We start from the raw sequence: 108,765 nt of genomic DNA, 5'->3' as shown, positions 1-108,765 counted from the left end.
AGCTACTAGTGCCTGGATTCCCAGGCAGCAGCTGGGCTGTGTGGATTTCAGCTTGGCTTTGTCTTGGGGGGAAGCCGAGGAAACCGCTGTGGTGACTGCCGAGCCCTGCACGCCGCGTGAAGCACAAGGCTTTGCTCAGTCATCCGTGGACTCCAGCACCCCTCCCCTCGGCTTGCTGGCCTCGCTCTCTAATGCCCGCGTTAGTCAGGACAGAAGTAGCCACCTGCGCTCCAAATTCACCGTTGTCCAGACCTCACGCGTTCACACAGGGCTACAAGTGAACAGAGGTTATTTTGGTGTGCTTCAGTATACTCGCATACAGCAAAGGTGCCAGGCGTTAGTGCACCCCTGGGGCTCAGGGGCTTCCTGAAGCAAGCCTGGGCAGCATGTCCACGGTGTCTCCAACCTGCACGTGGCAGGTGTGTTGGGGCAGCTCATCTCAACACACAGGGATTCCTTCTGGCTTCCCAAAGCAGCAGACACCACTGCAGAGGGCCCTGTGCCCCAAACGCCCAGCACAGTGGCTATACAGACACATGTTTCGGGGTCAACAACAGTCCTGACCCACCTTGTGGGCTGACTTTCCTTGGCTCTAGATTCAACTCATCTCCCAGGTGGCTGCTGCTGAGTGAAGCCCGACTCCCAACGTGCCTGTATGTGGAGATGGGGCCCTTATGGTGGGAGTAATGGTTGTTCCGGGCTGAGACAGAAGCCACACGATCCAACCCAGGGAGGCGTTGAGCTTGAACTCCTCCTGCCACCACCTCAAGTGCTGGGATCCCAAGCCCGGTGATGGTGTGGGAAGAGATGGCTGCCTGCCGGCTTCCACCACTGAACAAACAGGTTCCAGGTACAGAGTGACATGGCGGCCATACCCAAGCTCCAGAAAATGCCCAGGATGGACCATCCTACTCTGTAGGTACCTTCATCTTGGGCTTTAGTGCCCAGAATGTAGATTGCCTGTGTTTAAGCCACACGTGTGCAGCCGTCTGCACAGCAGCCTGAGGCGAGAACACACGTGCTCTCCTGTCCACCACTTCCAGCCAGAGGTTAGCGGTCCTCGTGCTCTACCACCTCGGGACCTTACAACCACCATTTCTCCTGCACATGGCGCCCAGTCTCTCCCTCCGTCACGCTACTGCACCCCACAAGAGCTGACTCCTGCCCGCACCAGGCTCACAGGTCACTTCTCAAGTGACTGACTACCAGGGAAGTAGGGCTCTCCAGCCTAAGCATCAACCTCCCCTGCCAGTGCTCACGCCCTCGGGTGGTATGGGGAGACTGTGAACATAAATGTGCCTACAGCCTTGGGCCCACCTCGAGTCCAGCCCTGTGATGCTCAGTCAGCTCATGCGGGCAGGTCTCTGCGATGGGTGTGGGGTAAAGTGAGCCAGCTTCTTCTGCCAGGACTGGTGCAGCAGCCTACGATGAGGGATGTGCCTGCTTTCCTTTGCCCACTAGTTCCAGCCAGAATTTTCAGGTCCTGGGGTAGAACAGGATTCTCCCTGAAATAAACCCCTTCCTCCCATATGCTGCTTCTGGCTGGGTATTTGTCCCAATGAGGTGGTAACTCCAACAGGGCACATCATGTAAACATCTCTTTGTTATACACTGACCAATTTAGTTTTGTTAATTAAAACCAGTAAAAAACCAGTAAAGTAAGCTAGTTAACTTATATTTTTGGTTAAATTTATACTCATTTTGAGGCAGCTTTAATTAAAGCAAGAATGTAGGATACAGGTTGAGTTCTAAAATGCTTGGGACTAGATGTGTTTCAGATATGGGCTATTTTTCTTTGTTGAAAGAATAGTTTATGGAGCACCCTGTCAGAAAGCAGGGGCTGGGCAGTAAGCAGAGGACTTCTGGCTTGGCTGTTTTAGGTTTTGGAATATCTGCTCATCCACAACATATCCAGGAGACAGGACCCAAGTCTACGTGAGATTCTTTGACTTACACACTTTTTTTTTTCTTTCCCAAGGTAGGGTCTCCCTCTAGCTCAGGCTGACCTGGAATTCACTATGTAGTCTCAGGGTGGCCTCAAACTCATGAAGATCCTCCTACCTCTGCCTCCTGAGTGCTGGGATGAAAGATGTGTGCCACCACGCCTGGCTTTGATTTACACACTCTTGACACACAGCCTGCAGGCAACTAACTGTATGTGGTAGTTTTAGGCACCTGCACTTTGACTGTGACCCTCACAGGGGTAGGAACAGAACTCTGCACTCATGTCATATTGAGCTCACAGCTTCAGGATGTGTTTGGGAATGTTCGCCTGGGTCCTCTCTTCAGTGGTCCCTTCCACTGGTGAGAAGTCAGTGCCAACAAGCAGTGAGGGGCAGTGAGCAGGGCCTGAACTTTGCTTTACCAAGCATGCTTTCAAAAGACCATTTTATTTTAAAATATACAGGGTGACAGAGACACTATGAGCTGTGGTGGTGGGAACATGACTGATTGCTCACACTGGTCATCTCTTCCTCTCAGCTGAGGCAGGATCACAGGGTCTTGAGCACCAGAAGACACGTCTCTCACTTGGCATACCTATTTTTGGCAGAAGTCCTTCTTGACTGTCTTCAGAGAAACATATTGTCCACAGTCATTCGGTGACTATCAAAGTTTTGCAGTGGCTGGTTTTCCTACTGGCGTCCTGCAACCTAAGACAGAGATGGCTTGTGAGAGGATGGGGATCCAGCCCTCACTACTTCCCAGAGCTCTGCAGCAGGCTCCGGTCCATGCTGCAGGGCAAGTGGCCAAGCCTGCGAGGGGACACCAAAGCTGCTGCATGTGCGCTCAGCCTCTCATCACAGCACCCCTGCTACTGTACGTGGACCCTGAACTCTGGAATATTCTAGTGAGCTCATAGTCATTACAGCTACTTCCTACTATTCGTGGTCAATTTCATTCCTCAGAGGACTAGGAATATTTAGTTATACATACACTCCTTGTTTCCAAATCTGAAATGAGGTTTCAAAGTTACACAGTCTGAGATATCAGCCATGATATATACGCTTTCTCCCCAGGTCTCTGCCTGCATCAATAAGGCAATGGTCCTCTCTTCTGCTTCAAACTCCCCTTCCTCAGGATGCTCAGTTCTGCTTTTCCACCCCCCCACACCCACCCAGAGTTCTTCCACACAGCTTTCACAAAAGTCCCGAGTTAAAATGGGTACAAAAGTGTTGCTGCAGAAATACTTATGCTTGGTGACATTCAATATGATCATCAGAAATGCACATTCTCTCCTTCTAAATCCACCTCTGTTCAACACCTGTGGGTTTCGTGGCCCTTTACAAAGTCAGTAGCTGCCGTTCTAGATGGTACTATGTCTTCCTGAGCCAACATGACCCAGAGAAGAGCAGGGTGAAGTCAGTCCCCACAGTGTGTTACCAGCCCTGGTTCAATGTAAAAAATTTTGTATGGTGAAGACTGCCATAATCCCACCTGGGAAAGAAGGGATCCGAGATCAAAGAGGGAAGGTAAGAATTAGGGCCATAGCTGTCATGGAGGCACACACATGATCCCAGCACGAGGGAGACTAAGGCAAAAAGATTGCTGAGAACTTGGGGTCAGCCTGGGCTATATACAGTGAGAGCCTGTCTCAATAAAGAGGGGAGGGGACAGCAGAGGAGGGGGGTGGAGAGAGAGAGAAGAGAGGAGAGATAAGTCCGGGCCAGAACAGACACATCCATACCTCAGCCAAATAGGATTTGGGCAAGAGACAGGCTCAATGTTGTACAAAGACTGCCAACTTCATGACTGTTGGTAATTTTCTTTGTACTTTCTTTTCTTCTTTTTTGTTTATTTTTTGGGGGGCAGGCAAATATATATATATATGTATATATATATATTGGTTTTTTCAAGGTAGGGTCTCACTCTAGCCCAGGCTAACCTGGAACTCACTATGGAGTCTCAGGATGACCTTGAACTCATGGTGATCCTCCTACCTCTGCCTCCCCGAGTGCTGGGATTAAAGGCGTGCGCCATCACGCCTGGCTAGGGGTGGGCAACTATGTAAGACAGGGTCTTACTGGATGGCCCTGGCTAGCCTGGTAATATGTAGCCCCAGGCTTGCCTAGTCCCCATCCTTCAATTTCTTAAGTGCTGAGATTAGCACTTTCTCTTTAACTGAGAAACTCGCGGAGGAACCCTGCTGCTATTCCTTGGATGAGCTCCCTAATGCCACGCCTAATGCCTAAAGCCCAGACTTTAACACCCTGGTAACAACCAGAAGAAAACTCCCCACGTCCTACTGAGCTACTTACCAAGCATTTCCTCTAGTTTGGCTGCGGCCGGTTCATTCACACTAAACAGGTAGCCATTGTTCCTGCAAAGAGCAACAACTTTGTCACTGTGCACACTGGGTGGAATGACAACCCTCCAATGTACTATTTTGTTATTGGTCGTATATACTATCTTAGGACTACTTAAAAAGTCTTTGGGGGGGGCTAAAGAGATAGCTTAATGAACCCCTAAGTTCACTAAGGTGCTTACCTACAAAGCCAAAGGACCCAGGTTTGATCCCAGGACCTACGTGAGCCAATGCACAAGGTGGTACATGTGTCTGGAATTCCTTTGCAGCGCTGGAGGCCCTGGCATGACCATTCTCTCTCCCCTGACCCCGCCTATCTGCCCCCTTCTCTCTCAAATAAATAAAAATAAAATACAAAAAAAAAAAAATTCCCCATTGTGGAAGAGGTGGCAGAAAGAGTGTTAAGAACCAAAGGAAGGAGAGAAGTGCCTACAATACTGTCTTCCAGAAACAAAGCGGCCTTGATATCGTGACCTCACAGTGGCTGACCCTACCTACACAAGACCAGCATAATAGAAAATATTAATGACATCAAAATAGAAGAGACTAGTTGGAAAGGTGAGATTCTGTGGACAGGGACTCAGGAGGTGGAAAAGGAAAGGTGGTGGGAAGGGACTGTGATCATGGTGTATTGTCTATATTTATGGAAGCTGTCAATAAAGTTAAAAGTTAATCTTTTCATGTGTATTTGTGTGTTCCTACGTGTCAGAGCATGCAGGTCAGAGGTCAATCTCCAGCGTCCTCTCCTTCCACCTTGCTTGAGGCAGGGTCTCATGTTGCTCACTGATGTAAAGGCGCTGGCCCCTGAGGTTCTGGGACTCTCCTGGGCTGGGATTACAGATGATTGCTATGCATCTGGCTTTTTCATGTGGGTTCTGGGGAGCAGAACTCAGGTTGTCATGCTTGTGCAGCAAGCCTTTCACCCATCTCCCCAGCCCAGGATGACTTTCGAATAGTCTTCTCAAGATGAGTCTATTGTGTGCAGAGCTTGGAATCAAGCCCAACTCCTCACATGTGCTAGGCAAGCACTGAGGCCCGGCCCAGCCACAGCAGCAGAAAGGCCTCTGGGCCTTTCCTCTTCCCGGGCCTCACGCCGCTGCAGACCACATTGGACATGACTGAGTATTTACACACCAGCTTTACCACGGCCACGCTCATCCACTTAGGACGCCCGTCGATTCATGCCCACACTCTTCCCCAAAACACTTCTTGTAATTCATCTATAAGCTTCAATAAGAGGTGAACCCACAACATTATCGACTATACCCTATAATTTCATGAGGTATAAGATGCCAGGGTAGCTCAGCACCGATTTAACTCCTGAGTGGTGGACCGGCAAGCAAAGCACAGCACTGCGGATCTCAAATGACACACTCTGCGGGGACTGAGCAACACGCTTCTATGTCTCTTTGGGTTTTGAACTCCAACGCCACTCCTTGTCTTGACCCCACTTGTGCCCAGTACTTACACCTTCTTCTTCTCTATCGACCCGAGCCTCACGAACGCTGCAAAGGCATTTTTCTGCACATCGGAAGACAACACGTCATAACACTGAGAGGCACCTGAAGGAGGGGAAGAAGGTGGGCTGGTGGGCCACTTTGTTCTCAGTGACAGGTCACCACCCACAGAGGGACAACTGACCTTCATCCAGAAGCTGACTTGTGAACACTCTCACCGCAGCCATGTACTGTTTATCAGTGAAGCAGTCTTCTTCAAGCAAGAGGTATTTGGAAATTATCTGATTTTAAGAGGTCCACAAAGAGAAAAGGTGATAGCCAAGTGAACAGAACGGGAACTGCACCGTCCTCTAGAGAGCGACGCAGGGAAGTACACGGCCCTCTACAGAACTACACATCTCACTGAGCAGAGTGCAGATGCTCTAAGGTTTGAGAAAAACTGGAGAACTTTTAAGATATCTCTTTTGAGCTTCTAGTACTTTCTACAATTAGAAAACAAAGTGTGGAATACTGACACTTGTTAAAAGTTGAACTTCTCAGTTCAGCTGGTTCAAAGGTAGTCTTACTCCACCTTTTGTGTCACCTGGGAAGTGAGGAGCCATTTTTTCACTCTCTCTCTCAACGTTCCTAACAAGTGCAGGCCCCAAGCACTAGGTGACTCCTACGACAGAAAGCTGACTAAAGGCACCACTAACCTTTATCAAATTGCTCACCCAGTGCTAGACTTCATGGGAGAAGGTAGATGGTGTCACTGCACCAATCACAGGTACCCCCATGCCAGGAAATGGCCTGGCATATATAACAAGGGCAAAGGCATGGAGGAGAGAGCCAAAGAGCCTTGTCCTCTGCAAGGTGCCCTCACGTGGTCACAGTTCAAATGCCTCTCTGAGTCCTGCTAGCACATGTACCTTCCTTTGCTTCTCCTAAACCACCTGAGAAGCTCTCCACACCTGCACTTGCTCAGTCTCCTGCGAGCAACATGAGCTTACTTACATGAACACACGTGTCAATTGAGTATTGCTTTCACTAAACGTCTACTGTGCCATCAACCCCAAGCCACACAAACAGTACAGGCAGACAGCATGAGCACAGGACGGGGTGTGATGGTGAGCTCACAGATGCGGAGCGAAGGCCTCACACTCTACCGCAGCCTTGGACAGGCCCAAGCTCCCTGCCTGTCCTTGAGAGGCGGAATCACACTGTACTATCTGTGGAAATAAAATGCTCGCCCTTCATGCCAGAAACAGGTGTGCACTGGGAAGTTTATGAGAGTGACATGGAGGCAAAAAGAGACCTTTCAACCTTCACATACCTGGTAGGATTCCACGAAAGGTCTCAAGAGTCCCACGAGAAACTCTGACACAGCACGCCCTTCCTCTGTGATGACGATGTCCTGCCCCATCATCTGTATGGCCTCACTTTTACACAGCAGGTAACAGCCTTCCTCAAAGTCCTGGAAGGAGGAAGGGAAGGCCGGGACACATGCTGACCTGTGTGCCCTCAACTGAGGACATCACTAGTGCTGCACTCTGCCCGTCCACCCCGCCCTGCCACCAGACTCTAGGCTGTAGCCAAGAAGCATGTGTCCAGCATCCACAATGCCAAATACACAACGCAGTTATGAAAATGTGACTAGAGTGACCAGCACAACCAGGATCCTTAAGTTTAAATAGGAAATGCACACAGCAAGTCCTAAAACCATACAAGTGGGCTTAGGCCCGACACCCCTCTACCACTCCCCTGCCCTTGCTCAAAGACTACAACCAAGCCCCTCTCCTTCGCACAGCACATGAAACATGATGGCACCTCCCTTCTGATCTGCCACTGCCTGCCCTGGATCTAGCAGCCTAGTCATTCCTCAGCTTTCTGCACTACCAGGCAAGACCAGCAGCACAACCCAGAGCAAAGGCGCCGCTGCACGGCCATGCCGCAACAGGCATACGAGCGGGGGCTGACTTCAACGTTCATGACAGCGTGTGACAGAGGCTGTGGCGACACTCAAGGAATAACCCTCCTTTCGCCAGGTGATCCCCACATCAATCAGTAAACCTGGAGTCTGCCGAATTCGGAGTGTCCCAGTTTCTCGCTGGGCTTGAGGAAAGGGACAGCATACACTGTCGCCTGTGCCCTCACCTCCACAGTGTGCATTATGGCTGCTCTCAGCGGCCAGGACTTACTCTGAGTGTGTTTCCTGGAAGGAAGATGAACTCATCTGAAAACACATTGCGTAGGAAGGAAAAGCAGCTGTAGACATCCTCTGGAAATAATTATTACACACAATCAACACATTGCTTTTGAACTTTCAGGGAGCACAGGAAACCCCAGACATTGACTTGTAGCCCTTCAAAGGCATATATGCTTATGCATGCAACAGGGACAAAACTAAGTCCCCTGAATCCACCCAGACTTTACCCACAGGGAAAACTACTGTCTAGCCAAGTTTCAGTGACTAAATCTCAAGAATAAACCAGCCTCCAGTCTCTCTATCTGGTAATGGGTAAAACAACTTGACCCTTAGAAGAGGGACTTCCCTTGCCCAGCCCACCAAAGCAGGAAGGGCCTAGATCTTTCAGCTCCCCTAATCTTCTATCTCCCTCCTTAATCTATCTTTAGCACTCTGCCTTAAGTCACCTGCAGAGTTTTGTAAAACCAAAACCAGTAGAATGCTTGCCTAGTATGTGTGAGGTCCTGGGTTCAATTCCCAGCACTGTCAAAAAAGCAACACACAACACCAAGGTGCACCCCATTCTGTGGTCCCAAGTAGACTTCACTCTAGGATCCTGTCAACAAGACTGCACCACTCATTTCCAATTTCTCTTCCAAACCACACACTTACTGCACAACAGTACAGTGTTGCCCTGTTTGCCACTAGTAGGAGAAGCTGTCAGAGCAGAAACTGCATCAACCAAGAGCTGGGCAGCAGTGCTCACAGTAGGAGCTTCTCAGTACCCTTGCAGTGCTCTGGCCGAACTGTCCTTGTCTCTAGAAGAGGTGGCCCCATCCGATTAGAGGGTTGTTATGTCATTCTAAGTCTAATTCTGAAATAAAGTTTTGTTTTGAGACTAGGCCATGCTCAGACAGGCTCTAAAGTGGGGCTCTTCCTGCTTCAAGCTCCCCAGTAGTAGAAGCTCTGGTGCACATTGCCAGGCCCTCAACTCTAGAGCCCTACATGGGAAGACGCGTAGGTAGGGAGCAAGCCTCGCTCTGAATGCACACGGGCTGCATGTGGGGTAAACAGAAGTGGCTGATTTGAAAGGCTTCCATTGGTGTGCCTACCTTGGAGCTAAAGGCTAGGCTTCTTATGAAATGCAAGGTCACATTCTGGAAAGTTACCTTTCCTGAACCCAGGTGCCATCTGCAAGGCTACAGCCACTAAGGACGGACGGACAAAAATGTTGAGCAACTGGTTTCTGTAAGCTGAGCACATGAGGAGAGAGATGTGCTGGAAAAAGAGTCCGTCAACCACCTCCGAGTCCGCTGAGTCCAGTTTCAGAATCACCTGGTCGTTCACAAGGCTGGCAAGGTTGGAGTGCAAGAGGATGCTGGACTGGACAGTTTGCTCAGGAGTTTCATTATCTGCAGAAAGAGACCAGCAGGGGACATGTACAGGAGACCCTGCAGCCTCCAGCTTCCCCTCTGAAGAGCTAGAAAAGACCAGTCTGTCCAAATGCCCTCCGAAACTTCACCATTCTTCCCATAACCTACATATCTCAGTGCAGCTCCAAGGCCACAGGCCAATGTGCACAACCTATATCCTTTTGCTCCCTAGGCCAACTTTCTGACATACCCACGCCTGCAGGTCACTTCTTCTATTCCCTAAGGCTGCTTTCTGACACACCCACACCTGCAGGTCACTGAATGCCAGTGCTTGGGCCAACCTTCACTTACTAACCCCTGCGCAAGTCAGCCTCTGCTGTTTTCTTCCTGAAGGCATCTTTTTTTGTTTTTTTTGTTTTTTTTGTTTTTCAAGGTAGGGTCTCACTCTGGCTCAGGCTGACCTGAAATTCACTCTGTAGTCTCAGGGTGGGCTTGAACTCTCAGCGATCCTCCTACCTCTGCCTCCCGATTGCTGGGATTAAAGGGCCACCACGCCCGGCTAAGACATCATTTTTTATCAGTTTCTGGTACATGGCTCCTCTTTCCAAAAGTATTCTCAGGAACCCTGCAGTGTCCACAGTGCTTGGGGCTGGTTCGCTGACTCTCGTGTGTCATGTCCACAGTGCTTGGGGCTGGTTCACCGGCCCTAGCACTAGTTCCCACACCACCAACCTGGCCTGCCTTGTAGGAACCACTAGCACCCTGGGGCAGGGATGGCAACTTTATCACTCTGCATCCTGAAAGGACCCAGCCCACACTGGGCTTGGGGCCAGCTCGGGTGAGTGAGCAGCAGGCGCTTGACTATAAATCGACACTTGCTCTCGCCAGGATGACATGTCCGATTTCAGTCTACACAATTTCAAATCCCCAAAGGTTGAAAACAACTTTAAATACCCCAAATTCACAGCATACTATTCCTAACTCCAATGAGGTTTTTACAGAACTGTTCTTTTTTATTTATGTGAATGCCAGGTCTTGTGAGCGCAGGCTAACCTTGAACTCCTGAGCCTCCAGCCTCCAACCTCCTGATTCTAGGCATATGTCGATGTGGTGACTCAAGTCAGGTCTCCCTCGTAAACTTTTATGTTCTAAATGCTTATACCCAGCTGATGGCAATTTGAGAATGGGAACCTTGATGAGGGTGTGTTATTGGGGCAGGCTTATGGGTGTTATAGCCAGCTTCCCCAGCCAGTGTTTGCACACTCTCTTGTTGCTGTTGGCCACCTGATGTTGGCCAGGAGGTGATGTCCAGCCTCTGCTCATGCCACATTTTCCCTGCCATCAGAGTTCCCCTCCAGTCTGTAAGCAAAAATAAACCCTTTCCCCCATGAGCTGCTTTTGGTCAGGTGTTTGTCCAGTAACATGAAGTTGACTACCACAGCCTCCAAGCCCAGCTTATGGAGCTGTTCCCATAAGAGGGCTGCAACAAGTCATGCACTGCTTTCTGATGCTAGGAAGCCAACAGGCTTCAAACACAGCAGGTTTAAAGAGAACTGAGGACGTAACCCATGGGGAGAAAGCCTGACTAGCATGAGCAAGGCCCTAGGTTTAATCCCCAGGACTGAAGCCAACAGTTTACCTGCTGCACATACTAGCTCATGCTACAACCCTGACACTCGGGAAACTGAGAGAAAGACCGCTGCAAATCTGAGGCCATCCTGGGCTACAGAATAAGTTATAAGCCAGACTTGGTTACAGTGAGAGGGAGAGAGAAAGAGATAGAGACAGACAGACAGACAGACAGACAGACAGACACACACACACACACACATACACAGTATTCCCAAATAGCCTGACACAGGGTTCATGTTCTCCAGTAAAAGACAACTGAGGTGCTATGTCTCTGAGTACTCTTAGCTCTAAGCATTACATGAGCTTCTCACATTTAAGCTCAGTGTTCTCAAATTAAGTGAAAAAGTGGGCTAGAGATAGATGGTTCAGCAGTTAAGGTGTTTGACTGCAAAGCCTAGTGACTTGAGTTCAATTCCTCAGTACCTGCATAAAGCCAGATGCACCAAGTGATACATGCATATGGAGTTCATGTGCAATGGCTAGAGGCTCTTGGAAGCCTATCCTCACTCATTCTCTCTCTCCTGGGCATGCACACCTTTAATCACAGCACTCAAGAGGCCAAAGTATCACTATGAGACTACTTAGTGAATGCCACCGTCAGCCTAGGCTAGAGCAAGGCCCTACCTTAAATAAATAAATAAATAAATAAGAAAGAAAGAAAGAAAGAAAGAAAGAAAGAAAGAAAGGAAGGAAGAAAGAAAGAGAGAGAAAAAAATAAAGTAAAATAAAAAAGGTGAAAACACTAAGCCTCCACAGGACACATGGTGCACCCACATACCAGGCCAAACGAGGAACCCTCCAAATGTCTGCGTCAGGCCCTTCAGCCAGATAGTCTTCTCCACCAGGGCACTGAAGTCCATGGACGGTCGGTTCTGAAGCAGAACAGCAGCTATCAGGACCCACGGGCTCAGGACCAGGTTTTCAATTTGCACAAGCTGCATCCTATAGGCAACTTCGGTGACAAAGGCATGCATGTCCTCCGACTGTTTCTGAGGGATGTATCTAAGAGGAAGGGCACAGAACAGCAGGTTACATATCTGCCACCTGCACACATGGGTGTGGGGTTAGGGTCATGCTTTGGCCAATCACTCTCAGCCGCAAGCAGGGAGCATTCCCTGGCATTACTCTAGTGCTGTCTGCACAGAGGTCTCCGCAGTATGATCAAGATGTCATACCAAACACCATCAACTCCCAGCTCCAGGCAAAATCCTTCTTTTAACTTTATAAATAAGATACATTACAGCTGAAAAACAGTAGAATGTGGGACTGTCTTCCCCAAATCCTCTCTTGTGGAATATTAGTTTTTGCTATAGACTATACTTGCCACACTGAGGGGCCAGTTCTGCCCACTATGCCACCCAGACCAGCATCCCCATCTGAGAGCTTCCTCATACACTGAGTGTATGCTGAGAGGCCAGGGCTGCCCGCTATGGCCGTCCTCATCTGAGAGCTTCCTCATGCAGAGTGTACGCTGAGGCCCATAGAGCTGGGTTGAGCAGGGACATGCAAGGGACCCACAAGCAGCTATGTAAGGTGCTTTAAGGTGAAAACTCTTGTCCTGCATTAGACCAACTGGCTGGGGCCTTGGGGCAGTGAATAGCAAATATCTGCTTTTGGTGTGAAGTGAGACTGCTGGTAAATGCCAGAGCCTCACTGCAGTCATGGAGCCCTGGCTGGCAGGTGGCCTGTACGCCTTACTTCCCTACATATACTTCTCCAAATTAAGAAAACTCAAACGCTATTCTATACCATGTGTCCTAAAAAAACCCCTGAAGACCCTCAGGTATTTTCTTGAGGACAGAGGTACAATTGTTACTCAGCTCTCTTGAGCTGAAGCAGTGCTTTGGACACACTTTAACTGGCCTGCAGTAGGGCCCACAATTCCCAGACATGTCAGAGCCCTGAGGACAAATGATCAGCTGACTGCATCCTGACATACACATCTTGCAGCTAATCTTTTCTGTTTTTTTTTTTTTTTTTTTTGAGATAAGGTCTCATGTAGACCAAGCTGGCCTCAAACTTGCTCTGTAGATGATGATGACCTCAAATTCCTGATCCTCCTGCCTTCACCTCCTGAGTGCTGGGATTACAGGCATGCGCCACTATGCTGGCTTCAAACATGTGGTTCTTTAACTGAAGCTCTCCGCTGATGAACATGGCTTCCCTGGTAATATGCTGGGAGATCTCAGGAAAGCCAAAGTTTCATCTTAGAGGTGGTCATCTCAAGAGTCATGGCTCACACCTTTGTGTCTGGTATTAAAACAGAGGCCTTGCACCTTGGAACCAAGTTATATGGGCTCTGCCTCATCCTCCCAGCTGCTAGAGATCGGAGTGACACAGGGTCTCCAAAGTACACGTGGATGTTGCCAAAGTTCTCAGAGAGAATCTTTCCAGCTTTCAACAATCCCTGGAGGGAGAGAACAGGAATACATTTGTAAATAAGCTGGTGTATCAGTCAGATTATTCTCTATGCTCAAAGAAAATCAAGTTCATTATCCTGAGTACCTTGGTAGATTCTTTTGGCTTAGGAATTCCTAGGACCTCAGAGGCATAAAGAGTTTCTTCCAGTATCCTGTCATAACTGATGCTAATTGGGACAAGGTAGGTATCAAAAACTTCTCTTTTAAAAAATGGTTCCATCACAATATTCAGGAGACCTGCAAAGACAGGAGAAATACGTCACCATTCATGCTAAGAGCAGAGCCTCAGGCACATCCTGTTCACTTCTTCTGAGTCTATCTCCCACTCTAGCCCAAGAATAAAAGCCTTCTTCACTGCTCAACTAGCACTGTCTTGATACTAGTTCACAATTTTAAGGCAAACAAACAAACAAAAAACAGACAACAGGGGCTGGAGGGATGGCTAAGCAGTTAAGGCATTTGCTTGCAAAGCCAAAGGATCTGGGTTTGATTCCCCAGGACCACATTAGCCAGATGCACAAGGGGTGCATGCATCTGGAGTTTCTTTGCAGTGGCTGGAGGCCCTGGCGTGCCCACTCTTTTTTTTTCTCTCTCTCTCCCCATCATTTTCTGTCAACTGAATCAACAAGTATTTGTTAAAAAACAAAACCTGGCAGCATGTACAGCCAGCTTTCTGCAAGACACGTCTGCACAAACTATACTTTCACCTCTCACTGACTGACTTAAAATGTAGACTTAAGCTGTGCAATGGGGCCTGCCATCCCAGAATTCAGGATGCTGAGGCAAGAGTTAAGTCCAGTCTGGAGTGCACTGTTAGTTCCCGGCCAGACTGGGCTACAGAGTGAGAAATAAAATAAAATGAAACCATATATTTATGGAGAGAGAAGAGGGGGGATTCAACAGGAGTCCATGTCCTTCGGGGCAACCCACAACCATGTCCACAGCATGAGAAGGCCCTGTCTTCCCTTGCTGACTGTGCCTTTGTTCTTTGAATCCATGCTATCTGCTTCTGTCCCTTCCCACTCCTCACTGAAAACAAGATGCCAAAAGTGAGCATCATATACTAAGGCCAGAAGCAAATACAGTTACACTCAGGGAACTAGTTCTATTTACCAAGCAGAGTTTAAAAAAAAAAAAAAAAAAGTAATCATGTGTCATCAGCCCCATGAAGGCAGCACACCTGAGGCCTCTGGGTGAGTATTTTTCTAACACATAAATGACCTACCAAGTTTAGGTGTCAAAGTCTTGGTGGAGCGGCTCCTTGTCCCTTCGAGGAAAAATTCAACAGGAGCATAACCATTCTTTAAGAGAAAACAAAACAGACAAGACACAAAACCCATTGTCTACTCTCAAAATAATGTTGCTCTTGTGTGTGTGTGTGCACATGTGTGTGGTGCTGTCACGGAACCTGGGCCTTGCACGTGCAAGGCAAGTGCTCAACCACTGACCCACATCCCAGTCCCTGTCCATGCTTCTTTTAACTCCTCCCCCGGCGCCTCCCACCACTGAACCAAAGCTGCTGGCAGTTGCCAGTTCAGGGGAGGCTTCAACATTAATCTCCCAGAGCAGGCAGGCTGCAGTCAGACCATTCCTTCAGGGGAAGAAAGTGATCTGTGCAGAAATTAAGAATGTAAACAGGGAAATAGCAGTGGGAAAATCTATAGCTTCACAGTCTTTGGGAATTATCTGTATTTACCCGCAACATCGTCTTTACGTATTCAGAGAACACGGCCCAGTACAGTTTATTGTTGCCAAAGGTGCGCCGCATGAAAAAGGCTCCAGACATCCTGAGCAGCTCACCGACCATTTTCATTCCCAGAAAGTCTGGAACACAAAGAAGGGGTAAATATGGAAACTGTCTACAGAGATATGAATGCAAACTCTACTGAGAAGTTCATGTGTGTGACATGCACCTTATGATATCATTAATTGTATTTTCTGACATTAACTCCATAAAATGACATCTAGTAAGAGAAGTGACTCTGGGCCACATGTCTGCTAGGAAGTTATCTTGTGCCTCTCAATGCACCACAGTGTTTACAAGCAAACCACCAGAGACAAGAGGCAATGGCAATGGAACTGGAAGGGCAATGTCACAACACCGTCACAAGGCCAATGACTTCAGCCTGGCTCTACACTTGATAAGTGACATGTGTCTTTAGGCTTGGGAGAGCCTGGCCAACCTGCTCTCATCTCTCTGAAGCAGAGTAAAAGTATCGGCCTGCCTTTAGTAGGGTGGATTAAATAAAGCAGGTCTGCAAAGAGCAGGAGGGAGGGAAGGAGTAGAGAGAGAGAGAGAGAGACAGCAAACTAGCGAGCTCTAGCAACAGTTTTTCATTTTCTTTTCTCTGGCTTTCAAAGCACTTCCTCCCAGTTCTTCAGCTACGCTCCTGGCAGCTGTCACTCTTCTGTCTTCTTACATTATTAACAAAGGTCCACTTCTGAATCACAACTGTCCTAGAGACCTTGAAAGGGGGAACTGCTAGCTTAACAGCAATCCAAATTTTAAGAATTAGTTAATCCTATAAAAATAAAAGCATGGATATATAATTCTATTGCAAAACCAGAAAATTACACACGTATTCTACTGGATACTGCTCAGTATCAAAATTAGACATATGGATTCATAGACAATGGACTCATAATCTTATATTGTGTGCAAAAATTAATACAATGGCTCAAAGACCAAAATATAAGATCTCAAAGTATAAGAAGTTGTACAAGATGACCTCAGGGAAATTTCCATGACTGCTGGATAAGACGCCAGAGCACAGGGAACAACGGGAAGAACAGAAACTGGATTCCTCCATGTTCAACCTCTGTGCTTCACTGGAAGCAGTTACCGGAGTGGCACGTTAAGTGTAGATGGGACCAAGGAGGCGAACCACCCATGTGGGGGAGGGAGAGACCAGTTCGCGGGACATAAAGAACTCCTACGGCTCCATGTCACAGTAGCCAAACAAGCCAAGTAACAAGTAGGCAATGGACTGACACAGACATGTCTCCAAAGAGGATGACATTGCCAGATATGCAACAGTTCCAGCATCTGGGAGGCCAAGGCAAGAGAATCACTTGACCTCAGGAGTTCAAGGCCAGACCGAGCAACATAGATCCCACAAAACAAAATCCACACTGACCAAAAGGCATATACATATGTCCAGTATCACTGGGAAGTGCAAATCTAAACCACCACAAACCATTTCATACCCACAAGGACAGTTATTACTAAAAACCAAAACAGACTTCTGGGTAAGGTAGCAGAATAGGAGCCATGCCAAAGCAGCCTAGAGAGGGAAATTAGCAGAAAAACAGCAAAATACACTCTTCTACCAAAAAGTGAAGATATGTAAGTTACCACAGCAGAGAAGCAGGAGAGACTAAGATCTTCCAGAAAGGAGGAAACTGGCCAGAATCCCACCGAGGCACTAGTGGCCCCAGTCCACATGCCCACCCACTGGACCCCAATAGCCAGTGCTCAGCAAACCACTGTAGAACTCATTACCCATTCCACCCCCCTCCCCGTCCCAGGGCCATCCAGCACAGTTGATTAGAGAATGGCAGTGACCGTGGGATGACTAAGAAGGCACCATAGTGCTGAGAAGAAGTGCCAGGAGTGCGCAGCACTGCAATATCTCTATCACATCTTCCAAGGCTCAAGGTCCATTGCAGAAGAGGTGGCAGAAAGAATGTAAGAGCCAAAGGAAGGGCAGGACACCTTACAACGTGCTCCTACAGAGACAAAATGGCCTGGATATCCATGACTTCAGAATGCCTGACACTACCTACACAAGACCATCACAATAGGAGGAAAAGATGATGACATAAAAACTAAGAGAGTGGGCTTCTGGTTAAGATGGTGGCATAGGAACCACGCCAAAGCAGCCTAGGGGAGGAAAAAAAAAAAGGGAAAATTCACTCTTGTACTAAAAAGTGAGGTATATGATTGGACCTGTACGTGAATAGGAAGAATACTCAGTAGCATAAGCCAGTAAGCTAGAAAGGAGATATAAAGGGAGTAGAAAGGAGAAAGGGGGTACTTAATAGGACGGTATTGTATATATGTAAGTAGAAGAACAGATTAATGAGGGTGAAAAGGCCTAAGTGAGGTCAAGGGAAGAGATTGAGTAAAGGAAAGATGGAGGGAGGGCTAATCAAAATCTAAGAGGACATAAATAAATCATATGGAAACCTACTTTTTTGGACAATGGGACACTCAGGAGCCATAGACTGTAAATAGAAAATTTTCAGTGCCAGGAATGGGATGCCTTCCAGTGAGTTGTTGGCCAGGGAGGTCCCTGATGCCCCCAAAACATTACAAGTCATTGCCGAGGCCCTTGGCTTCCCACAAGGAATAGATGGTAAGACCCTATTGCTGAAGGCTCCACATACTTGGGATGCAAGGTCACTGAGAAATCCTGCTGGAACTGAGCTGAAAACCTTGTAGACCAGCTGACAGAAAGCTGGAAAAAGCCATGCTGCACACAGTTCAATGGGAGAGAGAGAGAAATCACCAGAGAAGATACTCCACAGTGGATACTGCAAACCTTATATTTGGCCAGCCAGGCCAAATGAGCCAACAGGTGCAACAGTGGTATGTCTGTAACGGGGGAAACCAACTGCCCTATAATTTGACTGCTCTATAATTTGCCCTATAACTTGAGGCCGACTCCATGAGAGGGAATACATCTCTGATACTGAAAACCTACAACAGGGTAGTCATGAGCTCTAGGGGTTAAATGTCTACTGCTGTCTGGCTAAAAGTATATACTATGCTCACCAAACAGCCCAGTAGGCACTTCTTTTAATGTTCATACCCATGTATTAATGCAACTCTCACCTTTTTGTTAAGAGAATTTTCTCTTTCCAGATGGCAGTGACCTTGGGATGACTCAGAAGGCATCATGGTGCTGAGAAGAAGTGACAGAGGAGTGCTCAGCACTGCAATATCTCTATCACACCTTCCAAGGCTCAGGGTCCATTGAGGAAGAGGTGGAAGAAAGAATGTAAGAGCCAAAGGAAGGGTAGGACTCCTTACAACATGCTCCCCCCAGACACAAAATGGCCTGAATATCCATGACCTCACAGTGCCTGGCACTACCTACACAAGACCATCATAACAGGAGGAAAAGATGGTGACATCAAAATAAAAGAGAGACTGTTGTGGGGGGGGGGGAATATGATGTAGAGTGGAGGTTCAAAGGGCAATGTGGGGGGAGGGAATTACCATGAGATATTATTTACAATCATGAAAGTTGCTAATTATATTAAAAAATTTGGAAACAAAATAAGAGAGTGTAGGTGTAGTTTTATATATGTAACCTAATACTGATTAATAAAGCTGTACAAATTTAAAACAAATAAAGAAATAGAAGTCAGATTGATTGTGGGGAGAGGGAATATGATGGAAAGTGGAGGTGGGAAGGGGAATGTGGTGGGGGAAGGAATTACCATGGTTTATTGTCTATAATTATGGAAGTTGTCAATTTTTTTTTTGTTTGTTTGTTTTTTTCAGGTAGGGTCTCACTCTGGTCCAGGCTGACCTGGAATTAACTCTGTAGTCTCAGGGTGGCCTTGAACTCACGGTGATCCTCCTACCTCTGCCTCCTGAGTGCTGGGATTAAAGGCATGTGCCACCACGCCCGGCTCAGAAGTTGTCAATTTAAAAAAGAACATAGCTGTTCGTGGTGGTGCACGCCTTTAATCCCAGCACTCGGGAGGCAGAGGTAGGGGGACTGCTGTGAGTTTGTGCCACCCTCAGACAACATAGTGAATTCCAGGTCAGCTTGAACTAGATTGAGACCCTGCCTTGAAAAACAACAACAACAAAAACAAAAGAACATAAAGCAGCAGATGTCGGCAAGGATATGGATACGTCTGAACTCTTTTTTTTAATTTTAAAATATTTTATTATTTATTTATTTATGAGCGGGGGGGGAGGGGAGAGGAAGGGAGGGAATGGGCATGCCAGGGCCTCCAGACCTGTAAACGAACTCCAAATGCATGTGCCCCCTTGTGCATCTGGCTTATGTGGGTTCTGGGAATCGAACTGAGGTCCTTTGGCTTTGTAGGCAAGTGCCTTAACCGCTAAGCCATCTCTTCAGCCCATGTCTGAACTCTTGCGCTCTGTTGTGGGAATGTAAAATTGTGCAGATGCTATGGAACAGTATGGTGGATTCTCAAAAAAGTAAAATAGTTGTAAGATCCAGAACTTCCACTTCTTGAGGAACAGGTACATGTACACCCACGTTCACTGCAGTGTTATCCACAAAGACCAAAGGCAGAAGCAACCCAGATACCCAATGACAGGCAAGGGTAAGTAATGTGGGATGTCCACACTATGATACAACGGAACACTATTCAGCCTTGAAAGGGAAGAAAACTGCCACAGGCTGCAATGTGGACATCATGCTAAGTGAAATGAGCCAATCACAAAAAGACACGTACCAAGTGTCTATAATAGTCAACTCAGAGACAGACAGAAGAATGGTGGTTCTGTAAAGCAGGAGGAAGATATAATGGGTAGTTACTATTTAATGGGTCCCGTTTCAATTTTTCAAAGCGAAGAGTTCAGGAGTGGATGGGACGATCGTAGTACAACACTGTGAATGCACTCAATGCTGCTTCCATGGCACACTCCAAGATGGGTAAGATGCATAATCTTACATGTCTTGCACTGCGAGTGACAGCAGGGTTTAGGAGGGCGGGGAGACGGCTTGGTGGTTAAAGGTGCTTGACTGCAAGGCCTGATGCAGCCACATAAAGCCAAATGCATAAAAGGGTACATGTGCCTGGAGTCTGCAGTGGCAAGAAGTCCTGGCACACCCATACCTTTCTCTTTCTCTTTCTCGCTCTCTCTCTCTCAAATAAATGATTAGATAAATAAAACTTAAAAAAAAGAATATGCTAAATATGGAAACCATATATAATAAAGTTCATTTAAAACATATATATAACTTTAAAACACAGATTTATTTATTGACCTAAAGTAGTAGCTAAAACTACATTATCTAACTTTAAAAAAGTGGGAACAGGAAGATGGCTTAGTGAATAAAGTGCTTGTGACCATGCAAGCATTAGTACCTGAGCTTAGAACCCAAAACCAAGGTGGCAATCTGTAATCCCAGGACACCTACAGTGACAGGAGAGGCAGAGACAGGAGTTTCCCTAGAAGCTCACGGGCCAGCTAGCCTGGGAACACAGTGAACAACGAGACCCTGCCTCAAACAAGGCGGAAAGCAAAAACCCAATGCCTACAGTTACGCTCTGACCACTGTATTCATGCCATGGAACATGCACACCCCCCATAAATACACACCCACACTTACACACCCACAACAAAACAACAATGTCCATTCTCTCTCCCTCTCTCAAAATTAAAAAAAAAATTTTTAAAAGAGAGGGCTGGAGAGATGGCTTAGCAGTTAAAGTGCTTGCCTGAAAAGCCTAAGAACTCATGGTCAACTCTTCAGATCTAAGCATCTAAGCCAGACACACAAGGTCACACACATGAGCACAAGGGGGCGCACATGTCTGGAGTTTGGAGGCCCTGGCATACCAATTCTCATTCTCTCATTTTAAAAAAATAAAGAAAAGAAAGGTAGGAAATATACATGGGGAGGCTACAGCCTCACTTTTCAAACCTAACACAAAGCACCCTGTGGCACACGGCACACACACCTGTCTCTGCGTGCTCAGGTACAGGAAAGAACACACAGGCCAGGCTGTCCCACAACGGGACTACAAGAGAAAAGAGGCACAGTGTCCAAATACTGCAGTGCTGCTGGCACCATCCCAGTGAACTTCTTCTGAAAGTGACTCATGTACCCCAGAACGGCCTTCAGTTCACCATGCAGCTGAGGATGGCTTTAAATTCTGGTGCCGCCTGCCTCTACTTCCTGAGGAATAGGACTATGAACATGTGGCCCCATACCTGGTACCCAGTGCATTTTACGTTGTATAGTTAAAAAAAAAGTAGAGCCAGGTATGCTAGTGCACGCCTTTAACCCCAGCACTCAGGAAGCAGAGGTGGAAGAACCACTGTTAAGTTCAAGGCCTGCCTTAGACTACATAGTGAATTCCAGGTCAGCCTGACCTAGAGCAAGACCCTACCTTAACCCCCCAACCTCCCCTCCCACAAAAAAAAAAAAAAAAAAGAACAATACATACCCATTCCTGCTGCTATAACTGGCACAGGTAAGTCATAGTTGTACAAAATAAATGACAGCATCAGAAAGTCAATGTAACTCCGATGACTGGGCAGCAGGACCACAGGGTATTCTTGGATAGCTCGTTGTAGCTTTAAAAAAAAATAGTGAATTAAAATCACAACTCAAATCAGAAAACAGAAGAACGGATCCACGGCTGGGCATGGTGGCTGGCACCTAGCTAACCCCAGCACTTGGAAGGCTGAGCAGGAGGACTTCTGTGAGCCTGAGGTCAGCCTGGGCAACAGAGCAGAGACTTAGTCTCACAAAAAAACAACCAACAAAAATCTATTTATACAATTACTGCCCCCAACTCCCCCCCCAAAGCCACAAAGACTAAGGAATTATTGCAGATTACAGGCATCTGGGGGCTATAGAAGCTACACAGGCTGTAAGTGGGACGGGTGGGGGACAAGGAGTGAGGTCTGCATTACTAGTATTGCTCATCCAAGTAATTTACCTTGGTGACTACTGTTCCCTAAGAGAGTGTCCTAAACAGACAAAAATCACAACAAAGTGGTAGGAAAGAGATAAAGGAAATGTTGTAATGGAATCTGGATGAAGGTATGCAAACATTTCTTGTGTTATTCTCATAATGTCTGTGAACATGTGGTACCCAAATAGTACAGAAGTCTTTTGAACGCAGCCTGAGACCTGAAGGTCTGAGGCTAAAAGGAAGGACAGCTGTACTTAGCACACACTGATGCCAGGTGGCCCACCCTCAGCACTCACTGCAACTGAGATGTCAGGGAGCCGACCACAGCCCCAGTGTGAAGCCAAGGCGGTAATACTGACACTTACCTTCTGAATGCCTTCCTCATTCACACACACCTTTGAGAAAATTTGTTTGAAAACTTTGCTCAAGATGAAGGCACAAAATCGAATGGCTCCCACACGCAGCTTGTGACTCATTTCTTCCAAGATTTCACTAGCTTCCTCCCTGAGGTCATCAGCAGACTTGGGGGACTCCTTGGAAAGCTGAAGGCAGGGAGACAGGGACAAACTGTTAAAGAAGCCAGAACACCTTTGATTCAAGCCAGTGTAACCAGTTCCAAATGGACCAATGCACTAGGCCCAAGGTGGTACGTTTCTGTAACTGAGACGGACATAACTCATTCCCTACACAGAGAAATACCTAAGTACTTTCTCTTGTTCTCTCTTGCTTTAGGCAGGATTTCTCCAAGTAGCCTAGGTTAGCCTTAAACTCAAGATCCTCCTGCCTCAGGCTTACAAATGTGTGCTACACACTCAGTGATGAATTCTATTTAAACAAATGGAAAGACTAGAAATTCAAAGAGAACCAGCTTCCTAGGACATTTTAGACACACCTTTCTGCTGGGATTGCCTGGAAGTTTAGAGCTACCTGTATAAGCTGCCACCCCTGAGCTCCTGCTACCCCAAGACTCACAGGCTGACATGAGAAACCACGGCTCTCACAAGAACTTTCTTCATTCCCACAGCAGGCCACATCTCAGTACTTGGCACAAATGCCTCTTGGAGATGAACAATTCACTGTTTTTGTCACCAGAGAGGACTGACAAGTCTTGTCACTTTCCTCTAGGTGCACACCACCCATGTGGTAAGCAGTCTCTGTTTCCTAAGTGTACTGGGATGAGCATGAAGATGAGGGAAGGGAAGCCAGAGCTAGGCAGAACGCTAAGGCATACCCTGTCTTTCTCTTCCACTGAGGTCAAAGTCACCATAGCACACAAATGACTCAGCGGTAATCACGGTATCACCACGCTCGACTCCACACCCCTTATCTGATCTTCTAGTTCTCAACTAAAGTGTCCCAGGAGAGAGGGCCTGAGATAAATTCTCTTGTCTTGCTTCATTTTACCCACAGGTTACCTGAAACAGTGACCAAGCAAAAAAAAAGTTCACAACTCACAAGAGGAGAACCCACACCCAATGATGCTCCACTGACTGAGCTATCCAGGCTTCTGCCCCACATCACATCTGTGTGACTGAGAAGAGAATAACCAGGAGGTGGGGATGAAAAGACAGCAGCCACAGAATAACTTATAGGCATGAGCAGGATGTGGAAGGATGAAAGCAAGAAAGAACACTTTCTTTGGCATAGAAGGATCCCGACACATTCAGGAGGTAGAGGCAAGGAGATCTTGAGCTTGAAGTCAACCTGGGCTAGAGAGTGAATTTTAGGGCAGCCTGAGATTTGGTGAGGCCCTGGCTTGAAAACAAAATCCAAACACCCCCCCCCCCAACTCCTGCTCCCACCAAAAAGAAAAATGACTTGAGTTTAGCTTTGAAAACAGAGAGAGCTGGGTGTGGTGGCACCTTTAATCCCAGCACTGGGGAGGCAGAGGTAGGAGGATCGCCGTTGAGTTCAAGGCTACCCTGAGACCACATAGTGAATTCCAGGTCAGCCTGGGCTAGAGTGAGACCCTACCTTGAAAAACCAAACATAAATACACAAATATATAAATAAAAAGAGAGAAAGGAGCCCAGGTGCTGTCCCAGTCTATCACAGTCTTTTGAGGTTGGTCAAGTCAGGTGAATACCTGTTTAAGAGCCACTAAATACCAACTATGAGCCACCAGGAAAACAGCGTGAAGAGGACAAACGTTCCTGGCCTTGTGGAGTTCTGGGTCAAAGTGACGGTAACATAGTCATGCGCTACATAATAGACTGTGGTCAGTGACTGACTATATCCATACTGGACAGTGGTTCCATAAGACCATAATGAAGTTGAGCATTTATGTCATCTACTGTCACCACGGCTGTCATGACTACCAGCCAAAGCATTCCTCATGTCTGTGGAATTCTGGTGAAAACGAGCCTCCAGCACCACTGACTACAAAAGCGGACACTCTCACCAGGCTCATGTAGGCTCCATGCTGATAACCAGCCATGCTCCTGGCTTATGCGCTCACTACACTCCTCGCTGCTTCTGCACGCTCCACTTAAAAGAAAGGCTACTGCCGAGTCCAGGCAGCGGTGGCACGCACCTGCAATTCCAGCACTCGGGAGGTGGAGGCAAGACCAGGAGTTCAAGGTTCATCATGGCTATGTTGTGAGTTGAAGGTCAGCCCAGGCTACTAAGACCCTAAAACACAATCTCCCACCCCCCAAGGTTACTGTGAAATAGTATAAGTAGGGCTGGGTTGAACGCCCTCACTCATATAGCTTGTGTGTGTCTCACCAGGACTATCAAATCATTTCTCTCATGCTGCCTTCACTTCACATTGTTTTGCTCATTTCAGGCTGAGGAACAATGGGCCACGCCACCCACCTATACATACCATCTGGCCCTGGTGTGGGGCAGGCTGTACTCCCAAGCTTACGCAAGGACATGCTGGGACGTCCCTACACAATGCAAGCAGCCTACTGATGAATCTCCCAGAATAGAGCCCCAAGTGATGAGGGACTAGAGGTCCAGGTTCACAAATGTACCACAGGTCTATGCTACAGAAGTACTGTCTGTGACCCTGGCGGAGAACTGGCTTCACACAGCAAACAGGCCTGACTACAGAAAACTAACAACTCCTTCAGGACACTTGAGGCCAAGTGAAGCAAAGGGCCTGGGGGCACATGCCCAACTCAGAGCACTAACTGCTTCTCTGGCTCCTGAGCGATCACGTATAGAAAGCAATGGTGCTGTGGAGCAGCAGGATGCACCTAGGAAAGTGAGGACCAATACCCCAAGCCCTGTCAACCCTGAGCGCCAAGAGCCTGGACCCACAGAGTCCCAGGCCAACAACTGCCCATCACTCGGGGACCTATGGTGACATGAGTAGCTCTGTCCTGGGAAAAAGAGGGCTAGCCATCGGGAAGCCCTGATCCTGCCTGCTGAACACCTTCCTTCCAAAGTCTTCACAGCCATGCAGACTTTCCTTCCTCCTCTCTCAAGGTTCCTAGCTCAGCAAATGGCTCTGTCATGTCAACACTAAATCTCTCCGTCCCTTCCTATACCCACGGGTGACTAAATATGGGCTTCCCCATCTTTCCCGTCTGCCAATACCTGCACTGCAGGCGTGAAGGTGGGACCGCCTTGTAAAAGCAGCCCCAGCGCACTTCCTGCCTCAGTTTTGACACAAAAGTGCTTCTGAACCGGAACCCCACTCACCATCTGAGTGTCCCCAAGGGTTGGTGCTGTAAGAGAAGACTCAGACCGTCCATGTGGCTCACCAAGCTGCTCGCTTTCCCCAGCCTTCCTTCCTGTGCGCTGCTGTCAGCCAAACCTCTTCCTTCAGAGCTCATGTCCTGGCAGCAGGCTGCACTTCCTGATGTTCAGAACCCTGGGCTTCTTGACAGGCCACTGTTGTCAGCTCCCTCATACTGCCAGTTTATTTAACTGGCAAGAGGACTGTCCGAAGTCCCATGTGTAATTCTACAATGGACCTTTTTGGGGGATGTACTAGGGAAGCATCTCACTCGAGCCCAGGCTGACCTGGAATTTACTGTAACCTCTCAGGATGGCCTCAAACTCATGGCGATCCTCCTACCTCAGCCTCCCAAATGCTGGGATTAAAGTGTGCCACTATGCCCGGCTACCATGGAGGTTTTAAATATATATATTTGTTGTACTCTGGTTTCTCTTCAGATCAAATAAATCTTACACCTTTTTCTAAAAATTTATATTTGCACACACACATGTGCGCGCGCATGAATGGGTGTACCAAAGCTTGTTGTTGCTGTCCAGCCCCGACACAGAGGTTTAAAGTTATGGGAATAATTGATCTCCAACCCCATGATCCTGAACCACCTGTCAGATCTTGTCTAACAACAAAACTACTCCCCTACTCCTCATATCAGATTAGACCTCCCACAACTAAGCAGCACCCTGCATCTGCTCTTTATGAGCAGGCCTTATCTCGTGGTTTGGGACCCTCATCATTTCCTACCACTCTGGTGCTCATGGCTGGCCAGAGCCAGTGTCTAGCAAAAATGACAGCATATGTTATCTCAAAAAGAGATATTGGAAATTACCAAGTAAATTCAGGGAACCAAGAGCACAGAAACTGGTTATAGTGGAAGGCCGCTGTGGCTGAGGGAGGACTCACCTGTTTAATGACGTAATGAAGCTCCTCAGAGTTGAGAACACTGTCCTTGATGTCACTTGGCCTGCAGGGAATGATTCCCTTATACACAGTGGGGGTGTAGCATTTCATGGCAAACTTCAAGTCACTGGCATGCCTCCTCTCCTCCAACATATCTTCAAACTCATCCCACTTTTTTAGCTCTTTCTGTGGGTAAGAAATAAAACAAGTGATGAACATGCGCTGTAAAGCTAACGCAGGCAGCTAGGCACGCCCCGGTGAGGGTTTACCTCTGCTAAAGTTATACTTGACGGAAACCGAACAAGAGCTGACTTCCAATGTCAGCTTCACATGCAAAGAAAAAGAAATGTGAAAACCATTACTAAATTAGATGCTGATGATGATTGCATATTGTTTTCTTGAGACAAGGGTCTCAAGTAACCCATACTGGCCTCAAACTCACTGCGTAGCCAAAGATAACCTTAAACTCCTAATCCTCCTGTATCTGCCTCCCGCGTGCTGGGGTTCCAGGCCTATGCCACCGTGCTTGGCTGACTGCCCGGTCAGGACTGGCCATGCTGGGGACTGAGCCCAGACCTTTGCATAACCTGCAAGCACTCCTCCACTGAGTCGTGCTCCCTGGCCCCACTTCACCCTCACCCTCTCTTCTGTCCATGTAAAAGTGCTCCTTTGGGAAATAACAAATGTAGCTAAGGAGCCTCAAGTAACCCAATCAATTGTAAAAGTATTCTTTTGGCACACAAGGCCACTTGTTTTATCCACCTCCACTTCTGTTTGAAAATTAAATGGAGGGCTGGAGAGATGGCTTAGTGGTGAAGGCATTTACCTGAGAAGCCTAAGGACCCATGTTCAATTCCCCAGTGCCCATGTAAGCCGAATACACATGGTGGTACATGCATCTGGAGATTGTTTGCAGTGGCTAGAAGCCCTGGTGTGCCCATTCTCTCTCTAATGAATAAAAAGGGAAAATTAAATGGAAGCACACATTCAAAACTACAAACTATCCAGGTTTGGTGGCACAGGCCTTTAATCCCAGCACTTGGGAAACAGAGGTAGGAGAATCACTATGAGTTCAAGATCACCCTGAGACTCCATAGTGAATTCCAGGTCAGCCTGGGCTAGAGTGAGACCCTGCCTAAAAAACAAAAAAGTAGCCCATCCCAGGTACTACTCATGAGGGGCCAGGATTACGCAAAGGTTGTCTCCATCAGTTCCATTTGTAATGGGAAACCCACGCTACAAAGATCACCTGCCTCTCACAGGGTCCAGGGATGGTTTGAATGTAAAATGCCCCCCCCCCCCCACTCATGTGTTTGAATGCTTCACCTCCAATTGGTGGCACTGTCCTGGAAGGTTACGGAACCTTAGGAAGTGGCGCCTTGCTGGAGGAAGTGTCGCAGGGCTGGAGGTGGAGCAGCCCTGCTGGTCATCTCACCTCCTCCCTGCTGATGGCCTGGCACTGGCAGTCTGCTCCTACCATGCTTTCCCACATGCAGACTCGATCCTCTGCAGCTGGAAACAGAACTACGTCCTTTCCCTCCCTAAGCTGCTTCTAGTCAGGTGCTTTGTCCCAGCCGTGAGAAGGTAACCGACAGAGCCCAGCAGCTCCCGAATGGCAAAGAACCAGGGCTTCTCAGCCCACCCTGTCTTGTGTACGGAAAGCTGGAAACAGCAACATGCGTAGCAATCAGTTGCTGCCAATGCTGCACCTCAAAAACAACTCAATTCAAAACACTGGTTTGTTCATTCACAGCTATACAAATACACACTTCTTATTCAAAATAAGGGCCATGGGTGGAAAGATATCTCAGTTGGTAAAGTGTTTCCTTTGCAAGGATAAGGACCTTAGTTCAACGCCCAGAACCCACATCAAAAGGGCTGGGTATGGTGGTGCACATCTGAAATTCCTGTACTGGGGAGGCAAAGACAGGTGGTTCCCCTGGGGTTCACTGGCCATCCAGTCCAGCCTAACCAGGTGAGCTCCATGTCAATGAGGGACCCTGTCTCTAAACAAGGTGGTTCCTGAGGGTGACACCTGAGGTTGTCTTCTGAGCTCTACGTGCACCCCCAACACACACACCACATCCACACATGCCAGATGTACAAGCTGTGCTAGATTTAGCTTATGTCTTTTCAGCTGTATCTCCTATAGCAAATATTGTTTTAAAGCATTGTAGTTGCTACGTAGTCACCAAGCTTCTTAAACAATTTTTGACTACCTACACAAGACCATCATAATAGGAGGAAAAGATGATGACATCAAAATAAGAGAGAGACTGATTTGAGAGGGGGATGGGATATGATGGAGAGTGGAGTTTCAAAGGGGAAAGTGTGGGGGGGTATTACCATGGGATATTTTTATAATCATGGAAGTCGTTAATTGAAAAAAGAAAAAAATTATTTTTGAATTATCAAAGTGAGTCATGCTCATTATAAAAATTCAGAAAAGGCAGAAAAGCACAAAAACAAAATCTAAAGTCATCTATATTTTCATGGTTCAGATATCACTGTAAGGCATGCTCTTCTCAAAGCATGTGAATTCAAGCACACACTGGCACCGGCAGCCTGAATTTTTTCCACACCATTAACACCTCTATTCTATTTTCTTTCACATACAAACACAGACAGAGTTGTTGGGGTTTTTTTTTTTTTTTTTTTTTTTTTTTGAGGCAAAGTCTCAGTTTAGCCCAGGCTGACCTGGAACTCACTCTATTCAAGGGAAAGCCTTCTACCTCTGTCTCCTGAGTGATGGCATTAAAGGTGAGCCACCACACCCGGGTTACATCTACTATTTTATTATTTTTTAGAGAAAGTAAGAGAGACAGAGACAGAATTGGCGTGCCAGGGCCTCAGCCACTACCATCAAACTCCAGATGCTTTCGCCACCTAGTGGGTATGTGCAACCTTGCACTTGCCTCACCTTTGTACGTCTGCCTTACATGGGATCTGGAGAGTTGAACATGGGTCCTTAGGCTTTGTAGGCAAGCACCTTAACTGCTAAGCCATCTCTCCAGCCCTACTTCCACTATTTTTAATATTATTAATTTTAATGTTGAATACTTAATTCTTTACTCTGTGCTACCACACAAAAATGCACAAGTGCTATGTTCTGGTCATCCCTGTCCCAGGTCCCTCTTCAGTGTGACACCATTCCCCATCTCTGGTGGTCAAGTGGGAAATTTCAGCTACAAATGTCTTCTTTACCCCACTTTCAGTGAGAGTACCTCCTCTAGCCCTGTCTTCCTGCCCTTCCACAGTCTGGGTACACCCATCTGCTCCACTGGTTTGTTTTGTTGGGATTTGTTTATTGTTATGTATTTGCTGAGCTGGAGATGAAATCTAGGCAAGTACTCCACTACTGAGCCACACTCCCAGTCCCTCCACCATTACATATCCTTCTAAGTCTTCCAACCTGTCTTCTTCCCCACCACACACCCTTACTGCCACCATTTCTCTTCCACTCAGCCTTTCAAAACCCAACTATCTCTCTGCCTGGTCCCTTTACTTTCCTGAAATCTCAACCACTCCACCTACACCTTAGGCATCATTCTAGATGCCTCTTCCCTCACCTGTTACCAGGTTGGTGTGCACTCTGCATTCAGACTGGCCCTGCCTCGGCTTGACTCTGGGCAGCCTGCACTCAGTGTCAGAGACTCCTGGCCTTGTGGGTTTGTCCTCGGAGTCAATCCTCCTGGATGCCACTGTGCTCTTTTCAAAACACAAGCTTTTCTCTGCTTATTTTAATACTTAAATGAGAGCTGGAGAGATGGTTTAGCAGTTAAGGCACTTGCCTAAAAACCTAACGACCAGATTCCCCAGTACCCACGTGGAGCCAGATACGCAAAGTGGCACATGCATACGGAGTTCATTTGCAGTGGCTGGATGCCCTGGTACAGTCATTCTCTCTGTCTGTATATACATTTTTTTCTTTGCTTGCAAATAAATAAAACTGTTTCTTAAAATGTTTTAAATATTTTATTAATTTATTTATGGAGGGGGTAGAGGCACATGAGAGAGACAGAATGGGCTGGCCAGGGCCACCTACCCATTGCAAACAAACTCCAACACACGTACCACCTTGTGCATCTGGCTTCACATAGGTACTGGGGAACTGAACCTGGGTCCTTTGGCTTTGCTGGCAAGCACCTTAACCACTAAGCCATCTCTCCAACTACTAAAAATTACTTAGTCCTGCCTCTCTCAGAATAAGGCCTAAGTCATGGCTGGTCCCTCCTTCCACTCAGGCACAGCCCACAAATCATCCACTCCCCAGTGAGAGGGCTGAACTGCTGCAGCATGCCTCCTTGCTGTCAATGCGTCACCCCTGAGAGGCTCTCCTGAACTCTTCGCAGAATCACCCCCACTTTGCTCACTGTGGCCTCTCAGCCTGCTGGCCATGCGGACTGCAGCGAGTTCACATGCCACACCTGCCTGCATGCCTGTCTCCCTAATAACCGTTCTGCAAGCATGACTTCTCCCTAACATCGGGCCATGTTGCTAATTGAGCCACCCTAACATATCACCCACTCCTGCTCATAAGGCCAGAGACCCTTCTAGTCTAGTTAATAACACAATTATACCAGCTCAGACTCAGCAGACTACCATTACATAGAGTAAGGGCTAAATAAGATCACAGGGGTTTTCCAGTTCGTGGTCCTGGGCATGGAAGGGCAGGAGCAGCAGCAGTCAGGAATGTCCTGGAGCTTGTCCATGCAAACAAGACCACTCAAGAGAGGGAGAGCAGCAGACACGTGCATTTAAAAAATATACTTAAAATGTTTATCTGCAAAGAGAGAGAGAATAGGTGTGACAGGGCCTCTAGCCACTGGAAACAAACTCCAGATGCATGTGCCACTTTGTACATCTGGCTTTATGTAGGTACTGGGGAATCAAACTCCAGTCATTCGGCTTTGCAGGCAAGTGTCTTAACTAATGAGCCGCCTCTCCAGTGCAACATGTGCATTCTGAATAAGCTTGCTCAACAGGATTAATGACCGCCCTCTTTGTTTCTCTGATCCCTTCAAGGCCAAAGCCACACCAGAAAATGGTGGTCCCCACCTCTGGTCCCTCTTCCTTCAGTCTTTCTATGCAAAGGCTTCTTCCCTCAATGAGCTGTGCTGGCTCCGGCCTCCCAGGGCTCTGGGCAAGCTGCTGGCTCTGTAGAGCAGCTCAGCACTGCAACACAGTGGTGAAGACGGCACAGTCCCCTGTGTGGGGACATAGGGCATAGCTGAGAGAGGCACTCATCAATGCCTTTCCCCACTGCGCACTCGGAAAGCACTCAGCCCTCACCCACAGCTTGTGTTCTCTCTGGCCACTGTTCAACAGCTCTGCCTCTACCTGCACAGTACTGGCATCTTCTCCTGAGTCTGCTGAACCCTTAATCACTTGATTACTTAGTTATTTGTCTATCTGCAAATGGAAAAAATATGAATGTACCAGGACCTCTTGCCTCTGCAAATGAACCTCAAATACATGTACCACTTCATGCATCTGGCTTTACGTGGGTACTGGGGAACTGAACCCAGGCCAGAAGGCTTTGCAAGCAAATCCTTAACCGCTAAGCTCTCTCTCCAGACCCCCCCCAAACTTTTGGGAAAGCCAGAGTAGCAGCCAAGTACCAGACTCTAGTTACCTGCCCAGAGTTTCTCTTCCCCTCTCAACCCACTTCTGTGCATTTCTGATATCGAAAACATCCTATCTGCTGCAGAGTGCTAAATCAACATCTTCAGGTCACACCTTCCTTGTGGTACCAGGACCTTAACTTGAAACCTGGATGTCTTCCAAACACTTAGGATGTATCTGGTCTATATCATGGTAACACTCAACTTAAAATCTCACATCTCCAGGGTATTACCATGGGATACTTTTTATAATCATGGAAAATGTTAATAAAAATTGAGAAAAAAAATCTCACATCTCAAGCTGAACACATCCCAACCTAACTAAACCTGCTCCTCTCCTTGCATTTCCTATCACCAAAAGATCAGCACCTGCCCAGTTGCCAAATCACAGAAACGCAACAGCCTACTTCAGACTGCCTCCTTTTTTGACTCTTACATCATCCCACTACCAAGGGCCACTGACTTCCTGCCTTAAGTCACACACAAATTACTTGAGCCACCTTTTTGGCTTCACCACTGGATTAGCCCAGTGTCCAAACTGATATCCGTGCTTTTACCACACACCTTCCCTCTCCTGACACTCTTCCTACAGTCTCTACTGAAGGGAAAGGCCTTCACACAGACAACCATGACAGAAGCTTACTAGCCTTCATATAAATGGTCTCCCACAAATTGAAGATTCAGACCTTGATATATCCATGACACACAAAACGACAGATTCCTGGGACTGGGGAGATGGTTTAGCAATTAAAGGTGCTTGCTTATAGAGCCTGATTGCCTGGGTTCTTTGCCCTAGCACCCATCACCTACATCCTTAATTTTCCTTCTCCTGTTGCCTTTACTCTATCCTTCCTTAACTGACAAGTTTCCCACATACATATGAGGCAGTGGTTTTCTTACATCAATGTCTTCCCTGTCCTGCCACTCACACTACAAAAACTCAGCACTGGGGCCTGGGGAGATGGCTCTTGCTGGCAAAGCCTGTCATCCTGGGTTCAATTCCCCAGCACCTGCACGATGCCAGCTGTAAAGTGGTGTGTGTGTGTGGCATGCATGCGCCCATTCATACATACATACACAAATAAAGAATAAAAGTAAACAAAAACTCAGCTTTGGTGCCACCACCTCTCAGAAGCCTTCTGAGTTCCCAGACAAACCTGAGCCTCTTCTCGACTCCCACGCATGTGTGCATGTGTGCGCACGCACGCACGCACACACGCGCACACCACTTTTCCATCATTGCTTGCATTTGCCCCACCTAATTGTAATAATCTTTACAACTCCTATGGCCGTAAAGGCAAGGAAGTCTTAAGCAATGAGAATAGTAACTGGGATAAGGCAGGGACTCCTAATGTTTGCCATCATCTGCAGGATCTTAAAATATCTCTAAAGGGCTACTTTCAGATTAGACAGAAATTCTTATGCAATACTAATGTGATGCAGGAAGTAAGGCAGCCTTGAGTAGTAAGAAAGAAAACGTTTAGGTGCTCTCAAGGAAGTCCGGCCATTTAGTGAGTGTCTTTTCTCAGATGGTGAGAGCCACGTGGTAAGGACTCCTGTCCAGCCTCCAAACTAGAAATGCTCACAGCCAGACAAAGCTGACAAGAAGTCTTAAAGAACCACTGGTGAAAGCTGGGCACGGTGGCTCCCAACTCTAATGCCAACATTCAGGAGACTGAGGTAGGAGTATGTGGGTGAGTTTGAGCTTCCTATCAGGCTGGGCTAGAGTGAGAACCAACCCCTCCACCTCAAAAAAACCACACGCAAAGTGCGTTTGAGGCCTGGGACTACAGAGTGAGCTCCAGGTCACTGGGGTAGAGTGAGACCCTACCTCAAAGAAGACAAAAAGCAAAACAATCTTTAAAAATCTAAAAACAACAACATACAAAACAAAAATACCAGTCAACACAAATACCCATAAGCCCATGAACCTCTTTAATGCAAGTTGGGCGACAAGCCTCTTTACCAGCATGCCTGCTTGGAAAACAATGGTGAACTATAAGAACTATGAGGTGGAAAGGCCAGCAGCAAGCCTTCCAGAAGCAAGCAGTTCGCAAATCATGAACCCCAAGTTCTTGTGAAGAGGAAAGGCCGTTTGCCCACGTACCAAAGAATACTGTCCCAGAAAGTAGCAATGTTCCCTTAGAAACTAGGGGTTTTATTTCTTTTGTTCTTTTGATCTTCCTGCACCAATTAATTAGCACTACAGTCGTCTTAAATCACAAAACTGATGCTAACTGCCAGGGCATGTTAAATGGCCTTTTAAAGGCAGCATGCGGATGCAAACCTAGAAGCCTAGCTCTCTGGAGGGCAATACATGACTACCACAAGGTCTAGGCCAGCCTGCGCTTCACAGCTAATTCCAAGACCGACTGTTTCAAAAACAAACACACAAACAAACAAAGAGAAAGCCCAAGAAGGTGTTTAAAAAATTTCTTCTTCCTTTCTTCCTAAAGTAGATAAAACAACAAGCTAACAAAAACAGAGCATGAGTTACAGCCCTTCCACCTTGACAGCTTTTTCTGATGAAAATTGTGAGCAACCAAATACACTATTGAAAAAGAAAAGGAAAAAAAAAAAAAAGCAAAATCCCGTACCAGTTAAAACCCAAAGAGGAAGCCCTCGGTGTTGGGGTGTTTAAAAACAAACAAAACAAACAAAAAGGCAGGCGAGTTGGAGCCCGGCTGGGCGGCAATGACAGCTGCGAAACGATCCGGGGACGGACGGACCGAGAGTGGCGCCCGGGCCGGCGAAGGCCCCGCGGACCCGAGAGCTCACACCTCCACCCCCCGGCCCGGCGCACGTCGTCCCCGCGCCCGCGGGCAAGCAGGGGAAGCCAGGCCCGCCCTCCCGGCCGCCCCGCCCGGGCCTCGGCGTCCCCGGGGGCCTACCGCGCAGAGCGCGCCGGGGCCGGGGCCGGCGGCCGGGCGGCGGGCGGCGGGCGCGCTCGGAGAGTCCATGGCGCGCGGCCGTCCCGGGCGGGGCCTGCGCTCGTCTGCTACGCGGCCCGGCGGCAGCCGCGGGGGGCGGGCCCCTGGCGCGGGCCGGCCCCGACTCGCCCCGGGCGGCGGCACCCTCGGCGGCCGCCGCGCGGGACCCCGCGCTCCGCCATCTTCGCCGCGCGCCACGCCGGAAGCGGAAGTGGAAGCGCGAGCGGCGCGCGGCAGCTGGGGTCCGGCCGGGGCGGAGGTGGGCTCGGAGTCCATGGCCCCCGATCCCCAGGCCCGCGGGGCGGAGCCCGCCGGGTCCGAGTCGCGGCTGGACGCGGTGCTGCGGAGCCTCTACGACCTGGGTGAGCGCGCGCCCGGCACGGGCTACGGTGTCGGGGCCGAGGGCCCCCGGGGGCGGACGCGTGGCCCCCGCCACCCCTCAGTAGCGTGGGGACCTGGGGCCGGGCTCGGCGGGAGGAGGCGCTTGCTTGCGGAGCCTGACGGCCGGGGTTCGATTCCCCAGCACCCACGTAAAGCTAGATGCACGAAATGGTGCCTGCGTCTGGGGCTGTTTGCAGGAGTACAGAGAGCCTCTTTATTCTCTCCCTACAACATATTCTTTAAATTTATTTAGGGGTTGGAGAGGTGGCTGAGCAGTTAAGGCCCTTGCCTGGGAACCATAAGGACCCGCGCTCCACTCTCCAGATCCCGCATAAGTCACTCCCACAAAAGTGAGGCAGATGCAAGGTCTCACTTGGCCACTAGGTGGCGCAAGTGTCTGGCGTTCAGTTGCAGTGGCTGAGGCCCTGGAGCGCCAATTCTGTCCTGTCTGCCTCTCTCTCTAAGAATTAAAATAGAGAAAAAAATGGATTTTTAAAGCCAGGCATGCTGGCAGACACCTTTAACCACAGCACTGGAGGTATAAGTAAGGATCGCTGTGAATTCTAGGCCACAGGTCAGCCTGGGCTACAACCTTCTCAGACCCTACCTTGAAAAATCAAAAAACTATTTTAGTGATCTAGGTGTAACCCCATGAGATAGATGGTCATCCAGAATGGGTTGGGATTTTGAGGTGATGCAACTGCCTTTAAGTCACCCATGCTCTTGAGTGAAGGTATTCTAAGAAAGAAAAAAAAAAATGTGACCCTCTTTTGACTATCAGACTGTTGAAACAATGGGCCCTATTGAAATTTCAGGAATGACGTGATTGGAAAGAATGAAAAAGGCTGAAGCCTGGTACCAGCCAGAGAGTAGCTAGTCTCCCACGAAGAGATTTTTATATAATTATGACAACTTACAGGAGAGACTGGAGCCAAGAGATTGATGGGTCAGTGATGGTTGAGACTGAACCTTGGCCAGGACTACTTACTTATGCCGACTTCTTGCCCTCTATTTCACATTTTTAATATTTATTTATTTATTTGACAGAGAGTCGGGGGTGGGGGAGCAGACAGCCAGAGAATGGGCATGTCAGGACCTCGGGCCACTGCAAACATTCCAGATCCATGTACCACCTTGTGCATCTGGCTTACATGGGTACTGGGGAATCCAACCTGTGTCCTTAGGCTTTGCAGGCAAGAGCCTTAAACGCTAAGCCATCGCTCCAGCCTTTGCCCTCTATTTAAACCTAAACCTCATGTCAGTGTTCCCAAGATGGACTTGAGGGGGGTGAGGGCTACTGAGCCTCCATTCCTATTTCCAGTAACCACACTGAATAAATACCTTATCTGTTTTCCAACCATATATATGAAGCGGAGTTTTGGGGCGTAATAAATAGGTTTAGTTAGTGCAAGGGCTAAAAGAAAGGCCCTCTGAGAGAGAGACACACCCAGTGTATGTATGGGCTTCTTGGGGAAAGGCACTACTAAATGGACATATATTCCATTTGGGTGATTTTCAAGTTACATCTCAAAAAGTTGCTAAGAAACACCCCCTTTTTTTTTCGTTTTCTGTCTTTGATAAGTGAGATCATAGAGTGACTTCAGAGCAGAGGTGTCTTAGATGGGTTCTAATTTGATAAAGTAAGACCTGGAGCCACTAGAGTTGTGTAGGGGGTCTAGGACATGACTTTTACTGCAATGAGGGGCTTTTTCTGGTGAGATTCTTAGCATTGTAGGTTTATAGCTGGGAAGGAAGACAGGTCTTCAGCAGGTGTTATTTGTACCAAACTGCTTACTTGATAAGAGACTTGTAGTAGACTCTGGGGCGAAGGGTGCACCCCTACTCCCCAAGTTGGATGACATTTTGCTCTCCTTCCTTTTCTTACTGGGGAAAAGGAAGATGAAAAACCTTGTTATTGAAGATCAGCAACCACCTGGCACGTCAGCTTTCTCACATGGGAGAGCTTACATGGGTGACTTCTGGGACCAAACATGTGCAGTGACATTGTTTCTGTTTTGGACCCATTGCTAAGAATTGTAAGGTCATCTACACACTAAAAGCAATAGCTTAGTTGTCGTTTTAGAGAACTCCCCAGGCCTGAATGCTTTTGTGTCAGCCCTTCTCCTCCCCCACCCCCACTCCCCCACCCCTGCTGAACTTTCACAGCATAGATAACTATTGCTAATCCCATTGCTACAATGGGGAAATAAGCACCAGAGGTTAAGGAAGCTTAGCCTGCAGAGCCTGCATGAAGCCTAGTATCAGATTTATTGAGATTGTGCACTGTGTGAATATTTCGCGCAGGCTCTCCCAGCTCTTGGGCATAATGGAGAACAGAGAGGCAGACAGGTGTAGTCTCTGGCCTTCAGAAGTTTTAAGTCTGTTTTGCAAAGCCCTAAATACAGTTTATGCCTACACAGGCTGGAAATCATTATGCTAAGATGGCCTGGACTGTGCCTACTCATTTTATATCCCTCAGACCAAAATTTAGTTGGTTCTTTTTTGTTTTGTTTGAGGTAGAGTCTCACTGTAGTCCAAGCTGACCTGGAATCCATTATGGAGTCTCAGGGTGGCCTACAACTCATGCTAATTCTCCTACCTCTGCCTCCCGAGTGCTGGGATTAAAGGCGTGCACAGCCACATCTAGCGTTTAGTTGGTTCTTAATACATATTTGTTGCATTGCTTGGCAGTTAGAAAGCTCGTATGCATCTGCTGTAGGTGAGTAATGAGACCTGGAAATTTGGCTCAGACTTTCAAGTCACTGCTCAGAGTTGGAGCAAATGAAACAACTAGCAGGTAGGGAGAAAAATAAAGGCACCCAGGGGCTGTAGAGATAGCTCAGTGGTTGAAGGTACTTGCTTGTAAAGCTTGACGGCCAGGATTCAGTTCTCTGGTACCCACATAAAGCCGGATGCACAAAATGGTGCCCATATCTGGAGTTCATTTGCAGTATGGCAGGAGGTCCTAACATGGCCATTCTCTCTCTCTCCCTCCCTCTTCTTTCTCAAATACATAAATAAACATTAAAAAAGAAGAAAATAGGGCTGGAGAGATGGCTTACCTGTTAAGGCACTTGCCTGCAAAGCCTAAGGACCAATGTTTAACCCCCCAGATCCCACACAAGCCAAACACAAGGTGATGCATACACACAAGGTGGTACACACGTCTGGAGTTCGATTGCAATGGCTGGAGGCTCTGGCACACCAAATTCCCTCTCTCTCTCGTTAAAAAAGAAAAAAGAAAAGAAAGGCATTCAAATTAAACCATCATCCCAGGTTCTTTTTACTTCATAACTAAAAGAAAACAAAAGACCTTGACACATATCTATAACCCTAGAGCATGTTAAAAATAAATGCTGGTGGGCTGGGGAAATGGGGAAAGTGCTTACCTTCAAAAGCCTGGTAGCCTGGGTTCAATTTTTCAGTACCCTATAAAGCCAGATGCACAAAATAGTGCTTGTGTCTGGAGTTCATTTGCAGTGACGAGGCCCTGGTATGCCCTTAACACACACTCTCTCTCCCTCTATCTCTCTCTCTCTTTTTTTTTTTTTTTTTTTTTGTTGTTGTTTTTCGAGGTAGGGTCTCACCCTGGCTCAGGCTGACCTGGAATTCACTATGGAGTCTCAGGGTGGCCTCCAACTCTCGGCGATCCTCCTACCTCTGCCACCCAAGTGCTGGGATTAAAGGCATGCACCACCATGCCCGGCCCATGCCTGGCTTAAAAATATATCTTACAAAGAGAGAGAGAGAGCCGGCCCATGCCTGGCTTAAAAATATATCTTACAAAGAGAGAGAGAGAGCCGGCCCATGCCTGGCTTAAAAATATATCTTACAAAGAGAGAGAGAGAGCCGGCCCATGCCTGGCTTAAAAATATATCTTAAAAAGAGAGAGAGAGAGCCGGGCATGGTGGCGCACGCCTTTAATCCCAGCACTTGGGTGGCAGAGGTAGGAGGATCGCCGAGAGTTGGAGGCCACCCTGAGACTCCATAGTGAATTCCAGGTCAGCCTGAGCCAGGGTGAGACCCTACCTCGAAAAACAAAAAAATTTAAAAAATTTTTTTAAAAAAGATATTTATTTATTTATTTATTTATTTATTTGACAGAGAAAGAGGGAGAGAGGGAATGGGTGCGCCAGGGCCTCCAGCCACTTCAGACAAACTCCAGATGTGTGTCCCCCCTTGTGCATCTGGCTAATGTGGGTCCTGGGTAATCGAACCTGGGTCCATTGGCTTTTCAGGCAAATGCCTTAACTGCTAAGCCATCCCTCCAGCCCAGTTCTGGGAACTATTGCCTTGATGTCACAGAGTAAGAAACAAGGGCGATGACCCAGTCAGTACTTGGCACTCAGGAAGAGAAGGCAGGAGAAATTGGGAGTTAAAGGTCATCTCAGCTACATAGCAAGTTTGAAGACAGCTTGAGGTATGTGTTAAGAAAAGAAATAAAAAGGCTAGAGAAATTGCCATGAGAAAGGTGAGAAAGATAGCATTTTGGATTCTGTAAATTGTGCAAACACACCGTACTTGAAATAAACAAATAGAGCCAGACATAGTGGTGTACTCCTTTAATCCCAGCACTTAGGAGGCAGAGGTATGAGGATCGCCATGACTTCAAGGCCATCCTGAGACTACATAGTGAATTTCAGGTCAGCATGGACTATAGTGACCTACCTCGAAAAAAAACAAAAAAAAAAAAAAAAAAAAGAAAGAAAGAAAAGAAACACACACATGCACACACAAATAAGGTGCCTGTAGCTGGGACAAGTTCATTAGCTACAGCCAAAATACTCTTTTTTGTGTTGGAACAAACAGGAGAGACAGAAGATGAGCAGAAGAGAACCAGGAAGAAGAAAGGAAACAAGAAGGGAGACGTGGAGGCCGTCCCAGCCACAGCCGCAGAGCCGCAGCCTCCACCTGGGCCTCTGGGGAGAGGCCAGAGGAAGAGTGCTTCCAGCTTCTTCAAGGAGCTCAAGGAAGAGCTGCGCTCTGCTCCCCCCGGCGCTCTCCCAGCGCCTCCTGCAGGGCCGGAAGTCCCTGCTGCTGCCCTGCGCTCGCCCACGCCCCCAGAGACCCACAGCAAACGAGTGGAAGTGGTGGAGTTCCACAGCAGAAGTAAAAAAAGAAAACCGAAGACAGACCCAGAGGAGGGCACCAAGGTAATGAGGCAGCTGGGTTCTGTGTGTGTGGTGACCAGAGCATCAGGTGGTGAATCAGGAGTCCCCAAGGCGACCTTCAGGCCAGAGGATTTGCCAAAGGATCAGCTCATGATTCTTACCCATAATACAGGCAGGCTGATTGGCTGTGCTTACCAAGCTAGCCTCCAGGGCAAAGTTGGCATTGACCGTAAAGATCGCTGTTGAGGGAACCTGGGCACACTTTGGGGCAGCAGTGCTCAGTGTCTGCAGTGGGCATAAACATCTAGTCAGCAGAACGTTCTGGCTTCACAGGGCTCTCAGTAGCCAGCCAACCAGGACTGTGTAGGGAGTTTCAGGGTTTGATAAGCCCAGGCCCACTCAGCTGACCTTTTCCCACTCTTAAGCCTTGTGTGTCTTAGTGCTCAGAGAAAAACCTAGTTGCTCAACAACGCTGCCACGCTGCTCTGTGCCAGCCGCCGGTCTGGAATATAACTGAACAAAGCGCCAGCCGTCCTGCCTAAGGAGCCTGCATTCTAGTGGAAAGCAAGTTGATTTTCCTCTGCAGCATTCTTTCAGACAGCTCTCATCTGACCCAAAATTCAGTGCTTTAAGGAGGTACAGCTACTTTGGCAAACTGTTTGTTTCCCAGCTTTTTACAAAACTATCCTAACAGCTTTTTCACGTTCATTGCTAAAATCCTAAAAGCCCCCCGCTCTCCCCGAGGTAGGTCTCACTGTAGTCCAGGCTGAGCTGGCATTCATTCTGTATTCCCAGGCTGGTCTTGAACTCACAGCAGTCATCCTACCTCTACCTCCCAGATTTCTTTAGCATTCCTCATGTCCCATAAACTGTTGTCTGTCATGAAGTGATAGTTGTGTTTGTTTCTAAGACTGCTACATCAAACTGCCACAAAATTGGTGTCTTTGTTTTTAGTTTGAGTTTTTCTTTTTAATATTTTTTATTCATTTTTTATTTATTTATTTGAGAGTGACAGACACAGAGAGAAAGACAGATAGAGGGAGAGAGAGAGAATGGGCGCGCCAGGGCTTCCAGCCACTCAAATGAACTCCAGACGTGTGCACCCCCTTGTGCATCTGGCTAATGTGGGTCCTGGGGAACCAAGCCTCAAACTGGGGTCCTTAGGCTTCACAGGCAAGCGCTTAACCGCTAAGCCATCTCTCCAGCCCAGTTTGGGTTTTTTTCAAGGTAGGATCTTGCTGTAGCCCAGGCTGACCTGGAACTCACTATGTAGTCTCAGGGTGGCCTTGAATTCATGGTGATCCTCCTACCTGTTCCTCCCCAGTGCTGGGATTAAAGGCATGTGCAACCACACCTGGCAAATTTGGTGTCTTAAAGCAATAGAAATTAATTGTCTTGCCATGCTAGAGGCCACATGTTCAACAAGGTGTGGACAGGTCCACACTCCCATGAGGGCTCTGAGGTGAGGCCTTCCTGGCCTCTTTGGCCAGGCTGGCTCCAAGCATGCCCTCATGGCTGCAGCGCTGCGGTGTCGGCCTCGCTTTCATCTTCATGGATCTGAACCTCCCAGTCCCCGCTGCTGTCTCTTAAAGGGGCACTTGGCATTGAGTTTAAGGCTCCCTCTAAGTCCAGGGTGATTGTCACCTCTAAAGATCCTACTTGGCACTCTTAAGTTCCTTTTCACAAGTAAGTGGACACAGTCTTCTGAGATTAGGCCATGGTCCTATCTTTCTAGAGAGCTCCTGTTCACTAGAAAGGTAGTTGAGTGTGCATTGTTCTCTGTGGGTGTATGAACACATGAATGCTCGTTGATTTGAAAAGCATTTGCTGGGCAGGGTGTGCAGTTCAGTGACAGCCCTTGCCTCGCATATAGGAGGCCCTAGGTTCCATTACCCAGCACAGCAAACCACTAAACTTATCAGTGTTTTAGAGTGTAGGTACCCTTTCATGCCACCTCACTAACATCTCTTCCTCAAAGAAAGGAAGGTTTTAGGTTCACTAGAGCCACAAGCTGACCATTCCTTTTATCCCAGAGGAGGACCCTACAGATGTCTTCTCTGGTTATGCCATGCTATAGAGACGCTGAGACAAGATTGCTTTGGGATTTGAAGAGTAAAACTGACATAAGTCACATCAGCACCTTCCCTCACTGCCGCAGGCATCTCGGGCTCCCGTTTCTAGAGTGGAAAGTGTTCTTATGAACAGCAGGGCGAAAAGGTTGGCATCGAAGGAATCCGGTTCCCACCAGAGCAGCAGAAGTGCCTGCGACAAGCTGTCCAGCTGTCTCCTCGGGCCACAAGAGCTCTTTTCATTGCTGGGTTTTCCCAGGAGCCTGTTTCTTCTACGTTTTGAACTCCTTGATGCTCTGCCCATTCTTCTTTGTGAGAGAATTGTCCTTTGAAAATGTTTGTGTATGGTAAAGAGATGGATGGGCATCTGACTGAGCGCCAGCCTTGCAGCGAGTGAGGTGCGGCGTGGGTGGGGCTTAGGGTGCGCAGTGCTGCACTAAGAGCTTATGTGGCGGCAAAGGGGTAGTTGGGTCTTGTTCTCTGAAAGCCCTTAAGCTAAATGGTGAACTCCATTGCACAGTGGGGGCATCAGCTGGCCATTACTGAACTTCAGGAAGGAAGAGGAAGTAGAGAATTTGGACACTGGTCCAGCTGTCTGGCTCTGCTAAGCCCAAAAAATGACTGTCTTTCCCTGGACTAAAAACTTAGACTTGAGCCATACATTCTGTGATGAGACTTGGGTTGTGCCTTGTGACAGCTTTTCATGGGCATATCTGGAAACGTGGCCACAATTTACAAAGCATCTTACTTGTTCAAGTGTCTACCCTACAAATGAACATCTTGGTGTTGTTTTTTAACTTTTAACAGAGTGACTACAGAAGTTGTTTCATAGCACTGCTAGGTGACTGGTCACCATTCGTGTCCGTTTATCCCACGGACCTTTGCTGTCTGCTGTTTATCCCTTGAGATGCAGCAGTGACATGTGTGGACCTTTATCTTTGTGGAGTTACCATCTCCCGTGGGGACAAACCCAAAGAAGTCAGGAGTTGCAAACACTGGTGGAAACAAACAGGGTGCTGAGAGGAACAGGCAAAGCATGCTCCAGGCAGTGCAGGGAGCGCGGCCCACAGCCTTGCCAGCCTCGGCTGTGGGACGGCTAACCAGTTAGTTCAAGGAACTGGGAGGCCAGGAGTAGGACAGAGGCCTGTGGACACAGCTGACACAGGAGAGCTGAGGAAGCCAGCTCCAGTTAGGCCTTGCAGGGAGCTGTGCGACCTTCTGACTCCAAGTACTTGGGAACAGTCAGGAGTGGTGGCCTGCACCCATAATCCTAGCACTCAGGAGACCTAGACAGGAGGATCACCAGGAATTCAAGGCCAGCCTGGGCTATATAGTGAGTCACAGGCCAGCAAGGGCTGGAAACAAGAGTTCAAAGCTAGTGTGGACTACATACTGTTATTTTGTGCAAGAACACACAAGAAAGTGCACGTGAAACCACCTGACAGTTCCAGGCAGGCGCGGGACGTGATCTGCTGCACGCTTGCCTAATGCTGGTGCTGGAGGAGGGTTTGGTGCAGTGCTGTGGTTGGAAGTGGGGTGGCTGAGGGTTCGGAGCCATGCTTTGGTCCCTGGGGAGGTGCTCAGTGGCTGGAGTGCTTGCTGTGCAAGCATGAGGACCTGGGCTCTGATCCTCCACCCAAAGTCAGAGCTGGCCATGGTGCGCGCCTGTAATGTCATTGTCGTGGAGGTGGAGACGGGGATCCCTGGGGCCTGCTGGTTTCCTAGTTTAGCCCAGTCAGTGAGTTCTGGGTTGATGGGAGTCTGAGGCCAACCTGACTTGAGTTCCAGGCTAGCCTGGGCTACACAGTGAGATCTTGTTTTTAAAAAATATAAGGTCAGACTGGAGAGATGGCTTACAGGTTAAGGCATTTGCCTGCGAAGCCAAAGGACACAGGTTCAGTTCCCCAGGACCCACGTAAGCCAGATGCACAAGGGGCACATGCATCTGGAGTTTGTCTGCAGTGAGGCCCTGGCGTGCCCATTCTATCTGTCTGTCTGTCTCTCTTCTCTCTATCTCTTTCTGCTTACAAATAAATAAATAATATAAGGTCAATCATAAGAGGAGGAAAAGATTATGACATCAAAAGTAAAAGAGAGACTGATTGAGATGGGGAGGGGGTGTGATGGAGAGTGGAGTTTCAGAGGGGTAGGTGGGGGGAGAGAGGGTATTACCATGGGGTATTTTTTATAATCATGGAAGTTGTTAGTTAAAAAAAAAACTTTGATGTAAAAAATATATATGTATAAGGTCAGCTGGGCATGGTAGTGCATGCCTTTAATCCCAGCACTTGGGAGGCAGAGGTAGAAGGATCGCCATGAGTTCAAGGCCACCCTGAGACTACATAGTGAATTCCAGGTCAGCCTGGACTAGGGTGAAACCCTACCTCGAAAACAAAATAAATCAGGTAGACCTTACGTCGACTTGGCCTGCAATATACATGTGTACCCACACAAAAACAAAAGCACACTGTGCATATTTACACATGAGAGAGAAGAAACCACGCTTTTCTAGGAGCCCGGTGGCCTGAGAGGATGAACATGCGTAGGCTTGTAAGTTGTGGGTGCCAACTGTAGGCTGAAGCCACACAGCTGATGCTCAGCTCCTGCTGTGCCCGTGCCAGCCTTCTACCCGCAGCTGCCCCGTCTCCTCTGCCTCTGCCTCAGGAGTCTCATTCTGCTTTTGGATCTAGATAGAGGGGGCAGAAAGCAGAGGAGGCAGCGGGAAGGTCTGCCAGTGTGATTCTCATGGGATCCTCAGGGTTCCCCTCATTTCACAGAGGAGCAGTGACAGAGTTGCCCTGCAGTGAAACCTTTACCCCACGTAGTGCACGTGCTGTTCCAAACACCGGAGCTCTGGAAAGCACAGCTTGGTGGGGTTGTTTTGTCTTGTTTTTAAACAGGCGCAGCTTTATTGGCAGACTGACCTAATGAAGCTTCCGTTCACCGAGTGTCGTGGAATTTATAGCCATGGCTGCAGAAGTGCTGGGCATGGAACTGGGGACAGGGCCCAGGCCAGGCAAGCTCTCCCCCACTGACCCACCCTGCAGGCCACTGCTGAAACTCTGTGTGTGCTATAGGTTGCTTCCTGTACTTTCTTGAAGGTCACGATGTCACAGTATTCAGTGTAAAAGGTGGAGCCTGACCCTAGGGCATCCAGCTACAGAATTGTGGGTCTGAAGCAAGCACCTGCCGGAGGCTGGAGTCTGATCACAGGCTCTCTGCCTCCCAGGCTGTGTGCTTGCTTAGCTACTGCCTAGGAGAGAGAATACCAGGCAGGCGGAGCTCTTTGCTCTCTGATGAGGCAGGTGGCAAGAACGCTGGCCAGACCCAAAGCCATTTCCCCAGGTCCCCAGGTCGTTTCCCAAACACCTGACACCCAGGTGCTTCTCCAGATCACCTCCCACTCCCTCCGAGGCCAGGCAGGGCAAGTAACAAAGAAAGCTAGTTGAGACAAACCTTCTTAACATCTCTAAAACTGTCTTCATTATTTTTTGAGGGGAAGGGTGTGTGTGTGTGTGTGTGCATAGTATTGAGGTGTGAGGTGTGTGTATAGTGTAATATGTATGTGCTGATGGAGCCGCCTGTGGGCTCACCTACAGTGGCCAGAGGGAGGTATTGGGTGCCTCCCTCCATCACTCACCTGCCTGGTTTTTCCTTGTAATTGAGTCTTACTGAGTTGGAGTTGGCTTTTGGAGAGCCCTGGCGATTCTCCAGAGTCCACTGCACACAGGACTGGGGTTACAGATGTGCATGGCCACATCTAGTGGGTACATGGGTTTTCAGGTCACCCTCGGGCCCTCATGCTTATGCAGGAAGAACACTTAACTGCTGAGCCATCTCCAGCCCAACTGCCTTTGCAGAGAGAATCTCTCTATATATCCACATACTCTTAATTGGAGATAGGTTGGATATCACAGGGCTGAGGAGATGGCTCAGCAGTTAAAGGCACTTGCCTGCAAAGCCTGACTGCCGGGGTCTGATTCACCAGTACCCATGTAAAGCCAGATGCACAGAGTGGTGCATGCAACAGTAGGCCCCAGAGTGCCTGTACTCTCTTTCTCTCCCTGCCCCTCTCTGAAATAAAATTAAAAGATGTAAAACGTTAAGGGGGGGGGGCTGGAGAGATGGCTTAGTGGTTAAGGCATTTGCCTGCGAAGCCAAAGGACCCAGGTTCAGTTTCCCAGGAACCACATAAGCCAGATGCACAAAGTGGTGCACACGTCTGGAGTTCGTCTGCAGTTGCTGAAGGCCCTGGTGCACCCATTCTCTCTATATATCTGCCTGTTTCTCTCATACTCTCTCTGTCAAATAAATTTAAAAAATTAAAAGACTCCAGTTGTGCAGAAATGTTTTGGGCTGGCAAGTCAGCCATCACACAGACATGTTCCCTGATCCTGGGGCACAGTTCCTGTTTAGAGAAGTGAGCAAGTGGCATGGGATCTGCACTGTGAGAGGATGTCCTGGACTGCAGGGTGCGCTCGCTGAGCAGGGTCCTGGGTGAGCTGACACCCTTGTCCCCTGGGGGCCAGCACCTTTCCTGCTGTGGTGACAGCCTTGGGGCCAGGGATTGATTGGGGACAGTTCTTGCTGGCCTGATGTGCACTGTCATAAGCAGTAGTCTCCTTAAGGTCTCAGGCTTCCAGAGTTGTGTGGGTTTGACTCCCCGGGGGTGTGGTTACGTCACGTAGTTCGAAGGCATTTTCCACAACACTTTCCACTAGCAGTCATTATAAAGCAGATCCTCACCATGGCAAGGCAGCTAGCGCTTTGAAAGTTTTGGTGGCGGTTATTCCGAGAGATGAGAAGACAGAGGAGTGACTTACAGACACACGTTTCCACACTTCAGCCCTTCGCCCAGTCGCACTGTTCTGAAGCCCTCACCACGTGGAGTTTTCTCTTCTGTGAGGCAGGTGTTGCTCTTTCTCTCACCACCCTTTTTTTTTTTTTTTTTTTTGGTCTTTTGAGGTAGGGTCTCACTTTAGCCCAGGCTGACTTGGAATTCACTCTGTAATCTCAGGGTGGCCTTGAGCTCACGACAATCCACCTACCTCTGCCTTCTAAGTGCTGAGATTAAAGGCGTGCGCCACCACGCCCAGCTCCTCTCGCCACCTTTCTTCTTTCTTGCTTCATCATTCCTTAGCCCTTGAGACTCTAAAACACATTTTCTCCACATCCCCTCTTGCTCAACTGTTCATTTGCTTGCTGAGCACTGTGCTTACATGGTTGGTTGATATTTAGAGATGTGGGCTGACCCCAGGTGTCTCCCCCATTCCTATTATGATAAAAAAAAAAAAGTGTGTGTAACATAAAACCGACCATCTTGCCTCCTGTGGGCATACAGTCCAGTGGTATTACCTCCTTCACCAGTGTACCCGTCACCACCATCCGCCTCCACAACTTCATCCTCCAAACTGTACCTGTCCACCTGGGTTCCCTTTCCCACCGCAACCTCTCAGCTCTGTTCTGCTCTTTGTTAATCTGACTGCTCCCCATGCTGCATATAAGTGGAGTCATATTGTATTTTCCCTTTGTGACTGGTTTATTTCACATGTTAATGACTACCATTATTAATGATAATTGCACTTATAGTGACCCTTTATTTTTTTGTGGTTTTCCTCATATTTGCTAAGTTATCGTGCTACCTCTGAGCTACAGTCCAGCCCAGAATTTCATTTATTTATTTATTTCTAGTTTTTCAAAGTCTTGCTATAGCCCAGGCTGACCTGGAAGTCACTGTGTATGCTCAGGGTGGCCTCCGACTCTTGGCAGTCCTCTTACCTCTGGGATTAAAGGTATGCGCCACCACACCCAGCTTTAATATTTTTTGTAATTTTTTTTAAATTTATTTGAAAGAGAGAGAGAAAGAGGAAGAGATGAGAATGAGTGCACCAGAGCCTCCAACCACTGCAAACAAACTCCAGATGCATGCACCACCTTGTCCATCTGGCTTATGTGGATCCTAGGTAGTTGAACCTGGATCCCTTGGCTTTGCAGACACACACCTTAACCACTAAGCCATTTCTCTAGCCCCCAGAGTTTCTTTTTAAGTAATGAGTAATAGTCCATTATATGAATGCACAGTGTTTTCATTTATTCATTGCTGTGGACATGTGAGTACATTCATGTTTTGGCTACTGTGAATAATGGCTGGCCTCAAACTCTTATGAACATAAATGATAAAGCACACATACACATATATGTGCTTGTTTGTTTTTTGAGATGGTCTCACTATGTAAACCCAGACTGGCCTCAAATATGATAATCCTGCCTCTGCCTCCTAAATGCTGGAATTATCAGCATTTAACACTATACATGGCTAATGGGTAATATGTATATGTTTGTTTTGGATTTTTTTGAGGAAGAATCTCATTTTAGGCCAGGCTTACCTGGAACTCACTCTGTAGTCCCAGTCTGACCTCAAATTCACAGCAGTCCTCCTGCTTCTGCCTCCCAAGTGCTGGGAGTAAATGCGTACACCACCATGCCCCAAAAATGACAGAAGAAAAAGACAAAGCCCCTATGAATCGGGAAATGTCAAAGGCAACAATAGTTAACACCAAAATACAGCTTATTTGAGAAGGGTAAAACTGACCAAGAATAAAATACATCATTCAAGTATAACACGGAACCTTTCCTGACATGGGAAGGGAGATTCACACTTCCACTGCAGGCCTGCGTGTCTGGCTTTGTGTACATAGGCCTTGTTACCTTTTTGGGATGCATTCCAATCTCACCAATGCTGAGTGCCCACCTTGATCTTGGGGTGCTGGGCGCCCGGGGGTGAGTGAGTTCTCCCAAGGTTCGCGGACCTGATGGTTGGGGGTTGGGAGGCAGTGCGGAGTGCTTGGAGTTGTACCGTAGCTGCTCACCTGTCTCTGTTGGGAGGCAGTGCGGAGTGCTTGGAGTTGTACCGTAGCTGCTCAGCTGTCTCTGCTCTCCAGGTCTCCTGACTTGGAGAGCAAGGGGCTGATGTGAGCGGAAAATCCCTCTACCTGCTCTCTGCACTCGCAGCTCTGTGCCCGGGCAGGTGGGCCAGCGTGTGGACGGCTGCTGGCGCCTCGGCAGGATTTTCACCACTTTCTTCCTTTGTGGAAGATCTTGGTCTTTCCTGCTTCTCTGCTGTGTTTGATAGTCTCCAGATAATGTTTTTAAAAATAGGCTTCAATTTATTTTTGTTTATTTGGTGGGGTGGGGGGAGCAGATAGAGAAAGAATGGGCATGTCAGGGCCTCCAGCTGCTGCCAACAAACTCCAGGTGCATGTGCCACCTTGTTCATCTGGCTTCTGTGGGTCCTGGAGAATCAAACTTGGTTCCTTTGGTCTTGCAGGTAAGCGCCTTAACCACTAAGCCATCCCTTCAGCCCATGACTTATTTATTTATTTTGTTTTTTTGAGGTAGGGTCTTACTCTAACTCAGGCTGAACCTGGAATTCACTATGTAGTCTCAAGGTGGCCTTTAACTCATGGCAAGCTTCCTGTATCTGCCTCCCAAGTGCTGGGATTAAAGATGTGCACCACCACACCTGACCTGTGCCTAATTTTTTTAAAAAACTATTTTTATTTGTTTATTTGCAAACAGAAGGAATGGTTGCACCAGGGCCTCTTGCTACTGCACATGAACTCCAGATCCATGTGCCACTTTGTGCATCTGGCTTTTCTTGAGTATTAGAAATTTGAACCCTTAATGAGTTTTTTTTTTTCCTTTGCAGAATAAAACCAGTGTCCTAGAGAAGTATGTAGATATTCAAGAATTTAACCTAGAAAAGGTACGTACTTGGAGATTATTTATAGTTCATCCTACAAGTTTATGTTTACATTAAGTTTATTACAAATGAAAGTTTTCAATCCATCAACAGCTTTATTCACAGTACTAAAATGCATGTTTTACGTATGTAATAACCAGGCAAATGGTTAAGAAAACCTCAAGCGCTCAAATGTTGCAACTTGTTTTCTGCATGAGGGTTTTACAGCTGCAATGCCAGTGATGTGGTGGTGAATGAAAGACAGGAATGTGTGCATTCTTCTGTGGCTGTAATTTCTAAATGCCTGAGAGAGGGTAAGAGGAAGTCACTCGGCCACTGAGAGCGGGACTGGTGACGAGACCTCTTCTGAAACCTGTGGCGCCTGCACATGCAGCAGTGTGGGCCGAGGGGCTTTTCGTGTGAAAGGGCCAGCTCGCGTGCTGCGGAGCCCATGGATCATGCGCAGGGAGTCTTTGCTTCACCTTCGCCTGTGAGGTGGCACAAGGGCGAGGGGCCTGCAGGGGCACGGTGAGGTGAGGTGGCAGAGCCCTCTTGGCACTCCTGCAGCCACATGGTATGACGCAACTGCAGGAGTGCCAAGAGGCCCCGGAACGCGCTTCTGCCTGCGCCGTGGGGCTGTCGGGACGCCTGGGCTCAGTGTTGTGTGTCCGCAGGCTCGTTTGGAAGTGCACCGCTTTGGGATCACAGGTTATGGCAAAGGGAAGGAAAGAGTCCTGGAACAGGAGCGGGCCATCATGCTGGGGGCTAAGGTGAGGGGCCGCCTGCCATTGCCAAGCAGGGAAAAGTGGGGGGGGGGGGTGTCACAGGGGATGTATACTGATGACATGTCCTGTTCTTTCATTTCAGCCTCCCAAAAAGAGTTATGTGAATTACAAGGTTTTGCAGGAGCAAATCAAAGCAAAAAAGGCTGCAGAGGAGGAAGCAAGGAGAGCGGTGGGTGTGGTGCAGTCTACACTTTACTCTTTTCTTTTTTTTTGGGGGGGGGGGTTTGAGGTAGAGTCTCACTCTAGCCCAGGCTGACCTGGAATTCACTATGTAGTCTCAGGGTGGCCTCGAACTCACGGCAGTCCTCCTTTCTCTGCCTCCCGAGTGCTGGGATTAAAGGCATGCGCCACCACGCCCGGCTACACTTTACTCTTAAACTGGAAACGAAAGATGGGTGCTCCCTGCTGCCCTGCAGGAAGCTTCTGTTTGCAAAGCAGTTGGGACACCCAGGTTGCCTGATAAGTCCCCCTCAGTACCAGCCGCTCTTCATCGAGGCAGCCAGGGCCTCTGGCCTAGCCACGGGAAGCCTGGCTTTGCGGCAGTGAGCCTCTGCTCACGGAACGCCACTGCTTAGATCCTTCCGTACGTCACCTCTTCCATGCATTTCCTGTGTAAAGCCTATGAGAACCATGAGGTGGGTGTGACGTTCCTTTCATGTCAAGTGGAAGGCTCGACTTCTGGCGTTTCTGTTTTATACTGTCATCTTAACCTTTCACGTTGGCTGGACACATACTCGATCTCCCTTGAGCTGCAGCCCCAGCCCTTGCTGCTTTGTGTGTGAGCGGGGGTCTTACTGTGAAGTCGGGGCTGCTTGGAATTCATACTCCCCCGGGGCTGGCTCACAGGTGTGCACTGTCAGCCCCAGTAGCCTTAAACATTCTTGAAAGGACTTCAGGGGGACATTTTGAGACTTGGGTTTAGTATGTCCACTTGAAGCATTTTTTAAAATAGACAGTGTCTCTGGATTTTTGTCACACACATGTTGCCCTTTTTTGAATCTCATTACTGACACATATTTTCTGAAATCAGGCTCAGGACACAGAGGTTTTCAAGAGAAAGAAGAGGAAAGGGCAGGAAGACAGGTGAGTGACAACAGCAGTTGGCTGACACTGAGTCTCATGTTTGGTTCCAAGCTGGTATCGTGGGTGTGTGGCACCCGCCCTCTTGCTTGGGAAAGGTAGGGTTAGTAAACTGCTCAGAACTGAGTCTGGAACCTTGTCCAGTCTCCTGTGTGGGGAGGAGTCTCAGGGTGGGCTGTAGGGCCACTTCCTGTGTCTGACTGCACACATCTTTCCCACCTTAAACACAGGAGGTCCAAGAAGTCGGCTCCCAGTATTTTGTCGAGTGGACGGATTGGACAGGTTGGGAAATTCAAGAATGGGACACTGATTCTGAGCCCAGGTGATATCAAGAAAATCAATTCTTCCAGAGTGGCGAAGTGAAGTGTCACTGCAAGGAGGAACATGGACAAGTGGCATGCAACACTGGGCCCTGCCCACTTCAGGCTGTTGGTTCATGTTTTGCACACTTGACTTCATTTGAGGAGAGTGATGCAGACAACCCTCCTCACTGTTCACATGTGGGTGCTGGTACTGAGCACTGGCCACTGCTCAGGCTTCCCTCCTGTGGTCTGGTCCTTGGTTTTGGCCACATTTGTTTGTAATACACTCTCATAAATGATAGTGATTGACATTAAATTGCCTGGCAGCATTTTTTTTTTATTTTTGAGGTAAGATCTCACTCTAGGCCAGACTGACCTGGAACTCATTCTGTAGAAGTAGGCTGGGCTTGTACTCACAGTGATCCTCCTTCCTCTGCCTCCAGAGTGCTGAGATTAAAGGCGTGTGCCACCATGCTTGGCTCCTTTCAACAATTTTAATGACAATGTTACTGTCTCATGAGAGAGCTAAGAACAGTAAGTTGTCGGTGGTCTTTGTGGGAAAGCAGTTAAATTTTCAGCCTTCTATGTGTGTGAAATTTGCATGGTAAGAAGTTCTAGAAATAAAATACAACTTTAATATATGTGACTAGCTGCTAAATAACACAATGGTTTGTTAATTGAGAGAGGGACACAGAGAAATGGTGAGCCTGGGCCTCAGCCACAGCTATTGAACTCCAGATTCTTGCGCTCCTAGTGGGCACATATGTTCTTGTGCTTGCCTCACCTTTGCGCTTCTGGCTTGCATGGGGTTTGGAGAGAGCTTGAACCTGGGTCCTTAGGCTTCTCAGGCAAGTACCTTAATTGCTAAGCCATCTCTCCAGCCCAACAATGGCTGATTTTAACTAATTTCTGGTACCTACACTGAAGTGTACATCATCTCTCTGGAGCAGTTAGCTAGCAAGGTTGTGTATATATTTGTAGTGATGTTGTCACTGTCCAAGGTGTTAGCCCAAGGACCCATGTTCAATCTCTCTCCAGATCCCACATAAGCCAGACGCACAAAGGTGATACAAGCACGATGTCACACATGTACACTAGGTGGCGCAGGCATCTGGAGTTTGATTGCAGTGGCTTAGGCCCTGACATGGCAATTCTCTCTCTCCCTCACTTGTGGCCTTGTTCTCACTCTAAAAAAATATCTTAAAATGAAAAAAGGAGGCTGGAAAGGCGACTTAGCAGTTAGGGAGCTTCCCAGCAAGCCAAAGGACCCAGGTTCAGTTCCCCAGTACCCACATAGAGCCACATGCAGAAGGGGGCACATGTGTCGGGAGTTCGTTTGCAGTGGTTAGAGGCCCTGGTACACCCATTCTCTCTTCTCTGCCTCTTCCTCACACTCTCTCTGAAATAGATAAATATTTTAAAAATTAAAGAATAAAAGATCGGCTTTCCTGTAAACCAGGCTGGCCAACTTGTGGTCTTTTACCTCAGACTCCCAAATGCTAAGGTTACAGGAATGAACCACTGTGCTCACCTTGGATGTATTGTAGCCAACTTTGGACTATTAGGCTTCTCCAATCTTGTAAGCTCTTTAAAACATGAGTCCGTGCCTTTGGGAGATGGTGCCTTATACTTTAAGGCTACAGGTCATCACTTCAAGATTTCCGAGGCCCACATACCAGACCTGTCTTCCAGTTGCTGGCAGTGTCAAAAGAATTTATTTCAAATCTGCTTAAGAATGTGGTAAAACTCAAGTTTTTCAAAAGGTAATAATACAGAAAGTTCAACCAACCCCCAAAGACCAAAAAACACAGTGTTTGCAATTCAAAAAATACAAACGCTTGTGGATACCAATACAAAAATTAGAAAAAATTACTTTCCTTCCCATTGCCCACCCCTCCATGTTTTCAATGAAATGTAACAGCCACAGGACCAAGAGCTGCCACCAAATACCAACCACTAAGGACAGGATGGGTGCGGAAGGGAGGGCAAAGAAAGGTGGGGAAACGGGCCAAAACAAGGGTTACACGGCTTTTTGCCTCTTGTTAAATTCCTTTGCCAACGTTACACAAACACCTTTCATGCTTAATACACAGTATAGTGCGAAAGCAGAAATTCTACATCATGCATTCACATTGTCTGTTTTGCCTGGGCCCCACTTCCCTCCCAGCACTGAGAAAGGGGGTGGGGGCGGGGAGGCCAGTCTCCAGGGGCAAGGGCTGTCACGAAGCACAAGCAGTCACGCCCTTGTCTCCGTGGCCGCCCTTCACCCCAACGCCTGCTGCTTAAGTCTCTGCTCAGAGCCTTGTCCAAAAGCTTGGTGCCCAGTGCCACCCTGCTTGTCCCCAAAACTCAGGGGCCTTGTCCAGGACCCGGCTGGCAGCTGGGAACCACAGCCCCGGGAGTCACCGCACAGCTCCTCCTGCTGAAGTCAGCATCATTCACAGAAAGCCAAGACCACGCTGCACCTCCCGCTTCACGACCTGTGCCGAGAAGCCTTAGCTGTGGTCTGAAAGCAACCTTTTTCCCTCTTAGCCTGACCAGCTTTTGAGTCCCAGCTCATTGGTCTTGCATCATGCTCATGCCAAAGACACTCCCACTGTCTGGGAAAGGCCATGAGGAGAAGAGCCCCTGGAGACCAGGATGGAGGTGGCAGGAGGCCACGGGCCAAGTGAGCATCCTTTGCTGCACTGCAGAGACCCTGCAGGCTCTTAGCACTGGGGGCGGGGCGGGGGAGGAGGCTGTCAGCAGGCGACCTGTTCAGGTCACTGGAAGTAATGCCACTCACCTGGGCTGTCCAAGAAAAGGACATGGTGGTTGTAGTTATGTGAAACCTGTCTAAAATTGTTCTTTTGCTCACAAGGCCAGCAGCTGTGGAATAAATATTTGTCTGGTCACAACTCAGGCTTGGATGGAAGACACCATAGGCAGAGGATGCAGGAAAATCCCTCGGGGTTTCATCCATTGGATGTGACTATTCCACAGTCCTCAATTCCCACCATAGAGTTGAGGAGGTGGGTTCATATGACCTGTCTGCCAGTGGTAATACTGAGGCCCAGAATTCGATGTGTGCCCATGCATGGCAAGGGCCAGTATCAAAGCGAAGTTGAGAGAAGTCTCAAGGGCAAACCTATTGTCTGATCCTTGCGTCCTGCTCCAAGCCCACTCTATACGTGTGTGTGTGTGTGTGTGTGTGTGTGTGTGTGTAGGTACACGTCCACATACAGGACAAGCTTGGGTGTCATTCATGAGGTGCCATCCAACTTTTTTGAAGCAGGGTCCCTCCTTGGCCTGGAGCTCATCCCGCAGGTTGCTGAGCTGGCTAGCCAGAGAGCCCTGGGGAGCTGGCCACCTCCATCTGCCCAGTGCCAGGATTAAAAGAAGGCAGCAGCGAGCCTAGCATTTCTCAATGCGGTATGGATATCGGACCTAGTTCCACTCTTACAACACTTCTACCTAAGCTGCCAGGACCCCATACGAGGCTACCGATGAAAACAGCTACCAGCTCACTTGGAGAAGTCCTCAGTGTTCCCAGCATGGACTCCAGATATCTTCTAACAACCTCAAATTTCTTTAACCATCCAAGGCCACACATCCATCAAGAAATCCTTGCTACAGCTTCCAGTAAACTGTGGGCATGGCTAAGGAAGGTGAGGGGCATTGCTTGCCAGGAACGGAAGCAGGGGCTGGTCAAGCATCGTCAGCCAGCAGGAATGCGAGTCCCCTTTCCCACTACCTGCCCTGCTAGAGCCCTGTGGATAGTCCTTGTCTTGGACTAACACAGCACCGGTGGCTTTGTGACAAGCTTTCTGGGTGACACAGGAGTGGGTGTCACTCTCACTATAAAAACCAATAGCGATAGCCAGGCATGGTGGGGCATGCCTTTAATCCAGGCACTCAGGAGGCAGGGGTAGGAGGATCGCCATGAGTTTGAGGCCACCCTGAGATTACATAATAAATTCTAGGTCAGCCTGGGCCAGAGTGAGACCCTACCTTGAAATACCAAAAAAAAAAAAAAAAAAAAAAAAAAAAAAATCCTAAAGGTCCTCAACCAGGGCAGTCCCTGGGGGCCATCTGAATATCTCTAAATATTTGGGGTTGTTACACTAGCTAGGATGCTATTGGCATCTAGTGGCAGGCCGGGAATACTACGACGTGCCCTCTAGCGGAACAGGCCACTTCCCAAACCACAGGAGAGGTGAGAAGCGCTGACTAGCCACCCTGCAGTGCTGGGAGTGTGCTCCACAGAGGACTTTAATCCGCCTTGCCCACCTCTTAGCTGCGGACAGCTGGCCACAGCCTTGTGATGGGCGAGCCCCTGCCACTGGCACTGTATGGCACCTCCACATGCAGACCAAGCCTTTGACTCGCGGTTAGAATTAAGGCAGAGATGCTAATGTCCCTGGAGGAAGCGCACATGCAGACCACACGCTGCTCCTGACCTGAGAGGGCTCTGGATGGGGCAGGACACCGTGGACAGGATAAAGGGCTGAGGAATGGGTGGCCCACCGCCATCTCTCACAGGAGCTCCCCCAGTGTTCCCAGGCTCAGGAGCCCTGGCATCTGCATGCAGCTCTGGAGCCTTGGCGGCCTTGGAGCAGCTAAGGGCATTTTTGGAACCACAGAGCACACACGGGACTAAAGAAGTGCGCTGAACCACGTGCAATGTCACAGTATCTGGGCCAGGTACCCGTCCTCCTAAAACTGCGGCCATGTTGCAGGGAGGACACGGGAGGAGGAGACACCCTAGCCGTGAGTGCTGTCCCCTGTCACGAGGGAGGGGCTGGGGCGCTGGCTTTGTGACGGGTACTAGTGGATGCTCGTACAGGAGATTTAGAAGGGAGCAGCGTACTGCGGCCAGCTTGGCTAATTGGACAGGACAGACTGCAGTTATGTTCCAGAGCACACTCCAAACACAAGGGATCCTGACATCACAGAAGATACTGAATTCCTTTCTTACGGATGCTTGACACACTTACACAGAGCTCTTCCTTTGCGGCCCAACCACAGCATCACGTTGATGTCATTTAAGCACGAACGTCACCGCAGTGCCAAGAGGCAGGGCCTCCACGACCCGCGGTGTCCCGAGCCTTCCCGCCATGAGGTGTTCCTTCGCCGCTCTGATCCTTCGCGATCCCCTGTGGGTGGGATGGCACATGGTCTGGCGCTCCTCCCCTCGGTGCATTCTTGTCCCGGACGTGTGCTCTGGGTGGAAGGCAGGGCAGATGGCTCTGCAGGGCGGCCTGTGCTGTCCCTGGCATCAGTCATCAGTGTATTGCTTCTGAGCTCCAGCCAGCCTCCTTCGTGCTGCTGGGGTGGAGCCGGCTTCTCCCCCAGCATCAGAAAACCTTCGAGAGGCTCCCTGAGCTGGGTGCAAGGCTTCACCCCTGCGCTTGGGAGGCTGAGGCAGGAGGATTGCTGTGAGTTCAAGGCCAGCCTGAGCTACATAGTAAGTTCCAGGCCAGCCTGGGCTACAATGAGTCCCTGTCTCAAACAAAAACAAACAAACAAAAAACCCCCAGAAGCCACCTGGTGGGCTACAGGGCAGTTCAGTGGTAGAACACTTGCCTATCATATGCAAGGCCAAGGACATGGGTGGGATTCCCTAGCACTGCAAAAACATAAAACATAAAGAAATAAATAAAAATTACAAAACAGAAGAACTGCTGGGTGTGGTGTGCATGCCTTTGGTCCCAGCACTCAGGAGGCTGAGACAGGAGAATTGCCACGAGTTCCAGGCCAGCCTAGTGAATTCTAGGACGGCTTGTGCTACAGTGGGATCTTACCTTGTTCAAAACAAAACCAACAAAGAACCACTTCAAAGTGTGGGCATTTCCATATCTCCCCAAGGCCCAGTTATCGCCTAGTGACTCCTGCTCCCCAAGTAGGCAATTAGCCACCCACAGACTGAGGACGGCCCGGGTGATCCAGGCTGTGGGGGCTGCAGGACTCCCTCTGGATAGACTTCCCTGCCTTACTCTCATTCCAAGGCTGCTGGACTCTTCCAGAAGAAAGCCAAGCACCTAACCCAATGCTCATGGCTGCACTCAGCTTCCTGAGCTTGGGAGGGCAGTGGATCCTTGGTGTCCCCAATCTGAGAATCTGCTCCTTGCTCCTAGCCTGGGCCTCCTGGAGCCAGAACTATGGCTAGAGCCAAAGCTTAGGAAAGGCAGCAGGGGCAGCCAGGCAGCTGAGGCCACGTCAACTCAAGTCCGTGTGTTGCTCCGGGGGCTCTGGATGGGACCGTGGGGCAGGAACAGGAGGAAGAGAGGCCAGCTGGCCATAGCTGAACCTGCACAAAGCCGATGGCTCCAGGGCCCAGCGTGGAGACTGGACATAGCACCAAGCAGCTCCTGGTGACACCAGGCAGATGGTCTTGCCAGCCACATCTGTGGAGATGTGGGCCACGAGCCACGGGCAGGAGCTCTGAGGTAGGTCTGGTGGGTCTGCACAGCCCAGTGGTGGGCGCTTGGGCAGCGGGTGCAGGGCTTGGGCACAGAGGCAGCCGAGGAAGCACAGTTGGCACTGGTGTGTGGGTGAGTCAGACAGCAAGTGGACAAGTTGCTCCTCCTTGTCGAATGAAACGCCTGATAATATAGAGGCTTTCCGAAGGAGAGAGCGCGCCGGTGACTATCAGGTGCAGCTGGAGACAGCAGGAGATAGGAGGGCGAAGGGGCAGCACAGTAGCTGTGGGACTGGGAGACAGGGTGACTACATGTGGTCCTTAAGAGCAAGGTCAGTGTTCGCAGGAAGGGGACGGGCTCTCCCAGCACCCCAAGAGACCCCGACTCACATGGGAAGAAACAAGGCGTAGGGTGTTGCCCTCTAGTTCCAGCCTTCTTCCAGGGTCCCGCCTGACGTTGAGGCAGAGCCGCCCCTGCCTGCCACCAGGCCACCTCTCAGGCCCGTGCTGCTTCCATAACGTCAGTCGATGGGTCTTGAAACAGAGGGACTGATGAGCTGAGAGGCTTCCCCAGGGTGCGCAGCGCACGCTTGCGCTCACGAGTGAGGCGTAGCCCAGAAAAGAAGTGTTGACGCATTTCTGTTGACCTCTGAAGAAGCCAGTTTCAGAAAAAGCCATTGTCACGCAAACATGTCACTGTCTTAAATTCCAGTGTTTCCATCATGTCTAAGACCTGGATGAGCAAAATATAGCAAGATGGTTGCACACACCTGTGTGTGTGTGCACATGCACAAGTGTGCATGTGTGTGTGCAAGTGTGCATGTGTGTGTGAGAGAGAGAGAGAGAAAGAGAGACACTATATAACTGGCTGATTAATAAAGGCCCCAAGTCACCCTTTTTGAAGGTCTCTGCAGTTCAATGAGAAGCAAAAATCAAGCGTTAGTGGTTAATGTCCTTTTCCATTCGTCCCAACCTAGTATGCAAATGGTGTATCACATATTGAAGATTCTAGGGTCAAGTACTCAGGGGCAACTCCCAGCAGAGATGACAAGCTGCTGCTTGACCCGAGAAGTGGTGCCCAGCAGAGGTGACATGAGGGCATGGGTTGACTTGGCAGCTGCTTGACTCCCCCTTCCTGGAACGCCAGGCTCCAAGTCTCCCTTTCTCTCTCCCTCCAAAAAATTATTTGAAAAAGAAAAAAACAAGCTTTACAAACAGATGCTTTACAAACAAAAAACATGCATGCATCCAAGGCCTTCCCAAGAGCCCCTTGGGTAAGTCCTGGGGTGAGTTCGTGGAATGTGGGTGGAATGAAAGTGACACCCGCGGCCACCACTGACTGTGGTAGCCATAACGTGGCCTGTGCGGCATGTGGACGCATTCCCCATCCCCCAAAGAAACCATCTTCAGACACTCAGTAGCTGCTGGGATGAACCCAGGACTTGCTGTCTTGCCCTTGTGTCCAGTGAGGGCAGCCCAGCCCTGCTTGTGACTTGGTCGCGGCCAGCTGGGCAGTGGGAGCTGCCAGGCTAGTTGCCTGACAGCTTTGGCCGCCCCAGGTGTGTTGGCACCTCCAGTCCTGTGTGCAGGGTGACCTAGAAAAGAAGATGGGGCAGGCTGGGGAAGGAAAGTAGAGAGTGGGAGAAGCCATCCCCAGGCCCCAAGCGCTGAGACGGCACAGGCACCCCACGCACCCCTGAAATCTGTTGTTCTCAGGCTGCTCCACGTCACTAAGGCCTGTGTCAGCCATGCCCTTTTCCCCACAATAGGACCCGTTCCATTTTGCTGGAGCCGTGGATGCCCTGCAGCATGTGAGATGTGTTTGCACCCACTGCCCCCCATCCCAGCCCTTTTCCTATCTTTCGGATGCCCCACACTGCAGCGCCCCCCTTTTGTGAATGACTGGCATCGGTGTGTGAGGCAGCGGGCACCACAGGCGGGTCCCTTGCTTGTTCCAGGGAGAAGGAAGTTGCTCTGCACACTCCAGCCTCTCACTCGGTCTGTTTTGGGGGTCCTCTGCATCACACCCCCCAGAACACCCAGTCCAAGTTCCTCCCTCCTAGGTTGCCCCATGGAATCCATTTGTCCCAAGTAACAAAACAGAAGTAACTAAGTGGGGCCGGAAGGACCACCTTCCGGGGCACACAGGGCGCCGGCTGGCAAGCTCCCTGTCTGGGTGGACACCTCGGCCAGCTTCAATAGAGTCCACTTTTCTCAAGAGTCAGGCAAGGAGTCGGGAGTGAGCAGGGCAGCTGTGGTCTGAGGGGCGGCAAGGTACCTGCACGTTGCGGTTGAGGCTGAGGGCGGGCATGAAGACCCCATCGACGTGGCTGAAGGCCGTGGGGCCCTGCTGCTGCCCGTTGATGAAAAAGGTCAGGGTGTGCTTGTTGAGGTCCAGCAGCACTCCGACGGTGGCCCCCTTGCACACGCCGCCTTCCGTCCTGGGAAGAGAAGCCCAGGAAAACCCGACATCACACCCAGCCTGTGGTAATTCAGGATCATTCTAAAGATGCTGGGAACATTCTCACCCAACACCAACTCCCTAGGTACGTGAGCCTTCTCTTGTCTTGTTGCTAGTGAACAGGCCACACGAGAAGGCACTGCTCTGAGGGACCCAGGCTGCACGGCCCCTTGTTATCCACAGTGCGGTGGTGTGAATGTGGAATGAACACCATGGCCTCTCGTACTTTCGATTAAGCCTCCTGCTTTGGCCCCATCTAGTGGAGCCTTTGGGAAGTGGAGTCCTGCTAGAAGAGGTGTCTCCCTGGGGCGGTCTTGGGGTTTATAATCTAGCCCCCCAGCTGGTGCTAGCAAGCTCACTCTTCATAGTTCCTTCCGGCTGATGTGACGACACTGATGCCCTCTGTCTGCTCGTATCATGCTTTCCTCCCAATGATGAGACTTCTTGCAACTGTAAGCTGAAATAAGCCCTTTCCTTCTGTAAGCTGATCGGGTGTGTTGTCCCAGCAACAAGAAGGTGACCTTGGGCTGGAGAGATGGCTCAGCAGTTAAAGGCACTTGCTTGCAAAGCCTGATGGTCTGGGTTTGATCCTCCAGTACCCACGTAAAGCCAGATGCACAAAGTGATGCATATTTCTGGAGTTTGTTTGCAATGGCAAGAGACCCTAGTGTGGCCTACTCTGTCTCTCTCTCTTTCTGACTCTTTCTCTATGTTTCTCTGTGTCTCAAATAAATAATAAATAGGTTTTTTGAAAAGGAGGTGGCTGCTACACATAATATCTGAGGTCTACACAGCTGGAAATTGGTGTTTGTGTTTGTGTGGTGTTTGTGGAGACAAGCCCAGGACTGGCTGTACCAGCCCTCAGGCACTTTGAAAGGACCCATTCCCTTCCTTTCAGCATTCCAGAACCATCCTAGGGCACTCAGATAGCAGGCAACATATGGCAAGAGAAGGGGTGTTGAGTGGGGAATGAAGTACCCTGTCTTGGGCACCATGCCACGAGGGACCAGGCCGGCATTGGAGCACTTGGCAAATGTTTGGAATATGACATTCCTAGTATAGGGAAAATCTGTAACCTTGGGTGGGGAGGAACTTTGAGGAACCACCCTCCCAGTGGATGCCCTGTGCCCCATCAGCAGACTTTCCCTTCGATGTGCCAAGGGCTCAGCTAGCATCAACGTTGCTCTGCTCTGGAAGGAAACCATGTGTTCTGGGTTAGGTCTGAGCTGAGTGTCAGTGACAGAAAGTCTCTAGAAGGACTTGGTGGTCCGACCAGGAGGGTGTTCCGTGGTAGGGAGGGTGTTCAGAGGTGTCTTAGGGCCTGGTGGAGCTGTGTCCAGCAGGTGCAAACTGAAACTGGTGCTGGGTTGTTACTACTGTTTTAATAAAATCCACCAAATGGTAGTAATGACCAGTCAGGAGTACAGAACTGTGATTTCCACCCCAACCCCAGCCTGAAGCCAAAGTGCCGGGAGGGGGGTCCTCTGGGAGGGCACTCACCTGCGCTTGCCCCACACCTGAGACACTGGAGACAGGAGCTATCCCTCCCTCTGCTACCTTCTAGCCCCACTGGGACACCCAGAGCCTGGAAAGCTCAGTGGTGGTCTAAGGACTCCACAGAAACTCAGAGGTGTGCCTTGGGGGTTAAAGAGCTCCTACCACTTGGGCTGGCATTATAGAACCTGAAAGGAACATTCATTCTCTCTGTGGCTGGACCTGCCTAAGCTTGTCGCATCATGTGCGAAACTGGCCACAGTGACTGGGCTTGGGTGAGCGCTGGGCTCGGGAAGGTGCCCTGCTTCCTGCCGGGCCAGGTGCAGCGCGCGCTCGTGCTAATTTTGACCATCCGCATGGAGGAGCCGGGAGCTGGCTGGCCTCGAGCTGGCACACACGAGCTGGCGGGTTAGGGTCGACTTGGCCCGCTGGATCAGCCCGCGCCTCTTGGTCAGCCTGCACCCCCATCAGTCTGTATTATGTGGTGAGCTCCATGGCCCAGTTAGAGGGCGCTGATGCCCCTGCCCCAGGCCCTTGTAAAGAAGGGCGTGGCCAGCGAAAAGGCACTGAGGAGGGGGAGACCTGACAGCCCTCAGGTAAGTTCCTAGCCAGACTAACCCTAGCTTCCCTGCAAAAGAAACTAGGTCCCCTTCATTGTGTGTGGGGGGGGGGGGCGTGGTTCTCACGGTTGTTTGCAAGAGCAATGTGTGCTGGTTTCACAAACACAAGACACGCAAGAGCCTCAAGGAACCAAGCAGCCCAGCCAGGAGGTGGCACCCACTCAGGTCAGCTCCTTGAGGCTCCTTACCCCGGCCCACGGCAGTAGCAGCAGCCGTCATCCACCCAGGCAACCCACCGGCCATGGCAATGACGTGCGCCCCCTCTGTGGGGAGACAGGCTCATTAGTGGTGGGCAGTGGCTCAGGCTTGGCTTAACGTTTGAAAAGAAAAGCAGGGCAGGTCCCGTAAAAGAGGCACAAGCTAAGTGGCCTACCAAAAGCCACGGCGTTGCCGTCTGGGTGACGGGGCTCCCGGGCCCGTGTTGTTACATTGCCATCACATACTCTCACTTGGGCCACCGACAAAGAGTCGCTCCTGCCAGGTCATTGTCAAAGCCTTCTGGGGACCAGAGTGCGTGAAAACAGCTCCCTTTTCCTGAAACCTGGCCATGGGGACAGTACAGGGGGCCCTCACCCCCGAATCCCACCTTCCGGAAGGGCAGCCGGGCTGCGCACCTGTTAGTGTGGGAGTTGCAGTGCATGAACCAGCTGCGGTTGTTGTCCACGTACATGGCCCAGGCCTTGTCGTCCTTGCCCAGCATCATGTCTTTGACCACGCTGGCCCTGGCCACCCCGAAGGCCGGGTCTGGGTGGTTGTCATAGCGGTCCACATGCAGCTCCCAGTAATGCACCCCCTTGGAGAAGGCCGCAGTGCCCAGCACCACCCTGTCGTCATAGCTGCTGCAGGTAGCTGTCTGGTTGTCATTGGACAAGATGATGTCTCGGTGCCCAGAGTTGGGATCAAATGTGAACCAGGCCACTGGAAAGGAAGGAAGGAGTCAAGAATCTCTTTCTGCCTCTCCCCCCTCCACCCCAGGCTGGCTGTGAATTCTGTCATCCTGCCCCTACTTTCTGAGTGCTGGGCTGATAGGCACAGAATACCATACCCGGCTCTCTGCCAGTCTCTAGGGTACTTAGGGACAGATACCCTTGCTCCTACAAGAACAGTGGTGCTCAGCATCCAGTGGGATGTCCACATGTGCCCACACACGGGCACATGCTCCCTACTCTGTGTCCTGTTCCTTCAAGTTCCCTTGCCAAAAAGCCAGCCTGGCCAAGGAGCACACATACTCAGGCAGGCAAACTTCCAGCAATCCTGGCTCCTGGCATCTTCCCAAAGACACTATTAGGACTGAGGGACCAAGGGGCTATCTGTGGCTATCTTGTTAGTGAGCCCATCTCACGGTTGGGGGATTGAGACAAAGAGGTGACGTGATGTGGCCAGAGCCACAAAGCTTAAGTCTATTTCTGGCCCAATGGGTGGTGGCCCTGCCTTCCACTTAGTACCCCTCACCACTGCCACCAGAAGGTGGGAAGTGAAGTCTCGCTCTGCCATTATGATCACAGCACAGAAGACAAGAAAGGAAGGTGAGCCGGGCGTGGTGGCGCACGCCTTTAATCCCAGCACTTGGGAGGCAGAGGTAGGAGGATCACCATGAGTTCAAGGCCACCCTGAGACTACAGAGTGAATTCCAGGTCAGCCTGGACCAGAGTGAGACCCTACCTCGAAAAACCAAAAAAAAAAATAAAAAAAATAAAAAAGAAAGGAAGGAAGGTGCCTCACTGGAGACCCGGTGCTCACCATCTGACGTCTGCAGGACGACGGTCTTGCTGTACGGCCCAACGCCAGAGGAGTTGAAGGCTTTGACCCTGGCATTGTAGGTACTGTTGAAGTGAAGCCCGTCGATGGTACACAGGGTCTCCTTGCCCACATACACTTCCTGCAAGAGTCAAGACTGCTCGTGAGGCCTTTCAACTTCCTTAAATCCCTCCCGGCAACACCAGAAGTACAGCTAATGGAAGTACCGAATAACAGATGTTCTGATCTGTTGTGCCCACCTTTGTGGGCCCTAGACTTTGCTCAAGTCAGGCAGGAACCCTTTCATCTCGTTGCCTGGTCCTGCCTGGGAAGCTGTTGGGGGTGTAGAGTCCTGGGAGACAGGGGCTTGCAGGTCTGGAGACAGCTAAGGATGATGGCTGAGAATGACCTGCCTCTGTGATCAGCAAGACCAGAAACTCCAGAGCCCTGGGGGACACCTAGGCCTGTGTCCCTTCTCATCCCTGAGGTTGGCATCTGCCCCTTGATCCCTGTCACTGCTGGTTCCTGGTTCTCCCCGGAGGGTGAGACTTTCCTGCACCGCACCCCAGTTTTCATTGCCTAGGTTTTTCTTTGTGCCCCATTTACTCCCAAGCCTCTCTTATCCTATTAAAACCCCATTACTGGTTGTATCTTTTATTTTATTTTATGTTACTTTATAGGTTGTAGCTTAAGTGTCTCCCAAAAGCTCATGGTTTGAAGTAAACAGCTCAGAGGTAGAGCCTTGGGGAAGTGACTGACCCACATGGGCTCTGACTTCATGGATGACTGAGTCCGTCGCTGCGCCCATGGCTCAATGAGTTTGGTCAGCCGCTTTGCTCTGCCGCGTTTCCCACCAGGATCCTCTGCTTCCCAGAAACCCAGATACAATGGTGACAAGGGAGCATGGAGCAAAACCTCTGAAGCTGTGAGCCAAGCTAAATCTTTCCTCCTTCAAGTTGATCTTTCTCAAGCATTTTGTCACAGTATCAGAAGGCTGGCTGACACACCCTCCATGTATGGCCCTTTTGTCTCCTCTCATAGGTTCCATGCTGTGTAGTCTATCTGAGGACTCTTCCCTGCCTGCCTTTTGGGGGCTCACTCTTCACTTGTCACATTACCAGTAGTTGTAAAGTTGTGTAAGGTTTCTTCATTTCCACACAGCCCCATAACACTGTTACCATGTTTCCCATTTGGCACATGGGAAGTGGAAAAATCGGGGTGCTGGTGGAGGATTGCAGCTAAACAAGCCAGGGGCCACCATTCCTGTCTGATGATGCATTTACTCTCTTGTCCCTCTCCAGCCCTGGCCCATGGCTCTGGCTTTGCCAGTGGTCGTGATTCAAGGAGGAACAGCCATCTTTCACCTCCCATAACCTTAGCGTCTCCAGTCTTTCCTGGTTGCCACTTCTGGTATCTGATGGCGGGGGGATCCTTAATCCTGGTGCCCTGACTCCCCAGATATACAAACCTCTGCACCAGCCCACAGTCTGCAGCCCTGACTTGAACTGTACTGCACTCCCTTGATGGCCGTGTCCACACGAAACAAGGTTCCCAGTCATGGCTGTTTCCTTAACTCTTATATGCTTGCACATTTCAAACAAACAAACAAAAAAATTCTGAGTGTATGGAAATCCCTTTGCAGGGGATCCAAACCTTCTGCAAGGTTTGCTCAGCTGCTGGGGAAGGAATTCAAGCACTTCAACCCTGCAGGGTTTCTGCGTCCTTCAGGGCTGCAAAGGAGGGGCTCCCTGGAGGCCCAGTGCTGTGCTCTCTGGGTGAGGCACTTGGGCCCTACCTAATGTGGTGTCTCCAATGGTTGGTGGGCTGGTCCAGGGCTCCTAGCAGGAGGGGAGGGGTGAATACGCACTCAGCCTTGCTAAGAACCTCACAGTCAACCACGACAGTCTGCCAGTGGTGATGTGTGAAAGCCCAATACCATCCCAATGTGGAACCCTATTTTTGTTTGCCTGAGGCACAAGCTCACTCTGTAGTCCAAGGCTGTCCTCGAACTCATGGCAATCTCTTGGCCTCAGCCTCCTGAGTGCTGGAATGGCAAGTCGTGTGCTACTATGCCCAGCTAGAGCCCGTCTTTCATGTGCATTCTCTGTGCCCAGTGCTCTGCCAGGCACTGAAGGGGCCACAGGAATGCATTCCGCTCCCGAAACCTGCCGTTTGTAGTCAGAACCACCCCAGTAGCAAAGTCAGAGAGTCAGACAAGAGGGGCTCTGGTAAAAACCCATCAGGAGGGGCTGAGGAGATGGCTCAACGGCTAAGGGTGTTTGTTGACAGTGTGGCCAGCCCAGGGTCAATGCCCAGTGAACGTAAAGCTGGATGTATAAAGTGGCACATGTTTCTGGAATTGCTTTGTAGTGGCAAGAGACTCTAGTGTGCTCACACTCTTTCCCTCTCGCTGTCATAAGTAAAAAGCCATCAAGGGAGGTGTGCGCTGGGCTGGGTTACAAGGAAGCAGGTACACTCCGTAGCGCCTTCTCTGAGCTCTGTCAGCCCCACACTTGTCTTGGTAATGACAGGAATCCCCCCAGCATGTCCTGACACAAACCTCTGCCTGCAGGCTGCAGCCAGATCTCCTGCTGCAGGAAGCCCCATCTCCCACAAGCCCTGAACAGCTGGCTGTCTTTGTCCTGGTGGCCAAGACACTTCTCTCCTTCTTCTTGTAGTGCTGGGGTTGAGAGCAGCCCCACAGGCTGCCTCTCTCCAGGTCTGTGTATTAGAATTCTAAAACAAGCAGCTCGCCACTCACCTGGGGCTGCCCCCAGATCAGCATTCCTCTCCCACAACTGTCCCACCCATCAGCAGGCCTTATCGGGAGCTGCCCCATCAGCCTAACTCACCCGGAACTGCCCCCCATCAGGGAACTCACCCGGAACTGCCCCCCATCGCCGTCATCCAGCTCCAGGATGTAGCCATCCGCAGGGCTGTGGGTGAAAGGTGGCGTCCTCCATGCCAGGGTGACACTGTTGTTTCGGGTGCAACACTTCTCCAGTTGCAACAGGGGTACGGGTGGCACTGTGACAAGGATCACTTGGGTCAGCACACTGTGACCTCCTGGAGGCCCCAGTTTGATCCCCACCCCCACCTCAGGTACCCTGGCCCCTAGCGGATAGCAAGGCTGAGTCCACCCCTCCTTCACCATCTCCCCCCAAAAATGTACTCATCTCAGGCTGCCAGGGTGTCACGTGACACGGTGGGGCCTGTGCCCTGAGGGAGGACGTCTGCTTTCCTACCTGCCCACCAAGCCCCCGGTGTGGGCTCCCAGGGCTGGTCTGGACAGAGTCATACCAGCCCTTGCTGCTGAGGCACTGCAGGGACTCAGGCAGAGGAACCCTGTGAGCAGGGCAGGAGACCGAGCAAGAGCCAGCCTGCAGCTGATACCTGGGCGAGGAACGGGGCGGGGGGGGGGGGGGAGAGCTGGGGTGCATATTTTATTTTATTTTATTTTATTTTATTTTTTTTTTTTTTGGTTTTTCGAGGTAGGGTCTCACTCTAGCCCAGGCTGACCTGGAATTCACTATGGAGTCTCAGGGTGGCCTCAAACTCACAGCGATCCTCCTACCTCTGCCTCCCGAGTGCTGGGATTAAAGGCGTGCGCCACCACGCCCGGCTTGGGGTGCATATTTTAATATCCCCCAAAGACCTGTGTGCTAATGGCTTGATCACCAGGGTGGGGCTACTGGGAAGTGGTGGAGCTTGCAGAAGATTTCCTGGGAGACTGCTATGTCTCTGGGAGTGTGCCCTGGATGGGGAAAGTAGAACCTCAGCCCTTTCCTCTTTCTTTCTTTTGCTTCCCGCCATAGCAGGCTGCCTCATCTCAGGCCCAAAGCATTGGCCAATCACAGACTACGATCTGCAAACTGTGAGCCAAAACATCCCTTTCTTCCCACAAGTTGATTATTACAGATGTCACAGACAGCTGACTGACACAGACAGGGAGTGAAATGCAGAGACATGTGGCAGCTTCTGAAGGAAGCTTTGCAAGGTCAGGGACTGGACCCCTGCATGGAAAGCAGTCTTTGACAGCTCAAGGGGTGAGGGGCTCAAATCAAGTATGCCTTGAGCTCTCTTAAGCTGAGCAGGAAATTTCGTGTGTGTTCCAGCTCTGTTTAGGCTCAAGAGATTCTAGAAGGTGATAGAGTCTAGCATGGCTTGTTTTCAAGATCAGTGCAGGAAAGGCTGTGTCTTTCAATTCGGCTCCAAGAATGAGGTCGTCGCCTCTCAGTGTTGGCTGATGACCCAGTTGGGTGAAATTTGTGTTGGTCACAGGCAGCTGGGCACAGCCTGCCCCTCCCTCTGCCACTTGGCTGTAAGAGACCTTCTCCATTTTAAATCTTTTATTTTTATTCACTTATTTATGTGACAGAGAAACAGGGAGAGAGAGGGAGAATGGGCACACCAGGGCCTCCAGCCACTGCAGATGAATTCCAGACACGTGCACCCCCATGTGCATCTGGCTAGTGTAGGTCCTGGGGAATCAAACCTGGGTCCTTTGGCTTTTCAGGCAAATGCCTTAACTGCTAAGCCTCCCTCAAGCCCACCTTCTCCATTTTGTTCCTCTTAAACCCTACAGTTCTTTGGGTAAGAATCAGTACCAACATCCCCCAAGCATCTTTCCTGGTGGGGGGGGCACTTTGTGGGTATAACCATCCCTCCATGGCTTCTCTCCCATCCTGCAAGCTTCCTCCTACTCCGTACACTGTCTCACTTACACCTGGGGTGGGCGGCATTTCCAAACCTCACCCACATTTAAGCTTCGTGGGAGTGAGCCTGAGGGTGTGCAAGGAACTTGCTTTTCTGTTTGTTCAAAGATGGCTACATGTTGCGCAGGTGAGGATGGGCTGAGGTCACAGCTGTGGCTGTCTTCCCTCCAGAGCGGGCCCTGAACATCTCGAGGGCAGTGGCGAGCAGGACAGGAGTCCAGTTCTGGCCATCCCTTGTGAACTCTGCAACTGGCCAAGTTGTGCAAACTTCACTAACCCTGGCTAGGAGTTTCCACCAGCTCCCCGGACCCCAGTGCTCCTGTCCCCAGTGTTCTTTCTTCTCTCCCGTCAGGCCTGCTTTCTCTTCCTGTGGCAAAAAACTCTTTCTTGCCTCAGGGCCTTGGCATTGTCATCTCTCTGCCTCCTGCAATGCTCTTCCCCAGGGCTGCTTCTCTTTCCCGCCCTCCTCTCCTTCTCCCTCCTCCTCTTACTCCTCCCTCTGGTTCTTTTTTCCCCTCTTCCTCCCTTCCCTTCTTCTTCTCCTTCCTCTGCCTCTTTCTCCTGCTCTGCCTCTTCCCCTCCCCTTTCCTCTTCCTCTCCTGCCTCTCTCTCTGCCTCCCCCTCTTCGTTCTCTTGCCCCCCCTCTTCCTCTCTTTCCTCCATATCCTCTCCTCGGCACACTCACAACCTCTACCATGGTCCCCCACTGCTGTCCACAGCGCCTGCTGTGCATTGCTAAGCTGCTCACACTCCTCTCTCTGGAAGCTCAGACCAGGAGGGAGGTCACAGCATTGTCCATGCTGCGCCGCGAGGGCTTGGCTAGCCAGGTCCATTCCACCTGTCCATTCTGGTCTTTGTCCGGCCCTCGTTGTATAACTGGAAGCTCAGGCTTGGCCCCAGCTCACCCAGTCTGATCAGGACCCGCGCCCTCTCATCCTTCACTCTGCCAGCCAACATCAACAGCCGCCACTACCACCAAGCTGCCCTTGGCCTGGTTGCCTCTTGAGGAGAAAGCACCACTGAACAAGACCGACCACGGCTCACCCCTACATTTCATCTGGACGAAATCCAGCTGGTGAATAGCCTGCAGCAGTGGCTCGCTGTCCAGGGTCAGGTCAAACTCCGCAGACACTTTTGGCTCCAGGGCACCCTTGACCCACTGCTCCTGAGACACCTGCACGCGCTTGATCAGGGCGTCGGAGATCTAGAAGGGAACACAGGGAGAGGGTTTGAGCTTGCAGCCAAGGAGCTGGGTAGCTGCCACAAGGAAGGATTAGACTTTTGTTCCTGAGCTCAGGGACAGGAAGGGGTTGGATTGAGCCATGACCGAGGTTAAATGACCCCTGTTCACTGACCACTGGCTACAGGAAGACACAATATATTGTTCCAGCCATAGTTAAACCTCATGGTCATGGTAATGTATTTTTTTGTTTCTTCGTTTGTTTTCGAGGCAGGGTCTTACTGTAGTCCAGGCTGACCTGGAACTCACTATGGAGTCTCAGGGTGGCCTCAAACTCATGGCAATCCTCCTACCTCTGCCTCCTGAGTGTTGAGATTAAAGGCGTGCACCACCACACCCGGCTCCTCTTTGTTTCTTTACAGCAACGTGACCACATAAATACAATAAAAATACATTAATAGCTGGGCGTGATGGCGCATGCCTTTAATCCCAACACTCGGGAGGCAGAGGTAGGAGGATTGCCATGAGTTTGAGGCCAGCCTGAGACTACATAGTGAATTCCAGGTCAGCCTGGGCTACAGTGAGACCCTGCCTCGAAAAACAAAAAGAAAAGAAAAGAAAAAAAGAAACAAAGAGGAGTTAATGGAACTGGACCCTTGGTGAAATACATGATGCTTTCTTCAAACATCCTTCATGACCTCTGGCCAGACCTAGTACTTTGCAAAGTGAAACAGACTAGTTATCTGCCCCAGGGTGGAAAGAGTGACCCCCAGTTCCGCTCACTGGGTCTGAGCCATTCCCTGCAGCAGCAAACCCTGCTGCCTGCACTTGCTTGCTGGGCGGTCCTGCCTCAGACATCAGCCTGCGCCCTTGAAGAGCCCTGATCTTGTGCACAGCCTCTTGGGGAATAAGCAGTGGCATTCATGTCCCCACAGATGGACTGAATCATGGCCATGTTCCCAAGGACTCATGACCCTGAGTCACCCTGAATGCTGCAGCAGCAACCCCCACCTCCAAAGGCGCACTGTCTTTGTGGGCAGCCTGTCACAAGCCAGGCCTGCAGAACTCTGTACAGCAAGGCGGTGAGTCAGGTGGATTCTACCACTTGCTTCTCCCCTTGTGATCTGCTCAGCTTCTTCCTATTTGTCGTGAGAGGAGATTAAGTCACCTCACTTCTTTATTTAGTGGATGCTGTCGGATTGGGCTCCTGGTGAGCGAGGTGACAGCTCAGGTCCTTTGGCTTCAGTAAGCAAGGCAGAAGCTGAGCAAGCCCCAGCCTAAGAGGGACTGAGCCCAGAACGGGGCTGCTTTGGGGAGAGGCGAGTTGGCACTGGGGGAAGCCGCTGGCTGCCCTCCAGGGGCAGGCTCACCTGCAGGAACCCGGAGGGGTCGTCTTCTTTGATCACCTCCAGGCAGTACTCCATCAGCCCCGTGGACTGGCGCAGCTTCAGTGTGCAGTGATTGATCTGGTCCCAAACCATCTACAGCAGAGAGAGGCCTCTGAGGGATCCGCTTACAAAGGGGGGGACGGCCAACCCCGCGCGGGTCCCAGCACCACTTCATGACCTGTCCTCTGCTTCACCCTGAGCTCTGTGTATTTTCCTCACTAGACAATAAATGGGCCACTTTCCACACTACAGACTTTCTGAGCACCGGACTGCTAGGTGGACGTGACCTATGACACCCCGTGTTGACCGACTTCTTGCCTTGCTCTGCACGGCGCCTGGTCAGGGGTGACTGTATGGAGTTGGCTGTTGCCCCTGCACACTTGGTTTCCTCTCAACACTCAGCCTTCCCTCCTGCAGGGAGTACTTCCTGAGCAAAGTGTGGTGGCACATGCTGGTCATCCCAGTACTTGAGAAGCTTGGGCAGGAGGATTGCTGGGGGTATGAGATCAGCCTGGACTAGATAGTGAGTTTGAGAATAGCCAGTCCTTGTCTCAAAATTAAATAAACAAACAGACAAAATCACTGCTTGCTGAGCTGTGGAGGTTAACTCATCTGGTCGAGCATTTGTCTAGCATGCATGAAGCCCTGGATTCAATCTGCAGCACTGAATAAAACCTGGTGTGAGTGATGGCCGAGGTGGCGCACGCCTTTAATCCCAGCACTCTGGAGGCAGAGGTAGGAGGGTCGCCGTGAGTTCGAGGCCACTGTGAGACTACATAGTGAATTCTGAGTCAGCTTGAACTAGAGTGAGACCCTGCCTTGAATAAACAAAGCAAAACAAAACCTGGTATGATGGTGCGTGCCTATGATCTTAGCCCTTGAGAGATGGAGGTTAGAGAAACTGAAGTTTAAGGTTATCTTTGGTTACATAGCAAGTTTGAGGCCAGCTTGGTCTACATGAGACCCTGACTCAAAATAAAGGCCTGGAGAGGTGGCTTATTGGTTAAGGTGCTTGCCTGCAAAGCCTAAGGACTCAATGTTCAGCTCTCCAGGTCCCATATAAGCCAGATACAGTGAAGCAAGCATGCAAGGTTGCATATGCCCACAAGGGGGCTCATGTGTCTGGAGTTCAATTGCAGTGGCTGGAGACCCTAGCATGCCAATTTTTCCTGTCTGTCATCTATCTATCTATCTGTTTGTTTGTCTATCTGTCTATCTATGTATATCTCAAGGGGGGGGGGAAGGTTAATTGGGCTTGCCTCAAAAAAATAAAAAGGAAAAAAGAAAATCAGACCCATCGATTTTCTTTCTGATTTTCTTAGGAGATGCCTCTAGTACAGAGCTGCTTGGACAATGACAGCCCTTTACCAGGTCAGAGCATTCACAGGCATGGTCAGGATCATGGTGCCTGGTGAGGGGCAACAGTCACTGGTCATACATATTATTGCTGATTATTGGTGCCAGAGCGAGCTTGAGGAAGGGGGTAGAGCTGGAGTCCTGAGGGGAGTTAACCCACCCCTGCCACCTCTACTGGGCAAGAGGAGATAGGAGGAGTTCCTCCGCCAGACCCAGGAACCCCGAGAAGATGGGCAAGGGTGGACTTCTGACTTGATAACAGCAGAGTGCTGCAGCCTGCCTTGGCTCTGGAGAGTGATCAACCCCTCCTGACACATTCATTCACTCACTCAGCCACTCCACTAAGACAGCCAGTGCCTAAGGCAGTGCCACCCCATCCTGGGTACAGAGGACAGGATGGGTATGGAGTGTCGTCACTGGGGCGTACCTTCAGTTTGTGCTCCCTCTCTTTGGTCACCTTGGTAAGTAGTTTGGCCTTCTGTCGAGTCAGCGCGTCAACCAGGGCATCACACTGAGCCACCAGGCAGGCTTCGTAGTCCAGTCCATTTTCCTGGGGAAGCAGACAGATGTAGTGCTAGGGCGAGTGGCCAGTGTCCTCTGAACATAACTCAGAAAGCAGTTTTCCAAACAGCTCATCTCAGGCTATCTGTACTGTTGTTAAGTTGGGGACAATATAACATGCCTGGGGGAGGGGATCTGTGAACCATGGCACATCTACATGGAGGAATATTCTGTAGCCATCCAAACCTGTTTATAGAGCACTGGGGATCCTGACCAAAAAGAAGAAGAAGGAGGAGGGCTGGGGTGACGGCTCAGCCATTCAAGGGATTTGCTTGCTCAACCCACGGGTCCAGGTTCAATTCTTCAGTACCCACTAAAGCCAAAGGTGGAAAGTGGCGTAGACACATCTGGAGTTTGTTTAGGGGCAAGAGACGCTGGTGTGCACATGCACATACACACATGCAAATAAATAAAAAAAATAAAAGAAGGGCTGGAGAGATAGTTTAGCAGTTAAGGCACTTTTCTGCAAAGCCGAAGACCTAGGTTTGATTCCTCAGTACCCATGTAAGGCAGATGCACAAGGTGGAACACACATTTGGAGTTTATTTCCAGTGGCTAGGGACCCTAGTGTGCCCATTCACTCTCTCTCTCTCTCCCTCCCTCTCTCTCTCTCTCTCTCTCTCTCTCTCTCTGCATCTTTCTTTCTTTCTCTCTCTCAAATAAATAAATAAATACAATCGGAGCAAATAAATAAATAAGGAAGGAAAGGGAGTTGGAAAGATGGCATAGCAGTTAAGGCACTTGCCTGCAAAGCCTAAGGACACAGATTTGAGTCCCCAGTACCCATAATATGTTTGCAGTTTGTTTACAGCGGCTATGTACAGAGCTGTGGGGTTATGACCTCATGCTATGCACAGAGCTGCGGGGTCATGACCTCATGCTATGCACAGAGCTGCGAGGTTATCACCTCCTGCCGTGCACAGAGCTGCGGGGTCATGACCTCATGCCATGCACAGAGCTGCGGGGTTATGACCTCATGCTATGCACAGAGCTGTGGGGTTATGACCTCATGCTATGCACAGAGCTGCGGGGTTATGACCTCATGCTATGCACAGAGCTTCAGGGTCATGACCTCATGCTATGCACAGAGCTGCGAGGTTATGACCTCATGCTATGCACAGAGCTGTGGGGTTATGACCTCATGCCGTGCACAGAGCTGCGGGGTTATGATCTCATGCGGTGCACAGAGCTGTGGGATTATGACCTCATGCCGTGCACAGAGCAGCGGGGTCATGACCTCATGCCGTGCACAGAGCTGCGGGGTCATGACCTCATGCCATGCACAGAGCTGCGGGGTTATGATCTCATGCTATGCACAGAGCTGCGGGGTTATGACCTCATGCTATGCACAGAGCTGCGGGGTTATGACCTCATGCTATGCACAGAGCTTCAGGGTCATGACCTCATGCTATGCACAGAGCTGCGGGGTTATGATCTCATGCTATGCACAGAGCTGTGGGGTTATGACCTCATGCTATGCACAGAGCTGTGGGGTTATGACCTCATGCCATGCACAGAGCTGTGGGGTCATGACCTCATGCCATGCACAGAGCTGCGGGGTTATGACCTCATGCCATGCACAGAGCTGCGGGGTTATGACCTCATGCTATGCACAGAGCTGTGGGGTCATGACCTCATGCCATGCACAGAGCTGCGGGGTTATGATCTCATGCTATGCACAGAGCTGTGGGGTCATGACCTCATGCCATGCACAGAGCTGTGGGGTCATGATCTCATGCTATGCACAGAGCTGCGGGGTCATGATCTCATGCCATGCACAGAGCTGCGGGGTCATGACCTCATGCCATGCACAGAGCTGTGGGGTCATGACCTCATGCCATGCACAGAGCTGTGGGGTTATGACCTCATGCCATGCACAGAGCTGTGGGGTTATGACCTCATGCCATGCACAGAGCTGTGGGGTCATGACCTCATGCCATGCACAGAGCTGTGGGGTCATGACCTCATGCTATGCACAGAGCTGCGGGGTTATGACCTCATGCTATGTACAGAGCTGTGGGGTTATGACCTCATGCTATGCACAGAGCTGCGGGGTTATGATCTCATGCTATGCACAGAGCTGCGGGGTTATGACCTCATGCTATGCACAGAGCTGCGGTGTTATGACCTCATGCTATGCACAGAGCTGCGGGGTCATGACCTCATGCCATGCACAGAGCTGTGGGGTTATGACCTCATGCTATGCACAGAGCTGTGGGGTCATGACCTCATGCCATGCACAGAGCTGTGGGGTCATGACCTCATGCTATGCACAGAGCTGTGGGGTTATGACCTCATGCTATGCACAGAGCTGTTGGGTCATGACCTCATGCTATGCACAGAGCTGTGGGGTCATGACCTCATGCTATGTACAGAGCTGTGGTGTTATGACCTCATGCTATGCACAGAGCTGCGGGGTCATGACCTCATGCTATGCACAGAGCTGCGGGGTCATGACCTCATGCTATGCACAGAGCTGTGTCCCTGAGTCCTATGTTGACCCAAAAAGCCCTAGAATGTGACAGTGTCACTATTTGGAGACAGCATCTTTAAAGAGGTCATGAAGTGAAAATGAGGCCATCAGGGTGGCCCCTGCCCAATCTGACTGATGTCCTTGTAAGAAGAGGAAATCAGGACACAGATGCTCACTGACAGACTCCGTGTGAGCGCATGGAGATGAAGGTACCATCTGCACGCAAGGAAGAGCAGCCATGGAGGAACCCCCAAGCATCGACCTTGGGCTTTGGCCTTCAAAACTGAGAATGAATTCCTGCTAGTGCAGCTGCCCGTCTCTAATATTTTGCAATCAGAGCAAAGCAACCTGTCTTGTGTCTGTGAAACCGAAGCCTAGTGACTTAGCATGCCAGCTGGGAGCCAGGCCTGCCTGCCGTCCTGCACTTGAAAGGTGAAGCAGGAGGATCGTGACTTTGAGGTCAGCCTGGGCTACATACCAACACTCTGTCTCAAAAACAAACAGAGCCGGGCGTGGGGGTGCACACCTGTAATCCCAGCACTCGGGAGGCAGAGGTAGGAGGACCGCTGTGAGTTCGAGGACACACTGAGACTACATAGTGAATTCCAGGTCAGCCTGGACTAGAGTGAGACTATCTCAAAAAACAAAAAACAAAAACAAAACAAAACAAACAACAACAAGAAAAAAACATGGGCAGAAGAGATGGCTCAGTGGTTAAGGCACTTGCCTGCAAAGCCTGGTGAAGTGAGTTCAATTCCCCAGTACCCATGTAAAGCCAGACACACAAAGTGGCACATGCATCTGGAGTGTAGTTGCAACGGCTAGAGGCCCTGGCACACCCATTCTCTCTGTAGCTGAGTGTAATGGCGCACACCTTTAATCCCAGCACTCAGGATGCAGCAGTAGGAGGATCACCATGAGTTCAAGGCCACCCTGAGACTACATAGTAAATTACAAGTCAGCCTGGGCTACAGTGAGGCCCTACCTCAAAAAAACTGAGAGAGGGCTGGAGAGATGGCTTAGCGGTTAAGCGCTTGCCTGTGAAGCCTAAGGACCCCGGTTCGAGGCTCGGTTCCCCAGGTCCCACGTTAGCCAGATGCACAAGGGGGCGCACGCATCTGGAGTTCATTTGCAGTGGCTGGAAGCCCTGGCGTGCCCATTCTCTCTCTCTCCCTCTATCTGTCTTTCTCTCTATGTCTGTCACTCTCATATAAATAAATAAAAAATGAACCAAAAAAAACAGAAAGACTGGGGCTGGAGAGATGGCTTAGCGGTTAAGGCGTTTGCCTTCAAAGCCAAAGGACCCACGTAGGCCAGATGCACAAGGGGGCGCATACATCTGGAGTTCCTCTGCAGTGGCTGGAGGCCCTGTCATGCCCATTCTCTCTCTCTCTCTCTCTCAAATAAATAAAATATATTTAAAAAACTGAGGGGGAGGTCCTATGGCTGAAGTCTGAGTTAGGGGCCTGTTAAGGTTATTGTGGGTTTTTTTTTGTTTGTTTGTTTGTTTGTTTTTCCCTATAGTTTAGGTATGGAATGTCTTCCAAAAGCCAATTGTTAAAGGTTTGGTCACCAGCCTGTGACATGCTGGGAGGCAGTGGGATCTCTGGGGGAGGGGCTGGAGTTTAGAACCGTGGCACACCCACGCCCTTAATGGGAGTATTGGGCCCCACAGGCCCTTTTCTCTCTCTCTGTTTCTTTTCTTTTCTTTTCTTTTTTTTTTTTTTTTTTTGACTTTTCGAAGTAGGCTCTCACGCTAGCCCAGGCTGACCTGGAATTCACTATGGAGTCTCAGCGTGGCCTAGAACTCACGGCAATCCTCCTACCTCTGCCTCCCGAGTGCTGGGATTAAAGGCGTGTGCCACCATGCCCGGCTCTCTCTCTGTTTCTTGTGCCACACACCTACCCACCATGCAGCCCCGTGCTCCTGCGGGCCCAAAGGGATCAACAGAGTCATGGGACTGACACTGCCGAAATGGTGAGCAAAATGAAACCTTTTCTCTTCATAAGCTGTCAGACACCGTCACAGTCATGGAAAGCTGACTAACGCAGTTCTCATAGGCTGATTAAGACTTTGGGACAGGGCTGGAGAGACGGCTTAGTGCTTAAAGTGTTTGCCAGCAAAGCCAAAGGACCCAAGTTCAATTCCCCAGGACCCATGTAAACCAGATGCACAAGATGGTGCACGTGTTTGTTTGCAGTGGCTGGAAGCCCTGGCATGCCCATTTTCTCTCTCTCTTCTTGCAAGTAAAAAAAAAAAAAAAAAAATTCTTTTGGATTTTTGAGGTATTTTCACTCTAACCCAGGCTGACCTGGAATTCATTTCGATCCTCCTACTTATGCCTCCCCAAGTGCTGGGAATAAAGGCATGCACCATGCCCGGCTGTTTTTTTTGTTTTTTTTTTTTTTTTTTTTTTTTTTTTTTTTGGCTAAATAAAAATAGTTTTAGAAAAGAATTCAGGGACCCTGGGGAGATGGCTTGGTGGCTAAAGGCACTTTCTCTGCAAACCAGCATCCAGGAAAAGCCAGATACAAGGTGGCACACATATGTAACCCAAACATAACCCAAACATGCCTATCTCAGTGGGAGGCAGAGTCATGAAAATTCCAGGGCTCCTGGACCAACTAGTCTGGCTTCCCAGCAGCAAATAAGAAAGAGTGAGTGCCAAACAAGGTAGAAGGAGAGACCGAGCACTCCAAGGCTGTCTTCTGACCTACACAGGGCACATGTGCATGTTCATACAAACACACATACATTGTATACACACACACGCACACTTTAAAAAAGAATTTGGAAATAATTCAGAGGTCTTGAATTTTATGTGGTGATGTACCTCTGAAATCTCAGCTCTCAGGGGGCCGAGGAAGAACCGTAACTTTGATGCCAGCCTAGGCTACACAGCAAGAACTTGTCAAAAAACATAAAGAAATGAAAAAAGAAAAAGGTTCAGGGTCCTCAGCTTCTTTCTCCAGCCAAGCATGCAGATGCTTTAGGGACTCCTTGGTACCAACTGTCCCTTTGTGTGTGCACATCTGTCAGCACTTGGTCCCCTACACACAGAGCTCCCCAAAGCCAGACACACTGCTCTTAGGTACTGATCGAGGTCAGTACCGGACACATCTGCTTAGGAAATGAAGTGTCTGTACTTTGCTGCTCTGACTACAAGGGCATGTTTGGGTACAAAACGTGTCACATGCATGTCAATGGATTGAGAGTGGAACCTTGAGCATCCACAGCAAGACACATCAGTCCTGCAATGTTTATTGCTTTAAAAAAAAAAATGAGCTGGGGGCTAGAGAGATTGTTCAGTGGTTAAAGGCACTTGTTTGCAAAGCCAGGTGGCCCAGGTTCGATTCCTCAGTACCCATGTAAAGCCAGATGCATAAAGTGGCAGATGCATCTGGAGTTATTTGCAGTGGTGGGAGGCCTGGGTGAACCCCCTCTTCACTATCTCTTTCCTTTCAAGTAAATAAAAATAGAAAAAGCAAAAATAAAAGGTTAATGAGCTGGAGAAATGGCTCAGTGGTTAAAGGTGCTTGTTTGCCTGGGTTCAATTTCCCTATACCCATGAAAAGCCAGATGCACAAAGTGGCACATGATTCTGAAGTGGCAAGAGGACATGGCACACCCATTCTCTCCCTCTCCCCCTCTCTTTCTCTGTCTCTGCTTGCAAATAAATGATAAGCACACATTTTTGGAACGCTCACCCAGCCCTCCCGTCCTTCTTCCTTTGCATGTTTTGTCCATGTCCATGTGCACACGTCAGTACACGCTCACCTGGATCTGCTGCAGAATGTTCTTGAGCTGAACCAGGAACTCCTTTGCCTCTTTGGCCTTGTCTGAGACTCCGTTTAGGGCCTGAGACAGCTGGGCCTGAAAGAGACAGGCAATGGAGGAGGTTAGTTGTAGAAGGAACGCATCACACCTCTTCGTGAGAGACTGAGGTGAGTGGAATGGGCTTCTTAGGCAAGAGGTGAGCTCCAGAAGACATGGACCAAAACTGGACATAAAAAGCAATGGATGGTAGCAGTCTCTCCAGCTGGGTCAACTCAAGACCCTGAGACAGGCTATCAAGATAGTGACAGTGGTTGACTCCAGATGAGCCAGCTCACTGTGCCCAAAACAGGATATAAAGAATGACAGTTGGGCTGGAGAGATGTCTTAGTAAAGCCAAAGGACCTCAGCTTGATTCCTCAGGGCCCACGTAAGCCAGATGCACAAAGTGGCACATGCATCTGGAGTTCGTTTGCAATGGCTAGAAGCCCATTCTCTCTCTCTCTCTCAAATAAATAAATAAAAATCAACTAAAAAAATTTTTTAATGACAGTTGAGGCTAAGGTGTGTCTTAGTGAGTAAGAGCACTGGGTATGCAGGCATGAGTACCCTAATTCACTCCCCCAGTACCCATGTAAAAAAGCCTGGCATGGCTGTGCACATCTGAACCCCAGAGCTAAGGAGGACAGAAACAGAATTGCCGGGGCTCCCTGGACAGCTAATGCAACCAAAAAAACAGGGAGCTGTAGGTTCAGTGAGAAATGAGGTGGACGAGAGGCAGCGGAGGACACCGAGGTGCCCTGGCCTCGGTATGAATGCACCTGGCCATGTGGATCTGAACACACATGCACATACCTCACACACACTACACACACACCAAAAATGAACTGTGGGGGCTGGGGAGATGGTTAGTGATTACAGGTGATTCTTATAGGGCTGGAAGGATAGCTTAGCAGTTAAGATATTTGCCTGCAAAGCCAAAGGACCCAGGTTCGATTCCCCAGGACCTCGGTTACCCAGATGCACAAGGGGGCGCACAGTTTGCAGTGATTGGAGGACCTGGTGCACCCATTCTCTCTCTCTCTCTCTCTCTCTCTCCCTTTCTCCATCTTTCTCTGTCAAATAAATTTTGTAAAAAAATTTAAAAAGGCGCTTCTTATATAGTATGCTAATGCTAGTTCAGTATTCCTCAGCACCCACATAAAGATGAATGCAAAATATATGATCCCAATATACCTGAGACAATGGGAAAGGAAGCCAGGAGCAACCAGAGTCCAGGGGCCAGCTAGTCTGGCCTTCATCTGCAGTGGCAAGAGATCCTGCCTCAAAGGTGGAAGAGGAGCACATGTACCTCAGTCAAGCTAGGCAAGCACTCTACCACGTCACTATAACCTCAGCTTTTGATTCTGAGATATGATTTATTTTTACCTTTTTATGAGAGAACAAGTGAGAGAGAGAGAGAATTGGCATGCCATGGCCTCCAGCCACTGCAATTGAACTCCAGATGCATGTGCCACCTTGTGGGTATACATAACCTTGCACACACGTCACCCTGTGTGTCTGGTTTACGTGGAGTCTCGGGAGTTGAACAAGGGTCCTCAGGCACCTTAACTGTGGAGCCATCTTTCTGGCCCAATTTTTTTTTTTAATATTTTTTGTTCATTTTTATTTATTTATTTATTTGAGAGCGACAGACACAGAGAGAAAGACAGATAGAGGGAGAGAGAGAGAATGGGCGCGCCAGGGCTTCCAGCCACTGCAAACGAACTCCAGACGCATGCGCCCCCTTGTGCATCTGGCTAACGTGGGACCTGGGGAACCGAGCCTCGAACCGGGGTCCTTAGGCTTCACAGGCAAGTGCTTAACCGCTAAGCCATCTCTCCAGCCCCCAATTTTTTTTTTACTCATTGTTTTGAGATATGGTTGTGGTAAGTTGCCTGGGCTATCCTTGAACTCATTATGTAACTGAAGCAGGGCTTAAGCTTGTGATTCTCCTGCTCCAGCTTCCTTGATGGCCTGGCTAACAATGATTCTGCTGATAAGCTCTTTTTTTTTTTTTTTTTTCAAACTGCCGAGTTGATTTCTTTTTCCTGCTACAAAGACCTGCAGCTGCTGTGTGGTCAGGTGAAGCATGCACAGCCAGCTACATTACACAGTGATGTGTGCTGAGCCTGGGTCCACTCGGGCCTGTAGGGATGGCAGCGTGAGGGCCCCTTCTTTTTCTCTACCGCGACATGAGTTGGGGCTTCTGACGCTTGAATGCTGACTGTGTAGGACGTCTGATGACCTCTGGCCCTGGGCAGTAGAGAGGAGCAGCTAGGCTGGTCAGCCAAGATATCCAAGCCGCCAGTTTCAATATATCACGCCACCAACTGAACCTTCTTGGCTTGGACTCAATTCTGAGGTCAGACAGGGGGAGGAGGCAGGGCTATGTGGTGATTTGCCAGGAGCTAGCTTCCCATCTAGGACAGGCTGTGGGCAGATGGCTGCTCCCCATTCCAACAGGGGTCAGCTAGTGCCCAAGGACCTTGAAGAGCTCACTCTAGCAGAGGAGCTGGGAAGTCCATGTCCCCATGCGGCCGCCTGGGACATGGGCTTGTCAGCTTCTGTTGAAGCCGGCAATGTGAGGAAAAGAAGAGAGAGGGAGGGTGGTGAGGGATGCTGTCTTTTCTGTCAAAGGGTTAAAAGAAAAGCCCACTTCTGGAAGGATGCCTTTCTATAGGAAAACCTCCTTCTGAGTTTACTGTCCTTGAGACCAGAAGAGTTAATCCTGTAGACGAAAGCTTCTACTGTTGCATTTGGTAAAATGCCCCTAAGCCTTCTCTTCCTTTAAGTTTCCCCTAGAAACTGGGTCATTTTTATATATGTCAGCCAATCATACAAGAGTGGGTGATGGGGCAGACACGGGACCCTTGCTTTAGGAGATCTAAGTGGCAGCAGACCTGCGGAGGCTACACGAGCTCGCCCGGACTCCAGAGAGCTCAGCACCCTTCTGCAGAAGTAAACGTTGCCTTGCCGATATACTTCTGACCATGTGACCATTCTCTGGCCCTAGAATGATCTCTGACAGGAGCAAGGCCATTGCAGCACCTTCAAGACACAAACCAGACTGGCGCGGTAGCTCATGCCTATAATCCCAGTGCCAGAAGGCTAAGATAGGAAGATTACAAATTGGAAGTCAGCCTGGTCTACATGACAAGATAAATCCGTGAAAAAATGAGCTGGGGGCTGGAGGGATGGCTTAGTGGTTAAGGCATTTGCCAACAAAGCCAAAGGACCCGGGTTCAATTCCCCAGGACCCACATTAGCCAGATGCACAAGGTGACGCATGTGTCTGGAATTTGTTTGCAGTGGCTGGAGGCCCTGGCATGCACATTCTCTCTCTCTCCCCGTCCTTCTTTCTCTCTGTCAAATAAATAAAAGATTAAAAAAACTGACCTGGGGGGCTGGAGAGATGACTTAGTGGTTAAGACATTTGCCTGCAAAACCAAAGAATCCCGGTTTGATTCCCCAGGACCCATGTAAGCCAGATACACAAGGGGGTACATGCATCCAGAGTTCGTGTGCAATGGCTGCAGGCCCTGGCATGCCCATTCTCATTCTCTCTCTCTCTCAATCTAATAAATAAATAAATAAAATATTTTTTAAAAAATGGATCTGGGTTCCAAACAGAATCAGCTCCAGTAAGCTGAGCATTTAGGAGGTGAAAGGTCTTCCAGTCACATGACTGAACCAGCCACATCTGGCCTGGAAACTCCCCCTTGGCCTTCCCCATGCCATGTTCCCCACAAGCAGCCATCTTACATCCAATAGTTAAAACCAGCTACCCACTGGACTATTGGATGGCTCGGTGGTGAGGCAGCTACAGTCGGGCTCGGGGTGGCAGGGAACAGATCTTGAGACCAATACTGAGGGAGCCAGGGAATAGAGGCGGAACTGACAGAGAAGACATGCAGATTCAAGAAAGAGTGGGTGTAGTGGATCATGCCTGTAATCCTAGCACTCAAGTGAGTGAGGCAGAGGGATTACCAAGAGTTTGAGCACAGCCTGGGCCACACAGTGAGTTTTGGGCCATCCTTGCTACAGAATGAGATCCTGTTTGAAACAAACGGACAAGCAGACAACAGGGACAAACTGACTTTGCATACTCTTCCCTGTGATGTACCCTTCCTCTCCCCTTCGGTTACAAGGGTCGGGGGTCCTCGGAGACTCTCCTCAGGTTTCCAGCCCCTATCTGGCCAAGGGACCCTTTCCCAGGCAGTCCTTGCCATGTTCCATCCTCCTATCATTCTGCGCTAACTTTTCCTAAAGTGTTTGGTCTTGGGAGATGGAGACCTTACTTGCCTCATCTGTGTGATGTTTACTAAATAGTTATGGGGAAAAAATGGCTTATTTTCAACTTGGACAACATGTCAGGAAAGTTTCTAAAATGAACCAAGGATCTGCAGCAAAGACAGTTCATCAGAGTTCAGTTTCGGGCTGGAGAGATGGTTTAGGGGTTAGGTTGTCTGCGAAGCCTAAGAACTTATATTTGAATCTCCAGGTCCCACGTAACCAGACACAGTGATGCAAGCACGTAATGTCACATACGTGCACAAGGAGGCGCTCGCAGCTGGAGTTCATTTGCAGCAGCTAAAGACCCTGGAATGCCCATTCTGTCTTTCTGTCTGTCTCTTTCTCTGCCTCTTTCTCTCTCTCAAAATAAATAATAAAAAAGAGTTCTATTTAGAGTTTTAACCTGACATGCAATATAATGGTCCTTGGATTCCACTGATATTTTGTGGGAACTTACTATAAAAGGACCTTTGTTTGCCACCAGTCTCATAAAAATATTTTTATATTTTATTATTTATTTATTTAAGAGAGCGGGAGAGAAAGGCAGATAGAAAGAGAATGGGCACAGTAGGGCCTCTATCCACTACAAATGAACTCCAAATGCATGTGCCACCTTGTGCATCTGGCTTTAGGTAGGTAATGGGGAATCGGGTCCTTTGGCTTTGCCAGCAAGTGCCTTAACCACTGAGCCATCTCTCTAGCCCTCATAAAGACATTTTAAAAATATTTATTTATTTGTAAACAGAGGAAGACAGACAGACAGAAAGAGAATGAGCTCACCAAGGCATAGTGCCACTAGAAACGAACTCCAGATGCATGTGCCATTTTGTGCATCCAGCTTTACATGGGTGCTGGGGAATTGAACCTGGGTCATTGGGTTTTGCAGGCAGACGTCTTAACCACTGAACCAGCTCCCCAGCCCATAAAAGCATTTTGATGTGAACACATATGTGATGTATACAAAATATCTCAAACCATCACTTTTAAATACCTTTATCATTTTGCACTACAGCACAAGAAATGGATTTTAAGAAAAGCAAACCATTCCCAGAAAATACAGAAAAGACTTTCAAAGGAGACTCAGACTGTTGTGGAATCAATATTTACCTCTTCAGCTACCACGCACTGTTTCAGGTTCATGCACATCAGGGAATGTCTACCTCTGTGGTTCAGGCGTCAAGGGGGAAAGACCAAAAAAGAAAAGTGTTTGGGGCTGGAGAGATGGCTTAGCGGTTAAGCGCTTGCCTGTGAAGCCTAAGGACCCTGGTTCAAGGCTCAATTCCCCAGGACCCACGTTAGCCAGATGCACAAGGGGGTGCACGCATCTGGAATTCGTCTGCAGTGGCTGGAGGCCCTGGCACACCCATTCTCTCTCTCTCCCTCTCTCTCTCTGCATCTTTCTCTGTCTGTCACTCTCAAATAAGTAAATAAAAAAAAAAAAGTGTTTGTTTTCATTTTTTAAATCAGGGCTAGGGGAGGTAGCCTCATGGGTAAAGTGCTTGCCTTGCAAGCATGAGGACCTGAGTTCTAGTCCCAGAAACTACATTAAAATGCCAAGTGAAGCTCGGTGTGGTGACGCACACCTTTAAGCCCAACACTTGGGAGGCAGAGGTAGGAAGATCACCATGAGTTCAAGGCCACCCTGAGACTAGAGAATGAATTCCAGATCAGCCTGAGCTAGAGTGAGACCCTACCTCAAAAAACCAAAATAATAATAATAAGAATAAGAAGAAGAAGAAGAAGAAGAAGAAGAAGATAAAAATAAAGCCCAGTGTGGTGGTATGAACCTGTAATCCCAGCACTGGGAAGGTGGAGACAGGAGGATTTCTGGAGCTGAAGTGCCAGCCTGGATTATTTGGTGAACTTACGGCCAATGAGGGGTCCTGACTCAAAGAGTTGGGCAGCTTTCCTGAGGATGTCACCCACAGTAGTCCCTCTGCATGCACACATACATGAGCATGCATACACACACGCACAGTAAATAAATAAAAATAGTGAGCTATGCATGGTGGCATACACCTTTAATCCCAGCACTCAGGAGGCAGAGGTAGGAGGATCACTGTAAATTCAAGACCAGCTTGGGACTACACAGTAAACCATGTCAGCCTGGGGCTACAGTGAGACCCCACCTCAAAAAAAAAAAAAAAGAGGGGCTGGAGAGATGGCTTAGCGGTTAAGGCATTTGCCTGCAAAGCCAAAGGACCTAGGTTTGATTCCCCAGGATCCACGTTAGCCAGATGCACAAGGTGGCGCATGCACCTGGGGTTCATTTGTGGTGGCTGGAGGCCCTGGTGTGCCCATTCCCTCTCTCTCTCCCATATTCCCTGTGTCAAATAAATAAAAAAAAATTTTTTTAAAGAAAAAGATTTAAAAAGTGGATTAGTGGAGGACTCTGTTTCACATAGACTGCATTTTCACTTAAACAGGCCAGGCATGGTGGCTCACTCCTGTATCCTCAGCACTCGGGAGGTGGAGGCAGGAGGGTCACCCACCATGCTGAGCCCTGGCACTGCCAGGCTAATGCAGGCAACAGCAGGTTTCCCTCACAGATCACTTAGTATGTGGAGTCTGTGATGTCCAAGTCCCCCGGTGCCGGAGCCTCAAGGTCACTCTTTCTGTGGCCACCCTCCCCTGCCTGCCTTGGACCGCCTCTGCGGTGAGCTGCTCCAGAGAACTGACACCCAGTGCGCTCTCTGAGCAAGGAGAAGCCCGCCATGTCTGGGAAAAGTCACACCAGCACTTCCCAGCCAGCTCCTGTCATCTTTGAGATGTGTCACATCAGCACAGAATGCCACTGATGAGCGCGACGGCTCTGCTCGACGCGAGCCTGGGTCCATGCACGATTTCTTCACAGAGCTCCCTGGAATGACCTGTCCTGCTGTAAGTCACTCTTCTCCTTGAGCCAACCAGGAGTTAATAGTGTCTGCACTGAAATAATAATCTATGGTATTGGCATTCGACACTCCAGGGTCACATCCTATTCATTTATTAAGTAGATGCTGTCCTGGTCTCCTGGGGGCTGCCTGCTCGCTGCACTGGAAGTACAAAAATACAGGAAGGGGCGGGTGTGGTGGTGCATGCCTTTAATCCCAGTACTTGGGAGGCAGAGGTAGGAGGATTGCCGTGAGTTCGAGGCCAACCTGGGACTACAGAGTGAATTCCAGGTCAGCCTGGGCCAGAGTGAGACCCTACCTTGGAAAAAAAAAAAAAAATCTTGAGCCGGGCGTGGTGGCGCACACCTTAATCCCAGCACTCGGGAGGCAGAGGTAGGAGGATCGCCATGAGTTCAAGGCCACCCTGAGATGACAGAGTTAATTCCAGGTCAGCCTAGGGCCAGAGTGAGACCCTACCTCGAAAAACAAAAACAAAAACAAAAACAAAACAGGAAGAATTTGAGACCTGCTCCATGGGAGGGAATTCCCGCCTGGTTCTGACAACCTAGTCCAAATCTTATGAATGGAGAAGTCATGAGCCCTAGAGTCGTTTGACTAAATGGACATATTGTGCCCACCAAAGTACCCTCTAAATATTTATGTGTATGCCCATATATTAATGCTATCTCACTTTTGGTTAGAGAAGCTTCTCTTTTCAGATGGTAGTGACTACTGTGGTGACTCAAAACACACCAAAGTTCTGAGAAGTGACAGTGGAGTACTTAACACTAGGTGAGACATCTCTATCACACCCTCCACGGCTCAGGAATCATTGCAGAAGAGGTGGTGGAAGTAATGTTAAGAGCCAAAGGATGGGGATGGTGCTCTGCCGCACTGCCTTCCAGACACAGACTGCCAGTAGCACTGATAACTGCACAGTGGCTGACGCTATCTACACAATGACAAAAAACTTATGACATCAGGGTTGGGGAAATGGCTTAGTGGTTAAGGTGTTTGTCTGTGAAGCCTAAGGACCCCGGTTCGATTCCCCAGGACTCACGTAAGCCAGATACACAAAGGGATGCATGTGTCTGGAGTTCATTTGCAGTGGCTGGAGACCCTAACATGCCCATTCCTTCTTTCTCTCTGCCTCTCCACCCCCCTTCTCTCAAATAAATAAATTAATTAATTAAAGGCATGAGCCACCATTCCTGCCTTAAAAAAAATTATGACATCAAAATAGAAGTGGGACTTATTGGAAAGAAGGGGTTCAGTGGAGCAGAGGGTAAGGGAAGGGAGACAAAGGAAGGTAGTGGGAGGGGATTATAATCAGGGTACATTTTGTATATGTACGGATATTATACATAAAAAGTTTAAAAACTGCCGAGTGTGATGGCGCACGCCTTTAATCCCAGCACTCGGGAGACAGAGGTAGGAGGATCACCGTGAGTTCAAGGCCACCCTGAGACTACAGAGTTAATTCCAGGTCAGCCTGGACCAGAGTGAGACCCTACCTCAAAAAAACCAAAGAAAAAAAAAAAGTTAAAAAACTATAATTAAAAATAAGATAATTAAAAAAATACTCCTTGTTTTCAAGATCTTTGAATTACAGTGTTAGCTATTGTGGTGGTTTGAATTAGATGTCCTCCATAAAGTTATGTGCTTGTTAAAAGTTTTTTTTTTTTTTTTCCAAGGTAGCTGACCTGGAATTCACTCTGTAGTCTCAGGGTGGCCTTGAACTCACGGCAATCCTCTGCCTCTGCCTCTCAAGTGCTGGGATTAAAGGCGTGTGCCACCACTCCCAGCTTTAAAACTGTTTCATTTGTTTGAAAGCAGCAAGATAGAAGAGTGAGCATGAGCATGCCAGGCTGCTGCAGACAGGCTCCAGATGCAGGCGCTACTTTGTGCACCTGGCTTTACACTGATCCTGGGGAATGGAACCAGTGTCTTCACTGCTGAGCCATGTCTTCAGCCAGGCTCATGGGTTTTGAGCCTTGTTGGAGGAGGTATGTTGTTGTGGGCAGGCTTTGGGGTGTTTGGCCAGCTCCCCTTCACTAGAGTTTGGCTCACTCTCATGTTGCTGTCCACATGCTGTGGCAGAGGTGACGTCCAGCCTCTGTTCATGACATGTCTCCTCTGCTATTATGAAGCGTAGCCTTGAGAGTGGAAGCCAGAATGAATCCTTTCCTCCTGTCAGCTGCTTTGGATCAAGTGCTTTGTGACAGCAATGAGAAGGCAACTGCAACCGTTATGCCTGTGATTTATAAAGATGGTTCAGAAAGTGAGGCGGGGACTGGAGGGATGGCTTAGTGGTTGAAGGAGCTTGTGTATAAAGCCTAAAAGCCTAATGGTCCAGGGTTCGATTCCCCAGCACCCATGTAGAGCCAATTCACAAATACATCTGGAGTTCACTTGCAGTGGTGCACCCATACTTACTCCCTGTGTGTCTGCCTTTTTCTGTCTCTCTCAAATGAATAAATAAATAAATATTTTTTAAATAAAAAGACCAGCTGAGCATGGTGGTGCATGCCTTTAATCCCAGCACTAGGGAGGCAGAGGTAGGAGTTTGAGTCTGCCCTGAGAGTACGCAGTGAATTCTGAGTCAGCCTGGGACAGAGTGAGGCCCTACCTTGAAAACAAACAAACAAAATTCCACTTTCTAAATGACCTGATGGAAAATGGCGATGGCCATACAGCAGGTATAGCACGAGACAGGGACTGTACCAGGCACGGTTGTCATTCTGCAGTCTGTTGTATGGTCTGCTGGGAACAGTATCATGTCCCAGAGACCATGTTTGGAAGCTGTGTTCCAGACATTTCCAGCAGCATCTGAGTTTTGTGACAGTCCCTGGGACACTGGTCAAAAGTAGGGGACCCTTAATGCTGGCTTTCTGAGGACTCCACTGCTCTTGAGTTTCATTCAAGCATAGGGCTTGTCGGCTTCACTTCAAAGAGGGTTGGAGGCCAATTGTAAGAGTGAACAATTCAAGACAGCATAACCTACAAGAAAGAAAGACGTCCTCTAGCCTCTGAGCAGAGAGAAGACCCCTTATACTGAAAGAAAGAGAAGAAAAGCCCCCCCTCCCCTTTTTTTGGTTTTTCAAGGTAGGGTCTCACTCTAGCTCAGGCTGATCTGGAATTCACTATATAGTCTCAGGGTGGCCTCGAACTCACGGTGATCCTCCTTCCTCTGCCTCCCGAGTGCTGGGATTAAAGGTGTGCGCCACCATGGCTGGCAGAAAATTCCTTTTTATCCTGAGAAGCAGAAGTATAAACCACCCTAAGAGCATACCATGAGAGGCTCCTTACTGTGAGGAAGAGGGTGGAACAACTAGGAAATCTTCACAGGAGCTGGAAAGGCTAATAGATGGCCTAACACAGCCTGGGAAAGCATCAATAATCTTCAAGACAGAGCAACAGAAGTTGTCCCGACCTAACACAGAGACAAGCAGCGACCAAAGAGAAAGGAATGGAACTCCCAAGAACCATGGGTCAACAGCCTGACATACATGTCATTAGAATCCCAAAAGGGGTACGGAGGAAGAAATGCGACCAGGGGCCTGGGGAGATGGATCCACAGTTAAAAATGCTTGCTTCAAAGCCTGCTGGACTGAATTTGATTCCCCAGCACCCACATAAACCCAAATGCACAAAGTAGCACACGCATCTGGAGTTCATTTGTAGCTCCAGAAGACCTTGGTATGCCTCTCTCTCTCTCTCTCTTACACACACACACACACACACACAGAGAGAGAGAGAGAGAGAGAGAAATATATTAATTAATTTAATTTAAATATTTTATTTACTTGAGAGAGAATAAAAGGCAGATAGAATGAGTATGGGTACGCCAGAGCCTCCTGCCCCTGCAAACAAACTCCAGATGCACCTGCCACTTCATGCATCTGGCTTTACGTGGGCGCTCTCATCTGTCCCCTCACCTGACAGACCTGTACCCCTGCATCCCCAAGTTGCTACCTGGTTCTCTGCTCCCTCAGTCTCTTCACACACACTTGCCCATGCCTGACCTACATACACACGGGCGTCTATCCCGCCTCGGGAAGGTTCCTGCTCCCGGTGAGGTGTGCTGACTTCAAGCTGGCAGGACAGGAATGTGGCCCCTTCTCAGACTTGCTTTTCCACTCTCCTCACCAAAAAGCCTACTGGAATAGTGTGCTTTTAAAGTTTTACTCCTTTGCATGTGTGTGTTCATGGGGGTATGCATGCCAGAGCGTGTGTGTGCGCATGGGTGCGTGTGTGCCGCAGCATACGTGTGGTCAGAGGGGTTGTCTGTGCTCCACCTTCTTTGAGGCAGGGTCTCTGGTGGCTGCAAACAAGCCTGGCCCCCAGGCTTCCAGTTCTCCTGGCTCTCCTTCCCATTGTCGTAGGGTGCTGGGATCACAGACTATGTGCCAGTGTTGCCCAGCTTCACGTGCATGCTCTGGAATTGAACCTGGGCTGACAGGCTCTGCAAAGAAGCAACTTTAACTGCCAAGCTATCTCTGTAGCCCTGAAGTATTTTTAAAATATTTTATTTATTCATCCATGTGTGAGAGAGAAAGGGTGCAGCCAGGGCCTCCAGCCGCTGCACATGAACTCCGGATGCATGTGCCACCATTTGCATCTGGTTTTATGTGGGTACTGGGGAATCCAATTCTGGTCTTTAGGATTTGCAGGCAAGCATCTTAACCACTGAGCCATCTCTCCAGCCCTGAAGTATTTTTTAATCACGTTTTTTTACTTTTATTTTAGTATGCATCACTATCCAAAAGTGCCCAACTTATTTACCCTTTTGGCTATCTGCTTTTTGTTCTTTTGGGATGGGATCTTTGCCCTTTGGGAGAAATAACAATTCCTGCTACAGCCATTGGTCACTAGGACCTCAGCCTCCGTAGTCCACTTGGGGGAAGACTGGAGCACACACCTTCCTGAGAGTCACACGCTCAGAAAAGGCTGTGTAAAGTTTTTCAGCTTAGCTCATTACAGGAGCTGCCGGAGACGGCTAGGTGACACCTAGGTCAGGGGACAGGATCCATGAACCAGATGGCGAGCGATAGCTGGCCTCTTTTCTGGATGGCAGAAAGTCTGCCCTCGCTGATATTCACTTACTCTAATTTTATAGCTATCACCTGCCATCAAACTACAATCAAGGATCGGGGATATCAGGCTAAGTACAACTATTTGCTCAAATTTTCTAACACAGACTTGACCTACATGTACCATCTGGACAGTTATTTAGATGGCACATGACCATGGCCACCGGAGCCCTTCCCTTTGGAGTAAGCTCTGGTCTGCTAGGTTCATCCTAGGTCATCTCACCCCACCCTGAAGTTGAGGACCATGCCTGACCCCACTTTCCTCCAAGTCACCTCTCTTCCCAGAGGCCGCTCATAACAGGTAAGGCTGTGCTGTTGGACCTCATGGCCCCTTCCAGTCCTCAGGGGACTTTGCTCCCCAGCCTACACCCCTCTGACGTCCTTTGCTGCTACATTTCCGCTGCAGAGGAAGTGTCCTGTTATTGGGTTTGAGAACAACAGTGTCCCTCTGGGCTCTGGATGGGTACAGCTTAGGGGTTAGAGTGCTGAGTGCTCAACAGTCATTCTAATTCTCCAAGCCAGTGGTTCTCAAGCTCTTGTCTTATGACTCCCAGTGTAGAGACACAGAAGAGCAATGTAAGAAAGATTGATTTGAAGCCAGGCGTAGCGGCGCACGCCTTTAATCCCAGCCCTCGGGAGGCAGAGGTAGGAGGATCACCGTGAGTTCGAGGCCACCCTGAGACTCCATAGTGAATTCCAGGTCAGCCTGGACTAGAGTGAGATCCTATGTCGAAAAAACCAAAAGGAAGAAGAAAAAGAAGAAGCTGGTCCCGATGTCCATCTTCAGTTAGACTGAAGGTATCTTCTAGCTTCTCTTTGTTTGGGCCTGTGTCCCTAACTACCTACCTCCAAAAGAAGACTGCCTTGCTTTGATCCCTTACAGCCCCCCTCCGTCCCCACAGGGTTTCTTCTGTACATAATTCCCTCTGGCAACGACATCTGCAACTGTTTTTTTTTTTCTTTTATGATTACTGGTGTTCAGACGCACACATAGCATTCTGCTGCATGTTTACAGTCATCCAAAACGTACACTGAGAGGGAGGGAATTATCGTGGTTTATTGCCCATAATTAAGGAAGTTGTTAACATTTTTTTAAAACAAAGTACACTGAGGGTTGGAGAGATAGCTTAGTGGTTAAAGCACTTGCCTGCGATACTTAAGGACCAAGGTTCGATTCTCCAGGTCCCACTTATGCCAGATGCACAAGGTGGCGCATGTGTTTAGAGTTCATTTGCAGTGGCTAGAGGCCCTTGCATGCCCATTCTCTTTCTCTCTTTCTCTCCCTCTCTGTCTCTAATAAATAAATTAATAAATAATCTTAAAAATGTATGCTGGGGTATCAGACACTGCCAGGCACAGGCTAGAGCCTTCAGTAGAGAGGCCTGAGCTACCAGGCATGGCTAAGGACCCCTGAGCTACAGGAGGCCACTCCCTCTCCAAACCTGGCACACCTGAACTTAGGCCTTGCCCTGTGACCCTTGGCCAGTTGCCTAGGAAACTCCTCATACAGTATCAGCCAGCAACCTTTGCACAGCCCACCCCCTGTACCCTGCCATTGCTTACATGCTAGAATGTATTTCCCCATATGCTAATTAGGCATCAGCAAGCAACCTTGTACACCCACCCCCCTTAGGACCCTCAACTGCTTATAAACCCATTTCCCTACTGACTAAAGCGAGCTGTTCACAGAGACTGTCTCCCAAAAGTGATTCTTTTGTCGCTCACACAGCCTTGCTCTCCATGGTTGCCTGGTCTCCTTGGGGGACCATGGCCAGCCTAAGGACCCAGGGATCCACACTGGGATCTGGAGAGATTGGTTAGCGGTTAAGGCATTTGTCAGCAAAGCCAAAGGACCCCAGTCTGACTCTCCAGGACCCACGTAAGCCAGATGCACAAGGGGGCACATGCATCTGGAGTTCATCTGCAGTGGCTGGAGGCCCTGGTGTGCCCATTCTCTCTCTGACTCTTTCTCTCTCAAATAAATAAATAAGATTTTTAAAAAAGAATTTTTTAATGTACGCTGAGAGGAGCTGGACAGATGGCTCAATGGGTAATATGCTTGCCATGCAAGCATAGGGACCTGAGTTTGGACCCCAGCACCCACTGAAAAGCCAGGCACGATGGGATGAGCCTGATTTCCCAGAACTGGGGAGGCAAAGACAGGAGGATCCCATGGCTAGCTTGTCTAGTTGAATTCATTGAAAGATGCTAATTCAAAAAGGTGGAAGGCTGGAGAGATGGCTCAGTGGCTGAATGTGCTTGCTTGGAAAGCTTACCAGCTCAGGTTCAATTAATTCCCCAGTGCCCATGCAAAGCCAGATGCACAAAGTGGCACATGTATCTAGAATTTATTTGCAGTGGCAAGAGGCCCTGGCATGTCCATACGCACTCTTTCTCTCTCTCTGCTTACAAATAAATTGAAATAATTTTTTAAAAATAAGGTGAAAAGTGACTGAGGAAGATACCCGATGATGACCTCTGGTCTCCATGTGTACTCACACACATGTGAGCATGTCTACCCTTAGTCATATGCATGGCACATACAAACATGCATACATAAGCACATGCAGAAAGAAGAGTTCACTGCGTGACAGAGGGCTGTTGTTACTGTTGCAGTTGTGAGATCCCCGGGATGGAACCCAGGGCAAGTGCTCCACAACAGAGCTGCGTCCTCAGCCCTCCTGGGCCATTTATCTAAAGTTATCTTACAACTTCCTTTATAAGCTTAACAAGCCCTTTTACCTCAATTTTCCTCATCTGCAAAGTGAAGAGTCTGTAGTTTATCAACCCTCCGAGGAAACAGCCAACCCTTGAAAACAAAACCACAAGCTCAGGCTGGAGAGACGGCTTAGTGGATAAAATGCTTGCCTGCGCAGCCTAGGGACCCAGGTTTGATTCCCCAGCATCTAAGCCAGATGTGCATGTGTCTGAAGTTCATATGCAGTGGCTGGAGGCCCTGGTGCACCCATTCCTTCCCTATATCTGTCTCTCTCTCACTCTCTCAAATAAATAAAATAAAATAAACTACACACTCTTGGCACAGCCTGACTGTTTCAGGTGGAAATTCCAAGCAGGGAAGGTGAGTCTATCTGGGTTCTCTGACCTTCAGGCCACTGTTGTGTCCTGTGTAGCTTTTCACTACCACCCAGGCAAGCCCTTCAACTGTGGATAAGGCACTGCCTCTGATGCTTTCTAGAAAGACTGAGATCCGAAACCAGGTTCGTTTCAATCCCAGTAAGGCAGCAAAATCCTTGGTCCAGCATTCCTTTCTCCCTGCCTCGGTGCCCTGACAAATGCCCCCTCCACTCTTACAGCTGTTCCCCTCTCCTCTGGCCTGAGGTCCTCCATTTCCTGTTGCCTCCAGTCTCCCTGGAACCCAGATCGTGAAGCCTCTGGGGAGGAGGGCAAAGCTCCCAGAGGCCCCCTGAGCCCACTTGTGAGGGACACACCCACTTTTGGACGAGCTGCAGGGACAGCCACGGCCCCTCAAATGGAGGCTCATCAGGGGTTCTCAAATACACATCTTCTGGGCAGGACTGCTGTGGCACTCTGAATCCTTCCTCTCCAACAAACTCCCAGAAAGAGAGGCTGTGAGACAGCTTAGGGGTGCCGGGGCCTCCCTTCCCTCCCGCCTGCCCCCCCCACCCCAGGGCAAGCCAGGCACGGCCTTGAGCCCGTCCTTGGAGACTCCGTGTTGCTAGAGGTCACAAAAGGGCACTGCTTCTTACCTCTTGTTCCTAAAAGAATTCCCTACATCTGTCTCTCCCTGGGAAGGAATCAAGATTCCTGGAAGGATTAAACCTGAACCTGGCAGTGTAGCTGGTTAGCTCAGCCCCATTCAGGACCTATAAAAGACCCAGCTTGGGTCTCTAGGTGTGCTTTACACCGCTCTTGCCTGCCTATGGGCAGGGGCTCTCTGTACCCTCACCTCTTCCCTTCTCTTCAGCACTTTAAGTTCTATTTATAATCTAATAAATCTAATAAAATCTAATAAAATTTCTCTAAACTTTACCCTCTGGTCTGTGGATTTCAATTCTTTGAATTCAGGACAAGAATCTGGAAACACCCCAGAATTCCTGTATCTTATCAGCGGTACACTGGCAAGGAACCCCAATTCCTATATCAGCTGGAGTGTGATCCGCAGACCTGCCTGTCAGTCGCAAGGTCAGTGTGCACTCTTCTGGAAAGATCACACAGGAACCAGTTTCAGGTTAGAGGTCACCTACTCACCTACTCAACCTTTCCAAAAGCAGCTACAGACAACAAGAAGCCAGAGAACGGCTATGTTCCAATAAAACTTTATTTATAAAAGTGGTGGTATGCCTTCATTTGACAATGCTTTCCTTGGTCTGTCTCGGACACTGTGAGTCCTCCTGTCTCTAAGAGTCTGTGTGGCCCCAACGTCATGGAAGGCCACTTGCCTGAAGCCCTTTCACAGCAGGCTGAAAAGATAGTAATGACTTAGGCGCATGGTGTCCACAGCACACACTACGGAACGAATGTTACTAGTGACAAGAGGGTGGCCCTGTTCACAATCGTTGAGTTATCTTCAATTGTATTTTTTGTATGTGTATGTGTGTGTGCGAGTGTGTGTGCATGTGGAGGTCAGAGGTCGATGTTGGGTATCTTTGTCAATCACCTCTACCTTATTTTATGTTCTCTCACTGAACCTGGAATTCACCAGTTCGGCTAGACTAGCTAGCCATCCAGCACCAGGAGCTCCCCACCTTTACCTCCCCAGCACAGGAATTACAAATATATGCCATCATGATAGTTTTTTCTTTTATGAGAGAGAGAACTGGAGCAGCAGGGCCTCCAGCCACTGCAGTCAGACTCCAGACACGTGCGCCACCTTGTGTGCACGTGTCACCTTGTGCATCTGGTCACCTTGTGCATCTGGCTTATGTGGGATCCAAACTTTGGTCCTCGTGCTTGCCCAGCAGTCACTTTTCTGAATGAGACATCTACTCAACAACACCTTGTCTTGAATATTAAATCCCTACAACAGTCTTCAAGGTCAGACATAGTGGTGCACACCTTTAATCCCAGCACTCCGGAGACCAAGAGAAGGAGGTAAATTGCTGTGAGTTCAAGGCCAGCCTGAGACTACATAGTGAATTCCAGGCCAGTATAGGCTAGAGTGAGACCCTACCTCAATAAAAAAACAAAACAGGGCTGGAGAGATGGCTTAGCAGTTAAGGCCCTTGCCTGTGAAGCCTAAGGAACTTTGTTCAATCTGTCTCAGATACTATGTAAGCTAGACGCACAAAGGTGATGCAAGTGCAAGGTCGTACATGCCTACTAGGTGGTGCAAGCAATTGGAGTTTGATTGCAGTGGCTGAGGCCCTGGCATACTCTCTCTCTCTCTCACTCACTCGCTCTCACTCTTTCTCTAAAAAAAAAAAAAAAAAAAACATCTTGGCCAGGCGTGATGGTGCACGCCTTTAATTTCAGCACTTGGGAGGCAGAGGTAGGTGGATCGCCATGAGTTCAAGGCCACCCTGAGACTATGTAGTGAATTCCAGGTCAGCCTGAGCTAGAGTGAGACATTGCCTCAGAAAACCAAAAAAAAAAAAAAAAAAAAAACCTTCAAAGATAAGAGAAACGCAATTCAAATTCATTAATCCGTCTTTTTTGCTCATTTTTTGTTTCCCAGCTGTGTGAAGTGATAAGGAAAGCACATTTTGAAAATGTTTTTCATGGTGCTGGGTATGTAGCTCTGTTGGTAAAGTGCTTGCTTAAGCATGCACAGTTTCTGTCTTTAGCACCGCATAAAACCAGCCACATCTGCAATCCAAGCACTCCAGAGATGGAAGCAGACAAATCAAAACGTTTTTAACGGATGCTTTAGCATTTAAAGCATTTGACTGCAAAGCAAAAGGGCCCAGGTTCTATTCCCCAGGACCCACCTTAGACAGATGCACAAGGGGCCACATGCATGTGGAGTTCGTGGAAGCCCTGGCATACTCATATTCTCCCTCTCTCTCTCTCTCTCCCTCCCTCCCTCCCTTCTTCCCACTTTTTCTGTCAAATAAATAAAAATATTTTTTAAAGTTTTTAAGTCATCAAGAGATGGAAGCCAGCTTGTAAGACTGTCTCAAAAATAACAATCTCTCACTCTCTCTCTTTTTCCTCTTTTCACCATCCACACTAACACCAAATACTGGGGAGCAGGAGGGGAGTCTCCAAAGCTTTATTTTTTCATAGGTTCTGGAATATAAGAAAAGATATGGGACTAGAAATCTGCTCATGTGAAACTGGTTCCCAAGGGAAGGAAGGCCCCAAACTGGGAATTAAGAAGATGAAAGTTTAGTTTTGAGTGATGGTTCAGTGGTTAAAAGTGCTTGTTTGTAAAGCCTGCCTGCCTGGGTTATATTCCTCAACACCTATATTAGCCAGACACAAAAAGTGATGCAAGCGTCTGGCATTCCTTTGCAGGAACGAGAGATCCTGGTGTGTGTGCATGTGCGTACACACACACACACACTTCTGTGCAAGTATGAGGGCCTGAGGGGGCCTAAGACTGCTGGAATTCAAATCTCCAGGCTCATGTGAAAGAGGAATGACCACGCACACCTGTGCCCCAGTCCTGGAGGGGAACAGAGACCCAAGCGTCTGAGGAGCCCCGCAAGTCCAGACCAGTAAAAGGAGACTCGGGTCCACACAAGACCAGGCAGCAGAGTGATGGAATGATACCTGATGTGACAGTGAGGCTACCAAGGGGAGCTAGCCCCGCCACACGCTACCACAAGGACACATATATGTGCATATATCACCCACACATTACACACATACACACACATGAGCACAACCAAAAATTCAAATAAAGACATAAAAATCTTTAAAAATATTTTAAAAATAATTGGAGGGCTGAAGAGATGACTCAGAGGTTAAAGTGCTTGTCTGCAAAGCCTGATGACCCGGGTTCAATCCCCCAGGACCCACATAAAGCCAGATGCACAAAATGGTATATGCATGTGGAGTTCATTTGCAGTGGCTGGAGGCCCTGGCATGCCTACTCTCTCTCTCTGCCTACAAATTAATACAATACTTTAAAAAGTAGTTATAACAGCAATGTAATGAAAACAGCAGACAGTAATTTCTAGAATCAGGACGGTTCATCTCATTACTGCCCCCTTGAGACAGCAGCACCCCATGGGCTGGATCTATGATCTTCTGGGAAGCATGCTTCCGGGCATGTCTGTGAGGCGCTTCCAGAGACATGTGACTGAAGAGGGAAGATTCCCTGAATGTAGGCGGCAGCACCCCATGGACTGAACACCAGCATTCACCTCTCTCTCTCTGCTTCCTGAACTGAATGTGACCAGCTGCGTCCTGTCTCTGCCTCCCCAGTGCTGAGATAATAACACTCATTCCCTTGTCTACTATTCACTGCAGTGCTCCGGTTTAAGCCCCGGATCCTCTTACTTGTGTGGCAAGCACCTTAGCCACGGAGCCATCTCCCAGGCCCCTGGAACACTTTCTCTTAAGCGGGCATCAGGGGATGACAGCTAAACCTGCACTTCCCTCGCAGCACCTGCCCTAAGGCAAGGTCACGCAGGACCCCCGAGGCCTCCTGTTGCTGAGTCTGTGCTCCGCCTTGGTCTTTCCCATGCCGTCCTCTCTGGTCCTCTGAGGCTTAAAAGCCTAAAATACTCTTACAAAATAGGCCAAACTAGCTGCTGAGGAGCCAGGTGCCCTCAGCAGAGCAAAAGGCCCGCAGAGGGTAGAGTCGTGTCTTCTCTGAGGTTTCCAGGCCACACTGTCCTGTGGGGGCAGCTCACTGGGATCTATGATCTGGTACCCTATAGCTTCTCCATTCTGTGACGGCCAGGACGCAGCCTGACCCAGGCCAGCCAGCATTCTGCCTCAGACCTCAACTCTGGAATCGGCATCTACCCGAGGCTGGCCTTGAACTCATTTGGGAGCCAGGGACAACCTTGAACTTTGTTCTTTTGCATTTTTGTACGTGTGTGTGTGTGTGTGTGTGTGTGTGTGTGTGTGTGTACGCTTATGTGTGCTCTAGGGTCTTTGCTGCTGCCCATCTGGCTTTATGTGAGTGGTTGGGGAACTGAAGGCAGATCAGCAAGCAGGCTTTGGAAGCAAATGCCTTTAACAGCAATAAATCTTGGCCATCCTCCTACCTCAGCCTCCCGAGTGCTGGGGTTAAAAGGGTGAGTCATAGCCGGGCGTGGTGGTGCACGCCTTTAATCCCAGCACTCAAGAGGCAGAGGTAGGAGGATCACAGTGAGTTCGAGGCCACCTGAGACCACATAGTGAATTCCAGGTCAGCCTGGGCTACAGTGAGACCCTACCTGGAAAAAAAAAAAAGTGTGAGTCACCACACTTGGCTTAGCCTTATTCTTTTCGACGGGGTCCCTCCCTGAGCCTAGAGTTTATTGATTATTGATTAAGCTGGGCAGCAAGCCCCGGGGTTTCTCTGTCTCCATCTCTGCAGTGCTGGGATTGAAGACGAATTTCACTACATCCAGCATTTCATGTGTGCGCTGGGATCTGCACTCAGGTCCTCAGGCTTGTATAGCAAGTACTGCGCCCATTGGGCCATTTCCTCACCCAAACTTGAACTTCTGATCCCCCTGTCCCCACTTCCCAATGGCTGGGATAGTGGGTGTGTGCCAGTACGATGCTGTTTACGCAACACTCTACCAGCTGAACCACATCCTCAGCCCTCATCTTTGAGCGCTTGCTTGCGCTGTGGCCTGGAACTGAAAATCTTCTACCTTAGCCTCCTCAGTGCTGAGATCACAAGTGCGTGACACCGCCCGACTCAGCTAAGTTGACACCCCCATTTTTATGAAGGGATAACGGCCTGCATCCTGCAGGCCAGGGTGTCTCAGACATGGCTGACATTCCGTGTCACTCTCAAGAACTGGGGGCCACAGTGGCTTTTCCGGGCTTGGCTGGGTTGTAGGTAAAGCTTTATAATGAGCAGACAAAAAGCTCCAGCTCACATCAGAACTTGTTCACATCAGCAGCTCTCTCAAAGGGCTCATCCTCTTCCAGGAGAATTATAGAAAGAAAAAAAAAAAAAAGCTCACCCAAGACCTAAAGGTTTCCACGCTATATTTAAAAGATGATAATCAACAGACTTCAGCGTCACCTATATGTCTCCTTACTTAAGATCCATTAATCAGGGGCTGGGGAGACAGCTCCATGGGTAGAAGCACTTGCTAGGCAAACGTGACCATGAGTTTAGAGCCTCAGAACCCACATGAAGCTGGACACTGTAGTCTGTAATACCAGCATGCCTATAGCAAAATGGGCCGGGCGTGGGGCACACACCTTTAATCCCAGCACTCAGGAGGCAGGGGACTGCTGTGAGTTCAAAACCACCCTGAGACTACATAGTGAACTCTGGGTTAGCCTGGGCTATAGCAAGACCCTACCTCAAAAAAAATGGGGGTGGGTGGAGGCAGGAGAATCCCTGGACGCTCTAGGGACAGTGAGCCCAGCAAATGCAGTGATAAGCCAAAGGGACCTTGCCTCAAACAAGGTGAAAGGAAGAACCGACATCCCCAGCTGTCCTCTGATCTTCACACACGTGTCACGGCATGTGTGCACTTGCACTCACGTGTGAACACACACACACAAAGATATCTTAAAAGGTGGAGTGGGGCTTTGGTACAGTGGATAAAATGCTGGCCTCACAAGCCTGAGTCCCCGAGTTTGGATCCCCAGACCTCATGCCATTCTGTAATCCTAGTACAGCAAGAGGAGAGGTGAGGATAGGAGAATCTTCCAGAAGCTCATGGAGCACTTAGCCTAGAAAATGCAGCAGCGAACAATGGAACAAGAGACCCTGACTCAAACAAGGTGGAAGGTGTGGGTGAACCCCCAGTTGTCCTCTGACTGCTACATACCTGCTGGGGTGCACACACACTTGTGCTCATACATACGAACACCCACACACAATCACAATAACAGTAACAGTAACAATCAGCCACTGATCAGATGCCATGCTCCAGTCACACCAGAGAAGAAACAGTATGGCTATGCCAAGGCCTCTTCAGTCTCGGAAACTTAGTGCCATGGATTCTAGGGTGCTTAGACAATAAGGGCAGCAACAAATATCTTAAGACCGAGGATTCCTGGAGAACGCTCCCACTGTCACAGCAGGAGGGAAGTCTGAAGTCTGAGGTATCGGGCTTAGGTTCCAAAAGCTGTCCCTCTCACAGCTCCCGGTAGTTCCTGTGCCCACCATCGAAGCTGGGCCATGTACTCCGTGGGGGGTGGAACTCTTCAGCCTTCCTCTTCCTCTCCAGCCCCCAGTGAGGTGCTCAGAATAAATCCTCTATAGTTTCTCTTGCAGCTGGGGAAGGCCAGGAGAAACTGCTCTCATTCTTGAAAACAGGGTTCCCAGAACTACTCACTCCCTCCCTACCACAGGTCCCCGAAGGCCAAGCACCAAGCACGAACTTCAAACACAAGATCCCATATCATCTCCTCACAGGTGATGGTGTCTGCTCTTCTGGACAGATACTCATGTTTCCTACACGGTCTTGCCACTACATCTGGTCAGTTGAGGACAGCAGCTTTATTAAACTGGTGAAACCTAGCCAGGGACGACCAATGATTTTCCCTGCATGACCTTGGATCTTGAAAGCTTGCTCATAATTAAACTCACCTTTCTTTTTTGGGGGGAGGTGAGGGGCAGGAGGGTTTGAGGTAGGGTTATGCTCTAGCCCAGCTGACCTGTAATTCACTGTGTAATCTCAGGGTGGCCTCAAACTCAGCAATCCTCCTACCTCAGTCTCCCCAGTGCTGGGATTAAAGGCGTGCACCACCACGCCCGGCTGAACTCATTTTCCTATGCAAGGATGATTCATCTTTCTTCCGCTGCAAATTCTCATCCCAACTTGCTGTTTCCACTCCTTGCTGCCGTTCTGAGCATTGGAGTGGCAGGCCTTAGCCATCCACTCTATGGAAACCTGAATGGGAGGTTTTGAACTTCTTATCTTGGTTGATTATGGCCTTTTTGCACAGAATTTCTTCATCTGCAAAATGACGTCTATTTTCTTAAAGGTGGAAACAAGAGAGGCAGCTACAGTGACTGAAATGTCTTATGAGTGATAGCCATTCCAAGCAGGCAGTCCCGTTTGGCTCAAAGCTTTAAACAATGCCCTGAGCCACCAGCTACTCCTTTCTGTCTTTTTCTTTCTTTCTTTTTGTTTTTAATTTGGTTTTTCAAAGTAGGGTCTCACTCTAGTCCAAAACTGCCCTGGAATTCACCATGTAGTCTCAACGTAGCTTTGAACTCACAGCAATCCTCCTATCTCTGCCTCCCCAGTGCTGGCCTTAAAGGCAGGCGCCACCACGCCGGGCTTGCAGCCCCTCCTTTCTCCAAGAAGCCAAGTCAATGAGGCCAAAAGCGCATGGTGCAACTGCTGTGTAGCTTTCTGTAAGTTCACTGCTTTTAATACAAAGGTCATAAAAACAGTAAATAGTATTCAATGGGCCAAGTACTACGTTAGAGGGTTACTTAATCCTTTTCACGGGGACTTGGTATTTAGGTATTATTTCCAATAGGCTTTAAGTTAACTTAAACTCGTGCAACTAGTAAAGTGCAAGGCTGAGATGTGGGCCCAGGACTCTCCAGCCCCCAGTGAGATCTCACAAATGCTCTGCAGGTTCCTGAAGGGCAGGGCCGCCTCCTGCCAGGCGCTGCACACACCCGGGGCTGGAGGCCTGGGGTCTTTTCCTGTGCACTTCCTGGTGTAGGGCAGGCCCTGAACCTCTCCTCCTTGGATGCTGCTGGAAGCCCAAATGGCCCTGACTTTTCTTTCTCCTGGTGTCAGACAAGAGACATGCTGGCTGCTAGCCATAAATTACTGAGAGCGGCACATCACCCCGGCAAGTCCCAGAGAGGGAGGTTGTGGGCAGATGTGTTTGGTCCTCCTGCTAAGAGACCGCTCTGCCACTTCACAGCCCCAAGGGCAGAGCCTAGGGCAGGAGAAAAGTTCTGGGAACAACCACAGTCCCGTCTCAGAAGAACTAATACCCCGAAGCCCCTAAACAGCTCAAGAGGCATTCCCCCCTTCCCGCCAAGCTGACAGGTACCCTGGAACAGAACGCGCTAGAGACCCCTTGAGGGAAGGGTTATGGCCTCTGGAAGCTGGGTACTGTTGAACAGGAAACAGTGCGCCCCTTCACTGCGGGCTCCGGAGCTACCACCCTGTTCTGGCAGCAGATTCAAGGAAGACTTCAGCCCGGCTTCTGCAGCCAGCTGCTAACACATGCACTCAAAAGAAATATGTGCTCCGCCCCTGCCCCAGAGGGAGGAAGGGTGCCCAGCCCGCCTTGATAAGGGGCGGCCACCAGGGTGCCTTATTAAATCCGGGGAGTGAGAGCGCTCTGGGAATGGGCGTCCTTTGGGAAGAGTAAGAAAGTCTCGGGAAGGAGACCATTTCCAGATCGCACCCACCCAACACCCAGTGCCGAGAACTCGATCCACTGGCTGCTCACGTCACGGCTACCGGGATGGACACAGGGAGGGGTGGGTGGATGGGTGGACGCGTGCGTGGACGGATGGATGACTGCATTACTGACGGATGGAGGAAGTGATTTGACTTGGCACTCAGGCCAACTTTCCAAGAAGAGGTCCAGACAGAAGCCCTCCGGCGCGCCACCAAGCCCGCGCCGCGCCGCGCCGCGCCGCCTCACCTTGTGCTGCCTCCACGTGGCCGCCAGCGGCTTCACCTCGTGCTTGCCGTGCCGGCCTTCCTCCAGGCACAGGTAGCACACCGGGCTCCGGCAGCTCGCGCAGTACATGCTGTAGTTCTCCACGTCGTGCTCCGGGCACGTGGGGAACTTCCGCGCCCCACCGGCCCCTGCGCCCCCGGGGCTCTTACAGCCGCTGGCGCCGGGAGCAGGGGCCGCGCTGGCCGCAGCTGGAGCAGCCTCGGGAGGCGCGGGAGGCGGCGGCGGCGGCACCAGGCGATGCTTCGCAAAGGGGCCCCGGGACGGGTGGCACTTGAGCCGGCAGGCGGCGCAGTAGAGCACGTCGCACTGCTCGCAGAGCGTGGCTGCGGGCTCGGGCGGGGTGCGGTCGCACAGCTGGCAGATGGCCACGGCCGGGGCCGCAGACGCCCCAGGCACGGCCCCGCGGCCCTGCTGGTATCTCTGCACGATGCCTTCCAGCAGCCGGTTGCGCTGAAAGCCGCGCAGGCCGCGGTGGTCCAGGGAGGCGCTGCGGTGGCACTGTGGGCACGTGATGGAGCTGGAGGAGGAACAGAGCGAGGAGCAGGCGGCTCCCCGGGCCGCAGCGGCCGAGGAGCCTGGGGGCGCCGGCACCATGGGCAGCACGCGGACCCCGTTGGGAGACTTGAGGCTGGGGGTGTAGGAGCCATAGCCGCTGTCCGTCTCGCTGTACAAGCTCAGTTTGTCCGCGTGGTCTCCTGCACCTGCCGCCCCGCCGCCCAGGCCCGCTGCCGTGCTGGCGCCCGCGCCGCCGCAGGCCCCGCCGGCGAGCGCGTCCTGATCCGGAGGGGGCGCGGCGGCGGCGGCGGCTGCGCCCCGAGAAAGCAGGAGCGGCGGGGGCAGGTGCTGCTCGCCGTCCGGGGTCTGCACGGCGATGGTGCGGGCGCACGGCAGGCAGACATTGTGCGAACAGGGCAGGATGATGGGCTCGCGGAACAGGGAGCCGCACACCGGGCACTTCAGCTCCTCCTCCATCGCGGCGACAGAGGCCCGAGCCGCTCGGGACGTGGTGGGGAGGACACCCAAAGCTCTGGAGACGGGCGCAGAGGGGCCGGCAAGATCGGCGCCGCTGACACGGGAGGCAGGGGCATCACGCGGGCATGCTGCCTTCATCTGCGGTGGGAGGGTGCGGGGGGCACGCCTCTCTGTGTCCTGTGGCCACCGCCCTAAGGCGTTTAGGGGCCAAAGAAGGGACGGGTCCTCACCTCCTGCCTGCCGGGCTCCCGCACCAGCGGCTGGGGTCTAGAGGCAGCTGGATGCCCTGGCCGCGGTCTCCAAGGCGCTCGGGGCGATGAATCAGCAGCCACAGCGCCGTCTCTGGGCACCCCGCGTTGGGCCAGCGGCCGGCTGCTGCTGCTGGCCAGCTGCGCTCCCGCGCCTGAGCTCGGCGCGGCCGCGGCCCGGAGTCTTCCTTCTGCCGGCGCCCCGCCCCCGTCCAGCTCCGGGGCCAGGCGCCCCCAGGCCGCTGGGGCCAGGTCGAGTTCAGCACCACCGGGGAGTGGACAGCGCCAGCGCCCACCGAGGACCGCGGCCCTGAGCTCGCTCCCCAGGGCGCCCGGCCGGGTCACGATGCCCCACCCCGGCCACCTTAGCAAACCCGCCCCGCCGGGCCCGCAGCTCGCCCGCTCGGGATGCTCGTCTCGACCCGCGGCCCCCGGGGGCTCGCCGCCGCTGCTCCTGCGAGGACGCCCCTGACCTTGGCCGCGACGCCGCCGCGGCGGAGGGAGGGCGGGGTGGGTGGGCGAGGGCCGAGCGCCCGCCGGCCGGGGAATCCCCTTCCCGGCCCCGCCGCCTCCCGCGCCCGCCGCGCCCGCCGCGCCGCGCGCCCAGGAGTTGTAATTTCCAGAGCCGGAGCCGCGGGGCAGGGGGCGGGGCGCGGGGCGCAGGCTCAGCCAATGAGCGCTCGCCTCTCGCGGTCGGCAGGCGGGGGGCCAGTCGGAGGGGTTCGCGGGGAGCATCATTGTTGGGAACAGCTCGTGATTTGAATGGAGGACCGGCTGCATGGCGAATTAGCACGGCGCCCCGCCCCGCCCCGCCGCCGCGTCCCCGGCCCCCTCCTCCGGTGCACCGCGAAAGCGTAAATAAACACCGGGCCCCGCAACACCTGCCACCTCGACGCGGTGCCCCCGCGGCCCCGAGCGGCAGTCGGCTTCCCAAATCTGTTTCGGTGCAGAACGATGGATGCACAAAATGTCGGACGGGCTGGCGCCAAAGGGCGAGGTGTGGATTTACCAATCGAGCCCCACAGGCCGTTTTGTGCCCGGGGCTCCTCCGAGGGGGTGGTCGCGCCCTGGGCGAGGACTCTGCCCGGAGCCCCGCGGGCGCCACCGCTCCCGGGCGCGGGGCGAGGCGGGAAGCGGCGAGCGCGGGATCCGCTTCATGAATGGAAGCTCCCCGCAGCGCCACGGCCCGCGCGCCAGACGGCGGCGGCGCCGGGAGCAGCGCGGGGAAGCCGGGGGCTGGGGGTGGGGGCGTGCTGGGGACAGGCATGGAGGAACGGTGAGGGTAGGGCGCGCCCCAAACCTGCCTCTCCCTCCGAAGTCACTCTACCACGGAACAGGCAGAAATCGGCTGTTAAAAAGAAAAACGAAAAAAAAAAAAAAAAAAAAAAGGAAAAAGATAGCAAAACCAGGCATGCTCAGGCTCAGGAGGCTGAGGCAGAAAATTGTCCAAAGTTCGAGGCCAGCCTGGGCTACCGAGTGACACACTGTCGCAAAACTAACAAAGAGCCGAGTGCTGGAGGGGATGGCTTAGTGGTTAAGGCGTTTGCCTGCAAAGTCAAAAGACCCAGGTTCGGTACCCCAGGAGCCATGTAAGCCAGATGCACAAGGAGGCACACGCGTCTGGAGTTCGTCTGCAGTGGCTGGAGGCCCTGGCGCGCCCATTCTCTCTCTCTACCCCTCTTTGTCAAATAAATAAAAATAACTAAAAAAAAAACTAACAACAAGCGCCATGAGTTCGAGGACAGTCTGGGACTACAGAGCGAGTTC

At 50.0% G+C, this 108,765-nt stretch overlaps 3 protein-coding genes across 4 annotated transcripts; 1 reads left to right on the top strand and 2 right to left on the bottom strand.

Moving 5' to 3' along the window:
* Positions 1–2,371: 2,371 nt before the first annotated feature.
* On the bottom strand, positions 2,372–26,760 carry Gnpat (glyceronephosphate O-acyltransferase). Its single transcript, XM_004659629.2, has 15 exons — positions 26,578–26,760; positions 22,355–22,531; positions 21,516–21,645; positions 15,046–15,173; positions 14,575–14,650; positions 13,435–13,586; positions 13,206–13,336; positions 11,708–11,931; positions 9,094–9,336; positions 7,938–8,017; positions 7,073–7,213; positions 5,945–6,041; positions 5,772–5,865; positions 4,257–4,318; positions 2,372–2,651 (listed from the first exon to the last, which is right to left on the bottom strand). The coding sequence occupies exons 1-15, from the start codon at positions 26,725–26,727 to the stop codon at positions 2,608–2,610; spliced, it is 1,929 nt and encodes a 642-aa protein (XP_004659686.2). The 5' UTR covers positions 26,728–26,760; the 3' UTR covers positions 2,372–2,607.
* An 8,606-nt stretch (positions 26,761–35,366) lies between these two features.
* Positions 35,367–52,913, top strand: C5H1orf131 (chromosome 5 C1orf131 homolog). The gene is made up of 7 exons (XM_045150586.1): positions 35,367–35,490; positions 40,319–40,662; positions 50,398–50,454; positions 51,105–51,200; positions 51,298–51,384; positions 52,246–52,298; positions 52,526–52,913. The coding sequence occupies exons 1-7, from the start codon at positions 35,403–35,405 to the stop codon at positions 52,656–52,658; spliced, it is 858 nt and encodes a 285-aa protein (XP_045006521.1). The 5' UTR covers positions 35,367–35,402; the 3' UTR covers positions 52,659–52,913.
* Positions 52,914–54,293: 1,380 nt separating this feature from the next.
* Trim67 (tripartite motif containing 67) lies at positions 54,294–107,127 on the bottom strand. 2 transcript variants are annotated; one of them, XM_045150232.1, is made up of 10 exons: positions 105,740–107,127; positions 80,761–80,856; positions 74,376–74,498; positions 72,575–72,685; positions 71,069–71,228; positions 68,191–68,336; positions 65,313–65,451; positions 64,187–64,490; positions 61,276–61,438; positions 54,294–60,592 (listed from the first exon to the last, which is right to left on the bottom strand). In XM_045150232.1, exons 1-10 carry the CDS (start codon positions 106,886–106,888, stop codon positions 60,527–60,529), a joined length of 2,457 nt encoding a protein of 818 aa, XP_045006167.1. In that variant the 5' UTR covers positions 106,889–107,127; the 3' UTR covers positions 54,294–60,526. The 2 variants fall into 2 exon arrangements, with proteins under 2 accessions (XP_045006167.1, XP_045006168.1); XM_045150233.1 differs by having other exon boundaries at positions 71,075–71,228; positions 105,740–107,125.
* Between the last annotated feature and the right edge of the window lie 1,638 nt (positions 107,128–108,765).

Source organism: Jaculus jaculus, chromosome 5, assembly GCF_020740685.1.
Source record: "Jaculus jaculus isolate mJacJac1 chromosome 5, mJacJac1.mat.Y.cur, whole genome shotgun sequence".
NCBI lineage: Eukaryota > Metazoa > Chordata > Mammalia > Rodentia > Dipodidae > Jaculus > Jaculus jaculus.
This window is presented reverse-complemented; position numbering and strand designations above follow the sequence as displayed.

Excerpts from the sequence above, each read along its gene's own strand:
- Trim67 (XM_045150232.1), bottom strand. The coding sequence starts at position 106,888 with ATGAAGGCAGCATGCCCGCGTGATGCCCCTGCCTCCCGTGTCAGCGGC. Across the intron at positions 72,686-74,375 it reads AGAGGGAGCACAAACTGAAG|ATGGTTTGGGACCAGATCAA; the intron begins GTACGCCCCAGT and ends TCTCTGCTGTAG. Across the intron at positions 68,337-71,068 it reads CGTCCAGATGAAATGTAGGG|TGCCACCCGTACCCCTGTTG; the intron begins GTGAGCCGTGGT and ends TCCTTGTCACAG.
- Gnpat (XM_004659629.2), bottom strand. The coding sequence starts at position 26,727 with ATGTTGGAGGAGAGGAGGCATGCCAGTGACTTGAAGTTTGCCATGAAA. Across the intron at positions 13,337-13,434 it reads AGCCAAAAGAATCTACCAAG|GGATTGTTGAAAGCTGGAAA; the intron begins GTACTCAGGATA and ends CTCTCCCTCCAG. Across the intron at positions 4,319-5,771 it reads TCGATAGAGAAGAAGAAGGT|GAACAATGGCTACCTGTTTA; the intron begins GTAAGTACTGGG and ends TGCTCTTTGCAG.
- C5H1orf131 (XM_045150586.1), top strand. The coding sequence starts at position 35,403 with ATGGCCCCCGATCCCCAGGCCCGCGGGGCGGAGCCCGCCGGGTCCGAG. Across the intron at positions 35,491-40,318 it reads GCGGAGCCTCTACGACCTGG|GAGAGACAGAAGATGAGCAG; the intron begins GTGAGCGCGCGC and ends TGGAACAAACAG. Across the intron at positions 51,201-51,297 it reads CCATCATGCTGGGGGCTAAG|CCTCCCAAAAAGAGTTATGT; the intron begins GTGAGGGGCCGC and ends CTTTCATTTCAG.